Raw genomic sequence first — 144,179 nt, forward strand, 5'->3', positions numbered from 1 at the left:
CGATGCAGGGCTCGATCCCAGGACCCTGGGATCATGACCTGAGCCGAAAGCAGAGGCTTTAACCCACTGAGCCAACCAGATGCCCCCACTTTTCTGGACATTTTATATAAATGGCATCATGTGGTATAGGGTCTCTTGTGTGTGGCTTCCTTCACTGGGCATACTTTTTTTTTTTTTTTAAGATTTTATGTATTTATTAGAGAGAGAGAAAATGAGAGAGAGCGAGAGAATGAGAGGGGAGAGGGTCAGAGGGAGAAGCAGACTTCCCGCTGAGCAGGGAGCCCAATGCGGGACTCGATCCTGAGACTCCAGGATCATGACCTGACCTGAAGGCAGTCACTTAACCAACTGAGCCCCCCAGGCGCCCTGGGCATATGTTGTTTATGTCATAGCATGTGTCCACTGTTTGTTCTTTTTTATTGTTGAATGATACTCCTTGTGCAGATATACCACACTTCGTCTATCTATTCACGATCTGGGGCTAGCATGAATAACGCTGCTGGGGCGCCTGGGTGGCAGAGTCAGGGAAGCATCTGACTCTTGGTTTCGGCTCAGGTCATGATCTAACAGGGGTGGGACTGAGCCCCACGTCTGCCTCCGCGCTCAGTACAGAGTCTGCTTCAGATTCTTTCTCCCTCCCCTTCTGCCCCACCCGATGTGCTCTCTCAAATAAATAAAATCTTTAAAACAAAATGCCAAAAACACCATAAAAAACTCAAAAGACGGGGCACCTGGGTGGCTCAGTGGGTTAAGCCTCTGCCTTCAGCTCAGGTCACGATCTCAGGGTCCTGGGATCGAGCCCCGCATCGGGCTCTTTGCTCAGTGAGGAGCCTGCTTCCCCCTCTCTCTCTGTCTGCCTCTTTGCCTACTTGTGATCTCTCTCTCTCTGTAAAATAAATAAATAAAATCTTTTAAAAAAAAAGTCAAAAGACAAATGATAAGGAGAAAATATTTGCAACCTACATCACAGATAAAGATACTAATATCTCTAATAAAGAGCTTTCCAAATTGGGGGGGGAAAGCCCCAAATTCCTATTTAGAAATGAGCCAAAGACATGAACAGACAATTCCCCTAAAAAGATATTAAAATGGGGGCGCCTGGGTGGCTCAGTCAGTGAAGCATCTGCCTTCAGCTCAGGTCACATATCAGGATCCTGGGACTGAGCCCACCCTGGGCTCCCCACACAGTGGGGAGTCTGCTTTTCCCTCCTCTTCTGCCCCTCCCCCTGCTTGTGTTCTGTCTCTCAATACATAAAATCTTAAAAAAACAGATATTAAGATGACCCTTAAGCATACAAAAAGAAATTCACTCATAATAAGAGTGCAAATTAAAACTGTATTGAGAACACCGACTAGGATGGCTATAAAAAAAAGATAGGTAGTAACAAGGGCTGGCAAGGCTGTGGAGGAAGGAACCTTTGTGCACTGCTGGTGGGACTGTAAAGAACAGCAGGCTCTTTGGAAGACAGTCTAGAAACTCTTCAAAATATTAAACTTGGTTACCATACGACCCAGCAAGTCCGCTCCTAGGTATTCAGCCAAGAGATATGAAAACATACGTCCACACAAAAACTGGTACACAAATGTCCACAGTGGTATTACTCACAATAGCCCAACGTGCAAACAACCCAAATGCCCATCCATGGATGCGTGGACAAATGAAATGTGGTCCCCACATGCAGGGACCAGTATTCTGGCAGGAACGGGAACGGAGTAGTATTACAGGCCACAGCACGATGAACCTTGAAGCCAATAAGCTAAGTGAAGGAAGCCAGACATAAAAGTCACATTATTGCTTCCATTCATCTAAAATGTCCACAACAGGCAACTTCTTAGAGTCAGAAAGTAGTTTAGAGGTTGCCAAGGGCTTTAGGGAAGGAAGAATGAGGGGACTACTAATGGGTATAGGGTTTCTTGTTGGGATGATAGAAATGTTCTAGAATTGACTGTGGTGATAGAGGCACAGCTCTGTGAATATACTGAGAAGCACTGAACTGTGCACCCCAAATGGATCAATTGCACAGCATGTGGATTATGCCTCAATACTGCTGCTATACATATTTTTCTATATGTATACATGTAAGTATATGTATGTACATATACATGTATTTTAAAAAACCGGCCATGAGATACCACTTCTCAACTATCACATCAGCAAACATTCTGAAGCTTGACCATACATTCTGTTGACAAGGCTGTGGAGTAAGAGACACTCCTGTGCATTGTGCGAATGTAAAATGGAAGGCAAATTTGGTAACATCTGACAAGATTGTATTTGTGTTTAGCCTCTGAGACAGCAGGAACATTTCTAGGGTCTTATTTTTGTTCAAAAAATTTTTTAAGTGGGGCGCCTGCGTGGCTCAGTCAGTTAAGCGTCTGCCTTTGGCTCAAGTCATGATCCCGGGGGGCCCTGGGATTGAGGCCCGCATCAGGCTCCCTGCTTGGCAGGGAACCTACTTCTCCTTCTCCCTGATGCTTGCAGTCTGTCAAATAAATACAATTTTTTAAGTTTATGTATATATGTATGTATGTAATCTCTATACCCAACACGGGGCTTGAACTCACAACCCTGTGATCAAGAGTCCCACACTCTTCTGAGCCAGCCAGGCGCCCCTCTAGGGCCTTACTCTTAAAATACACCTATAGCAAGAGAATACACATGTGCAAGGATACTCATTATTAATCGTATTTGCAAAACAGAAACTGTCTAAATGAAGGATACTGGCTAAATAAATGATGCCACACACCCCCCAATGACGGAGTACTATGTAGCAGGAAACAAAAAGAAGGTCGAAGATCCCTACGGGGCGATAGGGGCGTAGTTTCCAAGACACATCATAAAGTGAAAAAGAATATAGTCTGTTCCCATTTGTGTAAGAAAGGGGAAATAAGTAAATATGCATGCATCGCCTTATTTTTGCAAAAGGAAACATAGGAAGGATGAACCACAAAACAATGTAGTTACCTAAAATGTGTGTGTGTATGTGCGCACACACGCGTGCACAGCGTGCGCATGTGTGGCAGGGTGGACGGCATGGAATACATCTGGGAGGGAACAGCCTTTGCCGGGTGTATCTTTTTGTGTCATTTAATGCCAGGGTCAGAGAAGACAGCTTCAAATGGCTCCCACTGTCCAAATACAGACCAACTGGAGCATCAAAATTAAGACGACAGTAAAGGATTCCGACCCACAGAATAAAACGGGAATCCACAAGACCGTATGAACAATAGGTAAGTACACAGATGGCGGGGAGACAGGAGGCTCTTCCCGACAGCAGTGCTGACGTAGATATGCAAGGACTGGTAGCACTGGAAAAGCCTCACCTTGCATCCGTCACAGTAAATACTGATTTGGACAAGAACCATCCACGGACCGTTTATTAGCTGCAAGGGGCAAAGCTGGAACTCCGCAGTGGAGAAACCAGACAAGGCTCTGACCAGGTACCCAAACGCCCACAACGGCTTGGGGCAGACAGGCCCGCGCTTGTGGATGGGATGCTCTGAGGACGCAGACCCCTGACGGTGCTGCGGCTGAGAAAGTATAACCTGAATCTGTGAGGAAACATCAGGCAGGCCCCAACTGAGGACCAATTCTAGAAAATACCTGGCCTGAGCTCTTCAAAAATGGCCAAGTCATAAAAAGTAAAGAAAGGCTGGGGAACTGTTCCAGAGGAAATGTCCTGCGTGATACTGGATGGAACCCTGCACTGAAGGAAAGAATGCTATAAAGGACATTATTGGGACAGGTGACAAAACTGAAATCGGGCCTAAAACGACAAAATGTATTGTAAACAATGTTACATCAAAGATTATTTTGGTTACGTGAGAGAAGCTCTTTGTTCTTCTCTCAAATGGTTTGGATAAAATACACAGTAATGTGTGTTCGGACACAGATATATATAACACACACAGGTATACACATGCGTGTGTGCACATACACACCCCTAAAAAGAAAATGATAAAACTCAGAAAAGTTTTATTTATTTTTTTAAAGACCTATTTTTTTTTTTTTTTTTTTTTTTTTAACAGACCGAGATCACAAGTAGGCAGAGAGGCAGGCGGTGGGGGGGTGGGGTGGGGAAGCGGGCTCCCCGCTGAGCAGAGAGCCCTGATGCGGGGCTCAATCCCAGGACCCTGGGATCATGACCTGACCCAAAGGCAGAGGCTTTAACCCACTGAGCCACCCAGGTGTCCCGAACTCAGCAAAGTTTTAAATTGGTGGGGGTGCCCTGTACTGTGTCAGCATGGCTGAGCCAGAACCCAGTTTTCCAGAAGCCTCCTTCCCTTACAGTTCCACGGCAGAGATCTGGCACTCAGAAGTAACACGGGACTCTGAAGGCATTCAGGGTTAGGGACACAGAGTTGCTGGCAGATTCCAGCTTGTTCTAGGCTCTGCTCTGTGGCCAGCTCTTCTTCCTCACTGAGCAACAGTGCCCCCCTTTCCGCAGGCCCATCGCCAGACTCCTGGCTATAGCACCCTAGAGGCAACAAACCCCCTGGGCCTGTCTGCCAGCCTCCCTTTCAGCGCCCTAGACCCTGCTTTGGCAGCTGAATGGGCCTGGCTCCTCACGATAACTGGTCAGTGATCTCTTGCCCTCCAGGTCCCCCCTTTCAGACACCGTCACCTCCCCAGCTCCTTCCATGGCTCTGTTCCGTCTAGTCCCTATAATAAATCCCTTCTCGCTCACAGTACCCCTGCCTCCCTGATGGAATCCATTGGTGAATCTGAGTAAAAAGGTCTATGTATTCTTTTTTTAAATTTTTTTTTAAAGATTTTGTTTATTTATTTGACAGACCGAGATCACAAGTAGGCAGAGAGGCAGGCACAGAGAGAGGAGGAAGCAGGCTCCCTGCTGAGCAGAGAGCCCGATGCAGGGCTCAATCCCAGGACCCTGGGATCATGACCTGAGCCAAAGGCAGAAGCTTTAACCCACTGAGCCACCCAGGCACCCCAGGTCTATGTATTCTTACAACTTTTCGGTAAACGTGAAATACTTTCCAAACAAGTTTTCACCATTCAAAGTTCTGTTTCTGTAGAATTTAAAATACTGGATGATCCACTCACTCAAAGGTTAAAAAAAGGGGAGGTTCATTTCATTTCTGGGGCAAAGACTACTAAGTCTGAGAAGGCGGCATTGCGCTAGCTCCGATGGCAGGACCCACCAGTGGGGCCCTGGCAGGAGATGGCTCTGTAGCCTCCTGCTCTGCTCACCAGCGGCCTGATCAGAGGACATGTGACTAGGGCAGAAACCCCACAAAACCAGCAGTTTGTTGGGGGCCAGACCCAACATACCCCTCCTGCCTCTTGATTGGACCCGGACCAGCTACGACACGCTTTATAGGTAAAGAAAGTGAGATCGACACACTTAACTGACACTCTCCCAGCCACAGAAAGATGCACCCGCCCAGCCTTCAGCCACGGTATTCACAGGAGGGAAAAAGAGCACACATAAAGGCAAAAGATGAGAATCTGGGCCACAGACGGCTCTAAAATTACTTTCAGCAGTAACTGAATATATCCGCCTATTGTTTTATTCATCCAGCTTCTCCTGAGGCACTCTGCTATTTATTCCCTTTGGTAGAATTTAAGAGCAAATACTCCAAGGATATCAGCATAGATGTGGCCAAAAAAAAAAAAAAAAATCTTTTTCATTAAATACCCAAGTCCTAAATGTTCAGTTTCCACAGCTGTAATTCATAAATAGGCATATGTTTTGTAAATGTTGGCCAGCATTTCAGGGCAACTTTAATGAAGTACATTTTTTACTTTTCTTTTAAACCAGAAGATACGAGATGCCTGGGTGGCTCAGTCAGTTAAACGTCTGCCTTCGGCTCAGGTCATAATCCTGGGGTCCTCGGATCGTGCCCCGCATAGGGCTCCCTGCTCAGTGAAGAGTCTGCTTCTTCTTCTGCCTGCTGCTCCCCCGGCTTGTGCTCTCTCTCACATGCACTCTCTCTCAAATAAATTCTTTAAAAAATTTTTTTTAAAAAAGAGGTGCCTGGGTGGCTCAGTCAGGTAAGCATCTGCCTTTGCCTCAGGACATGATCTCAGGATCCTGGGATCAAGCCCCATGTCGAGCTCCCTGCTCACTGGGGAGCCTGCTTCTCCCTCACCTCCCTGGTTGTTCTGTCACTATCTTTGTCTGTTTCTCTCTCTCTCTCAAATAAATAAATAAAGCCTTTTTTAAAGATTTTATTTATTTATTTGACAGACAGAGATCACAAGTAGGCAGAGAGGCAGGCCCAGAGAGAGGAGGAAGCAGGCTCCCCGCTGAGCAGAGAGCCCGATGCGGGGCTTGATCCTAAGACCCTGGGATCATGACCTGAGCCGAAGGCAGAGGCCTCAACCCACTGAAAACACCCAGGCGCCCCAATAAATAAAGCCTTAAAAAAAAAAAACAAAACGGAAGACATAAAATCATTTAAAAAATACAATGTTGCCAGGGTGCCTGGGTGGTTCAGTCCCTCAAGTGTCAGACTCTTGGTTTCAGGTCAGGTCATGACCTGGGGATCCTGGGATGAAGCCCCAGGTTGGGTTCCGTGCTCAGCAGGGAGTCTGGTTCAGGGTTCTCTCACCCTCTGCTTCCACCCCCCACATGCATGCATGCACGTGCACTCTTTCTCAAATTAATAAATCTTTAAAAAATAAAAAAATAAAATTAAAAAAATAGAAAACAGAATGTCACTATCATTAAAGTAATACTTAATTTAGGCAAGAATCAACAATGATGCTAAAATTAGTAGGTTAAATATTTGATGAGAAAAGAGATATTTACGGGGCGCCTGGGTGGCTCAGTGGTTAAAGCCTCTGCCTTCGGCTCAGGTCATGATCTCAGGGTCCTGGGATTGAGTCCCGCATCGGGCTCTCTGCTCAGCAGGGAGCCTGCCTCCTCCTCCTGTCTCTCTCTGCCTGCCTCTCTGCCTACTTGTGATCTGTCAAATAAATTAAAAAAAAAAAAATCTTAAAAAGAAAAGAGGTATTTACATAGTCTCAAAATATCTCCCCCACAAACTACCTATTACAAAGGGGAAAACAGAGTTTACAGTGGGGAAACCCAGCAAATACTGCCTTACTATCACCAGACACAGAGACATCACATGCCTGCTAATGTGATTGCTGCACTGGGGACACAACACTCTTGTGGGGTTCCTGCCCAAAATGAACCCTGAGGACAGTCACGAAGAAACATCAAATGAACCCAATGAGAGACATTCTATCAAATAGCAGGCCTGTACTCTCCTTAAATGTCAAGGTCATGAACCACAAACAAAGGCAGAGGAAGGCAGAACTGTTCTAGATGGAAGGAGATAAAAGAGACATCATGATTAAATGCAGTGTGTTATCCCTGTCTGGATCCTGGACTAGAAAAAGAGAACTGTGATACAGGACATTATGGGGACAATGAACAAAATGTGAAGAAGGACTGCAGATTACGGTATTATGCTGTTAAATGTCTTGATTCTGGGGGTGCCTGGGTGGCTCAGTGGTTTAAGCCTCTGCCTTCGGCTCAGGTCATGATCTCAGGATCCTGGGATTGAGCCCCACATCGGGCTCTCTGCTCAGCGGGGAGCCTGCTTCCCCCCTCTCTCTCTGCCTACTTGTGATCTGTCAAATAAATAAATAAAATCTTTAAAAAAAAAAAAAGTCTTGATTCTGATGGATGTACTGTGTGCACACTGATGTTCTTAAGAAATACCCTTCAAGGAAGAGAAAACTTTACAGAAAATATTACACAATGTTGAGAGTTGGTAAATCTGGGTGAAGGATATGTGGGTGGTTTTTTTTTTTGACACTTCGTGCTTTCTTATACTTGTTTGAAACGGTTTTAACTTTTCTATGAGTTCGAAATTATTTCACAATGGAAAGTTAAGAAGAGCAGTTAAAATAAAAAGGTATGCTCTCTATAATCTACTGCATGGGAACTCACTGAAGGGTCCTGTTGGGCTAGAGATGTTAATGTCAGGCAGGATCTCACAGGACCCTGTGTGCTGCGATCTTGGGTAGGAGTGGGAGCTGGGCAGAGATCTGAATCCATCTTTGTTATTTAGGTGTCTTCTCCCCTCTGAGCTTACTATGTTCATGTTAATGTCTCTAGGCTGAGTCACACAGCAGACTCGGACCGCTTTATGTAGAAGAAACACCACCTCCGATAATATTAATGGTAAAGAGATATTATTTAATGATAAACCTTCAGTTGTTTAGTCTCCTCCATTAAAAGGCAGTGAAATACACAGCGAGGCTAATTTACCTGTAGGGAAGGGTAGTCACGGGTCAGCATTAGCGTCGTAGCACCCAGCCGGGTTTATGGGTTAACTTGCTTCAGGTTAGCACACTCCAGGCTTGCTGACCTGAGGCCTTTGATATGTTACAGAACTAATTTACTTTCTTTGAGATTTGCAGACCACTGGCCTTGGGGAGTGTAGGACCAGAACTTTCCCAGGCCACAGAGGCCAACAAGTCTGTCTGAGGCTGCCTCAGCTTTCTGATGAGTTAAAACATCTTTTAGCAAAATGTTTTTCTCTTTTTAAGGTCACATAAATGACTTTACTGACCATCCTCTGTGCATCTGCAGCCCCTGCCTTCCTCTGCAGAAAGAACAGAGTATTCTTGCACAACCACCAAAGTACCAAGGAGCCAGACCTTCTTGCACCATCCCTTCCCCGCCCCCACTTCCCTACCCCGCGGGGCACCAAGGAACTTCTAGAACTTCCTGCACAACCCCCGAGCACTGAGAGAACTCTGTAACTGGCCTCGTGGAGTCTGCACATAATCAAAAAATGCCACAGACCACTGCACTCCCTTAACTGATTAAATCTCTTTAAAAATCTCTAGGCCAGGCAGAAACCTCAGAGTTGGCTTTTGGACAAGGCTCTGCCTTCTCCCCAGGGGGCCGGCCACCTGAATAAAGTTCATATTCCTTCCCAGTCAATACTCATCTCTTGAGTACTGGCCTTTCAGGCAGTGGGCAGTCGAGCTTGGGTTCGGTAACATTACTTATGTTCTCTAATCCTAAAACTCTTTGGGACCATCTTTGCCTCAGTCAGGTAGGATTCTTAATAGCTTTGCTCATTCCTAGCCCTGTATGCTTCCTCTCTTCAAGTGCTGGCCAAGCTCCATGACAATGCTGTATGCTTCGATGGGGCCGTTCATTGCAACTCTAACCACCAACAAATATCTAGAAGGCACAAACCTTATACGAAGACTGTATTCAGGCTGCTTGTACTGGCCTGGAACCAACCAGGAAAGTCACAAATTGTCTGTACTTCCATCCCCCTAGCTGTAAAAGGCCCCACTGAAAGGCAGACCTTGTCACATTCAATTTGGACCATGTCTAGTCAGCACATGCAAAAGGTTCATGGGGAGAAGGAACAGTTTCTTTGGTGATATTTTCCCTGGTCTGGGGGAACTTAACAACTTAGTTGGAAAGACAGAAACACATCAGATGTTAAAGTGATTTGTGCATGGAGCCCATGGTGGCTCCGTTGGTTGGGCGTCTGCCTTTGGCTCATGTTGTGATCTTAGGGTCCTGGGACTGAGCCCTGCATAGTATTCCCTGCTCAGCGGGGAGCCTGCTTCTCCCTCCCTCTCTGCTGCCACTCCTCCTGCTTGTGCTGTCTCTGTCAAAGAAACGGAAAAAAAAGAAAAAGAGACACAATAAAAAATAAATGAAGGGGCGCCTGGGTGGCTCAGTGGGTTAAAGCCTCTGCCTTTAGCTCAGGTCATGATCCCAGGGTCCTAAGATCAAGCCCCGCATCGGGCTCTCTGCTCGGCGGGGGAGCCTGCTTCCCCCTCTCTCTCTGCCTGCCTCTCTGCCTACTTGTGATCTCTGTCAAATAAATAAATAAAATCTTAAAAAAAAAATAAAATAAATTTAAAAAAGAAAAAAGAAAAGAGAAGAAAATAAAATAAAAACAAAAAATTAAATTTAAAAAATAAAATAAAAATAAAACCAAAAATAAAAAATAAAATAAAATAAAATAAAATAAATAAAGTGATGTGTACAGAGGACTAATGGGAGAAATAAGAAACCTTAATCCTGGTCTACTGCAAATTCACTGTCACCCTGGCAATGACGATGTCTTAAGGCTTCATGCCTTATTTGTAACATGAGGGGGTTGGAGTGGATGACAATGAAGAGGGTAGAAATGTACGGAGCACTTATATACCAAGCCCTACAGTAAGCACTGAAAAAGGATTAATACAGTGAAATCTCCTGCTATGAGGTAGAGACCACTATTCCTATTTTACAGATAATACATGAGATCCTTTCAACTCCAACAGAATTATGTGATTTCAAGTTAAGTAATATGGTAAACTACATTCTCCAAAGGTGGCCACAATATTTCCCATCCAACGTGATCTTCTTAAAGTGTGACTCTGATACTCCTAACTTGGAGAGGTGGGTCTATGTCTTCTCTCACTGAACTGGGGCAGGCTTGTGACTGGAGACAGCAATGTTATGTGACTTCTGAGGCTAGATCACAAAAGCCAATCTCTCTGATACTGGTTTCCTATTGCAGCACAATAGATTACCCACAAACTTAATGGCTTATACCCACTTATTAGCTCAGTCCATAGGTCAGAATTATAGGCAGAGCATGGCTGGGTTCTCTGTTCATAGTCTCACAAGGATGAATTAAAGGTGTTGTCTGAACTGAGTTCTCAGAGGGTCTAGGGGGAAATCTGCTTACAAGCTCCCAACGTTGTTGGCAGAATTCAGTTCTTTGCGGTTGTAGGACTTGAGGTCTGCCTGTCCTTGCTGGCTGTCAGTGGAGGCTGCACTCTCAGCTCCTTCTAGAATGGACCCAGATTGAAATGGCTCAAGCGATTAGATCAGGCCCACGTGCAGACTCTCCCTATCTTAAGGTCAACTGATTTGGGACTTACTTACACCTGCAAAATCCCTTGTGTCATATAATCGTGGGAGTGAAATCTAATCATATTCATAGGTTCCACCCAAATCAAGGGGAGGTATGCCAGGGCAAGGGTCACTGGGGGTAAAATTCTGCCTACCACATAGCTTCTATTTTATTCTCCTGTTATACTTATTTTTGGAGCTCAGCCTTCATACTGTGAGGAAGTATAAGCAGCTTGTGGAAAGGAGCAGAGGCCTCCCAGCCAACAGTCCCAGCTGAGCACCTGGCCAACAAGCAGTGTTAACTGGTTAGCCATATTAGTAAGCCATTTTGAAAGTGGATCTTCCAGCCCTAAACTGAGCTGCTCCAAGTGGTAAAATGACAGTTACTGAGTCCCACCCAATGTGCAAATGTGTGAGTAAAAGGACTGTTGTCAGCCACTAAGTTCTAGGGTGATCTATTACACAGCAATAGGTAATCAAAGTGAAGTAGCAACCCAAGTGAGAAGATCTACAAGTACTGAAAGTTTTTTTGCAGATAGGAGTGATAACCTACCTTTCTTTTAGGACACTGGGGGATCGAGCATCTGACAGTATAGGTCTAAAATGTCTTTCAATTCACGGTTGCTGATTTATTGATTCAATCTTACACTGAACTAATTTACACTAGTATACCAGTCATCTCTATTTGGAAGCCCAGCATTTTAAAAAGGTTATCTAAAAATTATGCTGTTTTCCTTTTGAGCAATGGTTATACCATATATTCTAAGCTACAGCTGAGAAATATTTGGGATGTAAATAAAGATAATGAATGTACTAATTTTTAAAGATACCATGGTCTTGTTCATAAATCACGAAAGTATTAGTTACCTCAATGTATACTTAATTACTTTTCAAGTTATTTTCAATTAGAAAAAATAGAAAACACATGGAAAATAATCATCAGTTTTGTCATTAAGAATTTTAATCAATGGGGGCGCCTGGGTGGCTCAGGTCATGATCTCAGGATCCTGGGATAGAGCCCCACATCGGGCTCTCTGCTCAGCGGGGAGCCTGCTTTCCCCTCTCTCTCTGCCTGCCTCTCTGCCTACTTGTGATCTCTGTCAAATAAATAAATAAAATCTTAAAAAAAAAAGAATTTTAATCAATGGATATTAACTATTAGGTGAAAGACTGTTGGAGTAGAACTTCCATAAACTGGGCGCCTGGGTGGCTCAGTGGGTTAGGCCACTGCCTTCGGCTCAGGTCATGATCTCAGGGTCCTGGGATCGAGTCCCGCGTCGGGCTCTCTGCTCAGCAGGGAGCCTGCTTCCCTCTCTCTCTCTCTCTCTGCCTGCCTCTCCATCTACTTGTGATCTCTGTCAAAAAAATAAAAAAAATCTAAAAAAAAAAAAAAAAAAAAAGAACTTCCATAAACTCTCTAAGAGAGTTTGGATTATTTGGTGATTACAGAGGGGAGAAACCTGGCAGACAAAGCCTTAACAAAATCAAACAACAACAACAAAAAAATCAAACTTAATATCAACAATGATAGAACAAAGTAACATCATGTGCCTTCCACTGTGATGCACTAAGGACACACCATCACATGTGTAGTATTCTTGTCCCCAAATGTTTGAGAAAACATATAAATGCAAATTAAGGATATTCTGAAAAATCACTGACTTGTACTTTTCGCAAAAATATCAATGTCATAAAAAGAAAAAATGCTGGGAACTCCTCTACACTAAGGAAGATTAATCTAAAAGAGGTAACTAAATGTGAATCTTGACTGGATCACCCTCTCCCAACAAAAAAGAAAAGAAACAGCCACAAAACTCTAAAATTTAAGTATGCACTTCATATTAAATAGTACTGTACATAAAAGTATCTGAGTGGATTATTGTACTGTAATTAAGTAGGGAAATGTCCTTGTTAAGAGCCAGACGCGGAAATGTTTAGGGGTGAAACGTTACTATAGCTGCAACACTCAGGAAAATTGTGTAAGGATTAAATCTGTGTACCTGGTTTAACGATATTGTATCACATCTAGTCCACACTGCCCACAGACCGGACAGAACAATCAAAGCTTCCCTTTGTACACCGAGGAGAAGCACACAGCTGGACACTCACCTCTCTGGGTGGCGCACGGAGCCCTGGGAGTTTTACGGTGATCTCAGCACAAGGGCGAGCGGAGGACGAGGCTGCCAGAGAAACAGAAATACACGCACACACGACAGGGTTCATGCGCTGCACCCTTTATGGCCGTCCTGCTCAGGCGTGACGGTGAAGCGACGCCTCTCGCCCCTAAAGGCGTATCTGACAGCAGCATGTGCCTGTCCAACGCACTTTACGGCAGTCACGGGAAGGTGCGGGGGCGTGGCTATACTTCCCGCGCCACGGGCACGCATGACAGCTGCACATGCTGTGTGGAGCACTTTATGGCAAACACACAAAGGCGCGAGGTCACGGGCCCACGCTGTGCGGAGTAGGCTCTGCGTCCTACGTCATCGTGGGTTGGCTGTTATTTCGTTGGTGCTCTCATGCCTTGGAGATCATGGCGATGGTGGCGGCACTGTGGCGGAGTGCGAGGGGATATACGCAGACCAAGGAGTTCCGGAACTACCTGGCCAGCACTCACTTCTGGGGTCCCGTGGCCAACTATGGCCTTCCGCTGGCTGCCTTTAAGGACATGAACGCGTCACCTGAAATCATGAGTGGCCGTATGACAGTAGCGCTCATCTTCTACTCGATGGCCTTCATGCGTTTCGCCTACCATGTACAGCCTCGAAACCTGCTGTTGTTCGTGTGCCACAGCACCAATGTCGTGGCGCAGAGTGTGCTGCTGAGCCGCTACCTGAATTACTACTACGGCGGAGGCGTGTTGGCGGCTGTTGGTACCACCGCTGCCACCACCCTCGATCCCACCAGCGGTCCTGTACCTGTTAGCGACCTTGACAATGACGACTCCTGCTAGGCAGCCGCCCGCCCCAACCCATGGTCCCAGAAGCGTGACTGAGAAGGCCCGATTGAAACTTTGCAGCTTGCAAACCGAACTGTTCTCCCTAAAGAGACCAGTGAAGTTTGGTTAATAAAGAAGAGAAAATAGCGCAGAACTGAAGGTGTTGAGTGCTGTTTATTTCGTGATCTGGAAATACAATGTTCTTAGGTGGGGGTAGATTGGCTGGTCTTCCTCTTCACCGGATCTGCACCTTGAGGGTTAGTTTTTACAGGGGAGGAAGAATGAATGAGAGCGTTCCTGAGATGGTGTTTTGTTTTTTGTTTCGGGTGTCCAGGTCAAATAATGCTTGGTAGCATACATGATTTTTAAAACTTGGTACAGGCGCCTGCGTGGCTTAAGTTGTTAAGCGTCTGCCATCAGCTCAGGTCATGATCACAGGGTCCAGGGATTGAGCCCCACATTGGGCTCCCTGCTCGTTGAGAAGCCTGTTTCTCCCTCTCCCACCTCCCCGGCTTGTGTTCCCTCTCTCGTTTTGTCTCTCTGTCAAATAAATAAATAAAATCTTAAAAAAAAAAAAAAAAAAAACTTGGTACAGGCATTAATCTCTTTACAGCAAAAATAAGTCAGGGGCTATTGCTACTGAGGGAAATAGTTCGAAGTGGGTTTAAATGAATTCAGTGAAATCCAATTTAGGCTTTTAAAAAGTACTTATTAAGAGAACCTAGAATCTCTTGGTGATTGGATAGCAATTAGAGAATCTACGGTGGAAACAGGATAAACAAACCTGAGTTTAGTTGCTGTCAACCCTGGATTCTAGGTAAATAGAAAATAAAAACGACAAAATCACAATCGTTTCCTCTTCTTGCCTAAAAATGGGGGAAATGGCAGTCGGTAAAACTGATAAGACTATTGCCTTGTGGCTAGCTAGGGTTGGGGATGAGGGTAAACAGCATTGGCTCACAGTGTCCCCTTAGGAATCTTACGGACTTGTCTTAAACCAGGTTACATGAGGTGGGGAAAGAAAAGGGTGGGGCTGTGAGTGTAAGGCCACTGTCTCTGCAGCAGAGGCTGTCTTTTAGGATTTGATGCCAAATCTGCCTCTGGAGGATGCAGGAAGTTCCAGAGGGTTCTACTGGGTAAAGAGTGCTTAAACCCTACTTTTGTTAAAGATTTCGAACGCAGGGGCACCTGGGTGGCTCAGTCGGTTAAGTGGCTGCCTTCGGCCCACTCAAGTCATGATCCCAGGGTCCTGGGATTGATCTACATCTGGCTCCCTGCTCAGTGGAGAGCCTGCTTCTCCCTCTCCCTCTGCTGGCAGCCCTGCCTACTTGTGCGCTCTGTCAAATAAATAAATAGTCTTAAAAAAAAAAAAAAGATTTCAAATGCAAAGAAGGGCCCCTGGGTGGCGCAGTAGGATAAGCATCTGACTCTTAGTTTGGGCTCAGGCTGTGATCTCAGGGTCTTGAGATCAAATCCCTCATCTCACACACAGTCTTCTATAGCGTCATCTGGGAAGTGACATACCATCACTCAGCTGTTTTCTATTGGCCACGTGAACGAACCCCAGTACGTTGTGGGAGGAAAATACAAGGGTGGGAATACTGGGAGGCAGGGATCTTTGGGGGGGGCCATCTTGGAGGCTGGCTACCACATATGGTTCTGAAATTAAATTTCTCATGCCTTTCTGAAACTCAGTAGAAAGTAATAAAGCATGTCAGATCATCACTCACCTTCCCCCAAAAGATGTCACAAAATGCTCAGTTTACAGTTTTGTGGTCATTACTAACATGCATGTATCATGGAGCATGGGTTTGAGAAAAGGGAAAGAAGTCTCTGGAAGATAGTATTTTCATATTTATATAGTTCAGACTATATAATGTAGTAATAAAAACCAGTTCTTAAAGTTTTGAAATGAGTCATAACCTTTTATCAAAATTTTTATTAAAACTTGAAAGGAATTTTTCCCTTCACTACTACGTGAGTAGAAATTCATATATTTTTAGATCTGTCTTACAACATGTATTTTGTAATTTGAGTATATTTCAATCAAAGGCAGGTAGGTTTCTAATTAACCTGGTAAGGGAAAAGTAGGTAATAATCCCTACTGATAATTTCCTATTATTCTACATTTATAATTTAGAGGGCAAAATGATTAGAGAAAAAAAATCCAAAAGATTCCAATGCCTCCAACTCTAAGGCAATGTTCCACTTACAGGATCTAATTTGTAGTTTGCCCACCCAAGAGGTCTAACCCTTTGTTGCCTAGGATATTCATGTTTAAAGCCATATAAGTGATTAATACTTTAATAAAAATGAGGCTTTCAAATCATTAGGGTAACAATCACTTATAATCTCCCCAAACTATCAAATACAGCCCTTTCTGGACTTCACAATTTAACCTGTCTACCGATCTCTTCTGCTACTTTATGAAGCCAATAACATTTTGAATGGCAGAGCTATTTTTCCAGAAGTTTTTGTTACTGACACACTTTTGTTATTACCTAGAATTCGGGTTTTATACTGAGCTTAATAAGTAATGTCCTTCTCCTTAGGTCCTCTGAGTTCCCTGGAAAAGCACAGGCTAAAATCCGAAGAATTGCCTTACCTTTGCAACCATAATGTCAAAACTCTTTTTCTCCTCTAATTCTTTCCACCTACTGTGTCACAGGGAGAGGAGGAGAGAGTAAGTCATACTGCTGGATGGAAACCAGGCCCTTGGAGACGAAACAGCCCTGTGTGAAAGGGAGACCACCTCCTGGGCCTCTCCGGATGCTACCGCCTCCCCAGTGCCCCTAGAGGTGGAGCTGACCCCCGCAAAAATGGGAGGCTACAACCTATTCCAGGGAATTTGACACGTAAGTCTTATAGTTTGAATTTATATATTGTTTACGTCTCTTGATTATCTTGAAATGAACAGACTGTAATTAAGAACTTTCAAAATACCAGGAGCGCATGTTTGTTGGACAAATTTTATATGGGACAATGCCACAAACAGAATAGCCACATTTCTTCTAACCAACCCCTCGACCTCAATTCCTCTCCCAGCGGTAACACAGCAAAGGAGCCTGGGACAGGCATACAGCTTTCCGGACCTTTTATTGAAAAAGACAGAGTTTTACAGCATACCACGCAATGTTGAACGTTCTGCTTCTGTTCCGTGTGTGTTAGAGATCGTTCTGTCTCCCTGCACTGCAGCATGACGACATTCTTCTTTACAACCACAGAGTGCTCTGTGGCTTGGATGCGCTGGGATTTCACCAGTCATCTCTTGATGCCAGGCTCCCGGTGCCACTGTGAGCACTCCCGTGTGGGCATCATGGGCCACGTGCCCAGATTCATAGAGAGGCCCACAGGCTGACATCCCTGTGCACGCTCCATTTGCTTTAAAGCCCTCTCTGGACATATCTTCCCTTTCTTCGATTTCAGTGTAGTTAAATGTTGCCAGTATAACGTTTTCTGCACAGTATCTTTCATTTATCAGAGCAGACAATAAATCCAAGACGATGGCACATATAACATCGTCCATACCTTATACATCCTCACATCTGGCATCCTTTTCAGTGCCCAGCTGTGGTGGACACTTGATAAATGTTTGACAGAGAAGGAAAAGCTAACTGGACACAAGGGATATGAGACGAAAGTGTTCATAACCCTAAGTTACTAAAGTTAGAAAGCAGGTCTTAACTTGGTTAGTGAATCAAGATTTAATTGGATCCTACCTTCCAGATGTACCTTACATCTAGAAGCTGGGAAACGTTTCAGCAAATTTCTTAGTCTGGGCATGGTTGCGAGAACAATGAAGATTCTTACTTTACTATGGAAGTTTTCTAAAGAAATTGTGTGAAATGGACGGACAAAGAAAATGTACAATTCAAGACCCGTCAGTTAGGAACATCTGCCTTCATGCAGGGTTTATAGCATTATATACATGCATTTTAATGTAAAAATATGCCAAATATACCCCCACCCTCTGCCCATTGTCTACAGAGCACATCCTTGATGGGCAGCCGAGCAAGCGAACGATGGCTTCCTTTGGGCTTGGAGTGGAAACACTTCCTCCAAGGAATGCGGCAGGTGGCAATTCTGTCCCTGAAGGTCCAGAAGTGACCTGGCCCCGTTAAGTGCTGCTGGCTTTGAAAAGGAGCAGATGGAGGGGAGGGAGGCTGATCCCATGGACCACTGCATATGACTGGACAGTGGTTTTGCAGTTGAGGAAACAAATAGGACAAAGTCAGAAGTGGAGAACTCTTGGGGTAAAGCAATAGACGAAGTTACAGATGGATCTGTCAATCTGTGGAAAGAAAACGATGCCTCTGAATTTCCGTTAAGAATGGTGATATTTGGGGCGCCTGGGTGGCTCAGTGGGTTAAAGCCTCTGCCTTCAGCTCAGGTCATGATCCCAGGGTCCTGGGATCGAGCCCCGCATCGGGCTCTCTGCTCACAGCGGGGAGCCCCCTTCCCCCTCTCTCTCTGCCTGCCTCTCTGCCTACTTGTGATCTCTGTCTGTCAAATAAATAAAATCTTTAAAAAAAAAAAAAAGAATGGTGATATTTCATCCTTAAATCTCATAACAAAGGACAAGGCTTAGTTAACAGTATGACACACATTCATGTGTAAGAATAAATTGTTGGTGGATCCTTCAGTCAACAAATATTTGTGAAGCACACGAGGGCTAGGCCCGTGCTCAGCACTCAGAATATATAGAACTGACCAGAAAGGGCCATGATGGCCACGGGAGGTGACTTTTCCCAGGAGTGCCATACACAAGCCAGCAACTGCAGAGCTTTCCCCGACGTCCCCATCTGTGATGCTGGCTTGGGCCCTCTGCCTGCTTTGGTCAGTTAAGTCACCGTGTTCTCCAGTCCCCCGTGACCAGCGTGGGCCCACCTCCTCGCCCTACCGGCCTGGCCTATCAGAAATGGGGACAAATAATTCTGTACTAACCAGAAAAGGCTAGGAAATGGCCTTTCCGGAGATTGTTTTCTTGCCTTCTTCCAAAAAGGAAGGATTTATACCTCAACATTTATATCACAGTCTCCCTGACCCCTGCTGCCGCTTGGGCATCCTCCTAAAAGAGACTTTCAGGAATGGGTGTGGGGACAGGGCTTGGGTGCCATTGGGCAGAACACTCAGTGTGACCCTTTGCACAGGCCTGGCCAACCACAGACTTTACTGTGTGAAGCAGTTGAAAGTTTAGGACCAGAAAAGAATCTTACCTTCTGAATAGAAAACAAAAACAAAAACAAAAAACCACCCTCCCCCCAAAACCCTAATGCCCCAAACCCCAAAACCCCAAAATCAAAACAAACAAATAAAACAAGACAAAAAAAACTCTGGATGACAGCAAGTTTTGGCACAGCAGCATCTAACATTTTTTTGGGCAGTTACAGATAACACAACACCAAGCTTATGAATATTAAGAAAAATATTCCCAAAGAGTCAAAGAAGTCTAGGACAAACCAACAAAAATTCCTTTTCTGTCTGGGCAGGGTACTCTGATAAGTGTTTCCTTTTGCACAGAAAAGAAAAGCTGAGATTGAAGCCATGCTGACATTCACATAACAGGCCTGATTTCTGTCAGAGGGCAATCTAAAACAACAGAAAATATTTAATTTCCTTTATTTGAAAGGAAACCATGAAACATTGGAGACAGTCATTTTAACAAATTTTTCTTATGGAAATGAACAAGTTGTTAAAAGCTAGGTATCACTGGCATTGTTTTAGAGCTGACAGGCTTTTTGATTAAGTCAGAAAGTTGATTTACTTAAGACTAAACCAGTGACTCCAGGTATATTGGACTAAACAAAGCTGACAGGGATATTATGTTGAATTACTTCACAGATGTGAGAACCACCAATTAGAGCACAGAGCTCAGTGTCCTTTCTTTCAAATAATAAGGACACGGGGAAACTTCAGGTTACACCAAATTGTGCATTCATCACCGCCTTACATAAGAGAACAGGCATCAGGGTGATGAGGTTATTTTGTCCTTACTTACCGTCACATGCAGGAAATCACCTCAGGCCTTCCCTTCAGGTGTCTGGGCCCCAGGTTCCTTGGAATCTGGATTTTGGTGCTGTAGATGGAGGCTGTCTAGCTTCTGCAGATCTCCTATAAGACCACTTCTAAGATCCTTATTGTTTCTCAGAAATTCTTTTACCACTTGCAATCGGTTTAAGATCTGCAAGAGGAAATCATATGATGTATGGCTTAGATCATTTAATAGCAGGCTTGTAATTCAGATGGAAAACTTACTAGGTCTGAGACTGGCTCCTTTTCACGTGTCCACCAATAGCTGGTTCTGGGGCCACACAAGGGGTTGTTTGTCTCCTCAAATTTTTTTGCTTTTTAAAGGCTAATATCCAAAATAGATGAGGAACTCGTACAACCCAATAGCCAAAAACCTCCAAATAATCCAATTAAAAATAGACAAAGGACCTAAATAGACATTTTTCCAAAGAAGATGTATTATTGGCCAACAGGTACATGAAAAGATGCTTGACATCGCTCATCAGGGAAACATAAATCAAAACCATGATGAGGGGACACCTGCAAGGCTCAGTCGTTAAGTGTCTGCCTTCGGCTCAGGTCATGATCCCAGGGTCCTGGGACTGAACCCCGCATCAGGCTCCTTGCTCAGCCTACTCCTCCCTCTCTCATTCCTCCTGCTTGTGTTCCCTCTCTCTCTGTGTCAAATAAATAAATGAAATCTTAAAAAAGAAAAACAACCACAATGTGATCTCACCACATGCCTGTTAGAATGGCCATCACTGAAAAGACAAGAGATAACCAACACTGGAGAGGAGGTAGAGAAAAAGGAACCCTTGTGAACTATTGGTGGAATGTAAATTAGTGCAGCCAGTGTGGCAAACAGTATGGAGGCGCCTCAAAAAATTAAAAATAGAGCTACCCCATGATCCAGCAGTTCCACTTCTGGGAACATATCTGAAGGAAACGGAAACACCATGTTGAAGAGATGATGTGCACCCCTGAATTCATAAGCAGCATTATTTACAACAGCTAAGACATGGAAACAACCTAAGTACCCCCTGAGAGATGAATGGGTAACGAAGATGTGGTATATATATACAATGGGATATTATTCAGCCATAAAAAGAAGGAAATTCCGCCATTTGTGGTAACATGTAGGTCGGGTCATCAAGTCGTATACCCTAAACTTATGCAATGCTGCATGTCAATTACATCTCAATAAAAATGGAAAAAAATTTTTAAATTCTTTTTTGCTTTAAAACCTCCTACATTTGTAGGAAAGGCCTATATATCTACCCCATCTCTATATGTGTATATACACACGTTTGCATATATATATATATATATATATATACATACAAAAATAAAATAAGGGGTGTGTGGGTGGCTTATTTGGTTGGGCAGTCAACTCTTGACTTTGGCTCAAGTCATGATCTCAGGGTTGTGGGATAGAGCCCCGTGACAGGCTCTGTGCTCAGAGTGGGGTCCACTTGAGGTTCTCTCACTTCCTCTCCCTCTGCCCCTCCTCCCACTCATGCATGCTCTTTTATTCTCAAATAAATAAAATCTTTTAAAAAATAAAATAAAATGAAGCCCTTTCATTTGGAATTTGTACCTGCACATTTATTACTATTACATATATGTATATTTATTACTATTAAATATTTATAAAATATAGATGTTTTAATAGTAATAAATATACAGGTACAAAATTCAAAATGAACACATGAGAACAAGGTAAAAAGTCAGTTTGACACAGTCAAAACAAATTTTTTAAATTAAGAATGGGGAAGGCTTATGCATGTTTATAGGTAAAGGGAGAAGAGGAAATAGAGGTGAAAAAACAGAAAGTACTGGAAAAATTACGGAAATATAGTCAGACAGACTTGGATTGTGAAGCCCAGCTTTACCACTTAACCAGCTGTGTGACGCTGGGCCAGACACCTGATCTCTCCGAGCTTCCTTGCCCGTATGCGAATGGAGGATGATGATACCAACACTACCTAGGATTCTTAAAAGGACTAGAAATAATCTACTTCAAGCGCTTAGCGTCGCGTCATTCCTTTCTATGGTCATTCCACAAATATTTATCCAGATCCAGTCTACTATGTGCTATGCACTGCTCCAGGCAAAAGATGCTTAGCACCTCCATTCCTCCAAACTCTTGGGCTTGTCTTGCACGTGTCTCTGTGCCCCTTCTCACCACCCCACGTCTTTGCTGCCAGCCTGGGCTCTGAAGCCAGTATGGGCAACAGCCTCCTCCCAGCTCTCCCCACTCCTGGCCTCCTGCCGCGGGCTCAAGAGGGAAAGACTCTGCCCTTTCAATGGCTAACAGGCCACCCACACTTGCTTCCTCCACCTTCCCTTCTTTACCCCTACCTGAAGGCCCTTCCTCCAGGTGTGCACCTGGCTAATCCTCCACAAGCCCCCCGCCCCAACCAGAACGCAACCTGCCCCTCGGCCCCAGGGGCCCCAGCCGATTGGGCTAAGTCCTGATCACCCAGGCTGTGCTCCACATAGTACTTCTTCTAATGCTTAGAAGCGGCGCATACATACGACGTTGACTGTTTACTGCCTCCCCCTACCGGGGTCTTTGTTTTGTTCACTGACGCACACTAAGCTTCCAGAACAGAGCCTGGCACATGGGAGGCACATGGTCTGTAACTATTTCTGAAATGTCATAAATGAAGGGTTATTTCCATCCTCCCCCCCCGCCCCCCACTGCTCAAGGCTCCCCAGAGATCTCTGTGGAGATGGTTCCCTCCCCTGGCTTTAAGAAATCACTAATGATTTTAAAGAATGTGCAAATTCCTTACATGTTTCTCAGCCACCTACTGCGCTTGCCATGCTTTTGCTGAATGGTTAAACTTGCTGGACCCTAACAGAGCCCTGAGGGCTGGCAGGGCATGATGGAGGGGTCTTGGGTGGTGGCCAGAGGCTGCTGCGGATGGGCCCATGGTGGGCACACAGCACACGTGTCCCAAGGGGCCTAAGCAGCTGCTGCTCCCACTTGGCTCTGGAGTGGAATGAGTCTCCCAGGCACAGAGAGTGGATTTTAATGGGAACCCCTTTTTAGAATGCTAGACATCACGGAGGCTCATCAACTCAACAAACGGGATGGAGGTGATGAGCTCTGTCTGCTCGGCAGTCCCTGGCACCCCCAGGCTCCGTGATGCCCTGCCTGGAAACCATCACAGTAAATTACCACCACGAACCATTTTTTCTCACCTTGGCTTTCCAAAGTTAGCCATGCTGATTTCACGAACACCAGAAACAGGTCTTGTGAAACAGTCACCAAAAAAGCCCGTGGCTCTACTATAACCATGGCATTTCTAAATTCCTGGATGCCTGGTTTTTCATTTTTAGCATCTCAAACGAGAAGGCACCTTACCGCTGATAGTGTCTTACAATAAACTGGCAGTGGTTTTTTTTCGTTTGTTTCTTTCTTAGAAGTAACTGGATTCATGCTGTCTTACAGCTGATGGCACTTGCAATTCAATGGAATTTGGTTTATCAAATCCTCTGACTTTGGAGACTAATCCTAAAGAACACGGATGCCTATATATAGTACCGAACCTTCCAGAAGAGAGCAGTTCCACACGCTGTGGAAAGCCAACTTTGAACTTCTTCGAGATAACAGGCCACTCAATCCTAACTTACATTTTGATCAATTGAAATAACAAGAGAGATGCCATAGTCTACTGAACAGAAAGCACGAGAAATGAGAATTTATCAGTGCTATCTAGAGACTCTGGGGATCCAGAGGACTAACCCACTCACCCCAATTTCCTGTTCGTGAAACAAAGATAATGAGGGTCAGAATTTACAGTAGCTAGCTCCTTGGTGATAGGGGAGCTGCAGGGCTGCAATGCAGAAAGGCATAGAACCAGGCAGCAAGACCCGGGCCTGCCCTCACTTGCCAGCCGTGTGGCCTGGTGTCTGTCAGCGCCTGTCCTTGCGGTTGCTGCCTCCCGTGGAAAGCAGGCGGCTCTGGGCCCTGCCAGGTTCCCTGCCAGCTCTGAACTTACACAGACTCCTGGCTTGAGTGAACCACTACGGATGCATTTTGTTGTTTGTCACACAAACAGAAAAAAAGAACTACGGCTCCCTCAAGAGAGAAGATGGAGTTACTGATGCCTCTGGGGCCTTAAGCCTGATTGTCCCCCCTCCCCCACCAGGTTGTCTCCTGTTCCCCGAGGCTTCTAACAGAAGCCGCAAAAACAAAACTGGGGCTGGTTCTAACCATGTTTTAAAATAAACTCAGATAAAACACATGGATTTAGAGAACAGAAAACGTAACCATCTTTTTCATTGCTGTACATGCCTATGGTGTGCTCGGGTGGGAGCATCCAAAAACCAGTGGTTTTCAATCCCTCTGCTAAAGGAACTCACCAAGTAGAATGAATGAAGCATCTAGGTCAAGGTCAAAATGGTTAATAGAGGCCTATGGAGCAGTGAGGAGCAAGGCTTAATAAATGAAACACACACTTTGTATTAAATACACAGTCTGTCTTTAAAGAGGTAAGCAGCAAAACTCCTTTCCTTGGACAAGGTAGAATGGAGAGGTAAAATGATTTGTCTAAGATCTCCTGGTGATTTAGAACTCTAATCTAGCAAGTACTGGAATATGTCTGAACTTTCCTAGTACAATTCTACTACTGTTCATTTTTTACCTTGCGTGTAACAAAGGGGATTCATTTGTCCTGTATTCCCTAGCAGGACTTACGACCATCATCAGCCTGCCATGGCCTAAGCTGGAAACCTTGTTGATCCTTTAACCCCTCCTTCCCCATCTTCTTCCAGCCCCATGCCACACCAAGTAATCTAAGCAGCCACTAAGAGCCATCAGCTCTGCCCAAGTAATGCCTCCAGAATCTGGCCCCTCTGCTGCCCCTCTAGTTTTTTTCCATTCTCACACGGCTGTGACAGCCTCCTGCTAGCCTCCTGCCTCCAACTACTGTGAGTTAACTTTCTATAAGCCACTGCAGAACTATCCGATTTACTCGTTCTTGCTTAAAGACACCTGTTGGCTCCCCGCTGCTTTTTGGGAACAAAGCCCAAGCCCCTTGAACAGCAGAGCAAGCCTTTCAAAATACGGCTCCAAGCTCACCTGACTGCCCTCACTTTGGACGGTCCCTCCTACGCCTGCCCTGTCACCACTCACGCCCCACTGTTCTTGTAGACGTCTGCCAGTACTGCCAGCTCCTTCGGCCAGCAGCACCCTTCTGCTCTTGCCAGTCTGCCACATTCTCGTGTGATTCTGCTAGTTCCAGCTCAACGGCACCCTCTCGGCAGTCTTTTTCTTGTAACCACCCCCTGACCTGCTGAGAACGCCCGGAGCCTTTTGTTCAGAACCCTGCTGTATCCCTTACCGCATTGGTCCACTCTGTGCACACACTGGGCACTCGACTGTTGGCTGACCGAGTGAAAATATTTGTGGCGAGGTAATATTGGTCTGTGCCAAAAGCATACTCATTTCTGAAAGCGATCTGACTTCTAAATCAGAAACATAGCTGGAAGTCTGCTAAAAGGAGAGACTTTTCCTCTCTGGTGCCTTTCTTTGTTTTGTTTACTCACACAGAGTGGATGATACTTTTTTTTTTTTTTTACCTCTTCAGGCAACACGTCTTGTTCTTGTGCTTGAAGATAGATCTCTTGAAGTTTTTCCTTTAGTAATTCCATTTCTATTTCGTTGACTTGACTCTCACTCAGATAGACTCCTGTTTCGTATTCACACCCATCTCGCTGATCTTCGTCAGGAATGTGAACAGCCCAGTCAGATGTCAGCAGCTGTTGGATTACCGAATGTGTGAATGATGGAATGGAAAAGATACTCCACTGGGTTGCTCAAAGAACTTGTAACTAAACATCTTTGACTGGATCCACTTCAGTAATATCCTGTGACCAGAGATAAGCTTCTCAAGCCCAGCACAATTCTGGATTTCGTATCAGCATCTCTCCCCCTGCTCACATTCTATAATGTCATTTAAATCTAAGAAACTTCAAATTCTAAATGAGAGACTGCAGTTGCCTTTTCCCCCTTAATTCTTTAGGGCAAAACTATTAAATCTGATTTTTACCTGTTCTATTCTGGCGTATGTTGCCACAATCTCTGGAATATTCTTGAATTCATTCAGGAAATTTTGGATCTTCATCTGAAAATCTCGAAGCCAAAGAGAAGACACTTTCATCTCTGAAGAATGCATGATTTCGTTACGACACTTAATCACCTACCGAAAGGCCAAAAAAAAAAAAAAAAAGGATAGAAGGTTTCAAAGTCAAATGACAGAGTAAATGGAGATTTTGTAGTTCCTAAGTAAAATTACAGGGATGCCTGGGTAAGCTCAGTTAAATGTTTGACTTCAGCTCAGGTCATGATCTCAGGGTCCAGGGATGAAGTGCCACATTGGGCTCCCTGCTTAGCAGGGAGCCTGCTTCTCCTTCTCCCTCTGCCCCTCCCCCTGCTTGTGCTCAACTCTTGTTCTCTCTCTCAAATAAATAAATAAATAAAATCTTTAATTTTTTAAATCATTTTTTAGAAGATTTTATTTATTTATTTGACAGAGAGAGAAATCACTAGTAGGCAGAGAGGCAGGCAGAGAGAGAGGGGGAAGCAGGCTCCCCACTGAGCAGAGAGCCTGATGTGGGGCTCGATCCCAGGACTCTGAGATCATGACGTGAGCCAAAGGCAGAGGCCCAAACCACTGAGCCACCCACGTGCCCAATAAGTAAATTCTTTTAAAAGGGGGGGGGGGCGCCTGGGTGGCTCAGTGAGTTAAAGCCTCTGCCTTGAGACCCTGCCTCATGATCTCAGGGTCCTGGGATTGAACCCCGAATCGGGCTCTCTGCTCAGCAGGGAGCCTGCTTCCCCCTCTCTCTCTGCCTACTTGTGATCTCTGTCTGTCAAACAAATAAATAAAATCTTAAAAAAAAAAAAAAGCTATGTCACATAACATATGTCAAGTGGAATAAAAAAAAAAAGAAAAGAAAAATGACAGGAAGGCTTTGTTAATTACAAAACCCACAAGTGAGGCCTGTAGGTGCTACCAGGGCTTGAGGGGTTGTTCAACCACCTGCTACCTAGGAGTCATTGGAATCAGAAATACAAAGAAGCCTACAACTACTATTAACTCTTGAAATCTTGTGACTGGCTGGTTATCTCTTACACAATCCCCAAATCTCTTAACTTAAAACCACCTGCCAAAGAGCAAGAATATTGGTTTCTGGCTCTGGGTACACCCAAAGGCTGAAGCAGACAATGCGAAAATCTTGTAAATATTGTTGTGATCTCTTCTGACATTGTCCATTAGTGTTTATGCTTCCTTCAGTCCCGTGTGCCTTGGTCTTGCAACTACAGCCAAAGAAATTCAGAAGGGCAGGATTCAAATGTTGGCATATGATGGACAGAATGGTGCACTGCTCTTCTATTTTTTTTTTTTTTTTTAATATGGATTACTTTGCTTCTGTTTATGGCAGACCACGGAAGAGAAATCTGTGGTTTATCTATTTTAGCAGCAAACAGTACAAGATCAAGGTCCTGGGAAACCTCAGTGAGGGAGAACTAAGGGGTCCGTCTCCTACCTCCATTTGTATGGGGCTTTTCAGACATAGAGAAGGTGCATGCGCCGTGAGCCCCGCTAGCCCACTTAGCGACGCCAACCTTGAACCAAAGCCTAACTTTCCTTGCACACTGCTGTTTCGGGGAGAGCCTGTGTGCTATGTGTGCATGGCTGCTTTGGCACCACAGGATGCGTCTCTCAGCTGGTCTTCACAGTACCCACCCGACCGACTCTCACTGTGCGGTTTTAAATCTGCCGGCTCTTACCTCGGTGACTTTCTTTCGATCAACGGTGAAGTGATCGCAGGAGTTGATGAGACTTAAAAGAGCAACGGCATCACATTCCTCGGGGCCGGTTTTGTCTGCCAGTCCTCGGGGCATGAAAGCCTACAGTAGGGGAGGCACAAGGGACACCTGAGTCTCCTCCAACCCTAAGAGCTAGCGGGGACAGGTGTTATTTGCCCGCTTCCCAAATGATAACCGAAATTCTTACTGAGGTTTCTCAGTAAGAACTCTAAATAAAGAAACCTGCTCCCTTGAAAAGAAATCCATCTCAGCAGGCAAGCAACCGCATTGCTCCCTACAGTACTGCTTATAATGGGATTCCAACACGGGCTTGCAGTCGGGGGCCCACACATGCCAAGGAGAGTCAGGGCTACATTCCTCACGGTGCTGGAATCCTCCACTGGAACCTCCCATAATTAAGAACTCTGTAGGGACGCCTGGGTGGCTCAGTCAGTTAAGCGTCTGCCTTCGGCTCAGGTCATGATCTCAGGGCCCTGGGATCAAGCCCCGCGTTGGGCTCTCTGCTCAGCACGAAGCCTGCTTCTCCTTCTCCCTCTGCCCCCTCTTGCTCTCTTGAACGCTCTCTCAAATAAGTAAGTAAAATCTTAAAAAAAAAAAAACAAACTTTGTATACCCTCTATTACCCATATCCGAAGGTACAGTAGCCAGTAACATCACTCTTTCCACATCTTAACAGCCACTGACATGCTGAACCTCTGAAAGTCTATGATGCGTGCTATGATTTATTTTTTTTAAGATTTTATTTATCTCTTTATTTACTTAGAGAGAGCATACCAGCAGGGAGAGGGGCAGAGGGAGAGAGAATCCCAAGCAGACTCTGCGCTGAGCACAGAGCCTGACGCGGGGTTTGAGCCCATGACTGGAGATAATGACCTGAGCTGAAATCAAGAGTCAGAGGCCCAACCTACTGAGCCACCCAGGCGCCCGTGGATGCTATGATGTTAACACAGAAGGTAACTCAAGTATCACAGCCAAACTAGGGCAACGACATTGAAGGAAAAAAATTTTTTTTACCTCAGCTCCTGCTGGGAGGATGGTCCCCAAGTTAGAGGGGGTCTTAGGTGCCTCAAAGCCAGGCATAATTTTTCTTCTCCATGACACGGTATGTCCTGCCTGACATTTTCTCACCAACATAGACCTGTCTTTTCCACATTCATGTTTTTTATTCTCACCATTATTCCCTTTCTTCCAAATTAGAAGCTGACAAGGGGGCTCTGCTGTCTCTGTGCCACCGAAAGGAGTTTCTTAAAATGGTATCACGTGCCACTGTGTTCCGTATGTCAAATGCACAGTGGTGGGAAATGCGTGGTACTCCCTCCCCCTACCCTCCCCTGCCTTTTCAGTGAGTAGGAGACGAGGTTGCAGAATCCAGCAGGGCCTGGATCATGCTGGGCCTCACTGGCCCTGGAAAGGAGTTTGCAGTTTATTCTAAGGACGTCGGGAAGCCATCCAGGGGTTTTAAGCAAGGGAAGAAAACAATCTGATTCCCTCTCTTGAGGACCACACATTCTGCTGTGGGGAGAAGCGCCCAGAGCAGCAGCAGAGGCGGCCAGGTGGGGGGATGCAGCCAGCAGCCAGGCAGGAGGCAGAGAGAAGGAACTAGCTTGCAGGTGTAAACAAGGGGGCAGTGACCAGGACAGACAGATGGAGGGTGGTAGCAGGTCGTGGCTGCTGGGGCCTGGCCACGGGTTTGGGGGTTAGAGATGAATCCTGCTTGAGGAGTAAATTCAAAGTGCCCAGGAGGGAGTATGGCGAAGGGTGGAGCATGCAGCTGGACAGGGACACCTGGGGCTCAGAAGAGAGGGCAGGGCTGGGGAGACAAATCGGGGGGCCATCAGCACGAGTACAGTATTGAATGGTGAACTCCACGGGCCGGGGCAGTATCGCCAGAAGAAGGGGACAGAAGAGGCCTGAGAAAGGCGGGCCAGGGATGGGAAGGAGGCTGAGGAGGAGCCAGGGAGCTAGGAGGAAACCCGTGGGGGACAGTGACGTCACCAAGTGATAAGTGCTTCAAGAAGCAGGGCCAGTTGTGCCAAATGCCTGAGAGGAGAGAAAGATGAGGCTGGAGAACTGAAGGTCAAACGTGCCCGACAAGGCAGATGCAGAGGGCTGGTAGGGCCAGGGGCCAGGCAGGAATGGCTTAAAGAGTCACGGGCAGCTGAGGAACAGAGCGCAGGCACAAAGTCCTTTCTAAGAAGCTCCACCGGGTATGCATATGGGAGGCAAATACAGAAATGTGGGGAGAGAGCTGGAGGGAATGGCTCAAGGGAAGTTTTTCTTTTTAAATTTTGTTTTCCAAATATTTATTCAAGTGTTTTTTTAAACAGCTTTTTTTTTATATCAAAGTACTCCCTACTTGAGAGAGAGAGATACTTTTTTTTTTTAAGATTTTATTTATTTATTTGACAGAGATCACAAGTAGGCAGAGAGGCAGGCAGAGAGAGAGAGGGGGAAGCAGGCTCCCTGCTGAGCAGAGACCCCCCCCCCCAATTTGGGGCTTAATCCCAGGACCCTGGGATCATGACCTGAGCCGAAAGCAGAGGCTTTAACCCACTGAGCCACCCAGGCGCCCCTAAACAGCTTTATTGAGATATAAACAGCTTTATTGAGACATACCATATAATTCACCCCCTTGAAGCACACAGGTTTTTGTTTTTGTTTTTTTAAAGATTGTATTTATTTATTTGACAGACAGAGACCACAAGCAGGCAGAGAAGCAGGCAGAGAGAGAGGAGGAAGCAGGCTCCCGGCCGAGGAGACAGCCCGATGCGGGGCTCGATCCCAGGACCCTGGGATCATGACCTGAGCTGAAGGCAGATAGATGCTTTACCAACTGAGCCACCCAGGTGCCCTCCTCCAGGGAGAGGGAGAAAGAATCCCAGGCAGACTCTCCAGTGAGCTTTGAGCCCGATGCAGGGCTCGATCCCAGCACCCTGAGATCACCACCTGAGCCAAAATCAAGAGTCAGATGCCCAACCGACTGAGCCACCCAGGCACCCCAGTTCATCACTTTTTATGGCTAAATGACATTGTATGGACAAGGCCACAGTTTGCTCATCCATTCATCAACTGATGGACATTTGTGTGGTTTCCACCTTTGGCTGTTATGTTATGAATAGTGCTGCTGTGAACACTCATGCCCAGGATCTTGTGTGGATGTGTAGTTTCATCTCATTGCGTACAAACCTAGAAGTGGAACTGCTAGGTCATATAGTAACCCTGTGTTTAATCCTGTGTTTTTTTTAAAAAAAATTAAATAAACAAAGGTAACATTAAAGCTATCTGTAGGGTGATGGGAATAAGCTGGGAGATAGACAGAATGGATACCTGAGGTCTGAAAGTCCACGGACAGGTGGGAGGGGATATGGCCCGACATACAAGTGAAGAGCCAAAGTGGTCAGAAGAGAGATGCCCTTCCTCCTTTGTGCCAGAAGGAAGATGATGGTGCACAGGGAGGTAGGTTCGCAGGTCTGGTAAAAAAGATGAGGAAGCACGAATCTGGGGCCATCCATCAACTCTTAAGAAAAATTGCACAAAGTCAGCAGCTGGCAGTGGGGGTGGGGGAATGGGAGCTTGGTGAGGGAAAGGCAGCAACAACTGTCGGCAGGAATAGGAGCCCTATACAGAGCCATGGCCAGACCACGGGGGCTCATGATCAAGAACTAAAAGTGAAACCATTCTGCTCCCTTGTGAGATTCTTCCCCTGAGCACAAGTAGATGACGGTGTCATCGGGACTGCTGTTGGGCCGTGCAAGTTCAGAGGAAGGAGAATAAAAGGAGGATGTGATCGAAGAATATAAACACCGGGGTTGGACTAGAAGGTCTGTTAGTGACAGCAACAAAAAGGGGCATGAGCAGGTCACACGGGCTTCAAGAGGACTCCAAGGGTATGAAAGCAGCAACAAAGACCAAACAGGTGAGGGACAGTCACAGTGAAGAGCAGAATTTTAAGTTTCTCTTTTCTAAGTAAAAGTAAAAGTTGGCAATTCTGTGGTGTCAACAACAAAAAAAATTGGGAAGAGGGTGTAGATGTGGTGGGTTTACGGGTTCACAATAGCCATGAGTCTGTGGCCATTGATCAAGTCCAACTTCCTCATTTTTGAGGTTAGAGAACACAGCCTGGCCTAAGGACATGCAACAGCAGCAGAGTGGGGACTCTGATCCCTGCTTCCCAGGCACTAAGTGTGTGCCTGTGGCTAATCAGCACGTAGAGGGACTACAAAAGTTCATTTGTGTTAGGGGCTGACTTTGCCCTGCCCCACCCCACTCCTTACTGGGCTTCTGGAAAACAAACAAAAAAAATCCCCAATTGGCCCAACTGGCAAGTCACAGAGCCAAGATCTAAGTCTTCTCTCTGGCTGCCCACTCCACCCGACCTCCCCAAAGTTTTATTCCTTACCTGGCCACTTAAAGTCCATTCTGTTTCAGCCCTAACTTCCCTTGGCTTCCTCTGCCATCCTGATGGCACCCTACAGCCAAAATGAGCTACTCAGGGAGCCTACACTCAAAAACGCCTTACTGTCTCTCCCTCTGGGCCTGTGTTCAGGATGCTCGCTCTACATCTTGCCTCAGCGTCTCATGCTGAAATCTTTCCTATAGCTGTCCAAGCAGGGGTGGCAAACTTAAATGTCTTGTTACCAGAAAGGTAGAAGGAAGCTTCTACTTCGCTAAGCTAAATCGGATCCTGTACAGCAGCTCTGGCCTGGACACTAAATCCTAGATCAAACACCCATTCCTCTATCTTTGCATCTATTTATGGGGCTCTGGGCTCTAGGTGACCGGCTATCTGGTGGGTCACCTCCTACCCTCTCAAGCAGGTGCTTACCTTGGCCACCTCCCAGGCGTCGACGGGCCAGCGGCCCGGCCGGCAGTTTCCCCAGTGGACGTCTCCATTCCTGTTGGTGTGGTGTTTCAAAATCTCCCGTTTCCACTCTGCGCAAACCTGACACTGAGGCTGAAACTACAGGGGGCGGCGGTGAGAAGGGGCCCATGAGGGAGGGGCGGCGTCTTGGGCAAGTGAGCCGGGGCGTTGCGGTCCGCCCCGCCCCAGGAGGGGCTCGGGACCCTACGCTCGGGGACCGGGACGGGGGCCAGGGGGGCCAGGGGCTCACCTGGCGGGCGCGCGGGCTACACCGAGAGCCGCTGCGGCAGGCGGCGCGGGGGCCCAGGCTGGGGGTTTCGGCGAGCAGGCCGCGGTGGAAGGCAAGCACCTCGCGGGCGACGAAGCCCTGTAGGCAGCCGCGCAGCAGCAGCAGGCAGTGGCCCGCCTTCACCCAGTTCTTGTACTCCGCGCAGTTAAGACGCGCGGCCAGTTCAGCCAGCACCATGTCCCGTCGGGGCCCGGGGGCGAGGGGCGGGGCGGGCGGTAGTGCGCAGGCGCGGAAGCCTGGGCGGTGCCGCCGGCGGGGCTCCGCCCAGAGCCCGCCCCCAAGTGCAGGGCGAAGGGAGGGGCCAGAGCTCCTCGCCAGGCGCCCAGGATCCCGGGGCGGAGCCTTCTGTCTTAAAGGGTAGGCCTGCTCCATCCCGGTGTTAGGTGACAGATGTGTGATGCTTGCCTAAAGAGCTTGTACCTGACACACTTACGCCCTTTTGTCTGTTCCCCCAAACCGAGACCCTGCCAGTCCCGGATTCGACTGCCTCTCCTAACGTCTGTGCTCTTTTATTGTAGAAATACATAAGATGCTCAAGGCACACTTTTTTGAATTACATATGTTCCTTGCATTATACAAGTCTATAGTTTGTTTAGTTCCAAAGCCCAATAGATTGGCTGTAGCAAGTAAGGGCATTAGTTCAGTGTGACTGCTGGCTACCTGCATCACGCATCTACCCTGCGTCTGCAGTGTCAAGGTGACACAAAGCTCAAAAACATTAGCCCCTGGACCATCTAGCAGAAGCAAACAAGATGCGCATCCCCTGGATTCTGTGGAGGGCTGTGCCACCCGGAGCCGGATAAGGGCTTCTTCCACTATGGTCCTGAAGCATCCAGCTTGGATGATTATTTAATACTCTTGGTTATAATTAGTGCTTTTTACATAAGGCAGTCTTAGTTAACTTCCAAGTAAGTGCCATGAGGATCAGAAGGCATGGACTATCAACTCCTTTTGTCAAGAAGTCCTCTCAGTTTTAGTTGCTTTTTAGTGAGCTTCTTGAGCTTGGAAGAGTGTTAAAACTTTCCCCTGACTTCGTGGTTAAGAGCAAAGTGGCACCAGTGTGTAGGAGCCCTAGCTCTGAATTTCAACTGCCCCTTTTCAACTGTTTGATCTTAAGTAAACTTAATTTTGAACTCAGCAAATTACTTCATTTCTCTGGGGGCTCAGTTTACTCATCTGTAAAAGGAGGATATTAATACCTACCCCATTGAGTTGTTGTGAGGATTAAATACACATTGAAATACTTAGGACAGTGCCTGGCAATAGAAAGCTCTCAGTAACTATTAGCTATTATTTTACATGGATCTAAACGTGTCATCATCAGTCATATTTCTGGGCAAGGTATTTGAACACATCGCTGGCCACTTGGAAGTGGAGTCAATATATAGAAAATTGTGAGATCTGGTCTCCTGGGGTTGTGCAGCACAATGCTCGTTGGCCTCTGCTTTTTTCTTAATAACCTCAATACTAAATCCACCCTAGGTAAATTTCAATTCATTTCCTTAGACATAAGACTGTCCACTCCCATCAAACCAAATGAAAGAGGAAATTTCCCAAGAAATAATGAAATATGCATTAACGTTTTTCCTTTCTGTCCTTTAAGTTTCCTGGTAAGTTCTCTTAAAATTTTCTGTATATTGATTTTTATATCAAGAACTTGGATTAATAAATATTTAAGTAAAACATAATAGGTAGTTCTTTGAGGGAAAAATCATGAAAGAAACTTTTTTATGTAGAAACTGGGTTCTGAATTTAAAGTAGCAAAATTATACTTCTTGAAGTTATCAAATTAATCATGGTCCACAGAATGACTAACAAACGGTTAGTATCCTGTGGCTGAATGAGTTCCTGTATTAACTGCAACAGTTATTAATGGTATTTAAATTCAAATCACATGTATTTTAGTTTCAGCTTGCACTAGCTCATATTTAACTTTCATACATAAGGTTTGGCCCCTGTTATTAGTAACTTGATTATGTTCTGTTGAATTTTTTGCTTTCTTCCTCTCTAATTCTGAAAGTACTCCTATACATTCTGAAACAGCATTTCAGCAAATGAAAAAAAGAAGCTGGCAAATCAGGACCAATTTCTTCTTTCGAGATCAAAACAATGCTAAGCCAGACTACAGTCCAAAATGTTTCCATGCAAATTAACTAGAGAGAGTTGGTAGTTCTCTGAAACTTGTATAAATTTTATTACCGAAATTACTAAAATTACATTGAAAACACTTTCAAAGTTAAGACCCCAACTACCTATCAGGAAAAAAACTACTATGGGCATCCAGTCCCTTTGATTGAACCTGGGTAACAAAAGAGGCAAAAGACATGGTTTATGCTGAAACCTAAGATTTGAATGCTAGTGTTTTCAAGCTTTAATAAAGTATATTTCAATTCCAAGTACCAAACATATCAAAATTCATATTCATGGGTTTATTCTTACGCATCGAAAGCAAATTCTGCTCACTGAATCCTATTTTGATTTGCACGAGGCATTCAGAGACGAGTTATAATCAGGAAAAAAGTGTCCACTGAATGCATCGTGTTTAAAAAATACAATTAACGTTTCAAAACCACACTTAAAAAGAATACCTGAAAAGTTTACTCTTTTCATAAAATTTGAGACAATATTATCCTGCTGATAAAAATACATTTCTTGTATATACATGTAGATTTCTACATGAAAGAAAGGACTCAGCCCCCAACAGAAAAGGGCTGACCCTTGATAAAGACATGTCAGATTGCCAAACTGATGTGATTTCCATTTTAAGGAGAACTGAAAACCGAAGGATAAAAGGTAAGTTAAAGGAAGGATAAAGTCCAGTAACCTGTTCCTAAACAGTGGTAGAGCTGGGCGAGAAGCAGGGGATAAAGGTAGAAATAAGACAACGAAGAAAGGCAAAGAAGGCCTGTACTCTGACCAGAAGTGAATGGAGAATCAAGCGAAGTTGAGAACAGATACAACATAGCTGCAGTGAGATGCCTGAAATTAGAATTTGGTAGTTGATAGTTAACAGAAGCTCAAATCATCTTAAAGTGGAATTAGAGCGTCTACAATTTACTGGAGAGCCAATATTCCTGTGACCAAATAACTCAGTACAGTATTATCACATAAAAAACTTTCCCAAATAACATTAGGTCACCAGAAGACCTTTGCTTCTCTTCTAATCACATTCTTTGAAGCTTAAAAAAGTCCCTGACTCCCGGGAGAGACAGCACGGTGCTCCAAAAAGAAACTCTGCTGAGATGTGTCAGTACCAGAAACTCCACTTGACCCTGGACGGGCACCGAATCTTGGATTCTTCAAAGTGAGGGCACTGTAACCAGGTTTCTTCCAAGCGAAACACTTTACCATTTTGTTGACAATGAATTAAGTTAGGATTGTTTAGAACAACCCCAAGCGTGGTGGGGAAGGCAAGGGCGGAGAAGTTAAGCAAGATAAAGAAATGTCACAGAAATTTCATGCAAGGGTGGAACACTCAAGTTCTAGGTTTCCTAATTCATGCTGTATGCAGAAGTATCCTGTAAACTAAATTTGCCTAACAGAAAAGTTTCCTTATCTTCAACGGATGAGAATGATTGCAGTATCTGAGATCCTTGATCAATACGAACTACCCGCTGTCTCTTCTCAAAGACAGGTTCACCTTGTTTTTTACTCGAATCCTACACTAAAAGACAACTACAGTGCTAAACGTTCACCACCAATCAAGTTAGGAATGTCTGAAGAAAATAAATTAATCTTGAAACAAAGAAGATGTTTTTGGTCAAATTTCAGACATTATCATTAGAAATTAATTATTGGCTCCACCAGGTGAAAGATGAAGGGAGGCCAGGAGAAGTCTACAGAGCTGATATACACACAAGTGAGTGTCACTGTTTGTTTTGTTTTGCTTTTTTTTAAACCTAGTTTTATTAAATATTGCTTCCTTGGGATGTGTTTATAACAACTCCCAGAACATTTTCATGTAAGGACTCAAAGCGGGCATATTAAAATACAGCTTCAATATAAAGTTTATCACAGTTTTACAGTATTCAAAAATGACAGACCTGCCTTAAAAAACAAAACAAAAACCAAAAAAAGGACTATTACACCCAAAACATAAGAAAACAATTAAATAAACAAGTTTGGCATTTCCATAACTTTATAGTATAAAACAGAATATTAAATCTATTACTGGCAAGCGGACACCGATGTTTTACCTAGCTTGAAATGTGTCCCATTTAAACACACTATACAAGTTCACTATACAAAAAAGATTGATGGTCTTTTTGATGAAAGAAGTGCACCCTGAAAATTTTTGCCAGTTTAGAATATTTAGCTCTTAAAGTCAAAAAAGTCCTTTTTTAAACTGAAGACTAAATTCTTTTTTTTTTTTTTTTTTTTTTGCTGTTTTGTCTCATTTGTCAGCCTTCCTGGTTTAAAAACAATAGTGTCTATGGACGCCCACCAGGGGGCAGTGTAAGATTAGCCATTAAATCACGAACAGCTGCAAATATTGTGCATTCACCTGCAACAGAGAAAAATGGTCATTAGCTATTCGCAATACAGGAAAGATGCTGTCAACACACTGGTGGGGGCAGGGATAATTAAATCTAAAATCAGCAAGTACTTCAAGGGTCAAAATAAAAGACTAACTGCACAGGCTACAGGGGATTGAGCTTCGGTGTTATGATACTTGGTTCTGGTTTTGTTTGTTTTTCTTCTTAGGAAATTCTGGGCAAGTCCAAGTTAGGTTTGAATTTAAGGAGAAATGCCTTGAGTTTCTCCACTGAAACACTGGAGCATTGGATAAGCCTTTAAAATTGGGTTTCAATGCTACTAAGAGTTTGTTTATGCATTCTGAATCTAATGAAAAGATCGAGTTTAGATTTATGCATCAGTTACAACAGCAAGATGTCCTTCTAAAGTTGCTTTAAAGGCCAGGTAAAAATGCCTATGATCGCACTGTCCAACAGAACTTTGTGTGCTGATGGAAATACTCTGTATGTGCACCGTGGCTCCTGAGTACCTGTCATGTAGCTAGTGTGCCTGAGGAACTGAATTTTAAATTTTAGTTAATTTTAACTAGCTTGAATTTAAATAGCCACATGTGGCTAGTGACAGTTATATTGGGCAGTGCAGTTCTATGACACATTTTGGATTTTTCTCAAACGTAAAGGAAATGATCAACTTCTGGAGTTCAACATTTATATCAGTTAATGAAAAGAGAGTGATTCTTAAAAGCACTTCACTGGAAGGGGAGGAAGTAACAGGTACGGGGGGGGGGCGGGGAGGGGATGCTGAAGTATATGGCACACCGACAATCCAAAAACAAGACTTGTTCAGGGCGGGCAGGTGGGGGGAGGCTAATGACTCATCCTTTCAATTTCCCCTTTGCTCAAAGAAACCAGAGACCCTGCCTCGTACTTCTTATGAACATTACATAGACTTAAATATAATAAACCCAAACCAGCTGTAAATAATATTAACCAAAAGCTGGGTCCCATTCCTGGCGCATGGCCTAACGCTACAGTGAGAGAACGGGAGGCCTCAATGGAAGAATGGCCTTCTGGCAAAGGGCGGGACATGTAGTGACCCTGTGCAAGTTACTGCAAGCTTCCCTCCAACTGGTACAGAGAAAAAATGAAACCCCAGGTTTGCCCAATCTAAGGTAGACATTAAAAAAAAAAAAGACTAAAAAAAGTAAAGAAAAACACTCCCAAAACATCCCAACAATTTCTCAAATAAAAGGAAAAGTTATATCCTTCTTTTTCCTTTTTTAAAAACACATTTTCATTATTGATAGGTAGAAAAATGTGTCTGATCCCAAGAGGATCAAAACATTCTTTCCTTTTAACTGTAAATTCCACAAGACATAGTAATGATAATCATCTGCTTGTGAAGAAATGGTCTTATCATCAAAGTTCTACTGGACTGCTACTTTGAAAATTCTTTTAACTTTAAACTTTGTTTCTGAAGGACCTATTTGTAGCTGAAAGAAGAGAGAAGTCAAAGGATGAAAGGAGAAAATTGTAAGAAGTGGAAGAAGTCTTACAGCAAAGGAAGCGTACCCTTCTCTACTGCCCAGTGCATTCCTTGTAAACTCTATATGAGTGAAAACTTGCCTATGTATATACAATATGGAGAAATAAATAACGAAAAACAATTTCTCCTGTGATTCCTGTTTCTAGTAAAATTTTAACACTGTGGTACCTAAAAAATGTTTCAGAGAACAACTTTCCCTCATTTAAAAATGTAATTCTGTTATCATACATCCTAAGCAGAAAGCTAGAGGACTTCCTTAATAGTAGAAATAAGCAAATTTTAATTGAAATTTAATTTCCTTAAAATTAGCAACAAGCAAAATGGAAGAAAAGTGCTCTTTTTGTGACCAAACATTCACCACTGCTAGGAGTTGTGTGTTCCGTGTAAGCTACCACAGTGTGGAAGGGACCTGGTTTACCTGCCAGAAACATCCAGGGTTCCTCGAAAATGTTGTCTGAGAGCTTCATTGTGCACTTGGTGAAAAGGTTCACTTGCACCCGCCTGACACTTATTAAGAAGCCCAAAAAGCAGTGATGCCATTTGTATCAGCTTTTATTCTTCACAAAACATTTAGAAGATACAGAACTTTGAATGATAATATTCTATTCATGATCGAACCATGAAATATGAGAAACCGACATGCATTTCAACTGGTGATGTACAGAGTGGCAGGGATCGATGGTAGGGCAGGAATTCACAGCCATGAAAAAGTCTATCGTCCTAACCTACGGCTCTGTGGCAATGTGTGCTAGAAATACAAGCTTCTGGCATTAGCAACTGGGTCAGTCCCAATAGTAAATCACTAACAAAAATGAGGTCCAGGCAGCAGAGACATGGACAAAAATGAAGAACCAGTGAGAAAGGAAGAAAGCGACAGGCAGACATTAAGAGGGCCACAGCAATCAGCGCTCTATTACTAGGATTGCGGGGTGGGGGGGGGGTAAGGTGGGAGCAGAGGAAAGGAGGAGGAATCTCTCAAAAGAACTTTTATAACATATATGCAATAAAATATCATCTACTGGTCATGTACCTTGTCGTGGTGGGTTCATCTCTGCAAACCTCTTCAGAATGTTGCTGACCATCATGGGAGCAGCAACAGAAGAGTTCTGCTGTCTGGGAATGTCTGCCTGTTGGGTTGTACCTGAAGCCATGTCATAAATGATTGGAACTATAATACTAACAGGTTCTTGGGGAGGGACCGACGTTTTCTGAGTTAGTTGAAGCTGAAGACACACAACACATACAAAAAGAATAAAAACGTAGTAAGAAAATAAAACATTTGCCTCCATTTATCAAAGGTATTATTTACTCTATCAGATTAAGATACCTTGGACATAAGAAAACTAGAGATGACAAGAAAAGTGACAAACGATTGAATGTTATGGTTAAGATGCAACCGTACCACACAATTATCTAGTTCAGTATGTTTCTGTTATTACTGGAAGAATCGGGAGTACATCAGGTCCAAGCTGACAATTAAGGAGTCTGAGCCTGTGTTCACAGCGACAGTTAACTCTGAAGTAATCCCAGAGTTGTTCTATTATCCTCGCATGGCTTTTTCCTCAGGGGCTCTGCACGTGTGCGTGCATGCACACATACACTCACACACAATCGGGTAGTACTTACAAAAAATAGCATTTTGGATTTCAGCACCACAGCAGGCGTCCCAGGGGGTGCAATGGGCGGTGCGCTGGGAGGGATCGTCAGGCAAAACTGGACGTTCCATTTTAGCTGTGTTGCCTGGTCAGGAAACTGTTTTTGAAATCATGATAAAGTCATATGAACATTTAAAATTACACTCTAGTATAGGAGTCTGAAAGGTTAGGATCTTATTTTATACTATCTATTATTAACAGAACATAAAGATAACAGCCTGCATTATTTCAAAGAAAATGCATACGTGACGTTCCTACATGCAAATACATGTAGGAACCTACATGTCCAGACCTGTGTGACGTGTTCCCCTTTCCTTTCCTCCCGCTCCTTTAATTCCCAAGGCCTATGGATTCTGCTTCCTTGGTGTCTCTGTCATCCGTTCCCACTTCTCTACTTTGACAGATGCAACCAAGCTCCAGGACTGGTGATTTCCTCTCGTGGCCCCTAATGGTCCCTTCCGGTGGCTGCCTCCCCCAGTTCCACCATCTACCACTGCCAGAAGAATGTCCTTGAGCATGGTTCTAATCAAGGTCACAAATGTTTAGCAACATGCAGTGACACATGTTGTTCCTTTCCCTTACCCTACCAGCACCAAGACCTGGTATTCAAGGCCCTTCTTAACTGATGCCACCTAGACGTCCCAGCCTCAGTCCCAGCTCCTTCTCTAAAACGTACTTGTCAAACTGTGTTAATAATTTCAAACTGTGTTCACTGGTGTTTTCTGCCTTTTTTTTTAAAAAGATGTATTTATGTAGTTTGGAGAAAGAATGCTCAAGAGCAGGGGGAAGGGCAGAGGGAGAGAGAGAGAGAGAATCTGGAAGCAGACTCCCTGCTGAGTGCAGAGCCTGAGGCACGGCTCAATGCCAGGGTCCTGAGATGGAGACCTGAGGCAAAATCAAGAGCCAGCCATTTAACTGACTGTGCTACCCAGGCGCCCCCACTGGTGCCTTTTCGGTTGTTGTTGTTTTCGCCACATGAATACTTATTCCTTCAAAAATTCAAATGGGTATCTTTTTGATATAAATAATGGTTCCTACATGCTACTAGAGCAGAAGCCAAATGTTGAGACTATCAGCAAAGGAACACTGCTGTCCCCAATATTAACAGTAAAACACCAACTGGAAAAAGAAGTGAGGTATTTGGAATTACTCAAAGCAATACTGTAAACATTTGAATGCAAGTCCTGTAAGCTTGGAAAAATATAATCAGCTGCCACCTGGATTCCATCTATATAGCTGTATACTTTCACAGGAAAGAAGAGAAATTCATCTCCCCAGGAAGGACAGATTTTTTGATAAATGGCATTAGGGGAATTGGGGGCATCTGAAAAAGCCAGGTCCACCCCTCACATTTGACACCGAGGTATATTTTAAATGGATCAAAAATTTAAAGAATTTTAAAAAACAAATCCATAATGGTATTAAAAGAAGCCATAGGAGCATCATTTCAGTATCTAGGAGCAGGAAGAGTGAATTAAATGTATTTGCTTTTTTAAGAGGTAAGCCACTGGTAACTTGCGTTGCCTGTGGGGAGGGAGACTAGACAGCTGGACAGGGATAGATGGGAAATTTCCCCTGTATCACATCTTGATCTCAATTCAAAAGATACAGAAGGGCTGTGTTACCTATTCAAAGATAAATAAAATCTCAAAAAATAAGAAGAGTGTAAGAGAAAAATAGAAGTACGTAAAGAGGTGAAAACCAATAAACACTGCTCCCACCAACTTCAACCTCTTCAGACAGTCCTTGTTATATACAGAAGTATGCGCGTCACTCTAACTTACCAGCTCTAGCTTCATAATATGCACACAGTCCCTGAGGATGTGTGTAGGAGCTCCTAACAGCTTGGTGAAGGCTATTAACGTATTGGCTTTAAACGGCGGTCCTGCAACCTACAGGGATGAATAAAGCAAGTTACTCCACATTCTACTTTGACTCTTCTTTTTGTTGATGATACAGGCATACCTTGGAGATGTGAGTTCAGTTCCAACCCACCCCAATAAAGCAAGTATTGCAATAAAGTGAGTTGAGTGAGTTTTCAGCTTCCCCAGTACATATAAAAGTCATGTTTATTCACATCATACTGTAGTCTATTAAGTGTGCAATGGTATTATGTCTAAAACAATGTACCCCTCTTAAAAAATTCTTTATTGCTAAAAAACACTAACTACCACCTGAGCGGTCAGTGAATCACAATCATCGGTCACCATAATAAAGAAAAAGTTGGACATTTTACGAAAAGTACCAAAATGTGACAAGGAGACATGAAGTGAGCAAATGCTGGTAGGAAAATGGCCCTGATGGACTTGCTTCATGCAGGGTTGCCACAAACCTTCAATTTTTTAAAAACAAAAACAAAAACAAACCAGTATCTGTGAAGCAAAATAAGATAAAGTGCAATAAAACGAGGTATGCCTGTATTAAAACTATGCATTAAGGAACACATACTCTTGTTTCAAAGAACTTCTCCAAAACTTGAAGTTCATCAGGTTTCCACTGTCCTGCATTTTCAGGTGTTACTTTTAGCTGAAGTGTTTGGTTGGTTTTCGGACTAAGGGCTACTCTGCATTTCAGGGCATCAGTTTTAAACATGATCACTCCGGGTTCGTTGGAATTTATCAGCTGCAGCTGCAAAACATGAAGGGTGCATCAAGTTAGTATGTAAGACAAAGAGGAAATGAAAACAGAACTGTTTCAGAGGGAAAACTAAAAGTTGATACCTGCTCCCAATCAAAAATATCTAGGCCCCGAGAACCATCAATTGCTAACATCCCAAAGAAGGAACTATAGGTGTCTCTCGAAGGAAGAACATAACACAACCTACGGAATATTCTCGTAAAGTAACAAACTTGAGCTACAATTCAGGAGTTAGATTTGTAGGGTAGACCAATATTATAGAAATGTGAGGGTCAAAAGGACATGTTAATTCCAAAGGGATGCAATCAGCAAAATCAAGACTGTGAGGAACTTGACACAGCAACAGATAAGGCTGCTTCAACAAATAAACTGTGTGAGAAGAGATGGAGGGGGAGTCTCCAGTTTCAGAGAGACATAAACTTGTTTGGTTACTTCTTTAGACCGTAAACACCGTGGTAACTTGGGAAATCTGGACACCAACTAGCTATCTGATGATAAAGAAACTGTCTTTATGGATGAAATGAGGTCTGGGACTTGCTGTCAAACCATATGGGAGAAGGAGCTATAGAAGAAACAAGACTGACAGGAGTTCACTGTTGAAGGCAGGTGATGAGAACATAGAAGTTCATTATATTCTCTTATACTATTCTACTCTCAACTTGCATATATGATTAAAATTTTCCACAAGTTTTTAAAAAATGGCACAGTAGAAGAAAAGAATAAAGAGCACCATTAGAAAATGTTGGATCTGGGTTGGGACCTTATAGCTGAAAATTTTTCTGTAAAGTAATGGAGAATAAATATTTTAGGCTACATGGTCTCTGTCACAACTACTCAATGATGCCATCAGAGTTGAAAGCTGCCATCAACAATACGTAAATTAATATATGTGACTACATTCCAGTAAAACTTCATTTACAAACAGGTGGTGGGTAGGACTTGCTCCCCTCTCCCAACTGGGGCCAGTAGTTTATTGACCCCTGCTCTATCATAACATATTAATTATGCAGATGAGCAAAATGAGGTTCTAATGCCTGAAAGCTTATGTGGCTTCTAAGTGGCAGAAAAAGGGTAGATCACAGGTCTCATTAATAATTTTTTAAAATGCTAATTCATTCAATTTATGTTAAGACCTCTATTATTTTCAAATCTAAATATAAAGGTTGCAGAATAGCTTGGTGCCATCCACGGAGCAGATATTTTAAACATTCGCCATTCTACCTCATTAACACATACGTGTATTAAGAGTTATAAATAGTATGTACTGAATAATACCAAGACATTACGCTAAGGGCTTTATAAGAAATACCTCGAACTCCCACAATTGTTATGAGTTAGGTAAATACTATTATCTACCATTATCAAAAAGGTAAAGGGATTTGCCAAAGCTTGTACTAGCTGGTGGCATGGACTGGGTACAAACCCAGATAGTCAGACTCTAGAACCAGGGCTATCACCTCAGAACTATTTCCTGAGGATATCACCACAGGACACAAGTCTTTTTCTGACTTTTTCTATATCAATTCAGCTGTTCATGAACCTTGTGATCATAAATAATTTTATTTTAATGGAGAATCCGATTCAAAGTAGGTCTGCCTGTAAGAGGATTCCAGAAGGCCAACAGCTGCTTGTACGCTACTCTCTGCAAAGGCAGATTCTGGGAGCATTTGTCCCATGACACTGTGGGGACGCTGTAGGACCTATCTCTGGGCCTGTCAGCCATAGCACAGGAAACTATAAAATGTAGGAACATGTAAACCTAAGAATGGAAAAGGAAACAGTGGGGTCCATTTTTAATGCTAGAGCAGTGTGGAAAGCACAGTTCCAACAAGCTAGCTAAAGGAAGTGAGGGAACATCATTTTAGTTCAAATGCTGTTCCGTGGGGCAATTTATAAGCACCATCCTTCGACAAATCATCACTGAGGAGTTCACTAGGTACCCATACCGTTTCTTGTTGAATAATTCTTTGAAGGTGCCGTCTCATGATGACCGATCCAAGGAATCTCTCAAGCGGAGAACAAAGATAACTACCTGCCAGGCCAGGCACAAGGCCTGGTGTTGGAGAGGGCAGCAGTAAAATGTTCAAGGCACTGTGAGTGAGGATGGTAGGTATGGAGGCTGCCCAGGAGCGCTGAGGTAGTTTACGAGGTGGAGGCATGTTTGTTGGCAAAGTCTGGGAACCTTTTGGGAAGGAAAACATGTCATTTTATTCACAAATACACACGGTCCCACTGTTCTGTTTTGCTTTTATCATAAATCTTTGTTACTCTAAAGCAATCCATACTGTTTTCCTTATTCCTTGTGGCTAACAATCCTATGTTAGCTTCCTGTTAGCAAAATGGCCAGGATTTCTCTCCCTATAGCTGGGTTAGTTGCAAAGTGACTTTGTAGCAAGCCCTTTGAGAGACGGAGCCCATTTCTCTTCCTGGAACCTGGGCTGGCCATGTGACTTGCTGTGACTTAAAAGAATGCAGGGGAAGTGACGTGGAGCCAGCTGCAAACCAAGGATTCCACTCACGTTCTTGGAACCCTGCCCAGCCATCAGGTGAACAAGCCTGCGATCAAGTATGAGACCACAGGGAGCTGAGGAAGTCACGCCATCAGGGGCCATTTTACACCAGCCAGGCCTCAGCCCACGCAGGAACTGACAATAAATACACTAGTGAGCAAAGCAGAGCCTGGAAAAATCACCCAACTTGGCTTAGCCTAAATCACCAACCTATGGAATGGTGAGCTAATGCAAGACTGCTGTTCTAAGTCATTAAACGTTACCTGGCAAAGCTAACTAACATATGTGCACAATTCTGTTCTGTGTTAATTTGTACAACCTTGTCAGTTAACTTGAGGTGTCCCTCAAGGTCTAGTTTTGCAGCTAAGCTAGTAGATATAACAGAAGCACTGGGGCTCACCTCATAAGACTTCTGGAGGAGACATTTCCCTCTTACATTTTGCTTTAACTGTGCAAATTAACTACCGTTAACCAATTTACTAAGTGGATTAAAGTTTAAGTTATTAAGTATCTCCATTTAACAAGCAGGTCACAGCTTTCAAATGTGAGGATGGAAAAAAAAAAAACAGGACATCATGTGGAGGTTAGACTAAAACAGATAAAAAAATGGTGATGCTGCTCACTTGTTCCAGCTCGAGGGGAATGAGAAGCATCTGGTACTGGAGAATGTAGTGATGGGTTGGCTGGTGACATTCCAGGCATGCGTGTTGCTGGTGAGGGGCCGGACACTTGAGGAGACCCTGGCCAGTTCCCAGCTCGTCCACTTGGTGACACCATAGTGTATGGAGAACTAGGGTCCAGGGTTCCTGTAAACAAGTGAACAGATGGTTTTCAAAACCTGTATTTTAATAACTGAAAAGTACTTGACACCACTGACATACTCGACACTTTACAAGGCAATCATTTTTTTTCCCTCCGCTATTTCACTAAAGTATGCGGCTTTTGCACGTGGCACACCTGAATCTCTATTTTGTGTAGTTTATGTACTTTTTAACATGACACAAAGTTAGAAAACTATAGAATGAGAAATGATAAAAGGTACCTTCACACAAGCTTCAGCATGTTCAATGTGTAACAATCTACACACTACGCAACAACCTACTATTTTCAAAACCTATTTGCAAACGTCTTTGAAAATGTTGAGCAAAAAAATCTCAAAGCTCACTTAAGGGCAGAAATCTTTTATTTTTCAAGTAACCCTGACAAATTATGTTTTTCATTCTACCCAAGGCCGAGGAGAGGGAAATTTTCCCTTTTCTTTCTTTAGTAAAGGCTATGCTGACTGAGAAATGGACCAAGAATCAAGTCTTAAAAGCAGCAACTTCCTGAATAATTTGATTATTTAAATTTCATCCCGCAGTTACCTTTAACATATTACTTATGCCCCTCTGTAATCAAAATATAAATGGAGAAAATACTTTTACCATATATCAGAGAGTAAATGATCCTAACTTAAAAGTCTTATAAATTGGTAAGGAAAAAACACAAGAACACATAGGCAGGCATAAAATAAGAAATACCTAAGACTAGTCAAAGAAAAAAGGTTTAACTTCATTAATGATCAAAGAAATGCACATTAAACAAGAAGATACCATTCTTTACCTATCAAAATGACTACGATTTCTAAAAGTCCTAATACCCTGTGTTGGCAATGATGCATGAAAATAGACATTCTTGTCTGATGCTAGAGGAAATTGGTACAGCATTTCGGGTGAGCAATTTGCAGTATGTTTCAAAAGCTTCAGAATTTCTCAAACCCTTTGAGACAGCAATTCCATGTCTAGGAACTTACCTAAGGGAATAATCATGTGAACAGAGATGATACCATTTGCCATTGTAAAAAAAAAAAAAAAAAAAAAAAAAAGAAAAAATCAAAACAGAAAACAGGAGGGCAGTTAAATCACGGTATGTCAACAAAAGGGAATACTATGAAGCCATTTAGTAGGACGATGTAGATCTCACAAATATTAATAGTAGATAGTAAAACCACAGATGCTACACAGCTGTAAAAACTGAGGAAGTCCTTTATGCTGTGATTTGGCATGGCATTCAGGAAAAAAATAGATGAAAAAAGTAAGGCACTAAAGTATGCTGTCCCATGTGTAAAAGCGGTAAGAACAGTTATAGGCATTTGCCTGTGTATGCACACATCTCTGCAACTAGGTGGTTGGTGGCATAAAAACACTTCCCTGGCTACCTCTTGTATTCTTTATTTGAACCAATTCAAAATAGAATTTTTTAGTTGGAAAGTTAAAGAATTCAAGTCTCAAAACAATACATATGGTATAGTCCCAGTTGTGGGGGGAGGTGTCTGAGAGGAGAGACAAGCAGACAGGTGGAGAGCAACAGAGAGGCGAGCAGGCAGGCAAGCCGGGGGGTTAGGGTTAGACGGGAAGAGCAAGGCAGAAGCGAGGGGGAGAGAGTCCAAAGTAGACAGACTAACTGGTAGATCTCTGCGTGGTGGGATCAGGACAAATTCATTTTCTTTGACAATTTCCCCAACGAACAAAGTGCTAATTTTGCAATAAGAAAAGAATTTATTTAACAAAAAACTACTTTCACGTCAAATTCTTAAGCTATTGCGATTTCCATGTATGGACTCACCATGTGGACTAGCAAAACTGGCCCCTGGTCCTATTGAGATTCCATGCGAGGATGGGGGAGGAGTTGGAACAAATGACGCTGGTGAAGGGGCTCTCAAAGCCCCACTGGGGGAGCTGGCAGCATGCAGATTTCCTAATAAAGGAAAATAATTATAGATGATCTTGCAGGACACATACTATGTCCTGGCCAAGGACCTCAAATTAAGACTCTCTCTACAGATTAAAGAAGTAAGCAGTAAAGCTCCCTTAAATAGCACAAAGAAAATGTGGAATGATTATGTTACGGAAAAAGAGAGAGAGATCAATTCAATTGGGCCCAAATTTTAGCTCTTATAGTGACTGAATTAAAAAAAAAGTATCCAGTGTATTTTTGTGTTTGCTCATTCACTCTTTCAGCAAGTGGGCATGAATGTTAATTTCATGCCAAGCATTGCTGTAGGCACTGGGGATGCAGCAGCTGACAAGACAAAAATTCCTGCCCTCATGGAGTTTCTGTTCTAGTAGAATGAGGAAGACATCAAATGTATGTCAGGCAGTGATAAGTGCTATGGAGAAAACCTGGGCAAGGAAACGGGGCAGTATCATGTAATGGTGGAGATGGGTGCTGTTCTTTCTATAAAGCAACCCCAGAAGACTGCTCTAAGAAGGGGGCACGTGAATAAGTGAAGGGTAAGGTGTGAAGATACCCAGGGGGGTAAGATATTCCAGGCAAGAAGCAGAGCTAGTCCAAAGGCCCCAAAGGCAGTAGCAAAAATACAGGGAGGAGGTCAGTGTGGCTGGATCAGTGTGAGCCACGGGGAAGTGGGAGGAGTTGAGGACAGAGAGGTGGTGGTGGTGGGGGTCCCAGATCACACGGGGACTTGTAGGCCATTCTAAGGACTTAGGGTTTACCCTGAACGAGATGGGAAACCACTGCAAAGTTTGGAACAAAGGAGTTATAAACTAGCTTCTGTTCCGGAAGGATCACTCCAACCACAGTGTAAAAAACAGACCACAGGGCAGGGGCAGGGAAACCAGTTAGAGGCAAGAGTAATAACCCAAGTGAGAGATGGTTAATGGCTTGGGCGAAGGTGGAGACTGAGGAGGGTTAGCATCTGGATAAATTCTCAGTTCAGAGTGGACAGTATCTGGGACTGACTGAAGTGGGTGTGAGAGAAAGAGGAGTCCAGCATGACTCAAACAGCTCTGGCCAAGCGGCAGGCAGGAAGGGGCTGCCGTTTCCGGGAGGTGGGGCAGGGTGCGGGAGTGGGCGGGCAGGTGTTAGGAGTTGAGTCTCAGCCATTGTCTACATATCTACAAGGACATGCTGACTAGACAGCTGGAAAACACAAAACTCGAGTTCAGGGGAGAGGTCTAGATGGCAGACATTAAAAAACTGAGAGCAGTGAGCTTAAAGATGGGATTTAGCCACAGGACTAGTTTCTACTGAGGATCAGGAAAAGGGGGAACCATGCTCCCCAAACTATGAATAAATGTGACATGGAGACACTCACTACATTACCATCACTATCCTCGGTATTCACATGTTTCCGACTCTCTACTCCTGTCTAAGAGAATTTCGTATCCTCCACCTAATACCTAACGCAGTGCCTTACATGCAGTATGTTCACCAACATGATAACCTTTCAGTGTTGTTCAGAGATTCAGCTGTGGGTTTGCTGTGGGGATTAAATGGATAAAGTGCTCAGAACATGGCTTAGCACACAGCAAGCACTATATACCTATCTGGCACTGTAATTATTTCCAAATAATTATTTCTACTTCCTTCTACATAAAACCTCACTCATACCCTAGAAATGCACACCCCTTGGGTTCTCTGCCCGCATCTCCTATTCTGCTTCTTGCTCCCTAGCAGCTCCTTCTCAGGCTCCTACACCTGGGAAGCAGCTGCCGGTACTCCCCAGGGGCTGAGCTCACCCACCCAGCTCAGCCTTCAGTGACCTTCAGCGACATGACAATAACTTCCAAATCTTCATCTGTGGTTCCGCCATCTCTGCTGAGCAGGTAAGGGGGTTATCTACCCAAGAAATCTGATACCTGTCTTCTTTGCCAGACGACACGCTTGAGAGCGGAACTGTATTTGGCTCGCTGCTGAATCCCCAGCGCCGTGGAGCATCTGGCCCAGGGCAAGAGCTTTAGCTACACCCACAAACTGTCCAGTTAAGAGTAAGAATTAGGCATCCTCAAGTAGTTCTATAGTGTGCTTCACGGGGCTGCCAACAGAGCCATTTTGTTGGGACAAGCAGGCTGTGCACTAGCCCACTCTGTGGGGCAGGGCACCTTTCACACATACTAGGACTCAGCAAACTTGTCATGTAAGGGGTCGTCCTAGCAGGAGAGCAGCCCTGACACTGCAGGAATGGGTGTGGCTGGGTTCCCCCAAAACTACAAAAACAGGAAGGTGGTGGGCAGGACTCGATTTGTCGGCCCAACACAGATCGTGTTGTGATCAGCTCTTCTTGGAGCTGTGCCGTGAGCCTGGCTCTGGGTGACAATACCTCCTCTTAATTCAGATATTTTAAAGTGTTCCTGAGTCACGAACGCAGCGTTCATAACCCTGCCGTAAGGAACGAATGGGAGGTATCTAGCCACAGATAAGGAGTGGTCTCTGAAGGTCTAGGCTGCGTGTGTGGTGCTTGTGTTTGTGTGCGCGCACATGTATGTTCTGGATGTCAAAGCTGAACTGACAAGAGAATAAGTAATATCTTACCTGGAGACTGTGTGTGCATCATAGAGGGAGACTGACTAACTGTGCTGTGGTAAGACGCAGGGGGCGAAGTAAGGGGATAAGCACCTGATGATCCTGGCTGTTTGGGAAATGGCTGAAAAGAAAAAAAGTACATGTTGGTCAGTCACGTGCGTATAGTGTATCGTACATACGGCTAATGAGTTAACCTTCACACAGTTCACTGGTTACCAAACAGGAAGCACGAGATATGAAAATGTGCAAAATACACATCAATACCACAGATTTTTAAAAACTCCCTGACTTTCAAAATGTTTAGAAAAACAGCAAGAACTCACTCCTGACCTTGTAATACCACTGTCTATATCCCTCAAGATGTTTTTTGCTTACTTTATCTACCATATCACTGATTTATCTGTATTGTTTATCTACCATTTCACAGATTCCAAGATTCTTCCCCCACCCTTTTAGTATTTCTGAAATCAGGGTGTATCTTCTGATTCATGGCATGGCACAGTTTACCCGGCAGTGTTGTTTCTGGCAGTTCATAAAAAGTAGTGCATCTTACATCTGGTGGAGTTTTGAAAGCCAATGAAATACAGTAGTTTAACCTGGCCTCTCCTCACCTTTACCTTCATCTCCAGCAGTAAAAAACCTAGGACATGTAATCCTTCCTAGTTTTTTATTTGAGGTACAAATCACATATAGCAAAGGACACAAATCTTAGAAAATGTTCAGTCTGATGAATTTTTATGAATGTCACCGCTACAGAGATCGAGACACTGAAGAATACTACCAGTGCCCTGGAGGCCTCCCTCATACACCTTCAAAGGCTTTATCACTGGCCCAAAGGTAAGCACTGTTCTGACGTCTGTCACTCAAGCTTGATTTTGCCTGTTTTCACATTTCCTATAAATACCGAATGTACTCCTTAGTGTCTGGTTTCTTTTGTTCAACATTATGTCAGTAAGATTCACCACGCAGTCACACGTGGCAATAGTTTTCTTGATTTCTGTAAAGCATTCTACTGTAGGAATAGACCCAGTTTATCCACTCATTCTGTTGCTTGGTATTCGGGTTAGTTTCCACTTTTTACATAAATAACGTTCCTATGAACACTTGTGTTTTTTTTTTTTAAAGATTTTATTTATTTATTTGACAGACAGAGATCACAAGTAGGCAGAGAGGCAGGCAGAGAGAGAGGAAGGGAAGCAGGCTCCCTGCTGAGCAGAGAGCCCGATGCGGGACTCGATCCCAGGACCCTGAGATCATGACCTGAGCCGAAGGCAGCGGCTTAACCCACTGAGCCACCCAGGCGCCCAACACTTGTGTTTTTTTGATGCATTTCTGTCGTACATATACCCAAGAGTAAAATTATAAAATCACAGGTATGCCTAATGTTCAGATTTAGTGCTCTGGAATATTCCTAAACGCCTCCACAAGGTTGTTAGACCATTTCATGTACCCTCCAGTAGTAAATGAGTCTCAGTTGCTGCTAATACAAAATGTTGCCAAGAATAATCAATTCTCTTTTTAGAGCAATTTTTGTGGGTATGGAGTATTATCTCATTGTGGTTCTAAGTTGTATTTCTGTGATGCCAAATGATGTTGAATACCCTTTCTGTGCTTACTGGCCATTTGGATATCATCCTCTTTTGTGATCACATGGCTGATCACCTCACATCATTTTAAGTGCACAAGACTGAGGTTAATGCTATTTCTGGTACTGTTCACTTGCCATCACTAGAAGCCTCCTTCTCTCCCTCTGTCACTATTTTTTCATATGGATTTCCTGGACACCTTGGGCCCACCAACGATCTCCTTGCCTTTTAACAAAGACGCTCAGACACCTGAGGAGCCCATTAAGTTACACGAATATGATACCATTTGGAATTTCAGCTAGACATCACCTGTTGCTGAGGTGGTGGCTGGAGCTGTGAGATTAAAGAATCCATCATATCTCCTCCTATGGGAGAAGGGGGATTATCGTCCTCATTTACAGACCTTCTTCGAGCATCCTGATTGCTGTCAACAAACATATTCAGGAATGTCTATGGATATAAACAGGTAGAATTCAGATTATCTTACTTAGGTTTAGTAACATATTTTTAATCATTTAGACTATTTTAAGAGAAACAAATACACTACGCCCATCTCTAAAACAGAAGTTTGGTACACAGCCACTACTATGAGGACAACCTGGAAAATATACTGATAATTTTGAATGGGGGGAAACTGAGGAAACTGGTTAACTGCAACAACAGAAACAACATCTAAGTTAAAAATCCTGTCAATTAAGAAGTATTGTGTAAGCACAAAGTCGAAGAGAGAAGTATACCCTGGCACCTCCTCACAAATAATAAGTATTTCATTATTAACTTCTGAACCAGAAATTCAGGAAACAAAAGAAAAGTTGTATGTTGGCCATTTAAGTAATTTCAATGACTTGGGAAATTTCCTTTTTGGTGAGAGTTCTCACTTCGTAAGCTAGAAAATATGACAGAGGAAAACTGAATGCAGAAACTAAGCCATCTTTCCTCTTTTTATCTTAACGTGACTGAAATTTTGAACCACCAAGAGTGGGACAATCTCGTTTTATGGGATAGGTCATCAAAAATTAAGCAAGGCTACCAGAATTTGTGTCTCAAGCATTCTCTTCCTTTTAATACTCTTCACCTTCCCCATCTTCAAAAACATAGATCAAAAGCTTACCAGGATCACTAGGAAGCTTTTAAAAGTATATCGCTTCATTTCTAATAAAAGATGATGGATTTACAACACATATTTTATCTTTTCCCAATACCCCACTGAAACTCCTAAAAAAAATTTTTTTAAAGCAGTAAGTTACAAATACAGAGAGAATGGGAGAAGAAAAAAATAGCAATGAATTCTGGAGGCTGCGGAGCAGATGGCTGAGTGGTAAGTGAACTATCCAATGTGAGGAAGTTGTATCCTAAAGCTAACACTGGGGAAAGCCAAGAAGCAAAGCTATTTCCGTCCAGATCCTCAAGACACGTAGGAACTGGCAGCACTAGACACCCCTGGAAGTGGGGATGAAAGTGGGACTGACTAAAAATAGGACTGGTCAAAAGTCTCTTTAAGAGACACTGAAAGCCTCCCAGAGCTTCTGTCACTCTCACTGAGTGAGTTTGACTTCTACCACTCTGGTGGAGGGTTCTTTGGCTATGGGGACTCTAGCATTGATCGAGAGGAATGCTGTATTAAAAATGAAGATTATGGGGCACCTGGCTGGTTCAGTCAGAAGAGCATGCGACTCTTGATCTCGGGGTTGTGAGCTCGAGCCCCACGTTGGGTGTAGAGATTACTTTAAAAAAAAAAAAAAGATGATTAAAGTTTACATACTGAATGTTGAAAATAGTAGTTTCCTTCTCTTATTTGATTTGCCAAAAATTGGGGGCCAGATGCACACCATCTATGCAGAGACTTGAATACTCCTCTTTTGGTACTCATACCAGCCCAACAAAAAGACCTAAATCTACTTACACTGGGAGTTACTCAAAGAAATGGCCCAGGTAGATAAGCTTACAATGAAGACCACAGTCAGCAAGACTCACCTTCTAGTAAGAGCTGTGAGTTAAGAATCACTAATATGAAAGAGATCAAAACAAAACAAAACAAAAGCAAGGTGCATGAAATGGAGATTATGTAGGAATAAAAGGGGTAAGAAAATATAAGATAGCTATATACAACAAAGATGTCATAAAAGGAACACTTAGCAACAAAAGAGAGCTCCTGCAAATTTTTTTAAAAGATGGCAAAACAAATCACCAAAACCAGAAAGACTCAAAGGAAAAAATGAAGAAATCTCCCAGAAACAGAGAGAGAAAAACAAAATAAATAAATAAATAAATAAATAAGAAAATCAGAGGATAAGTCCAGGATACCAAACAGCAGAATAGTAGTGGTACCAGAAAGAGCTAACAGAGAAAACAAAAAAGAATTGAGAAATAATACAAGGAAATTCCCACAGCAAAAGGATGTAAGTTTCCAGAGTGAAAGAGCCTACTTAGTTACATAAGGTTCGAGAACTGGAACAAAATTAAACACCCCAACAGTCACAATGGAAGTTAGAAGACAATGGAGCAATGTCTTCAAAATTCTTAACAGAAAATGCCTGTAACCTCAAATTCTATACATAGCCATTCTCTCAATTAGATGAGGGTAAACTAAAGATGTTTTTAGGCACACAGAAGTCTCAAAATAACCTCCCATGTGCCTTCTCCCAGGAAACTATGTAGACCGTATTCTACCAAAACAATGGAATAAACCGAGAAAAAGACCAGCAGTCCACGCCATAGGGCATGCCACGCAAGAGAGAAGCCAAGGATTCTCCCTCTTCCCCACCCTTCCCTCTTCCCCACCCTTCCGTAGATTCCTAAATCAACACTGTGCAAAGGGTCTGGGGCACACCATTCCTGATTGGAGGTCAGAGGGTTGCTGTAGAAGAGACTTCTTCAAGATGAAACCAGCGAGGTTTCTGATATGTGAACGCACTGAGAGGAGAGTTACATATATGGGAGAGGCTTTAAGGTTGAGTTAGTGATAAGTATACAGAACCTTAAGCAAAAAAAAGTAAATTAATAACTCCCAGGAAAATAAAATGTTGAAGGAAGGAAAAGTAATTATAGTAAGCTTGGTGGATACTGTTTACATATTTATAATAACGAAAATACTGAAAAATCATTGGACCAAAATTGCTGCCTAACCATACTGCAAGGGTAGGAGGGAAAAAAGAAGGTACACTGCGAGTAGCCTGGGAGGAGGAAGAGGCATATAAGAATTAAAAAAGAAACCCTCATCTTGCATTGTAAGGATCAGATAATGCCCTCAACTAAGAAGTCCACAAACAGCACTGTAAGCATGCTACTTAGAGATAAGGATGTAAATACCAAGAGAATCACCATCTAAGAGTTGAAAACAGAGCAGGAAAATGGCAAGACTGCATTGCAAGCCACTAATTTTCAAAACAAGCCTTTGGAACTATTTGACTCTAAACTATAAGCACATACAATTGAGCTATTATACAAGAATCTGCAGGGATTGTGGCCCAGGACCCTACATTTTTAAAAAAAACTTCATGGTTGAACTGATGAATCAAACTTTCTCAATAATCGATGAGAAAGACATTGTTGAAGTTCCTTAAAATTCCAACTAGCAAATAGGACTCTCCTCGGTATCATCTACCTTATGCATTACAAGAAAAGGAAATTTTATCATCTCATACAACACAGGCACAGTGCTTTGTAAGAACTTCCCATTCCTTTGGAAGGACGCTGCAGAGGTGATGAACTAACACAGCTGCTTATTAAACAGGAATCTGTTGCTCTCCCCTGTTATTTCCCCCTTTTAAAGGAGTTGTTATAGAGATATTTACATTTACTTATGCTGTAATACTAAAGTCAGTTACCTTTAGTCCGGGTGCAGGATAAAAACCTTCCACTAACTTGCTATTATCAAACAGACTATAGGCACCATCCCGTATCGCCACTACGCCTCGGCTGCGGCAGTAAATGTCGATGCAGTACATGTTCCTAAAGGCCAGTCTGATGTGGGTAGACGACTGTGGCAGGATGGAGAAGCACTGGTAAGCAGTGTTGGTTCTCTGGGTCAAGCCCAACATTGGCACAGTGGGGAGTTTGTTGATGGCATTTAATGGAGCCTGAGTATCAAAGAGTACCTAAAAGGAACACATACAGTGAGGGCAGACGGTTTCCATACAAATGCTAAAGCCTCAGAATCTACCATGTCTAACAGTCATAAATGAGCCAAGGGTCTTCTTGAAACATTCTGTACACCTTTCCCTTGAAGACAATGCAAACTACATCACTGCATCCACTTTGAATCAAAGAAAATTCTCCAAGAAGAGTGCAAGATATAAAAGACAAAAACACGCACCCTTGTCACTGAAGACTTAAGTTAAGCCCACATGATTTTTGGTTTTACATGAGACACTAACACTGTTGGAGTCACAGTTTTACAAAGAAAATAAACTTAATTACCTGTAATAACTGAACCACATTTGGTGTTTTGTTGAACATTTCCTGAAGCTGATGTAGAATGGTATTGTGACAGTTACTGCAACCTGAGTTTGGACCAACAGTGCCCAAAGAAATGTGAAATTTCTGATGTATGGAATTCCACTGGATGCTGATCTAAATCAAAGAGATTACATGTTTCAGAAACTGAGAGAGTAACAGATTCAAGCAGAAGAAAAAACAATGTTTAAACAGTAAGGTAAAATGCCAAAGATCTACATGAGATCTTTCTGGAAAGCCAGTCAGAAGACTGGACTCTCTAAACTCTAAAAGTGTTGTTACTATGGACCAGTGCAACTGCGGAATAGGTATTTATTAGCCCACCTCCACCAAATAAAACAGAGAAGGTGCTAAAGAAAAAATTTGGATCAAACTTTATTTGGAAATTATTATTGGTGTTTCTTATTTTTTTGTTTTTATCTAGGACTGAAGAAAAGTCACCGTCTATGTGAGCACTGTCATAAAGGGAAAGGAAGCCACTTCCAACACAGATGCTTTTAGTTTATAGATTTTAAAACACTTGATTAATTTCTGATATTACTTGATGTGGAAGAGTCCAGAAAGAAGCCAGCTGGCTGAATTTTTATACTAAATTTCTAGGACTTCACATATGGAGTGGGAAGAAAATGAGGAAACAGAGATTACAGGGAACGCCTTTAAGATTGAGACGGGATTAAACAATGTTAATAATCATGTGATCAAAAGCATAAACATACATTATTGTTCAAAACCATTCGCAATCTTCAGGACAGTAATCATGTTGCTAACCAGATTTGAAATCGGTAAAGAAAAAAATACAAACACCAAAAGTATATTACCTGGTCTAAAACTCATGAAGATTATATAACCCATCAAAGACAGCATTAATTTTTGCTTTCAATTTTAAAAAGAGTTAAGCATTACAGTATACTAGTCTACTACATATCATCAAAGTACTTAAAATTTACCATTTTAACCCTAATTTTTACTTGAGTCCTCAATTAGTTCAAGGCAGTTTTCATAACTTTTGAATTGTTGATTTTTAAAGGATCTATGAGAGGAACTTCAGTTCTAATTAGTTCACAAACTTACTGAGCTTCCCTTGGTGGTTCCATAACACAAGATAAGTTTTCGGTAATTATAAACACGGACTTCTGAGAAAATATTTAGATGAGCAGGTATGTCTAAAGAGAAAGGAAGCAAAAAGGAAATTAAAATGATGCATGCAAAACTTTAAAACACATATTTGAAGAAGAGGGCATCTGGGCAGTATCCTATGCCTAGCTGGAAAGATCTCTAGATGCATTTCATTCAAAAAAAATTTAAAAATAAAAAAAAGGAATGCAATGGCATAGATAGCAGGCTTCCATGTCCATTTCTACGGAAGGGGTCTAGGGCAGGGGGCAGATACTGAAGTAGTACAGCACAGCAGTTAAGAGGCTCCAATTCCAGCTCTGCCCTTTCCTAGCCATGCAACCTTTGGTAAATTCTGTAGTCTCAGTGACTTGTTTTCTTCATTTGTGAACTGAAGAATAACTCACCCACCTCACAGGGTGACTGTGAGGTTTAAACGAGTTAACACAAGCAAACTGTTATATTGTATGTAGACTCTCAATAATTGCTACCTGTTATTACAATATGGTTAGAGCTTGGAGTAAAGATTTCTGGATACATAAGAAACTAACAGTGGTTGTCTCTGGGGGAAAGCCTGAGGTAGAAGGAAAACTTATTTTTCATTAGATATTCTTTTGAAATGTTTTTTTCACGATATTTTCTTCTTTAGTTAAAAAAAGGGGGGGTGAGGAAGATTATCACATGTACCTGGTAGAGAACGTGCAAATTCCAACACACACTCATATAATCGTGCAATGCTATTCCAGTCATTAAGGAACATTTCAACCACTTTTCTACCACCAACGGGTTCAGACAACAGGTTTTCATATGTCAGATAAACATGCCGCGATGGCCCTACAGGATTAAAAAAGATGATTAACAGGTATCAATACTAAAAAGAAAACCCCAGAAATACGCAAAGACAAAGTGTGTGAAGCATCTCACCTTGCTCCCTAGTAGAAGTGCCATTAAGTGGACAATTTGCAAACACTAACTCCGCCACCCATGTGCGGTTATTTCTACCTTGCAATCGGAAAGTGCAGTCGAGAAGAGAGCGGTCCAAAGCCTTCTGGGTTTCCTCATTCACACCCTTACAGGGAGGAATTCTGGCGACAAAAGACAGAACATATGAAGTATACTTTGTATCACAGAAAAGCAAGAGCACAATCTACACAACAACAGTCGGGCTATCACATTAGAGCTTCAGTTCAAGCTTTACTACTAGTCGCCTTCTGCGCAAGAAGGAAGCTATTTGCAGCAATTCACAGCACTGGATCCACTTCTACTCAAATCAACACAGTCTAGGACCTCTTACTTTAATGAAGTGTTTGAGTGTTTGAACAAAGTATGTCTGTCTTCATCCTTATTCCTATTATTAGAAACACTACGATTCTTCAGCATGAAAATCAAGAATATTAGCTTTCTATGAAACCTATCTAGAACATCCTAACGGAAAAGCTAAGGGGAAAAGAATACTTGTAAAACCACTCTTTGAGAACACAATGATACAGTGGAAAGAACACAGGCTTTGGAGTCAGAGACCTGCATTCTAATTCTGACCCAGCCACATTTAACCTCTCTGAATTTCAGTTTCCCAACGACACGATGGAGGTAATTCCCTTCCGCGTCACTGATTTTAAACGCGACACAGCGCACATTCAGAGTGCTCATGGCAGCTGATACAGTAGGTAATCGTGTAGGTTAGCTCCCTTTGTGGTAAACCCAAGACTCACTGATGCCAAGATAAAATGCCAGGTTCCTTATCTCTCCCCACCTCTTCAGCAGAGTAACACTCAATGTGAAGCTCTGCATGTATTAACTCATTTTAACATGTTTTCCCTTAAATGTATCACATATAGAAGAGGAATGTATTAGCTTTGGTGTAAAATACCTACCTACCCATTTTCCTCTTGCAGCTTTATGAACTACCTTGTCATAAAACATTATGAGGTAATATATTTTCACTTTTTTTTCCAGTAATAGATAAGATAATGAGATAATGTATTTTTTAATTACACATTATCCTTTAACTCCTAGGGAAGGTGAGTTAATTCTCAGACTTGGTATAATGATTATCTCTATCTAAGTCTAACAAAAACTGGAAACATGGAATCTTGATTCAGGCCTCTTACTCAGAAACACCTAGAATAGGGTTTCTCAACCTCCACAATATTGACATTTTAGGCTGGATAATTCTTTATTGTGTAGCCTTAGTCTCTCCCTCCCAGATGCCAGTAGTACCTCCCACCTCTCCTTCTCAGTTAATGATCACCAAAAATATCTCCCAACATTGCTAAAGGTCCCCTGGAGGGCAAAATCGCCCTGGGGTTGAGAACCACTTGCCTAGAATAAACAATTCAAGAGGGCAAGAGAGAGACAGAGATTGCAGATGATAAAAAAAAAATTTGTAGGGGAGAAAACAGCTATAGTTTGCATAAAAAGAGAATTAACATAGTACTAAAAATTCTCAATTACAAATTCCACCACAGTTCCTCTTAAATGTGTGTGTGTGTATATATATATATATATATATATATATATATTTTTTTTTTTTTTTTTTAAACATTTCAAAAGTTAATCTTTCCGGGGCACCTGGTGGCTCAGTCAGTTAAACATCTGCCTTTGGCTCAAGTCACAATCCTGGGGTCCTGGGATGAGCCTCGCGTCCGTCGAGCCCTGCAATGCCTCATGTCAAGGCTCCCTGCTCAGCCAGTCTTCCCTCTGCCTCCTAACCCCCCACCCCGTGCTCTCTCTCTCAAATAAATAAATAAAATCCTGAAAAAAAAAGTTAATCTTTCACACTACATAATTTTTATCACTCACTACCAGAAAGATTTTGTCCAACGTTATCTGGGGTAATTACAGAAATTGCATACACTGCATATATGCTTGTCAATTTTGTAGGTATACTGAGGACTTCTCCTTATCCATATCCCTGAAAACATAACCCCAACCCACTGGAGTTACAAAGCAGCCAATTCAGATCGATTATTAAATCTTGATTTAAAAAATATAATAATGCAGTACATTATCTTCCTTTCATATAAATAGGTGTTTCGTGAAATCCATCTGGTTAGAAAATGAACCCATAAAAGCCAGCATGTCTTTAAATAAAAGAGTAAGACTTTCAGTTTATGCTCTAGGGACAGCAAGATCCCAAGAGTGCAATCCATGCTGCCTTCTTCATCTGTCATACACAAGTAATTGGCTCAGCTTCAAGGAACCTGGAAACTATTTACTTGCTTTTTAAGGTTACTAATGTAACAGAATAAACTATAATTGTAACTTTGATCCTCCCCCACCCAAGGATGAAAATGGATAGTTCCTAAAAGGAAACCCTTTGAAACAAAATTATTATAAACTCAAGATACTGCAAAATACTACTAGAGTCACCAAAAATGAAGAATTGAGGAAGATATTTCCTGGACAATGGCTTAACTTTATCTGAAAATTTCTACCAATCCAAAAAATGATTTTGATCTAAACAGCTACTTCTGACTGAGGTTTCTCCTGTAATTCTGAGTATGGGAAGAATGTAGGAACTGGGCTCTGGTCTTCCAGGGCGGATGGGTGTCAGCACCACCACCTTGTGCTGTATGTCGGTTTCATCCTGGGGGGTTTTACAAACGTCAGTAACCACATTAGGGCCCCGCAGTGCATGAGTGGGGAGATCACTAAATGCGCTAGTTCAATAAATGCAATTGTGCCCACAAGGAAAATGAAGTGTTGTATAAAGGTTGCACATGCAAATGCAGAAGGACTGAGTCACATAACTGATAGAAGCTGAGTCACAAACCGTGCAAAAATGAACTGTGCCTATGCATTATTTGCATAAACTACACAAGGCAAAGAAACACAATGGACAAGATGAAAAAGCCTTGTGGGTGTGGCTAGCAGACCAGCGCCACTGGCCCAGTAGTGTTAGTTCAGGAGAAGGTGGGAAGTTTGCTCAAGAGCTCAAATGGAGGCACTGTGACCATGCTGCTCTCGAGACCTGAGTCCTTTGTGCTGCTGGATCAAGGCTCTTGGGAATCTACACAAGGTAACAGGCCCATGGACAATATACCAGTCTAAGGCATTTACCATGAAACTTTCACAGATACTTCAAGGAGGCCTGCTCAACAGAGACTCAAAAAGATAAGTTGAACAAGAACAGAACATATTTTTATCAAAGACTAGAAAACTGTACTCAATTTTAAAGCTTTGATGTATCAACTCATACTCCCATGTAGTATTAATATGTCTAGGAATAAAGGCTTAAGACTTTTTAAAAAAGATTTTATTTATTTGACAGACAGCGAGAGAGGGAACACAAGCAGGGAGAGTGGGAGAGGGAGAAGCAGGCTTCCCGCTGAGCAGGGAACCTGATGGGGGGCTTGATCCCAGGACCCTGGGATCATGACCTGAGTCAAAGGCAGATGCTTAATGACTGAGCCACCCAGGTGCCCCAAGACTTAAGACTTTCTAAACATTAAATGTATGAGAGCAATTATATATTAGACCTATGTCAGATTTTTATTTAGTAAAATTGTGTTTAGACATTTATTGTTTATGGTTTCCTTCTTCATTTCTACATCCTATCCCTATAATCCTCATAATGGAGGTTATTAGACAAATTATCTTTAATTTATCCATTTCTCTACATTTTTTTCCATTTAAGTTTTAAATAAAGAAAATAATAGCCAGGATATAATAAAGTCTTTTCAAAAATTATTATTAAATGAAGCTTAAAAAATAGGGAATGCTTCCTTCCTAGGTAGGACTATATTATGGGTTCTCTTGGATTCAGGAAGGAAGGGGACTGAAATTTCTTCATAAAAATGCTGAGAACAAGATATTTTAAGATTCCTGCAAAACATGAAAAATATAACTAAGAGAACAGAACACAAATGTTAACACTATTTATCTGCAGTTGCCAAGAAGAGTGAAAAGATAAAAAAACAAAAAACCCCAAACCCCTGTACTTCTTCACACAGAAGTAATTAAAAACCAGAAGCCATTAAAAGTATCACATTGGCCTAGTGATTTCCATTACAAGGCCAGCTCTCTCTCCCGAGAACTTTTTGTAGAGATGGTGTTCAGACAGCCAGGAAGGGAAGCTATCCTAGTTCTTCAACTGTCTCAAGTGAGCACCCTGACACATGGGTGGAGTATGTGCTGTCCGCTAGCTCTTCCCATCTGCCCCGCATCTGAAACCAACTGATTCCCAAGTAACAAAAATGAAAGCTCCACTGGCGGAGCTGCCATGTCTTGGTAGTCAGAGGAATCCCATAAAAAACTGCTTCTGTGATTTATATTATTAAGCAACATCTAAGAAACAATACAAATGCCCACTCTACCCCACCCCCATAGAACTGTTTTCTGCACCAGAAAGGTTGATCTTGTAAATGGGAGGTTAATTTTCCAAGTCCATCCTGGTCACCTTCCATAGCACATGCACCATGTTGGCTTTCCTTCTAAGCATCCTTTGGCCCCTGGTCCTCGATCCATTTAGAGCCAAGCCCTCTGCCCATCTCCCTCTGTATACTCTTTTCCTGGCAATCTATTTAACATCCCAGCTCAATTTCTACCACCTTGGCGATGACTCATTTACTCCTCCTGGCCAGCCCTGTCGCCAGAGCTTGAGATCCAGCCCTGCCTGGCCAAAAGGATATATAAGCACCTCAAACCTAGCAAAGCCCCTTCAAACTCACATCTTTGGTGTCCCTTATCTCAGAAAACACTACAATCTCCTATCACATGCCCAAGATAAAACCAATAGGCACCTGTGCCATCTTCTCCTCTTTCCTTCATCATCAATCTCCTCACTAACCCTTGAATATTCCATCCCCTAAGTCCTTGTGGAACTTTCCCAGGTCTAAGCTACCAACAACTCTGGTGTGAACCACTTTAGCAATCGGTTTCACCACTCAGTCCTGGTCCCTTCCAACTGATTCTCAATATGGCTTCTAGGACGAGCTCTCAAAAACACCTAGCCAATGATGTCAGTTTCTGCTTCGAATCGTCTGATGGCTTCGTACCGCCATTAGGATCAAGTCCACATTCCTTAAGGACACTTACAAAGCCTTCTAGGATCTGACCCCTTCCCGCTTACAGCTCAGCTCCAGAGTCATCTCTCTCAACTTGCACCACTCTGACCTCCTTTCAGTTCCAGGGTACAGAGCTCTCTCTGAGAAAGAAGAGAAAAACTGCCACCACCTTAGCAGTTATCCCTTCTGGTCAGTACTGCCCACTCCACCCCCGCCCCTCCCCCAAATCTCCCTTTCCTCTGGCTAATTCTCACCTCTCCCTCAGTCCAAATACAACTGGTACTTCCTCAGGGATACCCTTTCTGGCTTCCGAACTAGCTCAGATCCTCCTACTACATGAATCCAGACCATCCTGAAGGGCCCTAGCAGAATTCAAGCTTGATACACAGTCACACTGAGTAAAGAGCCATTAAATGAATGAAAAGGAATGCAGAGGAAAGACATCCTAAGATACCAAGTGGTGCTGGATCCCCACTCAGCAGGTGAAAAGGAAGCCTCCCCCAGATGATAGTAATTCTGTGCAGAAATCCGTGACATCCACAGGTGCCAAACTCTGCTTTATGCTGTTTCATGGGAGAGAAACAGCTCTAGCACTGTGGCTGTAATGTGCGACCTCAAGGGAGACACAGGATGGGGACTTACTTCAGTAAGCGAATTGCGTGGCTAAAGCCATCACCTTCCATTTGCACTCCTTGATGGGGAATCTCCAGATTGGACAACTGGTAAGAGAAAAAGCAGGTAGATCAGACCAGCAACTTTACAAAGGAAACTACCTTTTCTAAGTATTAGTGTCTGTTTCGTGGCACCCATTCTAGGGCCACTCTGTTCCAAAGTTAGAACCTATCAGACAGGCACACTGTCCTCCATCACCTGATTTCCTCTGATTTCCTGGGCAACTATATTAAGTGCTGTGAAACCCAAAGATGACCCAGAGCCTCTAGTTAAAAAAAAAAACAAACAAAAAAAACAACCTCTGGGGGGCCAATCTTCAGAATTTTGGAGACTAAGAGAATCAATCCTAGTGATTCTGAATGATGCAACTGTAAAATAAGACTGGTTTTCTTATGTCTTTCTTCATTACATCTGTTCAAAACAAAGTCTGAGTCACAGTCACATCCCACTTTTAATCACAAACAATAGTTTTTAGTGTATAACTTTTCTGGAATACATTTTTAAAAAAGATTTTATATATTTATTTGAGAAAAAGAGACAGAGAGTGAGAGAGAGAACACACAAGCAGGGGGGAGGGAGAAGAGGTTCCTGGCTGAGTGGGGAGCCCGACATGGGGCTCGATCCCAGAACCCTGGGACCACAACCTGAGCTGAAGGCAGACACTCTGACTGAGCCACTTAGATGCTCCTCTGGAATACATTTTTATTTTTAACAATTAAAATACTTCCTGTGTGAAACCCAAGAAGAAAAGATTTCCAATTTATGCATTTACCCAATGAGATAGCTTTCCCAACTGGAGGATTCAGAAAGTGAGTTAAAAAGATGAATGCAGGGGTATCTGGGTGGCTAGGGATTAAGCATCTGACATTCATCAAGCTCACAATTCTAGGAGCTAGGACATCAAGGACCTGAGTATCTATTTGAGATGCCTGTTTCTGGGCCTCAATTTATGTGGGCTGCTCCTGTTCTTCATAGTTTTACTCTGGCTTCAGACCCTGAAACCCTACAAAACAGGGGTCAGCATACAATAATAGCTCATGGGCCAAATTCGGCCCAATGATGTTTTTGTAAATGAAGTGTTACTGAAACATAGCTGCACTCATCTGTTTAAACATCAACTGTGGCTGAGTCACACTACAAAAGCAGATCTGAGTAGCTATAAGAGACCATATGACCTACAACGCCTAAAATATTTACTGTCTGGCCCTTTGCAGAAAAAGTTTGGTGATTTCTGCTCTAATGCATGAAAGTATTCAACAAGTCTTCCCAAGACTATCATCATCAGTTTCACTAAAATAATTCACACAGTCCCAGGTCTCTTCTTTTACTTTTTTTTTTAACCTCAGTTTTATTTATAAACATTAAAAAAATTTTTTTTATTTTATTGTGGCAAAGTCACCATTTCATTCCCAATAATTTAAAAAGGGGAAGAGTCTTACAAAAAGTAAAACTTTAAAACAGAGGGAAATAATTAAGGTTTTGGTGTATCCCTTTAAAGGGATGGCAATCCTTGGCCAAAGTCCTTTTTGGAAATATAAAAATGCAAGTTCTGTTAATGCCCTTTACTCTCAAGTTTAGGGATCATGCTGGATACCACAGCTGTGTATTCTTGAAAGACACTAATTCTAAGTCTATTCCTTAGTCCATGTGACAAGAGTGAAAATCAAGTTTAATATTCTTTCTGACCTGTTTCTCAGAAAGGAACCTGGTTTTATTAGTGTGTAAGCAATATGTATGGCTTTACCAACTCAAAAATAAGACACACCTTTATCAACTAACCACCTCTAAGAGATAATGTTCCTACTAAGAGGTATGCTAGTAAGATGTTAATATTCAAAAATTATCTTTTTTGTAAATTGGGAAGAATTTACTTTCCATTTCCATAAAGAGCAGAATGCTCACAATTTGGAATCAGAAAGATGAAATAATGTAAGTCATGTTCTGGGGTGCCTGGGTGGCTCAGTGGGTTAAAGCCTCTGCCTTCAGCTTGGGTCATGATCCCAGGGTCCTGGGATTGAGCCCCGCATCGGGCTCTCTGCTTAGCAGGTAGCCTGCTTCTTCCTCTCTCTCTCTCTCTCTGCCTGCCTCTCTGCCTACTTGTGATCTCTGTCTCTCAAATAAATAAACAAAATTAAAAAAAAAAGATTTAAGTCATGTTCTACAGGTATACCATGAGATGCTATGATTTCAATCCCAACCCTTCCAAAATAACCAAGATCACAGCCATTCTGGGTCTCCTAATGGAATCCATGTAGCTTTAGCAAGGAATTTTATAAATTACTCTTTTATACAGAATAGTCAAAACTGTTTCAAAAAATTACCTCCAACCGAAGTCCTACGAATGGCATATTTGTATCACACATAGCAACAAAGTGAGCTAGAACTTTATTGAAGGCACACATTTCTCCTGATCGTTTGGTTTTCTTGGGTTCTACTGGACATGGATCATCAGACAACTATAATTTAAGTAAAGAACACAAGTGGGTACAAAAGTACAGGTGATGCAATTAGTTAAGGCAGTTAAACTACTATAGCTCAAGGTTAACCAAAACAAATGTTATGCATTCAACAAATATTTATTGAGCAAATATTTCAACCTAGATACTGGAAACTTATGTAAATATTTTGTATTCAGCAACCTTGTGGAAATGGTGTATAATAAATTATTAATTAAAAGAGAGGCATTTTCAAGAAAATGTAAAAAATTGTTACTTAAACCTTATTGCCCTCCAGTCTCTTATAAACCAGATCTAATTCTTTCTCAGGTTAAAAATGGTTAAAGAACACGACAGAGTTAATACACATAAATCCTGTGCTCACTTCTGTATGTGATCCTACCTTGCGCTTGGGACCGGTCCTAGGCTGTTTGCCAGGTTTGGTGCGAAAAACCAACTCCTGGATGTTTTCCTTGAACTGCTGCAGCAGGAGCGCCATGACAGGGGTGTCCTCACGTTCTGCAGCATTCACAGACATGAAGTAGTACTTGTACGACAGCTGTGTGGGTTTATTGGGAACTTCCAACATCTCCACAACCTAAGAAGGCCCCAGTCAGAAATGAGACTCAGAGAAATAATTAATGAGTGTTGCATATTTTCCTCCTTATAGCACATAGGGTTCAGGTTTGTACATCTAACATAGATGGTCTTTCTTCTTTAAACAAGGACCAATCAATCATGAGTCTCAACAAAAAAAGCATTCCTGTTAAATATATACTTTGTTCTCTAAAAAACAGATCAGCCTAATGAATAAAAGCAAAAACCGCCATAAACTATACCAAATCGGACATTTAGACTATGACAGCATTAAGTGTTCTAGATATTCATACCTTAGCTTAAAACACTGCATGCCTAAGTCCAGCATATCTACTAGATTTTCTAGAATGGTATCTATTTCAAATTGCGCTATTTCCCTTAACCGTTAAAACATCCTAGGGGGCACCTGGCTGGCTCAGTCGGTGGAGCACGTGACTCGATCTAGTGGTTATGAGTTCAAGCTCCACATTGGGTATAGAGATAACTCAAAAATAAAATCTTAAAAATAAAACCTCCTAAGAATTCCACTGTGAGAGCAGAGAAGAATGACAACGAACTCTCACAACTGGAAGCATATAAAAATAAACGCTGACAGATAGGTCACTGTGAGGATAGTGACACCACTACCACCAACAGCCGACGGCGTTACAGAGAGTACTACACAGCGCATACTGTGCCAAGCACCGAACAGATGTTAACACGTTCAGCCCTCCTAATAACTCTGTAAAGAAGGGATTATTGCCTTCAGTTTTCTGATGAAGAAACTGAGGCATGAAATACTTGGGTTACTTGCCCAAGGTCTCAAGAGCTCAGAAGTGATGGAGTCATGCTTTGATTCCAGTTGGCTCCAGAGACCTTGCTCTTACCCACTCTACCAGCTTACTCTTCAAGTTCTACCTAAAATTTAAGAAAAGTCCCCTAAATATGCCATTGGACTATTGCTCTGACAAACATACGCTTTCCTGTCTCTCTTCCTGCCTCCCTTCTCTCCCTCACCCCACCCCATCTCTTCAGGAAATTCTTAAGCTAACACCTAACATAACACTGACACACCTGAGGAAATGGAAGAATTAAAAGAAAAACGGATGCTTCACTAGAGAAGATAGATAGCAAAAAAAAAAAATACATGAAAAGATATTCAGTATCAGTCATTAGGGCAGCATAAATTAAGACTACAATAAAATACCACTATACCTCTATCAGAATGGCTAAAATTTACTTATTTTTTAAAGATTTCCTTTTTTAAGTAATCTCTACACCCCCGAGATTAAAAGTTGCATGCTCCACCTACTGAGCCAGCCAGGTACCCCCAGAATGGCTAAAACTTTAAAGTTCTAATACCAAGTGCTGGCAAGAATGCAGAACATCTCGAACTCTCTTGCACTGCCATCAGTAATGCAAAATGGCCCAGCCATTTTGGCAAAAAGCTTGGCTATTTTTTATAAAGCTAAACATACACTGATATTATAAACTAACCCAACAATTCTTCTCCTGGTTACTTACCCCAAAAAAGTGAAAACCTAGGTTCACTTAGAAAAACAAACAAACAAATAAACAACACCTATATGCAAACGCTTACAGCAGCTTTATTCATAATTGCCCCAAATTGGAAATAACCCTAACACCAGAGACTGGTTAAACAAACCATAGTATATCCTTACCATGACTACTACTCCAATTACTGGAATGAACTGTAATACACATCAGAATATGGAGGAAAATCAAAGGCATTATGCAAGTGAAAGAAACTAGACTGATGGGCAAACCTATCTAGACAGAAAACAGGTCAGTGGTCACCAACTGAGAGTGGGGGGAGGGTCTGATTATAGAGAAGCAGGCATGAGGGCATTTGGGGGGTGATGGATCTGTTCTGTGTTCTGCTGAGATGGGGATTACAATAGTATATGCATTTATTACAACTCAGACACAGTCTAAACATCCCTCCTATGTAAACTGTATCTTAATAAAGCTGACAAAAGTAAAATGGCAGACATTCAAAGGCAGCAAGCCTTCCCTCTGTTCTTCTTAATGTTAATGTCCACAGTAGCAGTTTTTCCCATTTCTATGAATGTAGCAACCGTGAGAAATAAAAAGGATGAAGACTAACACAGATTCAGTTTTGGTCTAAGCCACGTGAAACAAATTACTGCTTTATAATTAATCATTAGTCATTGAAACTAATGTCTGGTTTCTGTTGATACTAAATAACATCAGAAATAATAAAAATCATTTTGTCTGTGGCTGAGTATAAGGATCTTTGGGTGTTCATAGGTTTGATTATCATGCATGTATTCCCAATATCATTTTATATGTAGACCAGGGAGCTCACCAAGGATGAAGACAAAGAACTTCAACCAAGTTCTGGCTCACCAAGAACCAGACAAATCTGGTTCAACGTCTGGGGTTTTAAAATTCAGAAAAAAAGTGAAGTTTGTATCAATGACAAACGTATTGCTCTCTATAAACAATGCTAACCTAAAACATGCCAGGCTACACAGGGTACCTTTTTTTTTTTTTTTTAAGATAATATCTTTTAAAATTACAGCTCAAAACCTTAAAAAAATTCACTCCCAATACCTTCAGCCAACAATCCTGAATGAAGTTCTTCAAACATCTCAGATTCTTAGCCAAAAATATCTATGTGGTATACACAACTATTTCTATACTCAGGGAAATATATTTAGGGCGAGTTCATATTTCAAATTCTTGCAACTTTTAACCAATTCAAAGATCTCAAGGAAACTAACTAGAAAACACCTAGAGAGAGTGAAAAAAGAGTAAGAAAGGATCTTACTGTGCCCTGAAAGGTACAGGCAATCAATAAAAATGCAATGAGTAAAAATCAATATATGTATGCCTTCAATCAATTAAGGATGAGAATATAAAGCTACTTCAGCCAGCTGTATGTAAAAGGATGCATTATGGGGGCGCCTGGGTGGCTCAGTCGTTAAGCATCTATCTGCCTTTGGCTCAGGTCAGGATCCCAGGGTCCTGGGACCAAGCCCCACATCGGGCTCCCTGCTCGGTGGGAAGCCTGCTTCTCCCTCTCCCATTCCCTCTGCTCGTGTCCCCTCTCTTGCTGTATATATCTCTCTCTCAAATAAATAAATAAAAATCTTAAAAAAAAAAAAAAAAAGTAAAAGGATGCATTATGCAAGTTAACATTCAATTAAAACCAAGCAAGTTTATCTGACACCAAAACATCTCCACACCTTCAGAGTAGTTGCTTTCCTCCCACACATGGGAGATGCTTCATCCCAAGCAGAAACTAGGCCTCACTACATAAAAGACCTAAGGGTGAGGGACAGAGATATACTTTATATTCCCCAACCCTGCCTGATCATTTTAGCATTTCTTAGACATGATTTTCCTCTGTCCTTCATCTCTACCACCTAGGTTGAGAATCACTAAAGTTAAATATCCAATAAAAAATGTTTGCAGATTAGATTAAGTGAAAAATCATGTGAGATACTGACCCTGATCACCCAAATCTCCCCTTTGTATACTTACAATGTAGTACTGCGGAAGCCGGGTAAGTTTAATGAACAGCTTATTCTTAGAAAGGTTTCCAATAGGATGGGTTGAGTAATTGGACAGCTGCAATGTCTCACTGCTTATCGTAGGCAGATGTTTTATAGATTGTTTGCAACGCTGTTGTCCAAGCCAAAACCTTAATTGAAAGGAGATAATTCACATCACAAAATCATAGATTCTTCTGATTAACTGTGTGCAACTGATTTGTAAATTGATTACTGAAGACCACTAAAAAATAACAATCTGAAATTTAACTGAACTAGTAAAAAGACACATAACCATAATGATGAATCATTTCTCTAAGTTTTGCATTGGTATGTTAGTTCTAGTTTAAGGAGTTGAAACTCTGATGTGAATAACTGATTAGTCATAAGGTAGAATTAAACTAGTATTAAGCCTGGGACACTGAAGCAGTATATTAAAGAAAATGGCGGATTTCCTATGGTTTATTAAGACAGCAATAACCAACCTCAACATCTTTTATAAAATGCCAGAAGTATTTATAGAACAAAAGAGAACAAACAATAAATAGGTATACATGTACCTAATTGGGGCGCCTGGGTGGCTCAATGGGTTAAGCCTCTGCCTTCGGCTCAGGTCGTGATCTCAGGGTCCTGAGATCGAGCCCCGCATCTGGCTCTCTGCTCAGCAGGGAACCTGTTTCCCCCTCTCTCTCTGCCTGCCTCTCTGCCTACTTGTGATCTCTCTCTCTGTTAAATAAATAAATAAAATCTTTTTAAAAAATAAATCAATCAATGTACCTAATTTTTCTACTATCACTAGAGATCTTCGGTCCCCATTCTTCTTCTGTGTATGTGTAAAGTGACGGTTATGTATCTAGCAGGTGCCAGTATTAATGATCTTTTCTCCCTCCTCTCTCTCTTGGCTAAGCCACCAGATTTCAGTTTGATGCTTTTTATAGTACTCCTCTCACTTTTATTTGATTAGCTATCCTTGAGGCTAGACACTGTGTATGTATAAAAAAAATATATGGATAAAGTACTGTGCTAGTCCCATGCCTCAAAACCATGTCATAAAAGGGTTCACAAACCTCACTGGTTCACAATGAAATAACTACAGAAAGTAAGAATACGAATTTAGAAACTTTCCAGAGCAACATAACAATTACAACATCCATGCTCACGATCAGTAGGCTGGCCTTGCTGAACAAGGCACAGCCCAGTTCGGGTGCTGCTGTGCCTGTGCAGTGATCTGCATGTGGTAAAACTGTATACTAGTCACGTGCAATAAAACCATGTCATTGGGACGCCTGGGTGGCTCAGTTGGTTAAGCGGCTGCCTTCAGCTCAGGTCATGATCCCAGCGTCCTGGGATCGAGTCCCATATCGGGCTCCTTGCTCGGCAGGGAACCTGCTTCTCCCTCTGTCTCTGCCTGCCTCTCTACCTACTTGTGATCTCTCTCTCTCTCTCTCTCTGACAAATAAATAAATAAAATCTTTAAAAAAAAAAACCAAAAAACCATGTCATAACATACAAAATTTTAAGGGTAGTTTGTCAACTATTACCCAGAAATGTATAAAGTCCTGAAAGCATTTTTTTTTTCATGGAAAAACAAATTTATCTGTGACTTCACAGGATCAACTGCTACAACTGGCTACAAATGAAGAAATGAAGATAAATTCTGAAAATGCAACAATACTTGCTATGTTTTAGATAAAAGTTCAAAATGAATGTTCTGAACTTGCCAAAACTGCTTTCAAATCTCTACCTCCAGTCCCATTAACATGTGAGACTTTTTGAGACTGGGATCTCCATTATGTATGTTTTTAAAGAAAAACAGAAACAGTTAAGATATACATTATCTCCTGTGAGTAGCATCATCATCAACCCAATCTAGATTAGTTACAACAAGCAAGAAACAAGCTCATCTGTCACATTAAAAAATTCTAAATACAAGATAATATTAATAAAATATAAATTCTAAATACATATAAGTGTGCATTTATATAAATTATAAATACAAGATAATCTTTTCAAAGTGCATATGGAATAGCCATTAAGTTTTTGTTTGATTTCAGGGAACACAAAATCTGAACGTTAAGAGTGAATTTTCTGTATTAACTGCCTATATATACTTCCAATGAAAAACGTGTATACATTTCTTTATTTTTATACTGTTCATTCTGATTATGTTTACTGAGATATAATTTTGTCTGTTGGTTCTTACAATAAAAAATTGGGGCTTATATTTTACATGTTTTTTTCGTTTACTTTTTGTAGAATTTGTTTTCATTGCACAGTATAAGAAAAGTAATCACATGAACAGATGCTCAACATCATCAGTCATTAGAAAAATAGAAATGAAAACAATGCAATACCTTGTTATACTCACTGGGATGCTTATGGTCAAAAACAGTGACAACTGTTGGCAAGGATGCAGGGTAACGGAACCCCTCAAATACTGCTGATGAGATTTTAACAAGGCACAGCTACTCTGGAAACTAGTTTGGCAGTTTCTTTAAAAAGTTAAACATAAATTTACTGTGTGACTCAGCAATTCCATTCCTAGTGGAATGAAAATGTTATGTCCACACATAGACTGAAACATGAATATTCAGAACAGCATTATTCATAATAGCCAAAAACTGAAATAACCCAGGGGCGCCTGGGTGGCTCAACTGGTTAAGTGGGCGACTCTTGATTTCTGCTCAGGTCACGATCTCAGGATCATGAGGTCGATCCCCAAGTCAGGCTCCTGCTCAGTGAGGAGTATGCTTGAGATTCTCTCTCTCCCTCTGCCCCTCCCTCTGCTTGTGTGCAAGCTCTAAAATAAATAAATAAATCTTAAAAAAAAAAGTGAAACAACCCAAGTGTCCATCAATTTATGAATGGATAAACAAAATGTGGTACAAAGCCATATAATGGAATTATTATCCAGCCATATAAAGGAATTAAGCTTTGATACCTGCTACAAAATAGATAAACCTCAAACATTAAGTGAAAGAAGCAAGTCACAAAAGACCACATACTTTATGATTTCACTTATACAAAATGTCCAGAAGAAAAAATATCTGTAAGAAAAGAAAGTAGATTCATAGTTGCCTGGGGGTCAGGCCGGGAATGGGGGTTAACTATAAATGAACACCTTTTTGAGGTGATGAAAATGTTCCAAATGTTCTAAAACTGGACTGTGATTATGGCTGCAAAACTCAGTAAATTTACAAGTCATTGAATCATACACTTAAAATGGGTGAATTCTATGGTACAGAAATTATACTTCAATAAAGTCATCTCGAAAACATTAATGTCCCATGATAGATCAGCAAGCAACTGGGCATTAACTAAAGGTCGTTTGAGAAGCACTACTGTAAGTGATAACTAGGAGAACTTTCTTAGAAATTATGTGTTTAAGTACAGAGACACATTTGATAAGTTTAAGGCTTTGGGGACTTAGCTTTCTGGTTTTATATTTCTGCTAGCTAGGCTGCCACATAACCTTGAGTTACATAAGATGTGAGTTATTAAGCACTTAAGTATTTAAACCTTATTTGTTTAGCCAAATACACAAAAATATGCTAAATCACTAAAAATTTTGGAATGCGTTACCCAGAGTAATGATTCATTTTTCATATACAGTTAAACTAAGCAGCTATTCAAAAGGAGGCTCATAAAACATTATCTACTGGCATTAAAAATCCTATCTTGTTAATAAAATCATTACTTGATTACAGTGAAGTCTTCAAATATTTATACAACTCAAACTGGCAAAAGGAGAAGGGGTAAGGCTAGATCACAAAACCAACAGATTTCTCTGAATAGTCTAGCCCCCTGCCCCCCTTCTCCATTTGCCAGTTTCAGTTTTGATCTCTGAAACTTATTTTTATCCCATGGAATTCTGTTCTATTAATTTTAAAAGAGAGTTTGTTAGAGTTGCCATAATGGCACTTCTGTGTACCAGGATGGTAATGAAACTTCATAGAATTATCTCTAGCTGCATTTCCAATGTTCTTTAGTTTAACAGTATGAAGCATTCAAAGGATTTTGAGACAGTATTGAATGACAGTATCAGAGAAGCAGAAACAAATATTCTGGAAGTGTCAGCTTCTAGATTCATACCATGAAGATTATCTTGGGTAAGAATAAGTAAGACTCTATTGCAGAGAACACTAGATTCAATAAAATTCACTGTGTAAGTGATTTGTATAGTGCTTTTACAGAAAGAAATGTGGCAAAGAATGAAAAGTAGAGTGTCATGCCCTTCATACCTGTATTTGCTCTGGAGGGGAACTAGATGTAAAACGCTGCCACCTTGGCCCTATTCCAAGAGAATTTCAATTCCAAGTACCAAAAGGTGCTCAAGTTTCATGACATAAACATTAAGGACAGTGACTGATCAAGAGTAATGATGGAGAAGAAAATACACCATGTCAAAATAACTTTCCATTTTTAGTCTTGAGCTAAATAAATAAGCTTACTTCAGTTGCTGAATCCAAGGGATAATTCGTTTCATATCATCGTTCACAGACTTTTCCATGTCATCCAGCGTGGCCTGGTCTATAGAAAAAAGCACTTCATTAATTCACCGATTACATGAGGCATAAAATATTTAGGTAGCCCAAAACTTACATGAAAATTATTGTTTTAGGCAAAAGTAATGTTATTTTTGAGTCAGAGAAAAACTAAACTGAGCACATCATTAGGCATAAATTTTAACCTAATTTGTTAACCCTCTTTAACATTTAAACAGAGATATAGATAAAGACAACTAATTAATAGCAAATGTACACTAGCAGGAAGAACAAATAACAAACATATGAATTAATTCCTTGCCTACATTTTAATACCCAAAACTCTTCGTGTAATTACTATTTTTCATTTACATGTATTTCAAATTCCTAGTATTTCATAGTTTAGTAATACTATGCAAAAACTAAAAAATGCAAAACCTAAAAAACTACATTAACATGTTTACTTATTAAACACAAATGATTTCTGGCATAAGCAAGAGCTGTTGGCTTAAGGTCAGCTTGCTAAATGTCACTTAGAATTTTTAAGGACACCAAAAAATGTTATAATAACATGTTGCACAAAAAGCAAAACATAAAATGATTTTAACCAAAGAAAAATATATAGAGAAAATAAGAAGAGCAAGCATTACAATGGAAATCTGTTATGTTGAAGCCCTAAACTCCTAACGTGATGGTTTTCAGAGGTGGGGCCTTTGGGAGATAATTAGGTTTAGATGAGGTCACAAGGGTAGGACCAAGGTCATAATGTGATTGGTGTCTTAATAAGAAGAGACACCGGAGAGCTTGCTTGCTCTCCCTTCTGCTATGTGATGACAGAGAGAAGGCCTACATCTCAAAGCCAGGAACAGAGCCCCCACCAGAACCCAACCATGCTGGCAACCTGATCGTAGACTCCCACTCTCCCAAAACTGACAAATAAATTTCTATTGTTTCAGCAACCCTCTCTGTGGTTCTTTGTTATGGTAGCCTGAACTGAGCCAAGCATATATCCCCTAAAGCAAGAATGACTGCTAAGAGGTAACTATTTTGTTTCTTTCATTTTTACATGTTCATCTTCCTTATTTATGAATATGTATTATGTCAATAGTCAAGAAAACAGTTAAATAAAAATTTTTTTAAAGAATGAACAATCACGTTGTGCTTTGGGCCACAGTTAAAAAGGTAATTCCTAAGTATGCCACTTATCATTTGGCCAACATAAATGCAATGTGATTCAAAGTAATGAGACCAGCTTTCCATGAACAATTCATAGACAAATTTATCTTTATACAGTATAACGAGAAAACCTTTTACTTTTATCAATCTAGCTTAATATTAATTTCAAGCAGTAAATGTGCTAATATGTGCAAGAACATTGTTCCATTAGCAATACAAAAACACTAAGTGCCAAGTGGTTTATCATTTCAGAACACCAACTTGGTAATAGATGATGTTAGAAATCCAACATTAGTGTCTACTGTGTTTAGGCCAGAAAAAACCAAAAACAAACAAACAAACAAAAAAAACGCTCTTCTCCAGGATTCTGGACCCTAGGTCAACATCTAGATGTTTTACACCGTCATAAATTTGTTCATCAGCCATGAGTGACAACAGAATCCCCTGTAGTTGGTTCCATGTCACCCAACTATTAGTGGTAATATTGTTAATCTAAAAAACATCAGCCATCAACATTACTACTTTTACAAAAGAGAAACAACATGAATGCACTTCATATTGGGAGATTTAATTTTTGATACAAGAAAATCCAAAGTAGACTTATAATTGGCCTCTCAAGGAACAGACGTCAGCCAGAGTTATTCCTTCCATATCTACTTTCTGCACTGCTAATACCACCCCTTCCAATACCTAATGGCAAAAAAATTTTAGTTTGCTTTTATTAAAACATTCTTCTTCACACTGAGTGACTGTATCATTGAATAACTTACCAAGTCCATAGAGCATCAACTGAAACATTCCAGAATGCAAGTCTACAAAAATGTGTAGACACTCTGAATTACCGCAGGGCTCCAGGATGGGAACAACAAGAGCTGGAAGTGCAGTCTCTATGGAAGCTGAACGGTTAGAATGAAAAAATCATATTTCTATCTGAATATTTTCCAGAAAAAATTATTTCTCAGTGAGTAGAAACAATGAACTATCAAACAATCCTGAATGTTAGAGGAAAAACATGATTTTGCAAAACTGGAATAGTACTATTACGTCAATTAGTAGCTCAAAAGGGAAGAATGTATTCCTCGAGGTGCCTTGAAATAAACATACCCCTCTCAGATACTACAGCACAAAAAAAAAAAAAAAATCCCAAGATTCCTTTAAAAAGGTTAAAAAGAGCTAGTGAAAACATAACTTCATCAGTGAGCTGAGTTCTAGTTTTACTTTCATTCAGTAATTACTAAGTAGTTCGTTTTTAAGGATTTTTTTGATACAGTGAGAAGAAAATTGGTAAACAGAATAAATTTCATCTATGGCCTCAATATTTTCAATGCCATTCTTCATTAACAGAGGTTTTCTGGCAATTAGGGCCCATGTGTTTAAAAACAAAAAAACACCTGAGCTTGAAAACTGTTAAGCATTACTGCTTATATAGGAAAAAAATTTTTCCAGTTATTTATGTAACCTCATTTTCAAGTCACAGATGAAATAAGAACATAAGCAACTGTTAAACACCAGTTCCCAAAGCTGCCAATATACTTGTTCTAGAGCTTCGTAGTTATTTCCACCAGGTCCAATTAACTCTTCCCTTAGTCCCACAAGCTGGCAAAACAAAATCCAGTAAAGGAACAAAGCCTTGAAAGCACAGAGCTACTTAGACTGAGGAGTTATAAAAGGAATATGCTCTTCTAGTTACCACATTCCTCTAATGCTACAGCACAGAAGAAAAGGCAGGCAGTGAGGTGAGTGGTAATGTAGGCCCAGCCTTTCACCAGGTGACTTCTCTGTGCTACTTTGTTAAACAAGAACAATAACATCTTCCTGTCCATGGCATGGGTCCTTAGGAGGAAGAAATGACAAGTTTGTGATGGTGCTTTAAAAAACAAAGTGCTCAACAATGTACATTATCTGTAGTCCTTTAAGAAGCAAAGCAACAAATCAAAAGCTCGTATTAGGAATTTGCACAATAATTAAAATGGGTGAAGTTATCATTGGTGCTTTCTATACAAAGAAATTATCAAACAATAAAGCCAAAAATTAGCAGGAGACATATTTAAATCAGAAAATAAATTGCTTTTAAGTAGATCTACTATATATTTGTAAAGAAATGTTTAACACACAGAGCCAGCAGAGCTGTCACCTAAAACAAACACAAAAGAAAAGGTACAAATTTCTTTTACAATATTTTGTAATTCAGAGCAGTGTGAGAACTTAGTTCAAATTACGTTTGGCTGAATTTACTGTTAATATAATAAAGAGTGCTTATAGATCTGAAGCAGGGTTGCTGATTTTTTTTTTTTTAAGATTTTATTTATTCATTTGACAGACAAAGATCACAAGTAGGCAGAGAGGCAGGCAGAGAGAGAGGGAGGAAGCAGGCTCCCTGCCGAGCAGAGAGCCCGATGCGGGGCTCGATCCCAGGACCCTGAGACCATGACCTGAGCCGAAGGCAGAGGCTTAACCCACTGAGCCACCCAGGCGCCCCAGGGTTGCTGATTTTTAACACATATCTGTACTGTTATAATTCCTAATGGATTAGAAACGTATCCTTTAAAGCAAAAAACCAGTTTTGTTTTATTTCTGTGCGTGGTTCACAGCTTCCGAACTGCCCTTGATATCCTGATTCTGGCGCTGACACACTGCAACACAAGGGAGACTCCCCTGGCTCTCAAGAGACAGGAATGCTGCAAATGGGGCCACCTAGCAAGTGACCTTACATACCTTGCACTGCCTTTTTTGACCTCTCCAAAGTTCTGCCTGCTCTCCCTTGAGACATTCCCCCCTACAACACGCGACCACACACTGCCATCTAGACTGTCCCAAACCTGCTGTCTATACATTCCCCCAGCCCTCCCTTGAAATGCTCCCTTGTCCAAACTACTCAATTCCCTGGCTTATTCCAGTGAAGAGTGGGAAGAAAAGCCAGGTGATTAAGGGTGATTGCACTAAAAGATTCCAAGAACAGTCCTTGGTCCCAGTAAAGGATGTGACTAAAGCATGTTTTCCGATCATGAAAGGGATCAAGTAAGACTGCATGAAGAACACAAATGCATGAACACAAATTTAAAAACAAGTTAAAGCATATGTCGTAAAATGGTGGGTCAGCAGGCCCTTTCCTGTAGCAGTCCTCATTTCTGATTCAAGCAGGTCTGAGGAGCCCAAGCCCACAAGCAAGCACCTACCTCTCCTCTGAAACACAGTACAGCCTCCAAAGCACTGCTCTCTCACACCCGGGACTCTCTACGGATGTGTAGAACATGCAAACCACTGCTGGAGCACACTCCCACCAGTCAGAGATCTAGGAAGAGCCTGGACTAACATCCTTGAGTTACAGAAGAGAATGGGGCCCAAAGAGTGCTACTTGTTCGAGAGCATGCAGTTCAACTCAGACCTCTGGCCACCCAACCAATGAAATCTCTACAAAAAGGCACTGAAGAAAAATCTTTGCACCTTATATTAACAAGACACAAAACTATTTTTACATAAATACTTGGTTAGTCTATTTTTCAAAGTAATTTCAATATCCCCTGGGCAATCACACTGAGTTTTTTACTTACTACTACTACTACTACTAAGCCTTGTTTATGGCGGACACTAAAGTAAACCAGAGCCCATCAAAAGATCACAAAAAGGTTGTAGCAAATATTAACAAATAAAAAAAAAAGGTCACAAACCTTGATTCCTTGATTTTCTGCAATCCCAACAAATGAATTTTAGAATTTTACTATTTTAAAAAGTTAGAAGTAAGAAAAAAATAAGATTGCAGGGGCACCTGGGTGGCTCAGTGGGTTAAGCCTCTGCCTTTGGCTCAGGTCGTGATCTCAGGGTCCTGGGATTGAGCCCTGCATCGGGCTCTCTGCTCAGCAGGGAGCCTGCTCCCCCCCCACCTCTGCCTGCCTCTCTGCCTACCTGTGATCTCTGTCAAATAAATAAATAAAATCTTAAAAAAAAAATAAGATTGCAAAAATCCCGAGAAGTCTTTACGAGGGTGCCAAGACAAATGCAAAAACTGGTTTTTTCAACAAATGTCACTGGAACAACTACATATCCCCAAACAAAAGAGAAGAAGAGGTGGACCCCTACCTCACACCACATGCAAACGTAAACTCAAAAAGTAATCTGAATGTAAGAGCTAAAACTATGAAATAGAAGACAGATGAAAAGATGTGCAAGAATCATTGGGCAAAAGCAAATCAAAAACCACAGTGATACACCAGTTCACACCCACCAGGATGGCTAGAAACCAAAAGACAGTAACCTGTGCTGGTAAGTATGCAAAGAAACTGGAAGCCTCACAACACACTACTGGTGATGGGATTATAAGGTGGTATTAAATTTGTAAAAAAGGTAAAACAGAGAGTTACCATATGACCCAGCCCTTCCACTACTAGATATATGGCCAAGAGAAATGAAAACAGGTCCACACAAAAACCTGTGCAAGAATGTTCAAAGCAGTGTTATTCATCATAGGAAAAAAAAAAAGTGGAAGTGATGTGGGAAATAAAGGCAGAAGGAAATGCAGATAAAATTAAACGTCCTTATAACCTGCAGCCCACTGACAAATATTTGAGGCAGGCAGAGTAGAACTTTCCTCCAGGAAGCCCCCCACTATCATCTTAATGTTAAAGCCTTGCTACAGGGAAAAACCTCAGTTTGACAATAGCAAGGCCTCAGGTTTTCCCAGTCTTCTTTTAGCATATGAACATCCTTTTACATACCTTGCACTGCCTTTTTTGACCTCTCCAAAGTTCTGCCTACTCTCCCTTGAGACATTCCCCCCCACAACACGTGACCACACACTTCAAAGTCTTTGGTAACCTGAAACTTTAAAGTTTTGCTTGGGTGAGTGAGACTGAATTCACTGGACATCTAGATCTTTTCCAAATAGGAAAAAAGTGCTAAAGCACTGATTACTGGATGTCAGTTTGTGTTTTGACTTCTTAGTACAGAGAAACTAGGGATATTTGGGTCTGTCAGTAAACATGCTTTGTGCTTAATTGACTGCTGAATTTGCAAGCTAAAGAGTTTTGTTTTAACAGTTCACAATTTGTTACTACTTAGCTTTCACTGGAGACTAAGGTTTCTCAGAGTTAAAATTCTGCTAAATGTAATTAAGACTGATGCAACTAAGGGAAGTAACTCTGAATGAAAAAGTTGCAGGTTTGTTATAGGGATATCTTTGGAAAAGAATTTTACAGACGGTCAGGGCAGACTAAGATTAAAATGAAGGGATTTTTTTTCCTTTTGTATTTTTTTTTTTAAAGATTTTATTTATTCGACAGAGAGAAAGACAGTGAGAGAGGGAATACAAGCAGGGGGAGTGGGAGAAGCAGGTTTCCCATGGAGCAGGGAGCCTGATGTGGGATTTGATCCCGGGACCCTAAAATCATGACCTGAGCCAAAGGCAGATGCTTACCCAACTAAGCCACCAGGTGCCTGGGACTTTTTCTTTAAATATTTTATTTATTTTAGAGACAGAGGGAGCATGAGCAGGGGAGAGGAGCAGAGAGAGAAGCAGACTCCCTGCTGAGCAGGGAGCCCTGATGCTGGGCTCATCCCAGGACCCTGAGATCATGACCTAAGCCAAAGGCAGACGCTTAACCGAATGAGCCACCCAAGGCACCCCACTTTCGAGGTTTTTTAAAACAACTTTCCCAACATTTAAATAGGAAATAAAGTCTCTGACTCATTAGACCTTTTTATTTGGCATGTTAAGTTATTCTGGAAGTACTGTTAAATAATAATAGGCCTTAGGTTACATTTGGGTAAATGCTATAACCATTCTAGAGATGATATACAGTTCTAAAGTTTTAGTATGTTCTGGTATAAGGTCATTACTTAATATTCTGATTACTGAATTAGTATGTGTCACAGAAATAACCAGATTTCCTTGCCAGCTATGTTGTAACCTCTCATCAAACCTTAACCATGTCCATTTTGAGTCTTTTTAAATTTATAGTTATTGTTTTTATTCTCTTGCAGAACGTGTTTCATCTTCAAGGAGATTCATAAAAAGGGCTTTTGACAAATACATGTCTGTTAAATCTTTAAGATCATAAAAACTGAAATGGTTAAGAATTTCCAGAACTAACTAAACTGAGGATGATTATAGTTTATGACTCTTCTTTAAAACTTTGCTTGTTCTCTAGTAGTTGTACTTCTAGACTAAGTAAACTTTCTCTTATGATGTATATGATATGAAAAATAAGATAAAATATTCCTCTGAATAAAAAGAAGCCTTTAACTTTTCTCTCTACCTGAACCCTCTGGAACTCAAAAGGTCTCCGAAAGTATTCTCTCTTCCTTGGCAATTACAGTTATTTGCATAAGTTCAGTAAGAATCTGTTTTCCTTATAACAGGACACCAGTGGAAACATTGGTTATTTTACCAAGGCTTTGACTGGATTGCCGTATTTGGGAGAGACATGCATAGACAGCTTTAAGAACTAAGGTTGACTTTATGAAGCATGGAGCCCATAGAGCCCCTTGGAACTGTTAGCCTGACACCAGCCTTACAGAGTTCCCAGCAGCCATACCAGGTGCATAAAGACTATCACTTCCTGCAGATGCAGATATTTTGGGGATCTCAAGAAGATGAATTTGCCCAACTACAAGTATGGCAGGCATGTCTGGCAAGCACTTGGCTTGGCTTCTGGCCTAGAGAGGCTACTAAAAGTTAAACCTAGAGATTCCTTATAAAAAGTTCCAGCAAAGCAATTGTAAAAGATCTCTATGATCACTCACTATTCTTGCTGAGCTTATGTAAGTCATAAATAAGTCACAAATAAGTTTGTTAAAACTGGACTTGTTTTACAAACATATTAGTCCCGATTTGGCTATCTCTGATTAAAAATGAAAATATTTCAATAACATATCTTTGTAGATACTAGATTTTAAGCATTGAGACGCAAGAAAACAGGATTACTCTTTTAATAGCAGGGCTTCTCCAAATGAGGACTGTCCTAAAACAACCAATAGGATTCAGCCCTTTTGAGTTACTATATGAAAAACCTTTCCTCACTGTAAACCTATCAATGGAGAATATAACTGCTTTGTTAAATTATTCACTTGAGGCTGGGTTAATTCATAAATCTCTAAATGAATATGCAACCCATGTCCTCCCTAAACCTGATCTGACAGTCACTAGCAACCCACCCCATACATATCCTGGAGGCAGGGTTTATTTAAAGAATTGGAAGGCTAATACAGCAGGGGATTTAACTCCAAATGGAAGGGCCCCTACCAGGTTATTATGCACCAGAGATGTCTCAAGAATTCTTTCTTGACTGTTGGCTCTGGACCCCACCAAACACAACAATATCCAAAACCTACGTGAGATGCAACCCCGTGAATGACGAATGGAGAAGCACAATGTGGTGTATCTGTACAATGGATTATTGGACCATAAAGATGAAGCACTGAAGCATGCTTTAACCATGGACAAACCTTAAAAACGTTATGCTAACAATATGCAGAAGACCACACATTATAAGACTTCATTTATCTGAAACGTCCAGAACAGGCAATTCTAAAGAGACAGAAAGTAAATTAGTGGCTGCCAGCGAAGGGAGGGGTGAACAGGAGAGTGACTGCTAATGGATACAGAGTTTCTTTGGAGAATGATTAAGATGTTCTAAAATTGGATTGTGGAGCTAGCTGTACAACTCTTGAGTACATTAAAAACCACTGAATGAGTGAACTATATATGAATTAGATCTCAAAAATCATAAAAAAAGAAGAAAATGGGGGGGATGTACGCTTTCTAACCCCAAAGAAAGTTTTGATTATACTTTCCAATCAAAAACTTTAGGTTTATATTGAACATCCCTGCTTGAGGGATTAAAATGGGGGTGGGTGGGGCATGAGGACTTCCACTGCATCTTACAATTAAAACTACCAAAACCCAAAAACTCTACTGTTAAGCCCCAATGGGGTTAGTGAGCATGCCCCCTCACACAAGATCTAAGGCCAACACTTGCAGTTTTGTTAAGTTAAGCTGCCCTTCCCCTTAGTCTTTAGTTTGTTTCAGACCCTCTTTTACACCTCTTTTCTTTCACTTTTTTGGAAATGACTATTGTATTCTAAATACAAGTTTATTTTCCTATCTTTCCTTCAGGCAGTATTTTTACCTAACTCAGCAAAGTGGTACCAAAGAAGCTGCTTTTTTAAACATAATGGACTGAGCTGGCTCTATGATGATGAAAGGCAGTACCTTTGCTACCAGAACCATTAAAGACATATCTTTATGGCATTTCCTCTAAACCAGCTCACTAAATTAAAGGCTGTTCACTGTGGGCACAAGGTAATCACAACCAAAAACAACTGGGGTAGGGCTAATGAATATGCTCATTATGATACTGTGAACCTATTTCTAGAATGAAAGCACTGGCTTTCTAACTGACTGCCCCCCAAAGCTCTAAACATACTTACTAAGTAAGTAAACCAGAAGATTTTGCATTACGTGTGTATATATATATTTCTTATCTGAATCCTGCTCATGTATTAATAACTTTAAAAAAAAGTCTTTAAAAAGACCAGGGATAAATTCTGCTTCCCTCAAAGAGGCATATTTTATAAATAACATTGTAAGTATCTGCAAAGCTGCCTTATTCTTAGAAGACCTACAAGAAATAAGATTCTTAGTAAGATGTTAAAATAACTTCCATTTCAATAGGAAAAAAGCTTTAAGGAGATTCAATTATGCATACATTTCAGAAATAAGGCCAAGCTAAATAAGAAGAAATTAAGAGAAAAATTAGGACAAGCTTGGTAGATCACAAGTTAAAATGCAGAAATGCCCAACATCCACAAAATCAGGGGAAAAAGTCAGATTAAGAAAGATGCTTCATAAAAGTGGATACTAACATAAACAAAAGAAAGGCAGAAACGCCAGTTTAAAAGAACCTACAGTTTTCATTGGCATTGAAGCCTCGCAGAATGGCCTTCAGTTCCTGGAGCTTCTGATGAGCTCGTGCATGGACACTGTCAATCAGGAGCTTTTCTATTGATAAGTGATCAATCTGCATAAACAAGAAAAACAGAATCATATGTGCAATGTAAACATATTGACTTTATAAGTCTGAGAGCAGATAATTGTGTTTTAAGATAGTTCCTTTTAGAATCACACTGATTTTGTTTTTAAAGATTTTATTTATTTATTTGACACAGAGAGAGAGAGAGAGAGAGACAGGAGAGGGAATACGAGCAGGGGGGGTGGGAGAGGGAGAAGCAGGCTTCCCACTGAGCAGGGAGCCCAGTGTGGGGCTTGATCCCAGGACCCTGGGATCACGACCCCAGCTGAAGGCAGACGCCTAACAACTGAGCCACCCAGGAGCCCCAAATCACACTGATTTTTTAACCAGTAAAAGAAAGCAAGCTCCAAGTTAAAAAGAAATAAATAGTATATGGTACTGGTAGCTTAAAGATCACAGTTAACATTTTAGAAAGTATGTATCAAGACAGTATATCTGTTGGTTATCAGTGGACAGCACTTCAATGTTAACATTCAATGTTAACATTCCCAGTGTTAACATTCAATGTTAACATTCAGTGTTATCAATGGCAGCACTTCAGAATAAAATGGTGATCTGACCTAAGTTAAAAAATTTGAAAGAACATTTAAAAAATTACACATATAACATTAGTTATTTTAAAAAATGCAAAAACAGAACATTTGTTTAAAACAAATTTCATAAAGGGTTTTAGAAACAACTGGGTATTTTAAAGAATTTGTGTTAGAAGTTTAAGTATAAATATTAAGTTACATATATTCATTTAACCAAAATAATATTAAAATATATTGCGATCTTTTACCTTCATGGCCCTTTCTACTAATTTGGAATCAGAAGCTGGCAAAGGAGGATCATGAAAAATCTGTAAAGGCTTAGACACATCATTTTCATCGATTTTAATTGTAACTTTGTGAACAGATGCCGTCCCTGTTTTTCTCCCAAGAACCTGTTGACTAAAGAGAAAAAAAAAAAGAAATAGTTTTTTGTTTTTGAAGATTTACTTATTTGAGAGAGAGAGAGAGAGAGACAGAGACAGAGACAGAGAGCACACACAGGCAGGAGAACAGAAGGAGAGGGAGAATGAATCCCAAGCAGACTTGCACTGAGTGCTGAGCTCAACATGGGGCTTGACCTCATGACACTGAAATTACGACCTAGGCCAAAACCAAGAGTTGGACACTCAATTGACAGGGCCACCCAGGCACCCCAAGAAAAAAAAATATGAATAAAATTTTTTTCCAGCCTGTTTAATAGCCTGTTAACTTTTGGAATAAAACAGAAACTATCTATTGTGTACCTTAGCCAGAGCCTAGAACATGAGAGGCCCTTAATGTTTGTGGAGGGAATAAATTAATATTGAGAAGACAGCTATTCTATAATCCAACATAATACTTATGTTCTTTAAAAAAAAAAACAACACACAATTTAAAAACAAAACACATGCACGCACACACACACACACAAATCCCAAAACAAAACAACGTATGTTCTAAGAGTTGTCTATTAATCTGATTCCTTTACAGAAAATGGGAATCAAGCAAAGTTCCAGGGAATTGAGGACTGCAAACAGCCTGATACTGATTTTTCCCAAAACCCTCCCCAAAAAAGATTTTAAAAGGCACAATTCAAAATGTGGAACTGTGACAAGCAAACATGTTTTAAAAACATATCCACCAATTATAATGGTCTTTCAAGCAATCTGGTATGAGCCCAGAGTAATCTAACTTTTTAAGAACAACAAGTCTTAGTACAAATAGAGGTCTACATGTATAAAACATGCCACGTTCTACGAAAGGTATCATTTATAGATGTCCTATGTGGTTTATATGATACCAGGGACCTTACTATATAAAATCATGTTGCTGAAAGGTACACAGCTGTTGGTATAAAGTAAATCAGTTGCATGAGAGAAAAAAAGAAAGAAAAAGAGTTTTAACAGTCATAGGATGAACTCACCAGAATCAACTTCACTTACTTCCAAACTGAGAGGGAGAGGCACTTTCCAGCATGGTACCTTTCCACCTGCACAAGGTCTCCCCACCGCTCTCGGATTAACATTAGAGTTTGGGAATGTAGCACTTCTAACTGAAGCGATAAGCAGAAAGAATCTGATGGGTCTCGTTAAGCAAACTTAATAAATCACTATAACAGCCAATGAAGCACAAGCAAACTTTACTTAATGAAAGCTCTATTTCCCCAAAAGCTGGCTATGAAAGAAATTTCTGGAATTACATTTCTCCAATGACATATACTAAAAAGTGATATAATTTGTGGCACAATTTTAGCAAGAAGTTTTATATTTAATTTTGAACCAACATAAACGAACTGTAAGGTCCAGATTGCCCACTAATTCATCAGTTTAGAAAATATGAATAGACCAAATTGCACTATTTTTTTCCTCCAGGTAGTACTATTTCTAATTCATTTTTGTTTTTACCTGCAAAGTGAACAGTAAAATTTTAAATCTAGTTTATTACAGATGTATAATTATTCTTCACACTGACCTGTTCCCCAGCCCTGTTTCTACCCCCAAAAAGGAGGTGGGGGGTTAATCTGCTACAGTACAGGATGGGGGGACAAATGGAAATATGTGGAAGAGAGAGACACACGAATTCCTTATAAATATATGTCTCAAATTTCAAAAGGATACGTAGGCAGTTATACATGTCCTGAAGAGGTTTTTCATCAGCAAAGAGTCTAGACTGCACCAGCTGATGGATAAAGTTGATTTGCATACTATGAACCAAGGCTCGCCCATCTTCCATTGGCAGGAGAAAAGAAGGTGGTTAATCAGAAAAGTGTACAGATCATATTATAGTACCAACTAAGGAAGAGTATACTAATACTAAATTAAAAAAAGAAAGAAAGAAAAAAAGAACTGAAGTTATCTATCGAAACCAGAGAACATTATACTTGAGAAACACTAAAGCCTCTATGGATCAGTAGGTAGGTATGATTATCCTAACACCTGCTTCAAATGACAGGATAAACTGCTAAACTTATCATTCTGTAAGAATGTTTCAGTAATATAAAAACACCAAACATCTGAATTAATATTTATGATTAAAGTCAGTGTTTATAATTTACCTCCTGTTTCCTTATCCTCAACTAGAATTTCTAGCTTGAGAAGACGCCATGGAACATCTGGATCATCTCCCATCACAGTCAAGGTGGCTTCAAATTCTCCCTCAACTCGAAACTTCACCCGGCCATTTGCTTTTAGAAGAAGAAAAAGATGACTACTTGCTAGAAAATAAGCAGCTTCCTACTAACTTAGAACGTTCAATCTAACTTAAAAGAAATTTTAATTAGCTTGAAAGTTCTTTTATAAGTATCCAAAAAATTAGGTAGTTCCTGCATAAGCAATAGCCAAAGGCAGTTAACACTTCTAACACCAACTAACAATTTTCTCTTGAGGTGTAACTCTGGGGCTTCTTCTCTTCTCCGGTCCCACAGTCCCCCTGCTTCACATACCAGTATTTTATCCCCAGGTACTAAAGAGAAATGATCGGGTTGACAAGTCACATATCTGAGCACTACCTGAATTGCAGGCCAAAAATTCAAAATAGTATTTCTTTGAATGAAACCCCAAAAGCTGTTTAAAAAAATTCTAATAAGTTAATTCTTAAAAAAACAAATAAACAAACAAACAAAAACTTCAGGTACATACCAACTGTAAGATTTGCTAACTGAGGAGGAAGATCTGTAGTCACAAGCCGATGTCTAAGAATCTGATTGAGCTGGTGAAGTGTAGCTTGTTTCTCAATTTTGGTAATTGGGTCTGGAGGAATAATTTTATCCTACGAAAAACATTAAGTGATTTGAAAATAATGTACAAAGAGACACAATTTTTACTTGTGCCTGTCTTAACATAGTATTTTTGTACTTCGTCCAAGAGAATCTCAAAACTCATTTCTGCAGTTTACATCCAGTAATACTAACATGACCATTACTATCACGCTTTAGAATGCCAACGATTCCAACAGTCACCCAGCTAAGATGGTAATACAACACGATCTTCTTCATGCTCTATTTACGAGACCAAGTTCATGTCACTAGATGACTTCCACCACTTCTTAAAAGTATAAAATACAATAGCACCAAGTCAGTAAACTACCACAATAGCACTTAAAAAAAAAACCTTCCAAAAACCAACTAGCATGTAGTGTTTTCACATCTGAAATAGATCTAAGTTAATGTGCACATGCTTAACCTCACACACACACAGACATAGTCATCCATTTTGATAGTATTCATATTCTGGCCTCAATTTATTTCAAAAAACCACAATTTTAGTTATAGAGAAAAAAGTGAATTACATGAAATAATTGTTTTAAAAATAGATAATAGCTGTTCTGTTGGGCTAACAGAGGAGACTTCATCACCAAAACCTTCAACTTCTTTTTCCTGATTCAAAAACCTTCAACTTTTAAGAATAGGAATGGTGAGCAATGCACTTACCCTAATGCAGGTGGGCAGTCGTGGGTAAGACCCAGTAGTCAGTACATCAATTGCATACGGAATGGCAAAGCTAGGCAGGCGTGCATGGACTAGGGCATCTCTAGCTAACGAGGCCAGGCGATCAGCAGTATCCACAAACAGAATGGCTTGCTGATCCAAAAAGCTTGAAATCATCTTTAAAGCGAAGGGTAAATATATTAAGCTTCATTGAGAACAAGCTGCTTTGCACTTCAAATATCATTTATTCATTCCAAAGTAAACTTTGAGGAAATTAATACAGTTTTCCACATTTTGAAACATTTCTTCAAGAAATTTTCCAGTGATGTGAAGAAATATTTTATACATTTGTATTTGACACTAAAAACAATAACTTCCTATCACTTTAAGTAAAAGGTTTTCCAATTTGTTTCCCCATCCTTAATATTACACATACATACCAGAAGTTAGAAAAAATAAATAGAATAAAAGGCTCTTTACTTTCATAGACTTCTAGAGTTGGCTGGTAACAAAGTAGTTAAAAGATGGACTCCTGGATCAAGACTGCCTTAGTCTTTTAACTTTGCAACTTACTTTCCCTATAACCTTAGGCAAGACACTTAACCTTTCTGGGCCTCAGTTTTTTCAACTGTCAAATGAAGATAATGATTTCCAACCTCATAAGGTTGTTCTGAGGATTAAGAGCTAATGCGCATAGGGTTACCTGGGTGGCTCGGTCACTTAAAGCGTCCAGCTCTTGGTTTCGGCTCAGATCATGATCTGCTGGGTCACAGGATGGAGCCCCACACTGGGCTCTGCCCTCAGCAGGGAATCTTCTTGAGATTCTCTCCCTCTGCTCCTCCCCCTTCTCGAATGCTTGCTCTCTCAAATACATAAATAAATCTTTTTTTTTTAAGAGCTAATACATTATAAAACCTTCAGAACACTAACCAGAACACATAAAATGCTCCATAAATGTTGCCTGTTGTATGATATCTAGGCCAACTCATGCCCCAAATAGAAATCCTTTCCATCAGTTCTCTACTGCATTTCATAAGGGTACCTGAACTAGCCAAGCTCTCACGGAGCTGAAAACTACTTCCTTGAAATGTTTATCTTCTATTCTAGAGCAGTAATGTCTCTCATGTCCTTCAAACATTGGAAGCCCACCCCATCTCCAAGCTAAAACATCCCAAGTTACTTCATTTAGTCGGTTATCTCCAAATTTCCAACTCACCAACCTTGTTCTGCTGCCTTGGAAATGCTCCAATTAATCAGTGGTCAACTTAAAACATGGTATCCAGAATTAATACCACATCACACCCACAATACCAGCACAAAATGCCCTACATTTTCTCAGTATTTCCATACTCATTTTTATTATGTGATCTTCACAACTCTAGGAAATAGATAAAACTAGATAATTACTATCACCTCAGAGATGAGAAAATTGAGACTTAGCCACCTGCCCAAGAAAGCCAACAATCAGAGAAACCAGAACCAAAAAAATGTTTCTTCTTTTAGATTGCCCAGAAGTGCTACCTTGCATGACTACTCAAATGGATTTCTATCAATGCCACCGTTAACTTATTAGCAGCAATGACAGTGCTAACACACAGCAAGCTGGGACTCCACTAAAAGGCCTTGATATTTTGTACATGAATCTACCAAGCAAGGTCCTTTTTCCACCCTGAAACTGAAGGAGAACTGTAATCTGATTCTAACACGTTAAAACCATTTGGATCCTACTTCTCGCAACTTTTTTTTTTTTTTTTAAGATTTATTTATTTGTTTTGGAGAGAGAGAGAGGACAAGCAGGAGGGGCAGAGGAAAAGAGAGAGAATCTCTACCAGACCCCACATGGAGTGTGGAGCCTGATGTGGGCTCCATCCCCTGACCCTGAAATCACTACCCACCCTGAGCCAAAATCAGGAGTCAGATGTTGAACAGACTGAACCCTTACTTCTCTCAACTTCTGAGCTGGTTTTTACTGATTTAGATCATCCCAAATCTCCAAACCAGGACACTGTTAAAAATGCTTATCAGAAAAATACATTATATGTTTATAAAAAATTTAAAAAAAAATGCTTATCAGATCACAGCCAAGGCCAAAGAATACCAAAGACTTCCCTCTGGGAAGACAAGCATCAACCCTAGTGGAGTTCTATAGTTCATCTAGACCACATTGCTTCACCTTAAATATGGGCAATTAATGAAAAATATACTATCTCTGACTCAGAAATCTAATGAATAAACATAAAATTTTAGTTTTGAGTAACTTTTTAACAAAACTATACAGGTCCCTAGTGATCACATTCTTTTTTTTTTTAACCACTCACATGCCAGCTGTTTATATGGTTAATATTCTCTTTTCAAATTTAACTGAGCACTTTATAGATATTTCTCTTAAGAAAACTACATAAATGCCCAAAAGCACAGAAAACATATTCACCATCACTTGTCCACAGAGAAATGCAAATCAAATCGACAATGAGATACCACCTTCACACCTAACAGGATGGCTAGCATCAAAATGTCAGACAATAACAAGTATCAGCATGGAAAAACTGGAACGCTCATACATTGATGGTGGGAATGTAAAATGGGACAGCCATTTTGGAAGACAGTCTGGCAGTTCCTCAAGTGACTTAAACACAGTCACCATATGACCCAACCATTCCATTCCTAGGCATATACCCAAGAGAAATAAAAACATATGTCTATGCAGAAACTTGTACATGAATGTTTACAATAACATTATTCATAACAGCCAAAAACTAGAAGCAACCTAAATGTTCATAAACTTATGATAAACAAAAGACAGTAGATCCATACAATTCAACTATAAAAAGAAACAAAGTACTACTACATGCTACAACATGAATGAACCTTGAAAATGTTAGATGCTAAGTGAAATAAGTCAGTTACAAAAGCCCCCATCCCCATACTACAATTCCATTTATACGACATGTGCAAAATAGGCAAATCTATTGATAGCAAATTAGTGCTTGCTTAGGGCTGGGGGGGGGCACTTGGAGGTGACAGCAAAGGCTACATATTTTCTTTCTGAGATGATAATAACAATGTTCTAAAATTGACTGATGGTTGAACACATCTGAATCTACTAAAAACCACTGTACACTTTAAATGGGTGGATTGTATGGTCTATGAATTACAGCTCAATAAAGCTGTTTTTTAAAGAGCTCCAGGAATAGGAGATATTTTCTTTTTCTTAAATAAAACATGGATTGTTCTACTGTTAGAGTTATAAACTGTGTATTTATACATTGTTACACACTTACTATGTCCGGCATGGCTAAAAATCATTACCTATTAAGAACCTCAAATGGGGGGCGCCTGGGTGGCTCAGTGGGTTAAGCCTCTGCCTTCGGCTCAGGTCATGATCTCGGGGTCCTGGGATCGAGCCCCGCATCGGGCTCTCTGCTCAGCACTGAGCCTGCTTCCTCCTCTCTCTGCCTGCCTCTCTGCCTACTTGTGATCTCTCTCTCTCTGTCAAATAAATAAAATCTTAAAAAAAAAAAAAAAAGAACCTCAAATGGTACTAGGTTGAGAACAGAAGAGTCAAAACATGAATAATTCTCTAATTCTCCAGTTGATGGACCTTATCCCTAACAAACACATTTGCAGCATCTACATTCACAAAACAAAAATACCAAAAGTTTATGTAAGTTCAGTAAGAGACTTTATTCAGAATGGGACTTATGTGAGCAGCCAATTCAAAAAACAATACAGCTCAGTATCAAAAGCAAGAGTCTTGGATTTTCCTTGACATTATGTTACTAAAGCACAACTCAGCAGTATTAAACAAGTAACGGAAATACTCACAATATAAGTAGGGATTTAACACCAAGTTTGAAAAATTGAATACTTGGATTTGATATACTTCAGTGATTCCTAACTTTTCATTACAAGTTTGAACATCTTTAACCAAAGATTACCCCAAGTTAAGTAATTATTGAAAAGAAACCCTAGGCTTTTCATAAATATTATACCATGCTTCTTCATTTCAGCCAAAATAGATTTACTACATTTGGTGTCCAAATTTCCAGAACAATGAATTATAAAACTTTCTGATAAATAAGTTTGGCATAAGTCTGTTTATTAACATTTATAATCAAACTGTTCTTCGAATGATGCTTTACAGTAGACAAAAGACCTTCTGTATACAAACTTTAATTTCCTTATCATACTGACAACAGATGAATCAAAGAACATTTTCCCCCATGAGAAAAACAATATATGGGGTACAAAATATTTTCCCTCTAACCTGTTATTGAGATTTTATTTCAGAAGGATGACAGCCTACTCCTATAGACAAAAGGTATGTGGCTAAAATGTACCTTGGTAGAATTCTTCCAGTCTTGTCACTAGCTTGGTTGGTAGAGCTCCAACTGAGTATCAACTTCAATGAAAACTGGGTTTTATTTTTAACTTAAAAAAATTGTTATTCTAGAATTTACAATTCTCAACTTTTTCACAGCCCCTTTTCTCCTTTCACTTTAGCAACTTTCACATAGGCTCTGTGTCTAACGATGAGGAACCCAGTAGAACAGAGGACAGTGAAAGCAGCGGTTACAATGGAGGGTAGAGGTTAGGAAATCATGTGCAGAAACAAAACTGTGTCCTAGATTCCTTTCTGAAGTGGGATTTTATGGAAGAGGCAAACCCTGAAAGAGCTGCAAATATAAAAGTACTATAAAAATATTTTCAACTTAGCTTGTCAGGGTGCTAAAAAGAAATTTATTACAGTACCTCCATACTGACCAGGTGGCTGCTCATTTTAATTTATCGAGGAAGTCCAGTAAACTTTAAGAGAAATTTGAAAAGGACTCAAAATTTAACCAATGTAAAGCTGTTTTTTTGCCTTCACTGACAAAAACTGATAAAACATTTTAATGTTATTACATAACTGAATGGGGAAAAAAATATGAGCATCAATGTCAAGCTCAGAGAATCTACCCACTTTCCAAATATAACTGACAATGGTTAGAAGGTTACTTGGCCTTGTAGAGCTGACCTCAATTAAAGTGAATAAATGCTCTCATTATTTTAGGACTTTATTCATTTTATGATAATTACTCTACTCTTTCCACTATGAAAGGGCACTCTACTCTCTTTCCTTCTCCTCATGGGAAGTGACTGAAGTAAAAAAGAAGGGAGTAATCATGTGTCTTGTCTGTTAACACTGCGCCATCCTCCCCAAGTTATGAGCTCCTAACTTGGGTTTCTTTTCTTTTTGTTGGCGGGGGGGGGGAGCAGTTGGCAGATTTTAGCATCTTTGGTACACTTCAACACATGTCACTCCTTTGAATTCAAGGGTGACTTAACAGACAAAGACTATGACCTTCTTGAGGGCACGGCTGTGCCTTAGTTAAATCTCATCTGCTGGGGCCCCTGGGTGGCTCAGTGGGTTAAAGCCTCTGCCTTCGGCTCAGGTCATGATCCCGGGGTCCTGGGATGGAGCCCTGCATCGGGCTGTCTGCTCAGCGGGGAGCCTGCTTCCCCCCTCTCTCTCTGCCTGCCTCTCTGCCTACTTGTGATCTCTGTCAAATAAATAAATAAATAAATCTTAAAAAAAAAAAAAATCTCATCTGCCATACCCTATGCCCTGTGCTCACTAAAGGGTTTGGAGAATCAATAGATGAGTAACAAACACATAAATGCTGTTACCAGATCCGTGACCTTGAAGAAGACATTTAGCTCCTAAGTACCTTACTCCCACATCTGTAAAACAAGAAGAAAATACCAACTCTGCCATACTCAGAGGATTTTGAAGAATCAAAAGGTAAAATTCAAGGAAATACTTTGCTTACTCTAAGGAAGCATACAAATGTAAAGCTCATTCCCCCCTATAGTTTGAGTCTCATATTTAATGTCTTCTAGAATAAGGATATCTCCAGATACGACTGACTCTTTTTTCCTGCTTAGGTGATCAAATACTAAATTTCTACAGAAATATATTACACATTTTTTAAAAGATTTCATTTATTTATTTGAAAAAGAAAGAGAGCAAGAAAGCACCAGCAGGGGGTGGGGTGGGGAGAGGGAGAAGCAGGCTCCCCGATGAGCAGGGAGCTCTATGTGGGGCTTGATCCCAGGACCCCAGGATCATGACCTGAGCTGAAGGCATACGCTTACCTAACTGAGCCACCCAGGCTTCCTTACACATTTTCGTACAGAAATAGGATTACTCACTTAAGTACTCTCTCTTGAAAGAAATCAACAGATATAAATTAAAGCTAAAATTAGAAGCTATGTCTATAATAAGTTAACATTCCAAAAAGTTACTTTATATAAAATAAAAAGTTTAACTCACCGCACATTTTTCCACCTTGCCAGCATTATTAGCCCACTTTACTAAAGCTAATAGTCGAACAAAGAGTTGACGTGTCCGGCTAGCAAACTGCACTATTTCTATTTTCCTATAAAATAAAACATTTCTTAATGAACCAACATTTTTGAAAAGAGTATTTCACAATTTACTTCATCTGGGCTAAAACATGAATCAATCTTTGTTTATAACCATTACAATGAAATGAAACACCTAAGTAAGGTATTTACCTAAATATGAATTATTGTCACATTTTGTATACTGCCTGCATTTTTTATTTTCAACTTCCAAGTAATAAGTTCAAAAAAAATGTTTTAGCAATAAATCACAATCACATTTTTAAAATTAATTTCGCATGACGAAAAAAGTTCTTTACTGAATTATGCCCAATTCACAGATACAAATGTACAATATAAGTTAACTAGGTCCCAGAAGAAAACAAATTAGGAGTCAGGAATTTCATAATTGAGACTATGAGTTATGTATTAGCAACCTTTTTGGTATGAGAAAGGAACTGAAACAGATCTTTACCAAAGCTTGAAACTGTCTCACTTCTACAAAAGCAAGGGCCCATTTCCCATCTTACAAGCGCATGATTTAAATACCTAAATAATCAAAGAACTATGCAACTCTTTACCAAACTAATTGCAGCAACAAATTTAGATATTAAATCACCTAAACAAAGTTAAAGTAAGCTGAGCACTAAAAATAAAAGCTTAGATGGTCTGTCCATATCTATTTTTGTGCTATATGCACTACGATGCTTTTTCTCGCAATACTCATCAGTATTTTTATCATCTCATAAAGCCTTAAAAGCTTTGTCAGTGTGTTAGCCAGACCTCTCAATTTCCAGTCAGCTATAAAACTGAAAATCACTTTTGTAATTTACCTTAAGATACTGAAAAAAACATTCCACAGGCCTGATGACAAGACCCAGCAGTACATCAACCTCCCTCCAAGTGGACTCTGACCTATATTAATCTCAGTACAGTTACAATGGCCTACAGATCCAACCCACATCTCTGTATCTCACCAATAGCAACGCCATGAGGCAATGCACCAAAATAAAAGCTTTTGTTGAAGTATAATCCTGACTGAGGACTACGGAGTCTAAGTCCTAGCGAGAGCATGTGTGCATAGCCCACAAAAAACCCTGAAAAGGCTTCCTTAAGATCCAACCATCAATATGATCATTAGTAGTATGAAGAGAAGAAGCAAGGGCACAGATACAATTAAGACTCTTTGCCAGTGTCTATGAAGCATCTTAACAGACAAAACAAGCACAGCATCACAGGCAGGATTGGAGCACAGCAGAAATAGGAAATGTACATTAAGATCTGGCACCATCAGGGCTGGGAGCCCCAGTACTGAAACTCCAACTCAGCAATGACTTACAGAGCACATGAGCTTTCTGCTCTTCTCCTAGAGCAAACATATCTGTATATTATTAACTTGGTTCCCCAAATGATCTCCTGTACTGGAAAGCAAACACCCACCTTTGTAACATGACTTTTTTTGACACCATGCAATCTCAGTGATCAGCAGCATGAGTCAGTTTTTCAAGGCCCAGCTTCCCTTCCGACCCGAGTGGACAGAAGAAACCCGGATTTACATTTCCTTCCTTTAAAACTGACCAGCCAAACTATAACAAAGGTATGCTTTGATGGTCTCTCCCATCTCTACCTTTTTGATCCAATTCCATCAGAAAGATAGCTGGTGGTGGGGGTGGGGAGCAGAGTCACTAATAAATCTTCCCTAGTGACTTGGTATTTAGGAGAAAAAAAAAAATAACCAAGGAGCATAAGTAGTGCCAGAGATACAGTCAAGTAGCCTATTCTATGGCTACAACTTAACTCTCCATCACAGGATTACTTTGAAACCTTAATGTATCTTGTTCCTTTCGGCTATGGAAACATTGGTGTTTAGTTATGTCTTAAGCCCCAAACTCCAACTCAATCAAAATTCTCTCAACTATGAAACAGCAATAGCAGTATGCAAATGTCAATTCTCTAAAGACATCTAATAGCTTCTTCGCAGCCCAATTTCTTAATTCAGTCTGTTCCTCAGCTTTTTCTATTAAGTTCTATACCTTCTACATTTTCCTATCCCCTTCAGGGACTTGACAACAAAGGTTTCTAGAACACAAGGTTCAGAGCTGGTCTACACCAAGAATGTCAAGGATGAGGAAATCACATTTCCCAGGGTTCCCTAAACAAATGGTGTGAAACATCACCCTAGGTTCTCTGGACCTAGGTTTCGGATCCACAGCCCTAACACCACCACCCCCCTACAACACTCACTCACTCTCTTTTTCTCTCTTTCTCACATACACTCTCATAGATATGCCAACACAGACACAGATTTAAGGTTTCTTTCATACTCACCTTTCCACATCAGATTTCCTTGGTAGTCTATAAGGTTAAAAAAAAAAAAAAAAGAAAAAAGAAATTGACTAAATATACACAAAGTTTCATCAAAATATGATAACGGTTTTTATTTTGACTCTATTACATACCTTAGTGTTTCAGAAAAACTAGATAAATAGCCACTACAGGCTTATGTGGCTACCTGATTTTTTTTATGGGTTTCTAGCAATATGACTATAAGGGAAAAAACCAACAAAGGAACATTCCTCTCCATTCAAGATGGTCCAAAAGGTACTACACGAACCTCAAACATTTGAAAAGCTCACATCTTACATTAAACACTACTATATCATAGAGTCAGAGAAAATACTCTTTTTAAAAAAAGATTTTATTTATTTACTTGACAGACAGAGATCACAAGTAGGCAGACAGACAGGCAGAGAGAGTGGGGGAAGCAGGCTCCCTGCTGAGCAGAGAGCCTGATGTGGGGCTCAATCCCAGGACCCTGAGATCATGACCTTAGTTGAAGGCAGAGGCTCAACCCACTGAGCCACCCAGGTGCCCCGAATATATTCTTTTATTTTTTTTTAAAGACTTTATTTATTTATTTGACACAGAGAGAGAACACAAGTAGGCAGAGAGGCAGGCAGAGAGGGTAGGGGAAGCAGGCTCCCTGCTGAGCAGAGAGCCTGACAGGGGGCTCTATCCCAGGACCCTGAGATCATGACCTGAGCTGAAGGCAGAGGCTTAATCCACTGAGCCACCCAGGCGCCCCAAAAATATTCTTTTAAAACCAAAACAGTCACAGATGCAGAATACCAGCTGCTAGCTCGGAATCTTGCTTCCAAGCAATAATCTCTCCATGTTTTGTCGGGATGGGCAAAACTGGAAGCTAAGCACAAAAAAGAACCAGTGTCAGCCAAGGGTTTTACAGTAATTATGATGTTGCATGGTGGTTAGAGGTACATGATTACTTTTAAGCTCCAGTAAGGTTCTGATTTATTTTTTGCTAGTTCTCCAGTACAATAGCCAGCAAACAATGTCACCATTTTCCCTGTTAAATTATACCATTTAACACTCTCACATCCACTGATGCTTACAAAGGTCCTGATGTGCCTCCTGAATCACCGCATTTTGGAAACCTCTATCCCATGGCTCAGGATGCAATGGCCTGAGCAATTGTAAAGCCTCCTTTACATCTAATCCCTTCTTGAAGAAAACACACTGAGCCACTTCGATTCTCTTCTCCCACCCACAGGCCACAGGTGCAGAAAAAATAAAACCAGAGTTCAAGGTACAAGGAGGGGAAACTATCAAAATGAGCTCTGGCTTGTAGTTAACAATAATTCTGAGAGTAGACAGTGAGACAGAAGTTGAAATTATGATCCGGATGGTAAAGGAAACTAGGTAGAAGGTGGAAGGGCCAGCAGGATCAGATGAAGCAGAAATTAAGGCCTTATAAGACTGCAAGGAAAACAGCTATTGGCAAGTTCCTCTATACGTGAAAGCTCCTGAGAACACTCCTTTTGAGAAGCCACAACCCTCATCCTCAAGGGAGGGAGAGAATGATAACTATGGATGCTGATGTGTGCATAAGAGACAGAGAGAAACAAAAGAGGAGAGAGCCTTTGGGGGGGGGGGGAGAAAAAAAACGGGAAACATTGTTCCAGCTCTTCCCACCTGCCCCAGAGACCCTAAAAGGATCATCTCACGTAGAGGCGGTATGATTTCCGGGACAAAGATTAGGCTTTGTTGTTTGCATCCCTTTCCTCCCAATTCCTCCTAATCTATTTAAAATTCCTTTATGGATAACAAATCCACGATTTGGGGCAATAGCCCCAAAATGCAAATTTTTGGAAGTAGCAGACATTTATTTACACTGAAGTATAATAAGACAAGATTACATAACTGAGATCCTAGCTTTTTCTAATTTTAATTAAAACAGGTTAAAGAAAAAAAAAAGGAGTAGAACCTAACTCCGTAAGAAGTCAAGGCAGAGTGTAAACTCTTAGATGAGAGCATGTATGTTGGGGAGGAGGTGGGTGTAGATAAGCAGAAGGAAAAAAAAAAAAAAACACCCAGAAATCTGTGGCCACAAACAAACCACTGAAATTGTCAAGGCAGTCCTTTTTACTTTCAATAGTTCACAGACAAGCATCAAATACAGCAAAAATAAGACTCTTAAAAAGTAGACCTAGCACACTAGTTTTACATCAATACATTGATTCTGACAGTTCCCACCTGGAACAAGGAAAAATACATGATTTAAGAACACCAAGGTAAGGGACGCCTAGGTGGCTCAGTTGGTTAAGCGGCTGCCTTCGCCTGAGGTTATGATCCCAGCGTTCTGGGATCGAGTCCCACTTAGGGCTCCTTGCTCAGCAGGGAGCCTGCTTGTCTCTCTGCCTCTGCCTGTGCTCTCTCTCCCCCTCTCTCTCTCTCTCTAATAAATAAATAAAACCTTAAAAAAAAAAAAAAAAAAAGGAACACCAAGGTAAGTTCCTAAACTAATTTTGGTTAGCACAAATCAAAAGAGAAAAGAGTTATTTTATATACCCAAGTATCAAAAGCAGGAAGGTATTTTCCCATTAAATCCTCCATGGTCTACATTGATAATTCTAACAATTCATTTGTTAATGTATTAAATCAATAAATACTTAGTTAATCCTCAACTATATGCCAAACTATGTTCTAGGCCCAGGGAACATACCAAACAAATAAAAATTCCCATCCTCATGGAGCTTCCAGTGGGGAGGGAGCAGATAATAAATTAAGGATACCCAGTAGCGATAAGAAAAAACAAAGCAGTGAGTAAAGAATAGAAGGCAGGGGCAGAATGCTTTTCATGGGTGGTCAGAGAAAGTCTCTCTGATAAGTTCTATCTGAACAAAGACCTAAAGGAAATAGGAAAGCAAACCACACAGATTTCTGGGGGGAAGCAAAGGCTCTAAGGTGGGAGTGTGTCTGGCACTATCAAAAAACATCAAGAAGGGTAGTGTGGCTGAAACAGAACAAGCAAAGAGGAGAGTATTAGGAAATGAGGATAAAGAGTAAAGGAGGAGAAGGCATAGATAGACCACATGTCCTGGTTTGACCAAGATAGTTCTGGTTCATGCCTGTTGCTCCGACATTATTTTTTTTTTAAATATTTATTTTAGAAGAGAGAGAGCATGGACGGGAGGGACGGAGGGAGAGAAAGAATCTCAGGTAGACTCCCCACTAAGGATGGAGCTCGATCTCATGACCTGAGCTAAAACCAAGAGTCCGATGCTTAACTGACTATGCCACCCAGGTGCCCCCGACATTATTATTAAGAGCACCACCTTTTGTGCTCAAAAGTGTCCTGATTTGGACCTTTTACAGTCACTCCATATAGAGGTGACTATAAAACCTTTTTACCATAAGTGAGATAGAGACCCGCTGGAGAGTTGAGAGCAGAAAAGTTTCAAAAGGATCATCCTGGCTATTTTATGGATGACAAAAACTATAAAGGGGCAAGGGTAGCAGTAGAGATATCAAACTGGCAGACTACTGCAGTTAACATGGGTGAAGGATTCACACTTGATAGAAATGTTGAAAAGTAGTCAAATTCCGAAGTCAGAGATGACAAGACTTGCTGATGTACTGGGTACGGAATTGGAAGAGGAATTACTCCAAATTTGTGGCCTAAGCCACAACAGGAAGAATGGGGATACTCTTTAGTGAGATAGAAGAGGTTTGAGGGTGGGGAGATATAGCAAGTAGAATTGACTGAAATGCCCATTAGGGCACATTACTAGGACATAAAAGTAAGCATCTGGATATAGAGTCTGGAGTTCAGTGGAGAGGTCTCTGCTGCAGACAGAAGTATGGGAATCATCATCACATAAAGGGTGCAGGATTAAAACTATACACTTACTCTACTGCAATAAAATAGACATTCTTCGTAACTAAGTTGTAAAATAGAGCACAATATAATTCAAAAATTTCTACAAATCCTCTATGAAATAACAAATTATACAAATTACATAATCATTGAAAGCAGTTCTCAACATTTTTCCATAGCTATACATTGGACAGGTGATCTTCACATATATGAAAATTTTTCATGAACACTCTTAAATTTTTATGAAATCCAATAGTAATTGGTTCAGAGAAGTATATTGCTACAATGACACCTAATCACAACACTATTTGTTTCTCTTAAATAGACGGGGAAGCCTTCTTTCTGTCCCATTCGATAAAGTACCACATGTCAAAACTATGTGAGAATGTTTTACAGGAATAAGTGGAACCTATTCTAACTCCTTCAGTCATCTGCAAACAAATATTTTAAGTCTCTGGTAACAAATTACTATGCCACTTTACAGCCCAATATCTACGTATTAATGTATACAACTGAAAACACTGATCTGCAGTGTAACAAGATAAAAGATAAAAACTAAGTTACGTAAAAACTTAAAATTCTTATTTTTTCTGAACCTGGATTTTAAAATGAAAAACAGTACTTAAGGTATATATCCCCCCAAATTTTACAGTGTCTTTTCTTCACACACTTAAAATTAGTGTATTCTGATCCTATTTTGAAGGGATTAACAACCTAATCATGTCCCAAGGCATTTCACTGGTTAACTTGGTGATTTATAAACTCCCTTCATACTCAAACAGTAACAGAAGACCAGTTACAATAAATCTTTTACTTATGCTAAACGCGTTAAGACTTCAAACACTCTCAAACATTTCAGGAAAAAAAAGCAAACCAAAATTTTGGATTAATTTACACACAATAGATCTCCTGAGTTCAAACTCTGGCAGAAACAATTACAACTTAAATAAAATGTACGTCAAAACGCTGTAAAACAGATTTCCTGTCTTTAGGAATTCGAACATTATGTATTCCTAAACCCTAATCTTGGGCTTTCGGCTAAAAAGCTTCCAACCAAGAAATCAATAGGGTTCTGCTTGTAACTCGAGCAAAAAACCTAAAGATAAGATTTTCAGTGAGTCTAACAACATACATAATTAACAACTCTCCGTTGCTTCATCTCCAGAAAGACCCCAAATGCAAAGCGTTTCCTCCACCTCCTCTGAGCCCCAAGAGTTCAGAAATTCTAGACTAGCCCAGAGGAAAGGAGAAAGCAGCAGCCCCGTGCGGAGGTGCGAGCCTCTCTAAGCCGGTTGGGCGGGAAGCGGGGGGAGGGGGGGTTCTGGGGAGCTGGCATGGGTTTCGCGGCACTTACAGGTCCGTCAACACCATGAGCTCGGAGTAGGCCCGGTGCAGAAGAAATTCGATGAGGGTGCTCAGCCGGTAGCCCGGACTGGCCGCGGCTGCTGCGGCCGCCGCTACGGCGGCTCCGGGAGGAGGAGGCGCCGGGGCTGACGCGGGACCACCGCTGGCCCCGCCACCGCCTCCAGGCGGGACCAGCTGGTGGTTCTCCAGCTGCACTGGGGCCATGGCGGCGCAGGGCCGGGCTTGGCGCAGCGGCACAAGATGAAGCCCTCGAGCCTCCCAGGCGCTCGGTCACCGCGCCTAAGTGGGCGCGGGCAGAGTCGCCACCGCCTACCGCCAGGCCGCCTCCGAACAGGAAGCCGTGTGCCGGCCGCGGAGGCCCGCCCCCATGTAGCGACGAGCCCGCCGGCCCCAGCAACTGGAGCGAGGGGCGGGGGGAGGCGGGGGGAGGCGGGGGGAGGCGGGGAAGCGGAGCAGCCTCTGCAGAGAAGCTGCGCCTCCGCAACGGATCAGAGGCCGCTTCGGCAAGCAGCCGCAGCGTCCATTTTGACGGCCCAAAGCGGAAGTCGTTAGGCAAAACGGAAGGGGAACCTGCAGGGGGACTTCCGACAGCAACCTGTGCTTTTTCTCCGGCTATCCGGCGCCGTGACGCTTGGGGGCGCGTGGGAGTGAGGCGGGGCCGACGTGCAGGCCGGGAAAGCGGAAGCGGGGGCCGCGCGTCACCGGAAGCGGGTGTGAGGGCGGAGCCGGCGACGTCACCGCGGACGTCAGTAGTTGCCCCGCCCTTGCCCTCGCCGCCCTTCGGTGCTTAAAAGGCTCCAATTTACTCTGAGGTATTTATCAGCGCTCCCCAGTGGGATACAAATACTGCTGGGGAGGGTCTTTCCCAAGATGTTCGTGAGTTGTGGTTTTGGAATCGCGAAGAAATTGTAGCGGCTGTGGCCGCTCTTGTGGCTTCTCAGATCTTTGCTCCTCCCACAGTCTGCTCATGCGCCTTTCGTGGGATAGAAAACGTTTCCGTCATTGTTTTTTTTTTTTTTTCTTAACTGTGGGAAAAGATGTGAGAAAATATGATGGGGGTTAAGAGCAGGGCTGCTGGCAGAATAACTTCACTTTAATGGAGTTGGACATACGCCACTCTCGTTACCGACCCCGAAATTCTGGGAGTTCTACCACAGAAACAGCCCTTACATCCTCTACCGCTGGCTCTCACTCGGTTCTTGTTCCTGCTCTTGCAGTAGACGCCCTGCCCTCCCAGGGTTCTTTTTCTATGCCCTACCTCCACTTTTCCCCTTCAAAATCCACGTTTAGTATTTTGCTTCCTGCTGAAAAATGGTGATTCAACTCTGCACGTTGGAATCGCGGGGCGTGGGGGGGCGGGGCTTTAAAAAATACTTGTGCCACGCTCGTGGATTCAGCTTTAAGTGGTCTGACGTGAGGTCTGGGTTCGAGGTTTTTAGAAGCTTTCTTCCTGCAGCTAAGGTAGAAATCTACTGTTAATAAGCGTGAGTTGCTGCGACCTTTTTTTGAAACATCCTTTCGCAGATTTCCTCTTTGTAACTCTTAGGTGTAGGAGATGCCCTTGTTGTTCTTTAAGGTTAAAATACTCTTACTGTCCACTTGTGTAATTCTCAGTCATTCTTGAAGGCCATTCACCTGTCTTCCGAAGGTGTAACCTTCAGAGTATAGTCACTTGCTCCCTCTTTTGTGGCATTAAAGCACATTTACACGCAATATCATCATGGTACTCATCAAAATGCCCTAGGAGTACTTAGAACCCCTTACAGGTGCAGTTGCTGGAGGGCAGAGACTATTATTCCTCCCCATGCAAGTCACTCCAGGGAACAAACATTTTTATGTTAGCTAGAATGGTACCATTTCTTTTGCAGTTGTTTTGATGTTTTATTGAAGTTTGCCCCCCTTTCTGAAAACTATTGACTTGAGTTAAAAGAAAAAAAAAAAAAAGCCGGTGGTCACATATACAGGAAAGATAGGTTGTCCTACAAGATGGTCTTTAAGATCTTTTCTAATCCTCAGATTCTGATTCTGTGTGATGTTGATAGAATTTTAGCTCTGCCTTATTGCATATATTAAACATAGTTATACGCCATGTCTTTTGGTATACGTTCTATTTGGCAATAAGGTTCTACCTAGAGCAGTACAACCAACGTGCAAATAAAAGAAAAAAATTAATTGGATGGAGTGCTTTTAGAATAGAGAAAATTTCACCCACATCCATCAGATTAGATTCTATTGAAAATTCTGTGAGTTTCAATAGCTCTCTCTAAAAATTGAGGGGCGCCTGGGTGGCGCAGTGGGTTAGAGCCACTGCCTTCCGCTCGGGTCATGATCTCAGGATCCTGGGATTGAGCCCCGCAACGGGCTCTCTGCTCAGCGGGGAGCCTGCTTCCTCCTCTCTCTCTGCCTGCTTCTCTGCCTACTTGTGATCTCTGTCAAATAAATAAATAAAATCTTTTAAAAAAATTGAAAAGTACTTGTTAAAAAGGATATTCTAAAGGAAAACAGGGCAAAGATCAAGGAATAGAATCTTGAGAGGTGCAATGCTTGAATTGTTGGCAATAAGGGAGGTAATATAAATGAAAGCTCCTTAAAGAGGTGATAGCCCACCTCCCAACCTGATAGTATAGCCACTGGACATATATAGGAAGTGCTGGTGAAGAAATGAATGGGGAAGGAGAAAAATATTAGCATGTTTGGCTGAGTTACTAAAGGAATGACTCATCCAAATCACTTTTGGAAATCGTATAATTTATAATTTTAAAGCCTACACTACAATGTTTGGCACTGTAGTATATATACATAATTCTTTCATATTTTTCAATTGTTTCTCTATTTGGTCATCACCAGATTCTGTCACACTTCAGATAGTTTCAGAGCTAGTAGCATGATATTTCCTTGGCTATTCAGTTGGCCCAAACGCTTGACATCTTTCATGAAGTCAGTCTGATTTTAATAAAAGAAATTGATTGCAAAATATGGAGAAATAAAAGAACATTTCCTTGTAAGCTCTCTTGATGGAAAAATAAAATTGTGACAAATATAGTTTCATTTTGAAGCATACAGATGCCCCTCAGACTCAAACGAATGGGAAAGAAATTGAAAAGTAATTTTTTCTTTCTTTTTATGAGATACTGCAGCCAATTCCTCCAAAACAGAGAGCAAAAGCAGTAACTGCATTCATTCAAGAGTTGCTCCGTTCATGGTAAAGTTGAGGAAAAGAACTCACAATACTGTGACTATGGTCTGACCAACCTAGAAAAAATGAGAACACTTTAATTGTTTTGCCTGTAAAAGAAAACCCAAACATCTTACTGTGGTCTCCAAAGCCATTAATGGAGTGACCCTTGCCTGCTTCTCCACCACTATCTCCTGCCACTCTTTACTTACTATACCTGTAACTTCACTGGTAGTAGTATGTGCTATTTTCTGTAGTGTTAGGGCTTGTCCACTGTTTCAGGTATGGGAAGCACTTGTTTCACAGCTCTTCACATGGCTGGCTTCTCATCCTTCCAGTATCAGCATAAATGAGAAAATCCTCAGGGAGGCCTCCCTTGACTATATGATATTAGGAATATATAAGGAATTTCATTACCCTATTGTAGAAGCCAAACTGTATGAATGATCTTACCTGTCTCAGTAGAAGAATGGCTAAATAAATTACTGTATTTCTTTTTTTAAAAAAGATATGTTGATTTTAGAAAGGGAGAGCACGTGCACGTGTGAGCACGCCCTTAAGCAGGGGAAGGGGCAGAGGAAGAGGGAGAGAGAGTATCCTTAAGCAGACTCCCAGCTGAATGTGGAACTGACACAGGACTCAATGCCAGGACCCTGAGATCTAAAATAAGGAGTTGGTCACTTAACCTACTGAGCCACCCAGGTGCCCCAAATACTGTATTTCTACGCAACTGTCAAAATGAAGGAATTTGACCTGCATGTACCAATGTGGATACATTTCAAAAACAATACTGAAGGAAACAGCAATCTTTTTGATACCATTTCTGTCCATTTTTATTTTTTTATTTTTTAAAATTTAATTTAAGTTCCAGTATAGTTAACATACACTGTTATATTATTTTCAGGCATACAGTATAGTGATTCAACGATTTTATACATCACCCCGAGCTCGTCGTGACAAGTGCACTCCTTACTCCCCACCACTTATTTTATCCATCCCCCCCAACCACCTCCCCTCTGTTAACCATCAGTTTTTTCTCTATACTTAAGAGTCTATTTCTTGCTTTGTCTCTCTCTCTCTTTTTTCCTTTGCTCATTTGTTTTGTTTCTTATTTCTGTCCATTTTTGAAGCACACAAAATAACACTGTATAATTTCACATTTTATAGTCAAAGTAAACAATGTAAATGATGACAACACTTTCAGGATGGTAGTTACTTACAGAGAGGGGGTAAGAGGTGAGGTGGTGCTTTATGGCTATTAGCTATTTGTTATATTTAATGGGTTTACTGAAGAAATATCTGAAGGAAATGTGACAATATTAATATCTATTAAATCTGGGTAGGGAGAGATGATTGTTAATATATTCTGTACTTTTCAGTATTTTTAAAGATTTCATAAGTTGTTAAAGTTTAAATTAAAATGTTTCTGTTAGTATAATTTACACAAGCCAACATAACAACCCCCCAAATCTCAGTGACTTAACAAAGTAAAATAAGAGTTTATTTCTTGTGCTTACAAAGTTCAGGAAAGATGTACCTGATGGAGAGGCCCATACTATTCTAAGCAGTAACCCAGAGTTCAGGCTCCTTTTACCTTGGGAAGCCATCATTCTAACAGTGAGATTTTTTTATGTCCACCCAAATTCTATTAGAATTAGTCACATGCCCCTTTTAAAGGCTGGATCCGTCCATGTTGTCTTAAGTGGCAAGACCTTTTTCTTTCTTATGCCTAGGTGATATTCCCTTGTATATATATTACATCTAATTTATCCATTCATCTATCAATAAACACTTAGGTTACTTCCATAACTTGGTTATTATATATAATGCTGCCGTGAGGGCCAGGGAGTGAGGGACGGGTGAAATAGGTGAAGGGGATTAAGAGGTACAGATTTCCAGTTGTAAATTGCAGAGATGAAAAGTACAGCATAGAGAATGTAGTCGATAATAATATAACAATGTATATGGAGACGGATGGTGACTACACTTACTGTGGTGAGCATAGCTTAATGTATAAAATTGTTACATCGCTGTGTTGTGCCCCTGAAATTAATATAACATGGTATATCAACTATACTTCAATAATAAATTCATTTTTTAAGATTTTATTACTTATTTTAGAGAGAATGGGGAGAGGAGCAGAGGGAGAGGTACAAGCAGGCTCTGCGCGGAGTGCAGAGCCTGAGTGGGGCTCAGTCTCATGAGCCTGAGACCATTACCTGAGCTGAAACCAAGAGTCAAACACTCAACCAACTGAGCCACCCAGGTGCCCCAATAATAAATTATTTTTTAAATAAAGGCTAGGGAGCTGAGAAATACAGTCTTCTTGTGTGCCTAGGTAGAAAATGGAAATGGTTTGGTGAACAAATAACATTGTTTTTACCAGAAGATTAAAGTAGACTTTTCTCTCTTCTTTTTTTCCTTAGGGCGCAGCCTCTGGAATCAGACCACTTAGGTTAAAATCCTAGCTTGACCACTTACCATCTGAATGCTCTCCAGCAAGTTATTTCAATTCTTGGGTCTCAAATTCCTCATCTGTAATAACAGTATTTACCTCAGAGGATGATTGTGAAGAATTAATGAGTTAACATATGCAAACAGTAAGTGATCTATAAGTATTAACTACTACCATCATCATCACGTAGGAGTAATAATTCTTGCATTTGTTTTTTCACCTAATAACCTCTGAACTTACTGTCTTTTTCTATACTCATCTAGCTCTCTCTCTCTGATATCCCCAGCACCAAGCATAGTGTGCCTAGCTATCTGGCCTAATGAATGAATGGGACAGGTATAGTCTTTCATTTATACATTGTAGATCTATTTATATTGCATTCCTTTATCTGGGATTAAGATTGACTTAACATATATTTACATGTGAAATGAAGCATCTAGGATTTCTGTGAAAACACTTTAGGGGAAAAAAGTGGGCAGATGTAGATGAAATACAATTGGCAACGTGTTGAGAGTCATTTTTTTTAAAGATTTTATTTATTTGAGAGAGAGAGAGTGAGAGAGAGCATGAGAGGGGAGAAGATCCGATGGAGAAGCAGACTTCCCGCAGAGCTGGGATCCCAATGCGGGGACTTGATCCCAGGACTCTGGGCTCATGACCTGAGCCGAAGGTAGTCACTTAACCGACTGAGCCACCCAGGTGCCCGTGTTGAGAATTATTAAAGTTGATGATGGATACATGGAAATTTCTCATCCTCTGTTCCTTCTCTTCTATAGGTGTGAGAATATGCATAATGAAAAGTTTTGAAAAATTGAAAACGGGTAGTCAACTAAAGGTCCAGATCGTTTTCTTTCCTAGTCAATAGCTTCTAAAATATATATATGTATAATAATATATATATAAATATATATATTTATAATATATAAAAAATATATATATAATATAAAATAATATACATATATGTATTTTAGAAGCTATTGACTAGCTAGACTAAAATATATATTAAATATATATTTGAGGGGCACATGGGTGGATCAGTTGGTTAAGCATCTGCCTTTGGTTCAGGTCATGATCCCAGGGTCTTGGGATCAAGTCCCACATCTTGCTCCCTGCTCAGCAGATAATCTGCTTCTCCCTCTCCCTCTGCCCCTGCCACCTGCTTGTGCTCCTTCTCTCTCAAATAAACAACTGAAATCTTTAACTATATATATATTTAATATATCATATGTAATAAGTTATATATAATACTATATAATATATGTAATAAATATATATTTAATATTTCAGATTTTTAAAAAAACTTTATTTGTGAGAGAGACAAAGAGAGCACAAACAGAGGGATGGGGAGAGGGACAAGCAGACTCCCTGCTGAGTGGGGAGCCAGATGTGGGGCTTGATCCCAGGACCCTGGGAACATGACCTGATCCTAAGTCAGATACTTAACTTACTAAGCCACCCAGGCACCCCATCTTTCAGATTATTAAAACATTTGTGTAATTTATAGAGTGTTTAACATTTAAAAAACTATCAGGAAACTTAAAATTATACCTGCTTGTAAAAGAGATGAAAGTTTCAAATATTTTAATAACTTTGGTTTCAGGCCTTGAAAGAAGAATGTTTGCAAAGAGCTCTAAAAAAAAAAAAAAAAAAAAAAAGAAATGAAAAAGAAACTTATCCAAATATATAATCTTAAAAATTTCTAGCTGTGCTAAAATTCAGTGTCTTTTTTCCACCTCACGATTACTTTTTAAAAAAATTTTATGGTGAGAACATTCAAGATCTACTCTCTTAGCAACTTCAAATATACAACACATGTTAACTATAGTCACCATGCTGTATACTAGATCTCCTGAAGTTATTCATTTTATAACTGGAGGTTTATAACATTTGACTAATATCTCTGCATTTCCCTTACCCCTGCCCCTGGCAACCACCAATCTACTCTTTGTTTCTGTGAATTTGGCTTCTTTGGATTCCCACATGTAAGTGTGATCATACAGTATGATCTTTGTCTTTCTGTGTCTGACTCACTTTACTTAGCATATTGCCATCAAAGTTTTATCCAAATGAAAGGGTTTCCTTCTTTTTTTAATGGCTAAATAATATTCCTTTGTGTGTGTGTACAGAAAAATAGATACCACGTTTTTTAAAATCTGTTCATTCATCAACAGACAGGTTGTTTCCATGTCTTGACTGTTGTGAACGATGTCACAGTGAATATGGATACCTCTTTGTAAAATTCATTATTTTTTAAATGAGTAATTTCTAATGGGTGAACAAAGGAAAAATAAATAGAAAGAAGAAGGAACCCATTTAGAATATAGTTATACTTTTCATTAAGAGATAAAAATCTTATCTTGCCATATTCTATCTTTGTTAGGGAAGAACCCTGCTCTCTTGACTTCGAGGAGTAAACCTGCCATCCATAGGTGCTAAAAGTAGAACTTAGGATCAGAGTGAGCCTCAGTGCCACAGACAGCAGGGGTACCATCATGACAGCTCTGGTTCTCATGCCCCCAAGTCCCTTGGCATGATGTGATGGGGCCAGATGGAAACCCTGTGCTCAGTGAGCTGCATCATAACTGAGAAACCTGGGGCCCACGGTTCAACGCCTTAACTCTTAGCAGTCAGATTGAAACAAGATTACATTCGTGCAGGCATGAGGAGAGAGCTGAGATGTCAGGCCCAGCCGAGCACTTTGTTAGGGTACCAGGCAGAGCTGAATAGCCCTGCCATCCTGAGGGTGTCCAGCACAGCAGAATAGTTCCAATGTGGCCAAGCCCACATGCGTTCATAGCACAGGGATGGGATGACAAACCCAGCTGTAGGCTCATGGTGTCACTTGCAGCTGCTGCTTGATTCATATGAACCACGTGACTGTTTTGTGATACTGCAGTACTGGGTGAAGGGGAAAAGAAAGCTTTACATGTTCCCACCCCTTCTCCCCACCCCTCACACACGCCTTGTAGGGATGAAGGTGTCCCACCATCAGGTATCAGGGTTATTGTCCCCCTTCCATGGCCATCTAGTTCATTTGGTCTAAGTCAGTAGCCACTATGTCTCTCTTCACTCAGCTAACTCCCACCTCCGCCCAGACCTTCTTCCATTTCAGATGGGCACCATGGTAGAACTTGGTGGAACTTTGATGTCCTCTGTCATCAAGCAGGCCACTGTAGGAATATTCTAGGGCTCATGAATTTCACCAACTGATTGTTCTCCTCATGGTCAGTGCTTTTCCACCCCCAACAACTGAAACCAAGTGGTAGCAGAAGCAAAGATTATAGTCACCTCCCCACTGTGGTCTAACTGCCACCTTAAGATGAAACCAGTCAGGCTTCCCAGGAACTAGGACCAGATGAGAAAAAGAGAGGAGGGACTAGAGAATCATAAATATGGAGTACCGAGTCTCCCGTTGCTCCCATCCTTTCAGTCCTGACCTTCCCTACTCAGGTATTCCAAAGGAGATGTTCCCTTGGAAACCTGATAGGCCATATGGCTGCATTCAGTCTCCTGGGTGTGGACCCTTTCTACAAGTGTCCACAAGGGCTACATAGATGCCCTGTTGGGCTATAGCAATGGCTTTTCTGAGTTCACAGCCCCACAGAAGGGTGTCTACTACACCAGTCAGTCATCATCTGGGTGCCTGACCTGAGAGCTAAGGCATTAACCACAGCCCAAGAGTCAGGGAAAATATAACATGGGTGGTCCTCAGCAGTACTGCCTAGGGCAAGGGTGATGGCTTTCAGTTTGGCCCATTGTACTGAACCAGTCCATACCGCAGTGTTTCTAACAGAGCTGTTGGGGCTGGACAGCTGCTGCCACCTAGGACACATCGTCAGCTTTTAGTTTGGCTGAGCAGTTAGTAAGCCAAGCCCGAGCATCCTCAGGGACACTCAGAAGTGGGGTCCCTACATAGCTGGAGGCTGTCTGTATGAGTGATCTAGGAGGGGGAGCTACCGTGGCCTCTAAAACTGTGGCCACAGTATCTTCATGTGAGGAGGACACACCTGTGGGGCTAGGCCTGCCATTTTCATCAAATAAGAAAAGACTGTTGCGGCTTTCTGACTGTCAGCATGGAGTAGAGGCAACCTGAGAGGAGGCTGTCTAGGTGCAGTGTAACCCGGAAGTACTGTGTGAGACACTTAGTCTCTCCAAGTGCCCGCCCAATAGCAGACCAGTTGCTGTGTTGCAAATGGAATGTCGTGGGTAGATGTCAGGGTGGCAGCAAGTCCAGAACCCCCTGGGGTGCCTCCGAGCAGAAGCAGTCTCCCTTCGCCAGAGGTGTACAACAAGGGTCCAAAAAGCCAGACCCAACTGGTTACAGTTCATTCCCTTCCTCATATTACTTCATTTCTGATTCTGGCCAGGCAAGTGCATGGCTGTGAGTGAGCACTGGTATTCGAGTGAGTCATAAAAATTGTTATGCTGCTTCCTTGCCCTCCCTTCACCTCACTGTGCCCTCATTAGAGATTAAGGCTTCTGGTCTGCCCTGGGAGTGGAGAAACCCCAACCCCCATCCTCAGTCCCTTTTCTCCTTAAAGGCCGTTAAATCAGAATACATAGTTCACAGTCAAGCAGTAAAGGTGCCAAAGGAGGAATCTGTTGTAAGGCAGCCACTTGGCTTCTTAGTTCCTCCAGTAGAGAGAATGATTGCTGTGAAGGGATCTGGTTTCATAGACGCACTTTCAGTTCCAGCAGAGTGGACAGCTGTCTGCTGCTCCTCCCCACATGGCTCAGTATCGGAACCACATTTCTTTGGTCCTCCCCCTATTGCTCTCCTCTGTGGGTAGCCCCTGCTTGAACAGCCATATCCACATTGCCTTATGGGTCCCTTTGGAGGGAGTTTGATATTCCTTTCCTTAGGTTTGTCTTACATTGCAGAGTCTTTGCCTTGTTTGGGTTGCCCATCTTTATCCCAGGCATTTGTTGGCTTGGTGTCACCACCACCTACCACAGAGGTCCTCCAAGTACTAAAAGCAAAGATAGTGGAGTCTTCCACCTGGGGCAGGAGTGGGGCAGACCACAACATTCTTTCAGCCATTCTCCGAAGTGAGGGGCTCATCATGGGGGCTTTCATTCTGTCCATTTTTTAGTTATTCTGGAACACATACAGCACTCAGGCTTTAAAAAGCTGCTTCTTCGGTATTCCATGGAATTTTTATCAGCTTTAGGGAAATCTGGTTTGACCATAATGTAATCATTGAAACCGAAGTTCAAAGTAGCGAGCATTGTTGACTGCATAATTCTGTCCCAACTACCTAGTAGCTTGAAGCACATAAGACAGCCTAGCTGCTGCCATTCACCTTTTTTTTTTAAGATTTTATTTATTTTTTTTGACAGAAAGAAATCACAAGTAGGCAGAGAGGCAAGCAGAGAGAGAGAGAGAGAGGAGGAAGCAGGCTCCCTGCAGAGCAGAGAGCCCGACGTGGGGCTCGATCCCAGGACCCTGAGATCATGACCTGAGCTGAAGGCAGAGGCTTAACCCACTGAGCTCCCCCAGGTGCCCCTGCCATTCACCTTTGATCCGTCAGCACACTGACATACCAGCCAGCTCTTAACAGCTCTCTGCTCGTTAGCCAAAGCGGTCCCAGGTGTCCCTCACCACAATGGCTCAACAAAACTGATTTTTGTTGGACTACAGGTTTGTCCCTGGTGATCTTAGGCTGATTAGGCTAGGTATAACTTGGAGTTTCTACAGAGGTATGGTCAGGACCATCACTGCTCTGGACCAGGACCCTTCATGTGATAATAATGCGCACATCTGCAACCCCTTGCATCTCCTCCACTTGGGGCATTTCTTTCCCTGATAATATGGGTTTTGCACTGAATCTGGGCTCTGATGATCTCTTTGGCCCTTTGGTGTCAGATTTGTTATCCCATCCTAGGATTCTAGAGTTCCGATCAGACTTTGGTGTCCTCTGATGAAATATGTCTTTTTTAAAAAGAATTATTTATTTATTTGAGAGAGAGCACAAGTGGGGGGACTGGGGGAAGGGTGGAGGGAGAGGGAGAAGCAGGATGAGCAGGGAGCCCCATGTGGGACTCTATCCCAGGACTCCGGGATCATGACCGAGCTGAAGGCAGATGCCTAACTGACTGAACCACCCAGACGCCCCTGAAATACGTCCTTTGATACCATCCTCTGTGTTCTACGTGTCCGTCATCTTGTATGTTGTCTGAGAACTTGTGAGAAATTGGCCTTGGGAGAGATCTTTGTAAATATTCTGCCCTCCAGGAGGCTGTTGATTTTTCCAGTGAGCAGCTGAGGTGACTAACTGAAGAGCTAAGGACCCAAGTCATTTGTGAGTGATATTTTTATGTTTAACTGAGTGTCAGGTAATTTCTCAGGGAGTTGTTTGCTAACAAACTTCCTAACTTCTGGTATAACTTCCCTGAGGATAATTTGGAATTGTAGTGCCCACCTTAGGTAACTTTGACATAAGGAAGATTGTTCATCTGAGAGGTGCTTTAGAACAAAAGGAAACAAACTCACAAGGAGACTGTCCTATCTGAAAAAGAGAAATCACATTATTTTTCCATATATTGAGTATTAGCAAGTACTGACTTTTCAGTGTTATGACTTGAAAAATTATCAAGACCCCAAGTTATTCATTAAAACACCTCTCACGGGACGCCTGGGTGGCTCAGTTGGTTGGACGACTGCCTTTGGCTCAGGTCATGATCCCGGAGTCCCGGGATTGAGTCCCACATCGGGCTCCCAGCTCCATGGGGAGTCTGCTTCTCCCTCTGACCTTCTCCTCCCTCATGCTCTCTCTCACTGTCTCGCTCTCAAATAAATAAATAAAATCTTAAAAAGAAAAAAACAAACAAAAAAAAAAACACCTCTCACGACTCTTGTGGGAAGGTGTATATAACCATATGTCAAAATGGGTGTTTAGCTTTTACAATGCTAACTTCATTCTGAAACTGGCTCCTTCTTTTTTCTCTTTGTCTCACTGGGGAAATTTTAAAGATAATCAGAAAAATTATTATGTCATTAGGTGCATATTCTAGGTTTATCTGGTATAGGTAGTCATAAATGTCTATGAGGAAAAAAGAAAAAATATAAACTGTTTCTTTCACTTTAAAAAACATATGAAAAGTAAGTAGTGCTTTTTTTTTTTTTACTATAGTTACAGGTAAGAAGAATGTCTTCTCTTGGTTTTAATTTGTAGAATTTGTAGAATTTGTAGAATTAATGCAAGTCAGCGTTCTAGTTTATACAACTAAGGCTAAATTTCTCATTATTTAAACTTCCTAAATTTCCTATATTGGTCTTATGGAACAAACACATTTTCATTGTTTGCACAAAATGTTAAACAATTACAAAATAAAAAATGGTGTTTCACCAGATGACAGTTTAACAGACATCTTGTATCCAGATCTTCAGTTAACAGCTGTTTAGATTCTAAATGTTAGATTGAATTCATTGACAAATAATCTTTGGATACATGTACAAAAATATATAAAACTTTGGTCACTAAATGTAGTTTCAACTTACTCTCATTCATATAAGTTACAAAACTGTTGTAAGTTGATGGAACATTCCAGTGCTTTAGATCATTGACACGTGCTTATTTTACCCTATAAAATTTACTAATATAATCTAAAAAGTGTATGCAGGGAAAATTAGCTAGAAGGTTCTTGATTTCCTGTCTATTAGTTTTCTCTGGGTCTGGAGAAAAAAGTTGACTGTGTAGATTAAAGGAGATAATAAAAATAATTATATACAATATAATAATTACATAAAATATGAATATGCACGCAGGAAAATAGATATGATTTGTTTGTTACTTATAGAAATTACTAGTCTATTAAAATAGTGATTTCAGTGTAATACATATTTTAAGGAGCGCCTGAGTGGCTCAGTCAGCTAAGTGTCCAACTCTTTATTTTAGCTCAGGTCATGATCTCAGGGTTGTGAGATTGAGCCCCACATCAGCCTCCATGCTCAGCGGGGAGTCCGCTTGAAATTCTCTCTCCCTCTCCCTCTGCCTCTCCTCCCACTAGCTCTAAATAAATAAATAAGTAAATAAATAAGATCTTTAAAAAATACATTTTAATATGTTAACACTAATTATTTCTTAAAATTAAAGCGTTTAATTTTATTGTCAATTTACATTGCTGTGTATTTACATTCAAACACATTCATATGAAGGTATATTAAGGAGTGGTGTCACTGAACATTGCAGAGTTAGAGAACTCCAGGGCTACATCCTTCCACAGAAGCAACTAATGAGCTGGCAAAAACTATCAGAATCAACTTTTGCAAAACTCTAGAATCTAGTCAAACACTTAGAACAACCAGAGGAAAGCTTGGTGAAGACAAAAGCTGCTGAGTTATGGAAAGAGAGCACGGTGAAATTTTAAATTGCCCACATATAGTTTCCATACCTTAGATTGGCAGCACCCAGGAGGACAGCAGCTCACACTCTAGGCACAGGTTGCTAGTGCCCAAGAGAGCAATATGGACCTTACTCTTAAGTAATTGTAATTGTGGGTTTAGATTTGTCTGGTGGCTCTCTAAAGGACCTGCACAACATTTACCTTTGTTTCTGTCAACTCAGAGCATTCCTGGACCACCGGCAGCTTCCCAAGGCCCTTTTGCCCAAAGTATTTAAAGGCCTTCGTATTGGCTGTAACAGCCTGGGGGCAAGGGGCAACAGTCAGGATGACAAATAAACAGATCATAAGGCCTAATTGGGAAGAGATCAAGAAAGAAGATGCATGGGGAAATAAGGACTCCTGGCAGCTCCCACATATACTTGGGAATCAAGAAGGCCACATATATGGCCAGGACTAGATGAATGCTCAAAAGATCTAAGCTTTTGCCTCCAGCTGGACTTCAGGCTCCAAGCAAGCAGGATGTGAAGGCTAAGGCAGAGTTGAAAATGAGCCTGGCTAATCATTGGAGAAGTGCTCCCATATTGAGCCAATCCACAAAGACTGAGAGAGTAGTTTATTTTTTTCTTTTGCCTTCCTTCTTCCCCTTGTCCTTGTTCTCCTCTTCTTCCTCCTTCCCTTGCTCTTCCTCTTTCTTCTCTTCTGGTATTTAAGGAAACTATTAAAACACTAATTGATCACAAAGCTAACAGAACAGAGGCTTAGGTAGCCACCTGTGACAAAGAATATAGACTTTACAAAAATAGCTTAGAAAAGTCACTGAACAGGGGTGCCTAGATGGCGCAGTGGGTTGGGCCTCTGCCTTCGGCTTGGGTCATGATCTCAGGGTCCTGGGATCCAGCCCCGCATCGGGCTCTCTGCTCAGCGGGGAGCCTGCTTCCTCCTCTCTCTGCTTGCCTCTCTGCCTACTTATGATCTTTCTCTCTGTTAAATGGATAAATAAAATCTTTAAAAAAGTCACTGAACAAGCAAGCAACAGTAGAATAATGGATTAAAGTTGAGAATTCAGAAATAAACCTGTGTATTTATGGCTGACTGGTTTTTGACAAAAGTGCCAAGACCATTCAATGAGGGAGGAATTATCTTTTCAACAAATGGTGCCAGACAACTAGATATCCACATGCAAAAGGATGCAATTGGACCCTTATACTATGTACAAAAGTTAGCTCAAAAATGGATCAAAGACCCAAATGTAAAAGCTAAAACTATACAACCCTTAGAGGAAAACATAGGGGTAAAAATTTCATGACCTTAGATTTGGCAACAGACTCTTAAATATGATATCAAAACACAAGCAATGAAAGAAAAAGGAGATACCATGGACTGCATCAGAATTAGAAACTTTCCCACATCAAAAGGACACTATCAAGAAAGTGAAGATATAGGGGCACCTGGGTGGCTTAGTTGGTTAAGCATCCAACTCTTGATTCAGCTCAGGTCATGAACTCAGGGCTGTGAGATGGAGCCCCATGTCAGGCTCCATGCTGAGCAGGGAGCTTGCTAAAGACTCTCTCTCTCTCTCGCCCTCTGCCCCTCCTCCACTCAAGCTTGCACTCTATCTCTAAACAAAAATAAATTTTAAAGTTTTTATTAATTTTTTAAAAATTTTATTTATTCATTTCAGAGAGAGAGCGAGCAAGCAAGTGCATGAGCAGGGGGAGAGGCAGAGAAAGAGGGAGAAGCAGACTCCCCACTAAGCAGAGAGCCAGATATGGGGCTTGATCCCAGGACCTGGAGACTGTGACCTGAGCTGAAAGCAGACACTTAACCATTTGAGCCACCCAGGCACCCCTTTAAACATTAAAAAAAAAAAATAAAAAAGAAAATACAACGTACAGAATGGAAGAAAATTTGTGAATCATAAATCTATAAGAGTCTAGTATCCAGAATGTATATAGGACTCTTACAACTCAACAAAAGACAGACAATACAATATTAAAATGTGCAAAGGACTTGAATAGACATTTCTCTGAAGGAGATACACAGATGGCCAATAAACACATGAGAAGACGTGCAGCATCACTAATCTTAGGGAAATGCAAATCAAAACCACCAGGAGATACCTCTTCACACTTAGTAGGATGGCTGTTATACAAACACAGAAAATAGCAAGTGTTGGTGAGGATGTAGAACATTGGGGCCCTCATATGTTGATGGTGGCAATGTAAAATGGTGCAAATCCTGTGGAAAACAGTTTGGTCTTCAAAAAAGCTAAGCTAACAATTGCCATATAACCCAGTGATTCCACTCTCACATAAATACCCAAAAAGAATTGAAAGTGAGTATATAATTACTTGTACACAAATGTCCACAACAGTACTATTCCCAATAGCCTAAAGATGAAAACCATCCAAATGTCCATCGACCAAGAATAGAAAAAAAATCTTTTTTTTTTTTTTTTTGGTAAAACAACTAATTTTCTGCTGAGATAACAGAGGGTTTCTGTTATGGCTTATTTAACAATCATAGAACGTATTTTGTAAAGACCGAAAATATTCTTTTTCCTTTTTGTACTTCTAGCAAACTCTTAAATAATTTTGACAAGTTTTTTTTATTATTTTTAAGTTTAAATTCCTTAAAAAAAACCCACTGTTAATTATTACTGTGGTTTAAAAATATATAGAACTGAATTTTTGGTTTAAAAATTATGATTGCACAGTTAACAGGAAATAATATTTCTCTCAAGGACATGCTATAGGAATAAAATGTCATAACAACTACCTTCTTTGGGTGACTACTGCCACCATACCCCTGAGAAACTTTATTCTCTAAAAACTTTGCTTTTTCAAAATATATCTTTAAAAATAAAGCATCCCATTCTTGCCTGGAGAGTTTAAGTCACTTTGATCTAGAGAAACAGCTGCAATTTTCACTGTAGGTGCAGAGCTTCAAGGAGGGGTTCTGGATTCAACATTGCACATATATCCTAACTTGGTAGATTCCAAGGAATCCAAGGGTGTACATTGCCTCTTAGAGCTGATGTTGGTCCCTTTACTTGCCTTGCTTTGAGCCTACTGCTTCATTTAAATTTCACCTAAACTCCACCCCCCCATTCTGTAATGTCTCTATCTTATCCTTCATTTGATACAATGTCTCATGGTTCCTCTGATATGATCTCCCTCGTTGCAGTGGGTTGATTAACCTAATTTTGTTGCACTGAAGGTTTCTTTTTAGTAGTCTGATGGGGCTAACAGAGTAAAACTCCTACTTCCAAAGATGTCAAAAAAGTAGGCAACAAGATTCGATAAAACACGACGAGACATTTTAGTCCAGCACAGCAAACAGTAGGAGCGTCAGCATAGCAGTGCCAGTTCCTGTGTCCCCAAGTCTTCTGAGGTGACATAAGAAGCTACACACATAGTGGTTTGCGCCACAGCTGAGAGACCCAGCATGTTTTGTAGCAAACATCAAACCAGCCGGGTCCGCATTCCCAGGGAGCAAACCATTACATGGTAGTCATCTTTTGGTTACCCTGACTAACCTGTGTGTGTGACTCTATAGAAACTAGTCAGTATCAGGGGATAGTAAGGCCTTAGTGTGGAACACTTAGCAAGGCAATGTAAGGATGCTTGAGACCTGTGGTGACTACCTCTCCCATAAACTGATGGAAATATTTGTATAGAATTCATTTTTACTAGGCGCCTGGGTGGCTCAGTTGATTAAGTGTCTGACTCCTGATTTTGGCTCAGGCCGTGTTCTCAGGGAACTGGAATTGAGCCCCACCTCAGGCTGTGCACTTACCGGGGAGTCTGCTTGAAGATTCTCTCTTTCCCCCTCCACTTCCCCCAGCTCACGTGCTCTCTCTTTTTCTCTTAAATGAATAAATCTGTTTTTAGAAGATTTTATGTATTTATTTGGCAGAGATACAGGGAACACAAGCAGGGGGAGGGGAAGAGAGAGAAGCAGGTTTCCCACCACGCAGGGAGCCAGATGCGAGGCTTGATCCCAGGACCCCAGGATCATGACCTGAGCCAAAGGCAGATGCTTAATGACTGAGCCACCCAGGCACCCCTAGTTAAATCTTTTTTATAAAAGGATTCACTTTTACTTCAATAAACTGTAGCCCATTATTTCTAGAGATTTTTGAACAAGAGAGAATGAGCCAAAAGAGGACACTCTGAATTCTAAGCCAAAAGCAAAATTTAGAGAGAAAACAATGCTCCTCAAGAAAATGTGAATTATAACTTTGGTTTTTATTTGATACTTACAAAGGACACAAAAATTCGTCCCTCTGAATGTTATCAAAAGATTATTGAATTAGTTACTATCGAGAGGTAGGTAGTGGTATAGCAGCATATTCACTAAACCAAAGGCACAAAATAAGATTGCCAAATATTATGAGCTTCTCAATTCTTCAGTAATTTCATTTATATGTGTTTTCTTAATTTTTCAGTTTTATCTTTTTGCTGACTCAAACAACCAGAAATGTATGTGTTGAATTATAACCTAGACTATATTGAACACAAACTATCTGATTTTGAGGGCCACCAAGATATAAAAATACTTGTGGATAAATCTATACCTTGAAATCTGATACTGGGTTGAGCTTTTATCATCCCCTGGAATCATCGCATGACAATTTTTTCACTGCAGGAAAGTGAGACCCCAATGCAGCAAAGTAACAGTTCTGTCATGCTGAATTTCCATACCAGTCAATTATTTCCTCTTTATGGATGTTGAGTTCAATTATTCTGATATTGTAGGTCATTATTTAGTGCCAAGCTATTTTCTCTTTGACAACAGAACACTTTTGCAGATAGAAAAAATAATAAATAGATTTAAGAGTCCATGCAGAAACCTGCATTGATGAATAGTGCTGCTGAACAGTAAACCCATCTGTCTTTGGTATGTAGTTGTCACAGCCCATTACAGACTTTCCCAGATCTGGTCTGACTTCAGCCAAATACTAGATTAGCTTTCAAAATCATTAGGACTGTGGGCATTGACATGGGAAAAACAGAATAACTAAAACTCTGCCTGAGTAAAAACTAGTTCTCCTTTATTTTTAAAATTCTCGAAGCCAGAATATCTTCCATTGTATCAGCTAGGAATGATTCTGGCTGCAAGAACAATGTGGCCAGCAATGGACAGGAGTTCATTTTTCTCACATAACAAGGTATCTGGAGATTTGTGGCTGCTGCGGAATTTTTTAAAAAATTTTATTTATTATTTTAGAGAGCGTGTGGGATGAGGGAAGAGCAGAGGGAGAGGGACAAGCAGACTCCATGCTGAACGCAGAGCTGAACATGGGGCTCGATCCCACGACCCTGAGATCATAACCTAAGCTGAAACCAAGAGTTGGTTAACCAACTGGGCCACCCAGGTGCCCCGGGAATTGGTTTAACATCTTAGCTATATCAGGATCCTTTGCTCGGTAAGTTCATGGTCACAAGATGGTTGCTGCAACTCCAGACATGGCATGAAGTAGAGAAAAAGAACTGGGCCCAGGATATTTGTCCTCCTTTTCATTATAAGGCCAAACTCTGGGATTGCCTGGGTGACTCAGTCTGTTAAGAGGCCCACTCTTGATTTCAGCTCAGATCATGATCTCAGGGTCCTGGGATCAAGCCCCACCTTGGGCTCTGCACTCACTGAGGAGTCTGCTTGAGGACTCTCTGCTTTTCCCCCTGTTCTCTCTCTCTCTTTCTCTCCCTGCCCCACTGTGTCAAATAAATAAATAAATCTTTTTTTTTTTTTTTTAAATCAAGACTCTCCCAGAGGCCCTCCAATTGATTTCTGCTTGTAGTTCATTAGTCAGGCTGTGAAGCATGGCCACTCTTGGCTGTGAGGGAGACTGGGAAACCAAGATTTTTTGTAGCCTCTAGAATGGACCCAAGGAGAAGGCAAAAGCAGATGGGTACAGACATGGAATTCCCCTATCAACACATGTGATAAACATGTAATTTCTCTGCTATTCAGTTCTATTCCAGGGGACACGGGGCAGCAAAATTAAGGAGGAAATCAAAGAAGTTCTGTCTGCCTGGAGTTCATAATCTTCTTTCATTTATTTTCCCAAAATACAAATCAAAGCCACTGTTAAAGCTTTATTTACGAATATTTTCTTTAGTGTACTGTATGATCTGACCCAGTTTACTCTCCTGCCTCCATGCATTTGCTCACACTGTTAGCTCAGCCTGAACAGACCTCTTCCTGTTTCTACATATTGAACATCTTATTTGTTCTTCAAAACCTAACCAAAACGTTATTTCTTCCATGAAGTGTTCCCTAATCTCCCCAGCTTGAAATTATCTGTGTGCTCCAAGAACACATTCTTATTGCCTAAAATAACAATAGCTTGGGTTCTTTACATAGACCATTTCAATCTTCACCACCTCTCAGGGAGGTAGATACTATCATTATTCTCATTCCATGGTTGTTGAAACTGGAGCTTAGGAAGATGAAGTAATTTGGTCAAGGGCACATAGCTTGTAAGTGCTAGTGTGAAGATTCAACCCCAGTTCTATCTGATGCCCAAATCCATTCTTTTAATACCATTCCATACTGCTTTCTCTGTCTACCCACTAGCTGCGAAAGAGTAAATTAAGGTAGGAACAGAGTCTTATTCACCTCTAACTAGGCTTCCCTCCTTTACTCATTCACTGCCTATTCCATGGCCTTGGAATTCAGAGGCACTCACAAAGTTATTAAATAAATAAGTAAAGCTGAAGGCTCTGCCAAAATGGCCGCAAAGTAGTACATAAGAAGGAGATTTGAAACCAGATGGCCTGGGTTCAAATCTTGACTTACTTGAGCAAGATATGTGTCTACCTTGTACCACAATTTTCTTACCAGTAAAATAGTGATGACGACTTTCTCCATCTTAGAGAGTTATTTTATTAGGCTTAAATGAGATAATGCATCTAAAGTACTTAAAACAGTATTGGCAAAACAAAAACAAAAACAAAAAAACCAAAACAGTATTGGCACAAAGTAATTGCCCAATAAATGTTAGCTATTGTGTATTTTTCCAAAAGCCTGTTATCAAATTGAGATTAAAGATGCTAAGAATAGAGGGGCCGTTTTCGGATGGACCTAAAGACCATAATGTAAATGTAGAGCTGCAAATAATTTGCTGAGTAGTTCTGTTTGTTTCATTCCTGTTACCTTATTTAAATGTATTTTTCATAAACATGAACCATCAGTAAATACCTATACCTTGTTCTCTAACCCTACCCCAGACCCCAACAAAACAAGAACCTTAATAGGCATTCAGTTTCCTCTGCTAACTGTGCTCCTCATATATAGAAATCGTCTGGGAATTTAGTTGGACTGTTGATTTCTTTTGCAGTATGCAACAATATTGGCTTAGATTTGTTTACTTTTTTCTAATTTTTGGACTCATTTTTATGTTGACAAAGTACATCTTCAAATAACTCTTTCAAAAATAGTTTACATGTCTAGACACTGAGGAATTTTGCTATTGTCAGGGTCTGGGAAAAACAATTTAGAGGTGCTAAACAAAAATGTTTCATTTAGCTCTCAAGGTTGAATGCTAGTAAGGTTTTGTATAAAATTCTAGGATCAAAATGTTTTCCGTCAGAACTTTCAAGATACTGTCTTAGAGCATCCATGGTTACCAATTTTATTCTCATTTCTGTATAGGTAACCAGTTAATTTTTCTCTGAATGCTTTTAGGATTTTCTTTGTAAGACTTTAGTTTTCACCATAATGTGTATAGGTGGAGGATTTTGTAAAAAAAATCCATATGTGTTCTTGAGTATTTAGTGGCCTAAAGACTGACATCTTGAACTCTGATAATATCTCATTCATTATTTCTGTATTCCTTTCCTTTCACTATCTCTGTGTGTTTTTGGGGGGTTTTCAGTTGTTTTCTTTTTTTTAAAGTAGGCTCCACATCAAGCATGGAGCCCAACATGAGGCTTGAACTCATCGACCCTGAGATCAAGACCTGAGCTAAGATCAAGAGTCAGATGCTTAACTGACTGAGCCACCTAGGTGCCCCTCACTATCTGTTTACTGTATTAGCTATTTCTTCCATTTGGAAAGTTGACTAACTCTTTCATGGTTGTTCTTGGTTTTGTGCTTGTATTTTATTCAGATGCTCTATTATTCTGTCAGTGGATTTTTGTTTCATGTAATGAATTTGACACTGTTAGCAGTGAGGGGTTCCAGATAGGTTTCAGATATCTGAATTAATCTGTAGCATAATTATTTCAATACTAAAACATAATTATTTTTGCATAAATATTATTATGGCTATATAATTACCTGCCACAAAGGATTAAGGCCTCCTTTATGAGTAGGCAATACTATATGGGAAGTTTTGAAGGGAGGGAGTCTCCCTGAAAAATCAAAATTCCTAGAATATGCCTCTTCTGGGTTTGAAGTCCAAATTTATACTACCCACATGGTTTGGTAATCCCGAACTATACAATTAATGTAAAAAATTAGTCCTGGTCCAGTGATACCTCCCGAAGAACCCAATTGTACCATTTATCAGTTTATTGCTCTTAAACTTTAAATCTACCCTTCCTGGCCCTGTTTTGTGATACTGGACCTTGTAAACATTTCTCCTTGGCCAGATAGTATAATGTTAGGCTTTGTCAGGTGAGGGTGCTGGAAGAACAGTGTAGAGCACAGCAGAAGCAGGAGCTTATCTTTTGGTCTGGGGCGTTTTCTTTTCCTGAATCTATCATGCAACTAACTGCCAGTGGTATGCAAGAGACCAAGTGGTGCCTACCATTTGGCAATTTACACCAGATTCCAAGCAGGCAACCCCCTTGCTAGCAGTGTACAGGAAACCCAGTGGCACCCCCCCTGCCCAGTGGAGTTCCCCGGCACCCAAACAGGCAACTTCCTGCTTGCCAGCCCTAGCTGACTAGCCCCCCAGCTCTCCAGCACCCTGGTGAGCAGCTCCCTGTTTGCTAGTTTGGGCTTGCCAGTTGTGGGCCAGCTCTGACTTGCTATACCTCAGAGGACTTCTCCACCATCCAGTGGACTCAACCCACTCTCTCTGCCAAGGTCTGAGTCCTAGCCTGAGGGTGGTGGAAGGGGCAGTGTTCTTTCAATTCCTCAGATCTTCTCCCTCAACTCTAGACTTAACGGCTGCTCTCTGCAATGCTGTTCCTGTGTTCTTCAGAGTTCTCTTTTATCCTTTCAGTAATCACCTCTAACTCATTAATAATTCTTTGGGGTTCTTTTTAAAGATTTATTAATTTCTTTGAAAGAGAGAGTTGGGGGTGGCAGAGGGAGAGGGAGAAGTTCAAGCAGACCTCACACTGAGCACAGAGCCTGATGTGGAGTTCCATCTCACGACCCAGAGATCATGACCGGAGTGGAAACCAATAGTTGGAAGCTTAACCAACTGTGTCACCCAGATACCCCTCATTAATAATTCTCTGTATTAATTCTGTTGAAACAACTGACATGGTTTCTGTCTCCTAACTTAACTCTAATTGATACACCTGGCAAAAGTAAATGCTAAGAGCCCGGGTTGCATTGGATACACATACAAAAATACATGATAGACATACATGTTGAACTTATAATAAAAAAATTGTAAAACCTCACAAGGAAACAACCCACCACAAGCAGAAGTCAACAGACATAATAAATGGAAGGATTAGAGTCTCTCAGACTAAGATAATAGAATAAAAATTTGAAAGAGAATATAAAAGCCATATGTTTTACATCATTGGAAGCCTAAAAAAAAATCAAAACAGTAAGAAAGAGCAAGACACTGAAAAAAGAACAAGGGATGCCTGGGTCGCTCGGGCAGTTGGGCGTCTGCCTTCAGCTCCGGTCATGATCCCAGGTCCTGGGATAGAGTCCCACATCAGGCTCCTTGCTCAGCAGAGAGCCTCCTTCTCCCTCTGCCTGCTGCTCCCCCTGCTTATGGTCTTTCTCTCTCTCTCTCTGGCAAATAAATAAATAAAATCCTAAAAAAAGAAAAGAAAAAAAAAACAGATAGATTAGGAAAAACAACCATAGAAATATAGAGATAAAAAACACAGCCACTGAAAAGCAATTTAAAGGATGAGTTAAAAAGCAAATTAGACACAGATAAAAAGAGAATAAATGACCTGTAAAATCGATTTAAGGAAATGTCCCCAAATTCTGTGGTATAGAGTGACACAAAGATTGAAAATACTGTTAAAAGTTAAAGAGGCCTAGAAGATAAAATGTATAAGACCCAGAGCAGTGTTACAGTAAGGTAACTTATGTATAAGAAAGAAGAAAATAAGACTATGTATTGATATTATATTTCTGTAAAAAACTCAAAGGGCACGCAAAAAAATTGATAAAAAGTACATCTGTAGGAATGCGGTTGTGGTGAGGGAAAAGAAAAGATGTGGGCGAGGGTAGGACTGAGACTTTCATTACTTGGATACATCTTATATTGGTTTAGTTTACAATCCTTATGTATTAAGGTCCTCTGAGAAGTAGAAGCCAGGATGGGATTGGATATGTAAGAGATCGATTGGGAGGAATGCCTTTAGTGTAAAAGGGGCAGGAGCCCCAGAAGGTGGGAAGAGTCTTCAGATCACAATGCAGATCTGACCCCTGGCAAAGAAGCAGGTTTGCACAGGCAGATTTTAAGACTGCAGTGCAGTTGTGGGAAAAGTTCAGCCAGGCAGATGAGGAATCCTCAAGTCAAAGTAGCCTGTCAAAGGAATCACATGTCTTACAGGAATGGGTCTGCCTTACTTTCCTTGCCATGCTAGTCATTGACTGTGAGCAGCCTGTGTGAAGTGTGGCATCTCGTGGCCTCCATGTTAACATGGTGGCGGATTCAGAGTGCAGCCTCTGAGAGCATCTGTCAGATACACTCCCTGTAGCAAGAGATCCGAGTGGCCTATTTTCATACCCACCACATCATGTGATTCACTTTTGTATTCAAAGAAGGGCAAAATAAAGACATTTTCAGACAGAGACTGAAGGACCTTATCTCTCAGAGAGTGTCACTCTGGGAACCCCTGAAAGATTCACTTCGGAAAGAACTATTTTGAATCCTGAGCAACAGTGCAGGATGTAGGAAGCAATGGTGAGCAAATAAATCAGCAAACATGTGGGAAAGAAATTAGTAAGTACACAGATAAATCTAAATAGCCCCTGACTAAAAAACAGCAAAGATGACAATAATGATTAATTTGAGTGTATTTAAAACAAGATGGAATTAAAATATTGGCAATGACATCTAGAACTGGAAGGGGAAATTAGAAGTAGAGTATTTTAAGGTGCATGTGTTTGCCAAGATGTAATCAAGTTAAGATGAGCTCGTACTGGATTAGAGTGGACCCTAAATCCAATGACTGGATTTGAGGAATAAGAAGAAGGAAGGGGAGTGGAACGTGGGAGGCTCAGTTGGTTAAGCATTTGGCTCAGGTCATGATCTTGGGGTTGTGGAATGAGCTCACATCAGGCTCTCTGCTCAGTGTGGAGCCTGCTTAAGATTATCTCTCCCTCTCTCTCTGCCCCTCCCCCTCCCACTTGCTCACACACACAATCTCTCTTCCTCTCTCTCTAAAACAAATAAATAAAATCTTTCCAAAAAATGAGAGAAAGGAGGGGAGATTTATAGAGAGAGATATGCAGAGGGAAGAAGGTCATGTGACGATGGAGGTAGAGATTGAAGTCATGCATCAATAAGCCAAGGGACATTAAGAATCATGGGGAGCCTCTAGAAGCTAGGAAGAGGCAAGGAGGGATTCGTCCTTCCCTGTGGTCTTCAGAGAGAGCATGGCTCTGCCAACACCTTGGTTTTGAAGTTCTGGCCTTCAAGCCTATGAGAGATTAAATTTTTTGTTTAAGCTGACAGGTGTGTGGTGATCTGTTATGGCAACACTGGGAAACTGATACACTGCCAAATTATTTTCCAGAGTGGCCACACCAGTTTACATTTTCACCACTGGTGTATGAGAGCTCCAGCTTCTGTACTTCCTCACCAGCATTTGGTATCGTCAATATATTTTCTTTTTGCTGTTCCAGTAAGTTCGTAGTGATCTCTCCTTGTGGTTTAGATTTGTATTTCTTTAATGACAAATGAAGTTAAAATACCTTTCCAGGTACTTATTCGCCATCCACATCTCTTTCTGGGTGAAATGTTTGTTCATGTCTTTCGCTTATTTTACAATTGGATTCTTTTCTGTTAAGTTTTGAGAGTTCTTCTGCAAAGAAAGCTTTTGCTGAAAATGTGCTTTGCAAATATTTTGACCACACTGTAGCTTGACTTTTCATCCACTTAGTGGAGTACTTCATAGCATAAAAGCTTTTAATTCTGATGAAGTCTAATCATAAGTTGTCTTTTACGATTGGTGCTTTTAGTGTAATTTTAAAGAACTCTTCACCTAATTCTGAGTTCCAAAGGTGTTCTCTTGTTTTCTACTAAAGTTTTGGCAATTCTACATTTTACATTTAAATTCATAATTCATTTAGATTTAACTTTTGTATTAAAAGAGTATAACTTTTGTATGGTATGATGTTTAGGTCAAGGCTTACTTTTTCTTCTTCTTGCCCCTGTATGGAGGCCCAGTTGTTCCAGCACAATTTGTTGAAAAAGCTGTCCTACCTTCATTGAATTGCTTTCAGATCTTTGTCAAAAATCACCTGGCCATTTCAGCAAATGATGCTGGGAAAACTGGATATCCATGTGCAAAAGAATGAATTTGGATTGACACCTCACACATATACAAAACTTAACTCAAAATGTATCAAAGACTGCCTTCTCCCCAGCAGTTCAGGAAAGTATAAAAATTTAAAACATTCCTTTCTTTAAATTTGTAATTCTTTACTGTGGAATAGCTCAGAATGTCCCTTCTGTTTTAAATAACAGAATTGATAACTGAGCAAGGAAACATAATTTGGATCATAAAATTGTTGCTTTAATAAAAATTCCTTAAACAATACCAAAAAAAAGTAAGATCTAAATGTAAGAGGTCCCTGTTGTTCAGATTGTGTAATTTCTATTGATTTATCTTTGAGTTCTCTGATTCTTTCCTCTGTCTTCTCCAATAAACTGTTGAACCTGTCCAATGAGTTTTTTTTATTTCAGTAATTAGACTTTACTGTACTATATATATATATATTTTTTTGGGGGGGGTTTTTTTTAAACATCTTTTTTTTTTTTTTTTTTTTAGAATTTCTATTTCATTTGTGTCAAGAATGTTCGTAATTGCTCATTGAAACATATTTAGGATTGATGCTTTAAAATCCTTGTCAGATAATCCCAATATCTGAGTCGTCTGTGTTGGCATCTGATGCAATTGTCCTGGGTTTTGGTATAATGAGTCACCCTTGATTGTATCATGGATATTTTGGGTATTATGTTGTGAAACTCTGGATCGCACTTAATCATTATAAGCAGGCTATATTGGTTGGGTGTAGGGAAAAGTCCAACTTTATATCCATTTATAAAATTGGTTTGTTTTCTTATCAATGAGTTGTAAGTTCTTTGTATATTCTGGATATGCTAGTCCTTGATGTGACTTACAATGTGATGTGGATTTGTGCTTTGCAAATATTTTCTCCCAATCAATGGCTTTTCTTTGCATTTTTTAGGGTATTTATTGGTGTTTCTTAGTGATGTTTTGAGCTCAGAAGTTCAGAAGTTTTGAACCTTGATGACATTGTATTTATTAATTTATTCTTTTATGAGTCATATTTTTGGGGTCATATCTAAGAAATCTTTTCCTAACTTAGGCTTAAGATTTTCACCTGTTTTCTGTTACAGGTTTTATAATGTTAGTTTTTATACTTAAGTCTCTGATTCATTTTGAATTAATGTGTGAGTGTAATGTGCATATAGATACCCAGCACCATTTGTTGAAAGGCGGTCCTTTCCCTCATTGAAATGCCTTGGCATCTTCGTCAAAAATCAGTTGACCATAAATATAAAAGTTTATTTATAGATTCTCAGATCTTTTCCTTTGATCTATATGTCTGTCTTTGTGCCAGCATCATACTATATTGATAACTACAGTTTATAATAAGTTTTGAAATTGGGAAGTGAAAGTCCTCCAACTTTGTTTTTCATTTCCAAAATTTGGAGGGTGTTTGTATTCTAGGTCTATTCCATTTAATTTTAGTATCAGTATCAAGTCAAAAACCATGAAGGGTCTGAGATTTTACCCTACTTTCAAACTAAGTTTGTCACAGTTTCGCATGCTTGGGCTGACAGAAGACATCAGATCCCTGCGTCAGGGACACAGGTGGTATATTACTCGTGGTAAAAGCAGCATCCAGAGTAGCATCTTGTGTCAGTTCTCTGTGCAGCAGCTCTCCACAGGGCAACACAGATGAGGTTCAGATGTTTACCTACATATGCAGTGGGTTTCACTGCAGGAATGGACCCCCAAAATTATGAGACTCTAAGCTCACATAAGGTTTGCTGGCACATCTACCCATTCTTGTCTTTTGGGAGAGAGAATGACTTCATCTTATTCTGGAATGTAAGGAAATCTTTCCTGGGGAGGGGAGGGAAAGGTCTCTAGATTTATTATCTTGGAATGTAAGCAGATGTCTCTTAGGGAGTCATATCTGTCAATCTCTAGCTTCCAAGGTCTTTGCTGTTCAAACATGTTCTTTGCTTGGAAGACCAAAACTGTAGAACTGTGGAATATCCATGGAGAATTGTCTCCCAACAGCCAGCTTATCAATTTCCACAATCAAAAAAATTTTTTTTGGAATTTTGGTAGGGATTATCTTCATCTATAGACCAATTTGGGGATGTCATGGGATGTCTCTCCATTTATTTAAATCTTCTTTAATTTCTTTCATCAGTATTTTTAAATTTTTAGTATTGGCTTTGTACTTACTTTGTTAAATTTATTCCTAAGTATTTTTGTTCTTTTTAATGCTATCATGAATGTAATTATTTTCTTAATCTCATTTTGAACTGTTTATTGCCTATAAATAGTAATATAATTGATTTTCATATACTGGTTTTGCATCCTGGGATTTTGTGGAACTTATTTATTAGTTCTAATAGCTTTTTGTTTGTGAATTCCTTACAGTTTTCTACATACAGGGTCATGTCATTTGCAAATAAAAACAATTTTTCTTCTTCCTTTACAATCTGGATGGCTTTTATTTTTCTTGCCTGATTGCACTGGCCAGAATCTTCAGTAGAGTGTTGAAGAAGCAACATTGAAGTGGCAACAGTGGACATCCTTGCTTTGTTCCCAATCTTAAGAGGTAACATCCAGTCTTTTATAGTAAGTATCACGTTAATTTGAGGGTTTTTGTACATGTCATCATCAGGTTGAGGATTCCCCCCTCTATGCTAGGTTTCTTAAGAGTTTGTATTCCGAATGTCAAATGCTTTCTTCTGTATCTATCAAGATGATTAGGTGGCTTCTGTTCTTTATTTTATTTTGCTCTTCATTTTCTTTTTTTTTTCTGTTCATTTTCAAGTGGATTAATTTTCTAGAACTTTCAAAAGGGAAATATGGATTTTGTAAATTTGTGACTAGGGCTCTCTCTCCTGTTGTTTTTGTGAAGTGTCAAAAACTATGGTGGCTTAATTTCTGGGATTTCTAGACTCTGTTCCCCAGTTAATTTTTTTGGACCTGTTTTTTCCTTTGTCTCTATTGTCACTATCCTATTCAATTTAGATTCACCAGCAGATCTCCTCAGTGTGGATATTTATCCCTAAAGGATGCTTTAGCTGATTAGTTCTAAGAGTTCTATGTTAGCCAGACTATTTTAGCCCTCTTAGACCTTACTGCAGACCCATGGTATTCACCTGCCATTGGAATACTAAACCCTTTACAGTTTTAGCGCCTATCCTCATGTTGGCTCTATGAGCTTTCAGTGAGTACCTGTTCATTATTTTTTGTTGTTGTTCTCAAGTCAGTGAGAGGCCCTGTTGCTTCCCTGTGCTTCTTTCTGCGTATAAGATAATACTGTAGGTATTGTAGTTGTCACTAGTTTGTCCCCACTTGCTCATATTTCGTTTTCTCGGGTGGGGGGATAATTTATCATCTTGTTTTGTTACGCAAATAATTCCTATTTAAAAAGAAAGCTAGCAGCTAAATAACTTGAACATGAAAATGGCAAACCAAAGAACAAAAGTGAAATATGTCAACTCCTGGGACCAGGACTATGACAGATGTGTGTGTGTATGTGTGATAATCCCTTTTATTGGACCATATCTTCTGAGCACCAGGTGGCAGAAATAATTGGGAATGGACAGGGAGTAAACAACCAAAAAAAAAAAAGGTGACAGCCTTCACCTCTACTGCTTCAACTTACTAATTTCTTTTTAAAAATTTTAATGAAAATTAAGTTACCTTAGGGAGCCTGGAGTTATATTTTATGCAGGTAGTTATGAGTAGAGAAGAAAGGCAGTTAATGAGCTAGTGCTTTGGTATTGCAACAGATGTTATTTGAATCCCTCAAACAAAGATTTTAGAGGGTTTTTTTTTATAATGGTGGAATAGTGAGGCTTGTTATTATAGTATTTTCTTTCTTCAAGGAGGGAGACCTTGAAAATGGATTTTACTCCAATGTGCCATCAGTAGACAAGTAAAATAAACAAAATACTCAGACCTAAGTACAAGTGATTACTCAGTAGGTTAAAGTCTAACAAATTTGAAAGCAGGAAAAGTAATCTAGAGGCTCCAGGTAAGCACTTAAACCAAATAGCTGTGCCTTGAATTGCACCATAAGATGTTTTATAAAGAGACAAGTATATAGATTCAAATTTTAAAATAAATATTTTTAAATCTGGCATGCTCTGTGATTAGAATTTTCAGTGACTGAAACAGGGAATTTCCATTTTTAAAAAGTAAAATGTTGGACTTTGGATATTTCAAACCCACCTCCACACACACTATTCTTATCCTAAGAATTTTATTTCAGCCATTGTGTAACATTTTAAATTTCTCCACAAATAACTGTATACTTTTGTCTTAAATTACCCAGATGCTTAAAATCATGTATTTTAAACCTTAAAAAATTCCTAGTATGCCCAAGTGTGGAAATGTAATTCCAGATCATTAGCGGAGAGTAACTGCATAAGAATTACAAATAATCAAAAAAGGAAAGATTAACGAAAGGCATTTATCTTGAATATTGAGCCTTCTTAGTAAAAAGTAGAGGATGTACTTCTCTAGTCATTATATTTTATTTAAGAGCCATAGAAGGAAACACATATACTTTCAAAGTATTTTTAATGTGTATACATTTGAAAGCAAATTTTAATTTTTAAATCAGTCTAGTTTCAAATATTTTTCTGTCTACCTAATATATTCCCATTAAATGCCATAATGACTAGTTATGCTTTAAAATTATAAGAAGAGGGCGCCTGGGTGGCTCAGTGGGTTAAGCCGCTGCCTTCGGCTCAGGTCATGATCTCAGGGTCCTGGGATCGAGTCCCGCATCGGGCTCTCTGCTCAGCAGGGAGCCTGCTTCCCTCTCTCTCTCTCTCTGCCTGCCTCTCTGTCTACTTGTGATCTCTCTCTGTCAAATAAATAAATAAAATCTTTAAAAAAAATAAAAATAAAATTATAAGAAGAATAATTAAAGGTTTTTACTCTGGAAAATTAAAAATACATTGCAGAGTGATGATGTCCAAAGAATTTTAAAAAAACAAGTTAAAATTAATGCGCAAGTGCCTCATTAAACATCAAGTAATTTTGATATTTGAGGAACACAGATGCTAGTTCCAGAAGCTTCTCCTGCTTCCTTCTTTATCCTACCAATGCAATTTATACACGTTGTCATTGGAGAGAGTTTTATAGTAAGCACAGTTTGACGAATAAAACTGTATGTATAATAATACATGTATCTAAGGAATTTTTTTTTCAATTAATGCTATTCAAAATTGAGATAATACTGAAAAAGAGATCAAGGTAAAGATGAAAGATTTTCCTGAATATCAACCAGTCTCCTAAATATTTTAGGGCAGGGAGTGGGAGAAGAAGATAAATGGCACAAGAAGGGAAAGAGATCACAAAGAAATTGCTAGAAGAAAGAATACATATCTAAGAAAAAAACTAAAAAAATTCTGGCTCATTAAGATCTGTAGTCTGTAGAAGAAGGAGGAGCCCATATTCACAGTTCCTGTATATGCATTGAGTAGGGATCTGATAGACAAAATTATCTATTATTGTTTAGAGTTATACCTATTGATACAGTGAAAATGTGATTGAAGGATGTGGAAGAAGTAGGTTATAGAAAATATTTGCCCAGTAATCAGCACTATAGTCCTTAAAGCCCAAAGTCAACCAACAGTTCTTTGTTGCAACACAATTAGAAGAGACAACATAATTCATTTAAAATACTTGTTGAGCACCTATGATGCACCAGAGTTGGTTCTAGACACTGAGATTGAAGAGAAAACAAAACAGATAAGAATTCATACCTTCATAAGATTATATTGTGGTGGGAAACACAGAATAAAGACAGGATAAATAAGTAAACTTAGAGAATACAGATATAAAAAGAGCTATACCAATAGTGCTAAGTACTATGGAGAAGAAAATAAAGCCAGGAAGTTGGATAGAATGTCTTGGGCAAGAGTGATGGTGGTGGTGGTATGGAGATGAATAAGAAGGTGACGTTAAATAATATCCAAAGTGAGACTATCTGCGGAAGGAGCATTCTAGGTATAGGGAAGAAGAAATGCCAAAACTTAGAGATAGGAGCTTGTCTGATGTGTTGAGTGAATTGTAAGAAGGCCAGTGTGGCTGGAGCAGAGTAAAGAGAAGAAAAATAAGAGTTGAGGTCGCCTCATATAGTTACAAAAATTTTTTTTACCTTATGAGAACTTTTAGGATCTACTCTCTTAGCAGCTTTCTTATTTATTCATTCCTTCCTTCCTTCCTTCATTCATTCATTTATGACAGGGACAAAGAGCATGCATGCACAAGCACAGGGGTAGGGAGGTGAGTGGGGAAGGACAGAGGAAGAGAGAGTCCTAAGCAGGGTCGATCTCACAATCCTGGTATCACCGCCTGAGCCTAAATCAAGAGCTGGATACTCAACCAGCTGTGCCACCCAGGTGCCCCATAGTCTCTTAGCAGTTTTCAAATATGCAATTCTGTATTATTAACGATAGTCACCATGTTGTATATTATATCCCCAGAGCTTATTTATCTCATATATGGGAAGTTTGTACCTTTTGACCACCATCACCCAATTCTCTCATCACCTAACCCCTGCTTCTGGCAACCACAAATCTGATCTCTGTTTCTGTGAGTTTCGGGTTTTTAGGGTCTACAAGTAAGGCAGATCACACAGTATACACGGAACTGACCTCTGTGGTATGACCAAATGAATAAGCAACACTGATATCCTCTGCATTTCAAAAGTTCACATTATACCACTTCGCTTTTACAAAAAACCTACATCAGTACCTATTTTTACTAATCAAAAGAAACCTGAAGAAGATTTTTACTTCTATGAAAAAAGCTGAAAAGCAAAAATAGAATTTGGTGTTTGTTTTGCAGAGAGCCATTAAAGAGGCAGTGGACACCTTGTGGCACCGAGGTGGCAGAGTCAGCTGAGTTTCCAACTCTTGGATTCCTCTCAGGACTTGATCTGTCAGGATCGTGGGATTGAGCCCTGTGGCAGGCTCCACACTCAGAGCAGAGTCTGCTAGAGTTTCTCTCTTCCTCTGCCCCTCCTGCTTATTCTCATTCTCTCTTTCTCTCTCAGTAAAATAAATAAATAAATACCTAAAAAAAAAAAGAGAGAGAGAGCGAGAGAGGCAGCATGTACCCAAAGAGCAGTGAGAACAGCCCTGCCAAGCTTCTTCCCCCAGAAGTACATTGGGCATCTCAGCCTCTAGCTACCAGAGCTTTCAAAAGCATCTAGGAGCATTTGTGCTTCATCTTGATGTATTTTGTGCATCTCTTTAGCAAGATATGCCCTAAAGTATCAGACAAGCCTAAGAGGGATGATTTTGGTGGAGCTGAGAACACTCAAAACTTTTTCCAGGTGAATTAATAGCAATTGCTTTGCTTTATGCCCATTCAGTTTATGAAGTTTCATAGGAACCCCTACTTTCGGATAGCAGAGGAAACATGTATATACATTTATCAAATCGTTTGTTGCACACTTAAACTTATATACTCTTGCATATCTATTCTATCTCAAACTGGGAGAAAGTAATGACAACACCAAGTGCTGGCCAGGACGTGGAGAAACTGAGTCTCATATACATTGCTGGTGGAATATCAAATTTGGACATTCCAAACTCTGGAAAACAATTTGGCATTTCCTTTAAAAACTAAACATACACTTACCATATGGCCCAACAATCACACTCTAAGGCATTCATCCCAGAGGAATAAAAATTATGTCCACATCAAAACTTAACACATGATTGTTCTAGCAGTTTTATTTTTAGTAACCTAAAATTGGAAACAGCCCAGATGTCTTTCACGGGTGAATGGTTAAACAACTGGTACATCTGTGCCGCGGAATACAACTCAGCAGTAAAAAGAAGTAACTATTGGTGCTTCCAACAGCTTGAATGAATTCCAAGGGCACTATACTGAGTGAACAAAAGCCCGCCCCCCCTTTTTTTAACAAAAGCCGTTTTTAAGAGGTCATGTATGTGATTCTGTTCACATAACATTCTCTTTTTTCTTTTTTTAAAAGATTTTATTTATTAGATAGAGAGAGCACACAAGCAGGGGGAGTGCAGAGGGAGAAGCAGGCTCCCCACTGAGCATGGAGCCCAATGAGGGGCTTAATCCCAGGACCCTGGGACCATGACCTAAGCAATTGAGCCACCCAGACACCCTTCACATAACATTCTCTAGTGATAAAATTATAGAGATGAAAAACAGATTAGTGGTTGCCAGGGGTCAGAATTTGTGGCGTGAGGGGGAAGAGGTAGATGTGGCTCTTTTTAATTTTTAATTTTTAAAATTTTTTATTTAAATTCAATTTAATTAACATATGGTGTATCATTAGTTTCAGGGGTAGAATTTAGTGATTCATCAGTTGAATATAACACCCGGTGCTCATCAAAACAAGTGCCCTCCTTAACACCCACCACCCAGTTACTCCATCCCCCCACCCGCCACCCCTCCAGCAACCCTATTTGTTTCCTAGAGTTAAGAGTCTCCTATGGATTGCCTCTCTCTCTATTCTTATTTTATTTTTTCTTTCCCTTCCCCTATGTTCACCTATTTTGTTTCTTAAATTCCACATATGAATGAGATCATATGGTATTTGTCTTTTTCTGACTGACTTATTTCACTTAACATAATACTCTAGTTCCATCCATGTCATTGCAAATGGCAAGATTTCATTCTTTTTGATGGCTGAGTAATATTCCATTATAAATATATAATGGAATGTATATATCTCACATCTTCTTTATCCATTCATCTGTCAATGGACAGCTGGGCTCTTTCCATAGTTTGGCTCTTGTGGACGTTGCTGCTTTAAACATTGGGGTGCATGTGCCCCTTCGAATCACTATGTTTGTATCCTTTGAATAAATACCTAGTAGTGCAATTGCTGGGTCATAGGGTAGCTCTATATTTAACTTTTTGAGGATACTCCATACTGTTTTCCAGAGAATATACTTGATAAATACAGTTTGAAGGACTGCCAAGATGAAAGATTTTGTACTATTTTTCAAAGGGCTCACCAGGCCAGCAATTCCTGTATTAGGTCATATAATTTCTGAAAGTATCACTGACTCCGAGGTATACAACCTGCCATCATGAGAATCACTAGTAAAGATTAAATATTTTTTATTTTCTTAAAGACTATTTTTAGGGAAGCGTTAAAAATTTATTCATTTGGCCGGACCACAGAAGTCAGTTCTCTGGAATTTTTTAAATACACTATGCTGGGGCGCCTGGGTGGCTCAGTGGTTAAAGCCTCTGCCTTCGGCTCAGGTCATGATCTCAGGGTCCTGGGATCGAGTCCCGCATCGGGCTCTCTGCTCGGCAGGGAGCCTGCCTCCTCCTGTCTCTCTCTGCCTGCCTCTCTGCCTACTTGTGATCTGTCTGTCAAATAAATTAAAAAAAAAAAAAATCTTAAAAAAAAAAAAAATAAATAAATAAATACACTATGCTGAGTCTTCTCTCTGATAGTAACCAAGGCCTATGGAAAAGTGCTGCAGTGGTACAGTGACCCTCTTCTCCAGAGCATTCAAGTAAATCTCAGATTCTCTTCTCTAGTTTAGAAAAGTTAAGAAAGGGCATATTCTCTATAACACAAGTTATCACTTCTGGCACTTACAAAGGCACCTTATTAGAAAACAATTCAGCTTGAATTGCTATTTGCAGGCTGAAACTCATATACTGCTTTGAGCTTCAGTGTTCATTGATCAGCTAATAAACTAGACATTATTGTAAGTACTAAATACATTTATTTCTCTGTAATAGAGAATAATCAACACGTGCCTTTCCTTTCCTCAAAGAAACAGTTGTCATCATCATAACCAAATAAGTTACAATTGAATTCAGTATCACATTCAAACAAGGGTGCCATTTTAACTGAGGGAATTACTACAGTAAACAATTTTATAAATAGAATAGGTAGAAACCATCTTTAAAAAGATTTCTTGATCTCTATACCTTAGAGTAAATGCAATCTGTGATCTCTCTTGTGACAGAGATGAACAGATCTGATAGGTTACTATGGTCTTTTTTTCTTAATTAACAAACAATATTACTGACATTTTTATGTGCATACACTTCTTTGAGTTCTAACACATCTATAGATTTGTTTAACCACCACTACAGTTAGGCTACAGATCAATTACATCACACACCACATCTTGGGCTCTCTCGTGCTATCTCATTGTAGCAGGGGTTGGCAAACTACACCCAAGTCATATCTGTCCCATGCACTATTTTGTTAGGACCCAGAGGCTAAGAATGGTTTTTATATTTTCAAGTGTTATAAGAAGAGCAGAAGCAACAAAGAAGAACAAAGCAACAGACCATATGCAGCCCACAAAGCCTAAAATATTTACTATCTGACCCTCTGCAGAAAATATTTGCTGGGGGGGCACCTGGGTGGCTCAGTCGTTAAGGGTCTGCCTTTGACTCTGGTCATGATCTCAGGGTCCTGGAATCAAGCCCTGCATCAGGCTCAATGCTCAGTGGGGAGCCTGCTTCTCCCCCTCTCTCTGCCCCTTCTTGTGTTCCCCCTCTCACCATGTCTTTCTCTCTCTCAAATAAATAAATAAAATCTTTTAAAAGATGTTTTAAAAAAGTTAAGAAAATATTTGCTAACCTCCTGCTCTGCAGTCACATCCATGCCCCACCCCTACCCCTTGGAAACCACTTATCTTTCTTGTCACTATAGTTGGTCTTTTGAAAAATGTCATACAAATGGTGTCATACAATATGCAGCCTTTTGAGACTTTGGAGAATAATGCCTTTGAAATTAATCCATGTTGTTGCATTTAGCAATAGTTCTTTCCATTTTATTGCTGAGTGGAATTCCATTGTATGGACGTACCACCACTTGTTTATTCATTCACCTGTTGAGGGACATTTCTGTTGTTTCTAGTTTTTTGGCATTTATAATATAGCTGCTATGAACATTCATGATTTTGGGGTTCATGTAAATCTTCATTTCTCTAGGATAAATACCTAGTAGTGAGATTGCTGGGTCCTATGGTAAACATATGTTTAACTTCATAAAAAGTAACCTGCCAAAGAGTTTTTCAGAGTGGCTGTTTCAGTTTGCATTCCAACCAGTAGTGTATTCTTGAGAGATCTAGTTGCTCTGCATCCTTGTCAGCACTTGATTTTGTCGGTATTTTCTATTGTTGCCATTCTAATAGCTATGTAGTGGTGTTTCCTCATGGTTTTATCTCAAAAATTTTTTTTTCTTGGGGCGCCTGGGTGACTCAGTTAAGCATCTGCCTTCGGCTCAGCTCATGATCTCAAGGTCCTGGGATTGAGCCCCACATCTGGCTTCCTGCTCAGCAGGGAATCTGCTTCTGTCTCTCCCTTCCCCTCCCCAGCCCTGCCATCCCCCACTAAGTGCTCTCTTTCTTGCTTGCTTTCAAATAAATAAATAAAATCTTTAAAAAATATCTTTTTTCCTTAGAGCATGAGTGGGGGAAGGGGCAGAGGGAGAGAGAGAGAATCTTTTTTTTTTTTAAGATTTTATTTATTTATTTGACAGACAGAGATCACAAGTAGGCAGGGAGGCAGGCAGAGCAAGGAAGGGAAGCAGGCTCCCTGCTGAGCAGAGAGCCTGATGCGGGGCTCGATCCCAGAACCCTGGGATCATGACCTGAGCCGAAGGTGAAGGCTTAACCCACTGAGCCACCCAGGTCCCCCAAGAGAGAATCTTAAGCAGGCTCCATGCCCACTATGGAGCCCAACACAAGGCTTGATCCCACGACCCTGAGGTCATGGCCTGAACCAAAATCAAGAGTCGGCGCTTAACCAACTGAGCCACCCAGGAGCCCCTCCTTGTGATAATAATTTGCATTTCCCTAATGGCTAATGATGTTGAACATCTTTTTGTGTGTTTATTTGCCATCTATTTGTTTTCTTTGGTGAAATGTTTGTCTAGGTCTTTTGTCATTAAAAAACCTCTTTTATAGTGAAATAACTTTACATTCACAGAAGTGGCAAAGATACTGTAGAGATGTCACATGTCCCCTTCACCAGCTTTCCTCAGTGGTTACATCTAGCATAATTATAGTATGATAACAAAACCAGGAATTGACATCGGTATGATGTGTGTGTGTAGTTCTATGCCATATTGTCGTGTGTATAGATTTGTGTAACCACCACAGTTGGCAAGATGCAGAACTGTTCCATCACCACAAACATCTTGCTTGTGCTCCCTTTATCCTCATGGCCATATACCTGCCCCCAACCAACTCTCACTCCTGGCAACCAACAATTTGTTTTCCATCTCTATACTTTTGGCACATTGAGAATGGTGGAATCACATGGTATATCAGTTTGAGACTGGCTTTTTTCTCTCAGCCTGCCTTTCAGATCTATCCACGTTGTTGCATATATCAATAATGAATGTGTTGAATTTTATTGCTGAGTAACTATTCTGTGGTATAGATGTACCACAGTATGTGTAACCATTCAACTATTGAGGGATATTTGGTTGTTTCAAGTTTTTGGCTATTGCAAATGACATTGCTATGATCATTTGTGTGGACTTAAATATTCATACCTCTGGGATAAATGCCCAGGAGTATGATTGCTGGGTTGTATTTTAAGGTTTTTGCTGGGCTGTTTCTTTTTTCTTTTCTTTTCTTTTTTTTTTTAATTTTATTTATTTTTTTAATCATTTTTTAAAATTTATTTTCAGCATAACAGTATTCATTGTTTTTGTACCACACCCAGTGCTCCATGCAATCCATGCCCTCTCTAATACCCACCACCTGGTTCCCCCAACCTCCCACCCACCCACCTCTTCAAACCCTTCAGATTGTTTTTCAGAGTCCATAGTCTCTCATTGTTCACCTCCCCTTCCAATTTCCCCCAACTCCCTTCTCCTAACTCCCCATGTCCTCCATGCTATTTGTTATGCTCTTATTATGTAGTTCTAATAGTTCTAGATATATACTGGGTAAAAGTCCCTTCTTTTTTTTTAATGGATCGCATTTTGCTGTCCTGTCTAAGAAGTATTTGCCTAGGGGCATTTGGCCAAGCGTCTTCCTTCGGTTCAGGTTGTGATCCCAGGGTCCTAGGATCCAGCTCTATGATGGACTCCCTGCTCAGTGGCAGTCCTCTCCCTCTCACTGTGCTCCTCTCCTAATTTGTACTCTTTCCCTCTCAAATAAATAAATAAATAAATAAAATCTTCCTTAAAAAGTCTTTGCCTAACCACTGACAATGATGATTTTCTCCTGTTCTTC

The 144,179-nt window shown here is 40.8% G+C and overlaps 4 protein-coding genes across 6 annotated transcripts; 2 read left to right on the forward strand and 2 right to left on the reverse strand.

Moving 5' to 3' along the window:
- Positions 1-13,257: 13,257 nt before the first annotated feature.
- LOC111150325 (mitochondrial pyruvate carrier 1 like) lies at positions 13,258-13,812 on the forward strand. The gene has a single exon (XM_022507769.1). The coding sequence runs from the start codon at positions 13,258-13,260 to the stop codon at positions 13,810-13,812; it is 555 nt and encodes a 184-aa protein (XP_022363477.1).
- Positions 13,813-16,773: 2,961 nt separating this feature from the next.
- LOC111150443 (chromosome unknown CXorf38 homolog) lies at positions 16,774-32,983 on the reverse strand. 2 transcript variants are annotated; one of them, XM_022507910.1, is made up of 7 exons: positions 32,764-32,983; positions 32,478-32,612; positions 27,614-27,733; positions 25,869-26,018; positions 25,399-25,578; positions 19,796-19,978; positions 16,774-18,088 (listed from the first exon to the last, which is right to left on the reverse strand). In XM_022507910.1, the coding sequence occupies exons 1-6, from the start codon at positions 32,977-32,979 to the stop codon at positions 19,817-19,819; spliced, it is 963 nt and encodes a 320-aa protein (XP_022363618.1). In that variant the 5' UTR covers positions 32,980-32,983; the 3' UTR covers positions 16,774-18,088; positions 19,796-19,816. The 2 variants fall into 2 exon arrangements, with proteins under 2 accessions (XP_022363618.1, XP_022363619.1); XM_022507911.1 differs by lacking the exon at positions 32,478-32,612.
- A 1,990-nt stretch (positions 32,984-34,973) lies between these two features.
- LOC111150414 (mediator complex subunit 14) lies at positions 34,974-104,673 on the reverse strand. 2 transcript variants are annotated; one of them, XM_022507835.1, is made up of 31 exons: positions 104,353-104,567; positions 99,152-99,178; positions 96,753-96,858; positions 90,440-90,613; positions 89,649-89,778; positions 89,066-89,194; positions 88,629-88,736; positions 87,954-88,086; positions 86,781-86,931; positions 85,876-85,987; positions 77,744-77,869; positions 75,765-75,843; positions 71,306-71,465; positions 67,602-67,796; positions 67,085-67,219; positions 64,734-64,810; positions 59,008-59,168; positions 58,771-58,917; positions 58,042-58,133; positions 56,935-57,087; positions 56,343-56,612; positions 52,825-52,965; positions 50,939-51,050; positions 48,230-48,361; positions 46,249-46,431; positions 45,062-45,297; positions 42,927-43,106; positions 42,263-42,370; positions 40,450-40,575; positions 39,854-40,046; positions 34,974-37,306 (listed from the first exon to the last, which is right to left on the reverse strand). In XM_022507835.1, the coding sequence occupies exons 1-31, from the start codon at positions 104,565-104,567 to the stop codon at positions 37,233-37,235; spliced, it is 4,365 nt and encodes a 1,454-aa protein (XP_022363543.1). In that variant the 3' UTR covers positions 34,974-37,232. The 2 variants fall into 2 exon arrangements, with proteins under 2 accessions (XP_022363543.1, XP_022363544.1); XM_022507836.1 differs by lacking the exon at positions 48,230-48,361 and having other exon boundaries at positions 104,353-104,673.
- LOC111150395 (MED14 opposite strand) lies at positions 104,592-105,014 on the forward strand. The gene is given in 1 exon segment (XM_022507818.1): positions 104,592-105,014. A coding segment is annotated over 1 exon segment (411 nt). The 5' UTR covers positions 104,592-104,603.
- The last annotated feature ends 39,165 nt before the right edge of the window (positions 105,015-144,179 follow it).

This window comes from Enhydra lutris, unplaced genomic scaffold, assembly GCF_002288905.1.
Source record: "Enhydra lutris kenyoni isolate GAN:26980312 unplaced genomic scaffold, ASM228890v2 scaffoldscaffold23, whole genome shotgun sequence".
In the NCBI taxonomy this organism is placed as follows: domain Eukaryota; kingdom Metazoa; phylum Chordata; class Mammalia; order Carnivora; family Mustelidae; genus Enhydra; species Enhydra lutris.

Excerpts from the sequence above, each read along its gene's own strand:
- LOC111150325 (XM_022507769.1), top strand. The coding sequence starts at position 13,258 with ATGCTGTGTGGAGCACTTTATGGCAAACACACAAAGGCGCGAGGTCAC.
- LOC111150443 (XM_022507910.1), bottom strand. The coding sequence starts at position 32,979 with ATGGTGCTGGCTGAACTGGCCGCGCGTCTTAACTGCGCGGAGTACAAG. Across the intron at positions 27,734-32,477 it reads ACGCCTGGGAGGTGGCCAAG|GCTTTCATGCCCCGAGGACT; the intron begins GTAAGCACCTGC and ends CCCCTACTGTAG. Across the intron at positions 19,979-25,398 it reads AAGACGTGTTGCCTGAAGAG|ATCTTAAACCGATTGCAAGT; the intron begins GTAAAAAAAAAA and ends TTCCTCTTGCAG.
- LOC111150414 (XM_022507835.1), bottom strand. The coding sequence starts at position 104,567 with ATGGCCCCAGTGCAGCTGGAGAACCACCAGCTGGTCCCGCCTGGAGGC. Across the intron at positions 99,179-104,352 it reads CTCATGGTGTTGACGGACCT|ACTACCAAGGAAATCTGATG; the intron begins GTAAGTGCCGCG and ends TTAACCTTATAG. Across the intron at positions 57,088-58,041 it reads GAACCACCAAGGGAAGCTCA|ATCAGCATCCAGTGGAATTC; the intron begins GTAAGTTTGTGA and ends TCTTTGATTTAG.